The sequence below is a fragment of the Lemur catta genome, chromosome X (genome assembly GCF_020740605.2).
Source record: "Lemur catta isolate mLemCat1 chromosome X, mLemCat1.pri, whole genome shotgun sequence".
Lineage (NCBI taxonomy): Eukaryota > Metazoa > Chordata > Mammalia > Primates > Lemuridae > Lemur > Lemur catta.
The window spans coordinates 51,270,029-51,377,034 of record NC_059155.1 but is presented as its reverse complement, the minus strand read 5'-3'; the positions used below and the strand labels follow the sequence as shown (position 1 = coordinate 51,377,034).

At 40.5% G+C, this 107,006-nt stretch overlaps 1 protein-coding gene and 1 long non-coding RNA gene across 7 annotated transcripts; one reads left to right on the top strand and one right to left on the bottom strand.

Moving 5' to 3' along the window:
* Positions 1 to 28,748: 28,748 nt before the first annotated feature.
* On the bottom strand, positions 28,749 to 85,609 carry VSIG4 (V-set and immunoglobulin domain containing 4). 6 transcript variants are annotated; one of them, XM_045538423.1, is made up of 8 exons: positions 85,428 to 85,590; positions 79,191 to 79,547; positions 78,157 to 78,438; positions 65,826 to 65,888; positions 65,208 to 65,285; positions 62,614 to 62,718; positions 28,916 to 28,981; positions 28,749 to 28,840 (listed from the first exon to the last, which is right to left on the bottom strand). In XM_045538423.1, exons 1-8 carry the CDS (start codon positions 85,480 to 85,482, stop codon positions 28,779 to 28,781), a joined length of 1,068 nt encoding a protein of 355 aa, XP_045394379.1. In that variant the 5' UTR covers positions 85,483 to 85,590; the 3' UTR covers positions 28,749 to 28,778. The 6 variants fall into 6 exon arrangements, with proteins under 6 accessions (XP_045394379.1, XP_045394382.1, XP_045394381.1 ...); XM_045538426.1 differs by lacking the exons at positions 28,749 to 28,840; positions 28,916 to 28,981 and adding exons at positions 47,070 to 47,108; positions 47,491 to 47,507; XM_045538422.1 differs by lacking the exons at positions 28,749 to 28,840; positions 28,916 to 28,981 and adding exons at positions 58,921 to 59,682; positions 60,017 to 60,038 and having other exon boundaries at positions 85,428 to 85,609.
* Positions 53,436 to 57,615, top strand: LOC123628599. The gene is made up of 3 exons (XR_006731701.1): positions 53,436 to 53,534; positions 54,879 to 55,157; positions 56,017 to 57,615. It is a non-coding gene; the product is annotated as an uncharacterized LOC123628599 (long non-coding RNA).
* Positions 85,610 to 107,006: the final 21,397 nt, after the last annotated feature.

The window sequence follows — 107,006 nt, the reverse complement described above, 5'->3', positions numbered from 1 at the left end:
CAGTTGACTGTATGTATGTGGCTTTATTTCTGGTTTCTCTATTCTGTTCCATAGATCAATGTATCTGTTTTTATACCAGTAGCATGCTGTTTTGGTTTCTTCTACAGCCTTGCAGTATAATTTGAAGTCAGGTAATGTGACACCTCCTGCTTTGTTCTTTTGCTTAGGATTGTTTTGGCTATTTGGGCTTTTTTTTTTGGTTCCATATGAATTTTAGGATTAGTTTTTCTAATTCTGTGAAAAATGACATTGGTATTTTAATAGGAATTGTGTTGAATCTGTAGATTGCTTTGGGCAGTATGGTGATTTTAACAATATTGATTCTTCCAATCCATGAGCATGGGATGTTTTTCCACTTACTTGTGTCATCTACAATTTCTTTCATCAGTGATTTGTAATTCTCTTTGTAGAGATCTTTCACCTTCTTGGTTAAATACATTCCTAGGTGTTTAATTTTTTTTGTAGCTATCATAAATGGAACTGAATTCTTGATTTGGTTTTCTGCTTGATGTTGTTGGTGTATACAAGTACATGTAAATCTACAATGTTCTCAATATTTAAAAAGATTTAATTAAAACAAATAAGGGGTAGAGGTGCTCCTAGGTATATATCTAAGAGGAATGAGTATTTATGTCCACCAAACACATAGTGGTAATATTTTTAATAACTCCAATCTGGAAACAACTCGAACTTCCATCAAGAAGAAAATGGACAAAACTATGCTATATTCATTCATACAGTGGGATTTCACTCAGCAACAGAAATAAATGAACTACTGATGTGTATAACAATATGGATAAATCTTACAGATGTTATATTGTATAAAAAGGAAAACACAAAAAACATATTGTATAATTCAATGTATATGACGTTCTAGAGCAGGCATGGTTGCTTGGCGCTGATGTGGGAGGAACTGACTGGAAAGGGGCACAAGGAAAATTTCTGGGGTCATAGAAATTTTCTTGGACAGGATGATGGTTACAGGGTATAAACGTAGGTAAAAATTTGTGAAGTTTTATGTAAATTGTAAATCATTTTATTAAAAATAAAAGGGGGGCCGGGGGAGGTGGCTCACGCCTGTAATCCTAGCACTCTGGGAGGCCGAGGCGGGCGGATCATTTGAGCTCAGGAGTTCGAGACCAGCCTGAGCAAGAGTGAGACCCTGTCTCTACTAAAAAATGGAGGGAAATTATATGGACAGCTAAAAATATATATAAAAAAAAAATTAGCCGGGCATGGTGGCTCATGCCTGTAGTCCCAGCTACAGGCTGGGGCAGAAGGATTGCTTGAGCCCAGGAGTTTGAGGTTGCTGTGAGCTAGGCTGACACCACAGCACTCTAGCCCGGGCAACAGAGTGACACACTGTCTCAAAAAAAATAAATAAATAAAAGGGGGACCTCCCTGTTACGTTTAAAGAAGTCACCCTCCCCAAACTTCCATCCAAACCGCCTATAAAATCCACCCCTCTCCCCTTCCTAGGGGTGTATTAGGCATACAGCCTTTGCCAGACTCCTAGGGAGATAAGGGAACTTACTTTCCTTATACCTCTTGATAAGGACTAAGCTTATCCCTCCCAGTTGTTCCCTAGGGAGATAATGGAATGCAAGAGAGGAACTGACTTTCCTTATGCCTCTGTGTTGTTTGAAAAATATTTACTGTAAAGGCCCACTAGAAAACTTATGTTTGCTTGCTAGATGACCGATGTCCGCTTGACCTAAGTCTATAATTTAAACCTGTGTTTGATCGCTAGGTGACGTATGTTCGGCTTGACTTATGTCTGTAAGTGGAAAGATGTACTCTGCAGAGATAAAACAAAGCAATTAACTTGTAACTAATTGTTTAAACTTTCCAGCTGCCTGTCGTGAAATTTATTGTGCTTGCTTGATGCCTGAAAGAATGTTCCTTAATTGGTGCTATCTGCTTCTGTAAACCTGCTTGCTTAAAGATTGTAACCGAAATGGGGGGGCGGGGTCCGGTCCGAGGCTGGTCCCAGACCCCACAGCTGTAGGAAAGATGATATAATGTTGTTTCTACCACCATGCCTAAAGTCACGTAGCTCTAACTCAGGGTAATATAAAACCTTCTTGTTTTTTCGGCTCAGGGCCATTCTCTGTACCTGTATCCTAACAGGGCAGAGGGTGGTCGCTGGCCAGCTAATAAAGACTCATAACTTGGCTCAATTCGGTCTCTAGGTGGTCATTTCTCGCACTCCATACTATAACATTTACTCCTCCCAGAAAAACCCTCTATAAAACCCAAGGCTCTCCTCTTTTCTCTCTTGGATGTCTTTTTCGGCCTCCACCCATCTGCATCCAGATGCTAAAAATAAACAGCATTTTTGCTATGCCTGAGGCTTCCTGTGTGTGTGTCTCTCCCTTGGCTCCAAACCTAACACTCCCTCACTGCAAAAGTTTGAAAATATCTAGAACTGTGGTTCTCAAATTTTAGTGTATCATTATCACCTGGTGGTCTTCTTAAAACAGATTGGTGGGCTCCACCTCCAGAGTCTAGGTCTGAAGTGGAGCCTGAGAATTTGCATTTCTAACAAGTTTCCATCGGGTGTTGTAGCTGCTGGTCCAGGGACCACACTTGGAGAGCTGCTACTCTACAGTCTATAGTAGACCAACACTGGTACAGATGGCATCCCAGAGAGAGAAGAGACTTGTCTAAGGTCACACAAGCCATCAGGCAGATATAAGCCTTGAACTTGCTTCCAGACTCTTTTGTCTGGGCCTTCAAGGCCTGAATCAGGCCTTTCCTATTCTTCCAAGACTGCCTTCACCTCCCACCCAGGAATAGTACTTCTTTATTTTCCTATAGCCCTTAATTATAATGTCTGGGCAGGAAGGGACCACACAGGCTCATGGATCCAGTCTTTTCTCCCCATTTTATAGAGTGAGAAACTGAGACCCAAGAGTCCAAGGGACTTGCCTACTGTCACAGTGTTAGATCTTGGCCTAAAACTGTCTCCTGCCTCTGTCCAGAGCTGTACACAGTTTACCATGGAGCATTCTTCCTATCTCAGCTGCTTTGCTTCCAATCCTCTGCCCAAAGAACACCGCCCCCCCACCATTTACATATCTGTGCACAGGTGATAGCTCTTGAAACTTTTAGTCAATATATTTTATGTCTCATCCAAAAAAAAAGTTCTTAAGGGAATGGGCCACACTGTGCCTGGATCCCTTTCTAAAGCTGATGTGGAGGGCTTCAAGCCTGTTGCTCTCTGAGCACATCCTTTCCCTCCTTGCCTTTTCCAGAGGGGCCTTGATTTTTCTCGTTTAACCTAGACCAGACCCTGTCTTCACTCTTCTCTCCCTACTGTCCCTTTAGTGGTCTAGAACACAAAGCTGAGCAGGTCATTTCCTTGCTCAAAACCTCACACTGGCTCCACCTTGCAAAGGAAGCCAAAATTCCTTAGCCCAGGGGCATTCATTGCTCTTCACTGTTTGACTTGTCTTATCTTCCACTATCCACTATAATGTATCTTCCTCCAGTACTTTACATTCCAAGCATATTAGACCTGGCATCCCTCAACTTCCCAGACTTGCTCATGCATACATGCCTTTGTAATAATAATTATAATTAATGTTTACTGAGCATTTACTTTAGACACTGTTAAGTGTGCTTTACAGTTATTACATCATGTTATATTCACAACATCTCTGAGGCAAGGGCAATTATTACAGATGAGGAAACTAGGGCACAGAGAAGCTAACTAACTTGCCTAAGGTCACATAGCTTAGAGCAATAAAGGGAAGATTCTAATGTTTCCTGGAACGTCAAACTCAGAATAGCAAATATATTATTTTTATTCTTGCCTCACTCTGCTCATCTTCTAATGTTCCTCTCTTACTTGCTGGCACCACTATTCACTTATTTTCCCAGAATAAGAGCCTGGATATTTTCCCTTGACAATTCCCTCTCCCTTGCCCTGTCCCTGTGCCCAATCTCCTGCCTTCTATTCTGCACCCTAAATAGCTTTTTGATGCCATATCTACTTTCCTCCTCCTCTGCTGCTGGGACTGTTGCCTCTAAGGAGTGGCCTCCTCACTAGATCTACAGTCTGCTTTCTATCTTCTGCTGCCAATAACCTGCCAGAAACCCCTACCCCCCTCTCACTTTCTTTGTTCAGCTTCTCAACTCCTACCTGAGTTGGTCTCACATTTCCTGCAAGGCACAGGTGATCTTACCCAGTTCAGTGACTGATTACTGCCTATTCACTCATAACTCCTATGTTTATCTCTCTAGTTCCTGAGAAAAAAACTTCTATCTGAGGAATGCAAGTCCTTTAAATTATCAGGCCCAGAAAGACATTAAAATGAGACCACAGTCATATCCTACTTGCCCTGTTTGAGCTATGTAATCATCTCTTGAAAGTGCTTGCTATTGCCACAAGTGGCTATAAATTAACCTAAGAATGTCATACCAAACACTAAAACCCACACCCTATAGCTTAACAATAAATATTATTTCTGCAAACGAGGGAGAATTCCTGACAAACAACTTTGAACCAGCCCACTCCCTTTGCCTCATTTTTGCCTTTAAAAATCACTGGAACTGCTGCTAATCAGAGTGCACATTCAGGGAAACTGGAATCTATGCTCCTAGGTTGCACTACTTAAGCTTGGCTTAAATAAACTCTCTACTTATATTAATTTTGCCTTTCTTTTTGGTCAACATCCCTAAGTCTCTCTGGGTTCAGGTTGGAAATCCAGCTGCTCCCTTGATACTTCCACCTGCATATCAGATAGGATTCTTAAAGTTTACTCAGTCAAAGCAGAACTCTTGATTTTTCTCCCAAACCCTTTTCTCCCTCTGTTGTCCTCACCTGAGTAAATGAATGATACAACCATTTACCCAGTTGCTCAAACCCCTCAAATCAGGGAACCATCATTCCTCTTCTCTCACTCCTACATCCAATCCATCAGTGAGGCCTGTCCAGTCTAGTTTCAAAGATGATTCCAAACACCACTTCTTACTTCCTACAGGCCATCACCTAATCTGAGCTACTATCACCTCTGGCTAGGACAATTGAAATGACCTCCCAACAGGTCTATCTGCCCTCACTCTTGCTTTTCTACAGTCAATTCTTCACATAGCAGCTGGAGAAATCTTTAAAAAATGTACATTAGGTTATATCGCTCCCTTGCTTTAAACCCTCCAGTGGTTTTTTTTGTCACACTCAGAATGAAATTAAGATCTGTACCATGGCCTACCAGGCCCTGTGTGATCTGGTCCTTGCTTACCTCTGATTTCATCTCTTACTATCCTTCCCCTGGCTTACTATGCTCCAGCCACATTGCTCGTATTTCTGTTCCATTAATATCCCAAGCTCATTCCAGTAACAGGCCTTTAACTGTTCCACTGTCTGGAATGTTGTTGCCAGAGAACTTCCTATGGCTGACACCTTATCATTCAGGTCCCAGCTCACAGAGGTCTCCCTTATCACTCTATCTAAGGTAGACCCCACCTCCCAGTTTACACATACTCACCTATAATAGCTAACACATATGCCTTACAATATGCCAGATACTGTTCTAAGCCCTTTTCATAAATTAAATCACCTTTGCTATGTTCCTATGAGATAAATATTGTTATTGCCCCATATTATAGATGAGTACGGACACTAAGAAACAGAAGAGTTAAACAACTTTCTTAAAGATACATAGCTATTAAGGGGCTAAACCATAATTTGAACCCATACTCTATCTCATTATCCTGTTTTAATTTTTTCATAACATTTCTTACTAACTGAAATGATCTAATTTATCTATTTTTGATGTTTAGTTTATTACCTGTCTGTCCAACTAGAATATAACTTCACAAAGGCAGGGACTCTTTTGTTCACAGCTGTAGCCTCCAAAATTACCTGGCATACAGTAGGTACTCAATGTTTGTTGAATGAGTAAATGGCTCCTCCCTGGGAATGTGTGGCTTTCTCTAGTTGGGATGATCTTTCCCTTTCTTTCTGAATTCCAACATCCAATTTTCTAGGACCAGCTTCAGTCCTGCTTTCCCTCAAAAGCCTCCTGCTCACCCTCCCCTTTTTACTCCTGTACCATATTGTCTGTTCCTCCCCTGGCTTCAGCTCATGACTGAACTGAAATTGAATGGCCCTCTTTCATGTGTGCACCTGCATTGTGTCTTCCCAACTATATGGCAAAATCTCTCCAAACAGGGGCCATGTCTTTCTTATCACAAAATCTTCCACTGCAGATCATGCTTGGTACATAGGTTCTATTAATACATAAAGACTTGTATAAATTAGTAACTCCATTTCTCTAAATGCATTACCTGGCTCTTCAGATCTTCACATCTTCTGTCAGTACAACTGTCCCCTTCACCCTCTTTGGTCTAGAGGTATCTTTGGTGGGTTTTGGGTCTATGTAAATAGAGAAGGTTGGCAGCAGCTGTTTGAGCTGCCATATAACTCACTGTTTTTGGCAAATGAAAAACTGTTCAAAGCAGGTCTGCATTTCTGAGGAGAAGGTAAGGTAAGGGTCTCATTACTGGTGGCAGGATTCAGTCTCCTCCAAATAGAAATGGGCTCGTGGCAAATTATCAAAAATGAAGACAGCTTCATAAATCGTTCCTTGCAAATGCAGTATCCTTTCAAGTGAAACCCTCTCCCAAGTGCTGTCTGTTAGGGGTCCACTGAGTTGTGTGTTTTGCGATCAATGCAGAGCCAAGGGGTTGTTGCTAAAATCCACTCTTAGATGCATTTCCTGGAGACAGGAGTTACTCAGCTTATAATTTTTTATCCACTCATCCAGTCTGTCTCTTTAATGGACAATTCAATCCATTCACATTTATTGTGAGGATTGATATTTGGGGTAGATTTCTCTTCATATTGTTGGGTAAATTCTTATTGTTTTGTTTTAACTCTCGAGCCATTGGCAAGACCCATTGGACCCTGTTCCCCCTTAAGGTAGGGATACAAACAAGATAGATCATAGCTGGTGCCTGCAAGCTTGGGTGTGTGTGCTTCTATGGTTGCTTGATTTGCCACTAGGGGGAGCCGCTAATATATTATTCAGGGCTCTTTCACCACACTTTAGAGGCTGCTCCTGATGGGAGGGGTCAATTGGTGCAAATGCTGACGTGTCTGGCTAGGATTTTTCTTCCCTATCCGTAAACCCCAATGCTGGCAGCTGCCCAGACATGGATAGCAATCCCTAGAGTTATGTTCTTATTAGATGACCTAAGCCGCTCTGGCAGGCTGAATCAACAGGCTGTCTACTATTGCTCAGTACCAAGACCCTGCAGATTCTCTCCTGTTGCACAGAAAAAGTGGCTTTTCTCACTTCTCCCCACATCGAGGGCAGAGCCCACCGCCTCTGGTGTGAAAGTCACCAGGGTGGGGGACAGGTGTTGCCTGAGACTGCTTCACACTCCAGCACCTCTGGGGTGGGGATCCCACAGATGGTGGCCACCCACCCCTGGAGAACTAGTGTTGAGGGAAGCACTCAAGATTTGCCCACCAACACCAGCCTGGCTAGCCGAATCAACAGGTCGTGGACTATTTTTCTGCACCAAAGTCCCATGGATTCACACCAGCCACACAGAGAAAGCGGGTTTTCTCACCTCTCACCACTTCCAAGGGCAGATCCCGCTGCACCCTGTAGAAAAGTCCTGGGCTGGGGCGCTAGCACTGGGGGCAACCACTCAGGATTTGGCAGATGCCGGTTTGGCAGCCTGAATCAACAGGCCACCAGCTGTCCCCTAAGCATCACAGTCCCACAGTCTCATGTCTGCATAGCAGTGAGTCCTGCTCTTTCTGTCCTGCCCTGAGCTGGCTGAATCATCAGCAGTTTCCAAGGGCAGAGCCCCCTTTTCAGCATTCACCTCCTTTGTTTTCATCCCACTGACCACCAGAGGCAAAGGTGCCTGTCTCTAAACTCCCTTGCCCATGGGAAGTGACCCCTCAGACAAATCCCTTCCCTGCCCAGTGCAGTCCGAGCACAGAGCACTGGGGAATTCAAAATGTTTCCCGCTGTTGTCTCCTCTCCACAGAACCTGTCATCCCGTGACACGACTTTGCACCAACTTCAGGCACGTCCCTGTCTAGTGCGTGTGGAGGTCACTGGAGGAACCAGGCTTCCTCCTATGAGTCAGACCACACTGCACTGGCTGGCTGGGTAGACATGGCCATCCTACACTCTATTCCCTATTGCATAACTTGCACACTCCAGGTTTTGTGATCGTATCCCCCATTCACCTTCCCCCCCACCCCGTGCTGCGTGTCCCACGCTGTTTCTCTGCAGATTCACAATGCTGTTCTGGGGTGGGAGTGGGGGAGCAATTCACTCGTGTGTAGCTATCTGAGTTATTCACCTCCTTCTCTGGGAGCAGAGAGCCAGGAGGTCACCACTAATCCACCATTTTTTTCCTCCTTAATTTTTTATAAGGTGTGAGGTAGGATATTCAGCTTCATTTTTTTGTATTTGTATATCCATTTGTCCCAGACCCATTTTTAAAAGAGATTATTCTTTTCCCCATTGAATTGTCTTGGCATCCTTGTTGAAAATCACTTGCCTGTAAATGTGAGGCTTTATTTATGGACTTTCAATATCTTTATGCCAGTACCACACGATCTTGATTACTGTAGCTTCATAGTAAAATTTGAAATTGAGTGGTGTGAGTACTCCATTTTTGTTATTTTTTAAAGATTATTTTGGCTATTCTGATACCCTTCAATTTCCTTATGAATTCTAGGATCAACTTGTGAATTCCTGCCAAGGAGTCATCTGGGATTCTGTTAGGGATTGTGTTGAATTTATAGATCAATTTGGGTAGTATTTCCATCTTAAGAATGTTAAGTCTTCCAATCCATGAACATGGCATGTATTCATATTTATTCAGGTCTTCACTGCTTTGTTTCATTAGTATTTGTAATTTTCAGTCTGCACTTCCTATAAATGTTTTGTTACAGTTATAACTTCTTTTGAGTGATTGTAAATGGTATTATGTTTTTAAATTTTGATTTCCACATGATCATTTTTACTATAAATAAATGCAAATGATTTTTGTGTGTTGATCTTGTGCCCTATAACCTTGGTAAATTCATTTCTTAGTTCTAATAGGATTTTGTGGGTCTCTCAATATTTTATATGTAGATCATCATACCATATGTAAACAGGGACAATTTTATTTCTTCCTTCACAATCTGCTTTCTTTTTTGTTTTTCCTTGCTTTATTGTGATGGCTAGAACTTCCATTATTATGTGTAAGAAGAGTGGTAAGGGTGAACATTCTTGACTTGTTTTTAATCTTATGAGAAAGCATTCGATCTTTAATCATTAAATATCACGTCAACTGTAGGTACAATGTAGCTGCTCTTTATCAAGTTGAGGATGTTTCCATGTATTCCTGGTTTCCTGAGAGTTTTTTTTTATCATTAATGGGTACTGAATTTTGTTGAATGGTATTGCTGCATTAATTAATATGACCATACAATTTGTCTTAAATATATTGATATAACATTGATTGGTTTTCAAATATCTAAAGAGCCTTGCAGACCTAAAATAAATCCTACTTGATTGTGGTGTATTATTCTTTTTATAGACTGCTATGGTCTGAATGTTTGTGTCTCTCCAAAATTCATATGGTGTAACCTAATCACCAAGGTGATGATATTAGGTGGAGGTGGCCTTTTGGAGGTTATTAGTGCCCTTATAAAAGACCTCAGGGAGCTAGCTATCCCTTTCAACCATGTGCCATCCTTCAATCAGAAAGCAGGCTGTCAACAGACAATGAATTTGCTGGTGCGTTAATCTTGCACTTCCCAGACTCCAGAACTATGAAAAATAAATTTCTGTTTTTTGTAAACCACCCAGTTTATGATATTTTGTTATAGCTGCTTGAATGGACTAAGACATAGACTGTTGGGTTAGATTTACTTAAATTTGAATGAGGAATTTGGCATCTAATTTCATGAGATATTGGTCTGTAGTGTTCTTGGTTTGCATTGTCCTTAACTGGTTTTAGTGTTAGGGTAATACTGGCTTTATAGAATAAGTTGAGAAGTATTTTCTCCTCTTCTACTTTTTTTTGGAGAGTTTGTATAAAGTTGGTGTTAATTCTATTTTAAATGTTTGGAAGAATTCTCCAGTGAAACCATCTGGGCCTGTAGATTTTTCTTTCAGGCTCTTTTTAATCACTAATTTAATTTCTTTAATAGCCATAGGAATATTCAGAAAGAACATTTAATCTTCATTGAGTTTTGATAGCTTATGATTTTTGAGGAATTGATCAATTTATATTTCTTGTCAAATTTCTAAGTGTAGAATCTTTTCATAGTATTCCCTTATTGTCTTTTTTAATAGCTGCAGGATCTGTAGTGATAATCCCTATTTTATTCCTGACATATGAGCATACCATCTCTTTTTAAATCTTTTTCAATTTTGTTAGAGGCTTATCAATTTTGTTGATTTTTTCCCCTGAAGAAACAGTTCTTTGTTTCATTGACTCTTTCCTTTGCCTTTTAACATTACATTATTTTTTTGAGACAGGATCTCACTCTGTTGCCCTGGCTAGAGTACAGTGGTGTCATCACAGCTCACTGCCCCCTCAAACCTGGCTCAAGCCAACCTCCCACCACAGCCTCCCAAGTAGCTGGGACTACAGGTGCAAGACACCACACCCACCTAATTTTTCTATTTTTTGTAGAGACAGAGTCTCTGTGTTTCTCAGGTTGACCTCAAACTACTGACCTCAAGCAGTCCTCCCACCTCAGCCTCCCAAAGTGCTAGGGTTATAGGCATGAGCCACTGTGCACAGCCTTTAATATTAAATTTTATTGATTTTTAAAATCTTTATTAATTGTTTCCTTTTGTTTACCTTGGGCTTATTTTGTCCTTTTTCTAGTTTTTAATTATTGCAGTAGGAACTTTTAAAAGAAAAAGACCTTTTTAAATGATGTAAACATTTAATGATGTAGCTTTTCCTCTCAGCATTGTTTTAAACTGCCTGCCACATATTTTGATATGTTACATTTTGTTTGCATTAAGCTCTATGTATTTTTTAATTGAGGTAAAATTTACATAACATTAAATTAATCATTTTAAAGTGTATGGTTTAGTGACATTGACCATGTTGTGTAACCATAACTTCTATTTAGTTCCAAAACATTTTCATCCCTACAAAAATAAACCTTAACCATCAAGAAGTGACTGCCCATTCCCTGTTTCCCCCAGCTATGGGCATAAACTAATTTGATTTCTGTTTCTATGAATTAACCTATTCTGTATATTTCATGTGAATGGAATCATAAATTATATGTGACATTTTGTGTCGGGCTTCTTTCACTTAGCATAATGTTTTTGAAGTTCATCCATATATCAGTATTTTTTTATTTTAAAGTCTATTTTGTCCGACATCATTATAGCTACTACAGCTTTCTTGTGGTTGCTGTCTTCATGATGTATCTTTCTCCCCATCTTTTTACTGTCAATCAGCTTGTATCTTTGAATCTAGGGTGTGTCTCCTGTAGAAAGCATATATCCAGTATGATAATCTTTGTCTTTGATTGGATTGTTTAATCTTCTCACATTTAATGCTGTTACTGATATGGTTGGACTTAGGTCAGCCTTTTCACCTTTTGTTTTCTATATGTCTCATGTTGTTGTTGTTTTTGCTATATTCTTCCTTTACTGCTTTCTTTTGCATCAACTGAATATTTTCTAATGTAGTATTTTAATTTTAAAATAATTTTTCATTACATATTTTTGAGGGTTTTTACAGTGGTTGCTCTAGGGTGTACCATATACACATTAACTTATTAGAATCAGCTTCAAATTTATACAAGCTTAATTCTAGTGACATATAGAAATGCTGTTCATACATAGCTCTATTGTCTTCCCCCAATTTGTGATATTATTGTTATATGTATTATATCAATTAATATTACAATTCCAATAACACATTTTTACTATTATTATTTTATCATCTGTAGTTATTTCCTTAGTTCACTACAGCTGCAGTTTCATCCACTTCTTTTGTACTATTACTGGAAAATGTAATACACAAAATTACATTTCTATAAATTAAAGGCCCAACATTAGATTATATATGTTATTTTATATAATTGTTTTTAAATCAGATGAAGAAAAGAGAAAACTATGCAATTATACTGTCTTTTATAATTACATAATTGCCTTTACCAGTACTCTGTTTATTTGTGTGGATTTGAATTACCATCTGGGGTTACTTGCTTTCATCCTGAAAAATTTCCTTTAGTATTTCTTGTAAGGCATGTTTTCTAGCAACAAATGTACTCAGTTTTTGTTTATCTGGGAAAGTTTTTATTTCACCTTCAAGTTTGAATAATAGCTTGACTGGATATATTAATAAGATTCCTGTTGACAGGTTTTTTTTTTCCTTTGAGCAGTTCCAGTATTTTCCCACTGCTTTATGATCTTCATTGTTTCTTCTAAGAAGTTATCTATTACTATTATTGGGGTTTCCTTGTAAGTAATGAGTTATTTTTCTCTTGCTGCTTTCAAGATTTTTCCCTTGTCTTTGACTTTCAGCATTTTTATTATAATGTGTCCATTTGTAGACCTCTGTGTGTTTATCCTCCTTGAAGTTCATTGAGCTTCCTCAATGTGTAAGTTATTATTTTTCAATAAGCTGAAGTTTTCATTATTCTTCAAATATTATTTCTGCTCCATTCAAATTTTTTTCTGCTTCTTTCTCTCATCTCTCCTCCTGATTACGCATATGTTGGTGTGCTGACTGGTGCCTCTCACATTTCTCTGAGACTTCATTTTTCTTTTGTTTAATGTCATCAAATATTTCAATCTTTCCCTTTAAGGCTTTTAGATTTCCTGTCTAGCTTAGAAAGATCTCTACTCCCAGTTCATAAAAATATTTTCATATATATTTTTTAAAATTTTAGGTTAATTAGTTTTACATGTAAACATTAAATTCATTTGAAATTAATTTCTTTTTTTATTTCAGGATATTATGGTGGTACAAACATTTTGGTAACATGTAAAGCATTCGCCTCACCCAAGCCAGGGCTACAAGTGTGCCCTTCCCCCATACAGTGTGCTCTGCCTCCACTAGTTGTGAGTTTACCCCCCCCACCTGACTGGCACCCAGTGAATATTACTACCATGTGAGTACCTAAGTGTTGCTCAGATAGTACCAATTTGATAGTGAGTACATGTGGTGCTTGTTTTTCCATTCTTGTGATAACTCACTTTGAAGGATGGGCTCAAGCTCTATGCAGGATAATATAAGAGGTGCTAGATCACCATTGTTTTTTGTAGTTGAGTAGTATTCCATGGTATACATATACCACATTTTATTAATCCACTCATGTATTGATGGGCACTTGGGTTGTTTCCACATCTTTGCAATTGTGTATTGTGTTGCTACAAACATTTTAGTGCAGATGTTTTTTTTATAGACTTTTTTTCTTTTGGGTAAATACCCAGTAGTAGGATTGCTGGGTCAAATGGTAGTTCTACTTTTAGTTCTTTGAGGTATCTCCATATTACCTTCCATAGAGGTTGTATTAATTTGCCTCCCACCAGCAGTGCATGAGTGTTCCCAGCTCTCTGCATCCATGCCAACATTTATTGTTTTGGGACTTTTTGATAAAAGCCATTCTCACTGGAGTTAAGTGATATCTCATTGTGGTTTTGATTTGCATTTCCCTGATGATTAGAGATGTTGAGCACTTTTTCATATGTTTGTTGGCTACCTTCTTTTGAAGAAGTCTATCTTCTTTTGAAGAAGCCTATCTTCTTGTGAAAAGTTTCTGTTCATGTCCTTTGCCCACTTTTGGATGGCATTATTTGATTTTTTTCTTATTAATTTTTCTAAGGTTTATATAGATTCTACTTATCAGGCCTTTATCAGATGTGTAGCATGCAAATATGTTCTCCCATTCTGTAGGTAGTCTGTTCACTCTAGTGATAGTTTCCTTGGCTGTGCAGAGCTTTTTAACATCGAATCAACATTTACTTTCTTAAGTGTGATAATACTACTGTGGTCATATAGGAGACTATTTATGTTTTGGAGATACAGGCTGAAGTATTTATGGGTAAAATTACATGATGTCTGCAGTTAACTCTTCAAATGGTTTGGCAAAATGTGTGTGTGTGTGTGTGTGTGTGTGTGTGTGTGTGTGTGTATGTGCCCGCACACACGCGGAAATAGATGGAATACAGGTATTAATTGTATTATTTATTCAACTTTTCTGTTAATTTAAAATTTTCCAGAATTAAAATTTTTTGGGGAAAAGGACCTGTAAGTTGCCCTCTACAGTGCTTATCGTATGATAGATTATCAATAAATATTCCCGAGGAGGTCTGAAAGGCTGGTCTGACTGTGGATGACATTGAAGTGCAGAAGAGCATAATCTGGCGCTACTTTAACTTCCATCTTTCCTTCAGGGTGGTTGAGAGGCTGAGTTTGAAAAGTATTAAGTCCTTTCTTGGCCGGGCGCGGTGGCTCACGCCTGTAATCCTAGCCCTCTGGGAGGCCAAGGCGGGTGGATCGCTCGAGGTCAGGAGTTCGAGAACAGCCTGAGCGAGACCCCATCTCTACTAAAAATAGAAATAAAAAAATTATCTGGACAACTAAAAATATATATAGAAAAAATTAGCCGGGCATGGTGGCGCATGCCTGTAGTCCCAGCTACTCGGGAGGCTGAGGCAGTAGGATCGCTTAAGCCCAAGAGTTTGAGGTTGCTGTGAGCTAGGCTGACGCCACGGCACTCACTCTAGCCCGGACAACACAGCAAGACTCTGTCTCAAAAAAAAAAAAAAAAAAAAGAGAGAGAGAGTGAAAAGTATTAAGTCCTTTCTAATCATGAAAGGGGGACTAGCTGGGTCCCCCCAGCTGGGGACTGGGTCCCACATGCTGAGCTCCCACATGCTGAGCTCACGGATACTACCATCTATTTAATGAGTGCAACTGTATGCCTGTGCACCAAAGGCGGGCAGCTCTGTCTCCTGGATGAACAGGAGAAACAAAATGTCAGGGACCCAAAATTCTGGTGGTTAAGGAATGCAGTAGAAGAGCTGGTGCTAAAACAGCAGAGACACCAACTAACTTCCTCCTTCAACTGGAAAAGATGTAACAGCCTGAGTCTCCTTGGATGGATGGATGGTAGGACCACCATTAAGGCTGGGCTCCAAGGACAATGCAGTTCAATTATTTTGGAATCCACACAAATTAATCACTCTACTTGTACTTGAACACCACCAGGATTGTAGAACTCACTTTCTCTCAAGGCAGCCTGTTAGTTCCCCTTTCAGAGGACTCTGATTTTAGGAAGTTCTACCTTATACTGAACTGGAATCTGTTTTCTGGTCTACTCCCTCTGATCCAAGATAGCAGAAACTCATTCTCCTGTGGCTTCTCTGTTTCAGGATAAACAGCATCTACTCCTCAGACCCTTTTTCTTTGAGACCTGGATTCCTACCTTTCCCCAGCCTGTTTACTCTCTTACACTTACTGTCCACTCCTAGTTTGTCTATAGTGCGTCAAAGTGTAGGGCACCCAGAACTCAACCCCAATCTGCTGGAAAGCTTTATCACCTCCCTCCAGTTTAGATTCTGGATATTTCTAAAAATTCAAATGCACTGGACCAAGCCCATCCTCGGATGCTTCCAATAGCCATGGCTGAGGAAACAATACATGAACTGGCTTTCCTGTGAATCCCAAGACCTAACTGGGTGAGAAGAAACGACTGAAACCAGAGGGCGGTGACAATCAGCAAGAAGCTTCATGTGCCCGCCTCTTTCCCACAAGAAGGGTCTGCGAAAACAGGAAGTAGTGGCAGCATCGCGCATGCGTCTGTCGTATAGCTCTAGGGCGCGGCGGCCCCACCCACTGGCCCAGCAGCACTTCCTGGATAGATCTGACGGGTCTAGCGGCTTCCTGACGCACAGGGCTGCAATCTCCTTCCGGTTGCGGAGTGTAGGACAGGGGCTGGACTTTTGTGCCAGCCACCGGCAGTTAATTGCCTCGCGGGCGGGGCAGGCTCACCCGTAGTGTGTGAATTCCCGCCTCTTCCTCCCCACTGAGTCCTGTTTGCTTAGCGCCTCTCTTTCTTGATTGTCATGGCTGTTATAGCGCTGTTCATTGCTAAAAAGAGAGGCGGGAGAGATGAAGAAGCAACTCTAGTTTCCCACTCGGACCCAGAATCCTCTGGTTAAGAAGGGAAGACTGTGCAGGAAGCGACTCCAGTTAGAAAGGAACAATTTATACCTTGGCCTCTGTACCTTATTTGCTTGAGTTTTCACGCCAGTCAGTCACAAACATTTATGGAGCACATAAAATAAGAGAGAAATACGGAAGAGTTGGTTTCTTCTTTCAAACAGTTCACAGGCAAGGATAGAGGGACTGAGTTGATTATTACCCAGTATAATCAATGTTCGTAAAGACGGATTAACTAAATTTAGGAGGAAGTGAGAGGACAGTGGGTCTTGTGAGTGAAATAAATCAGCTCTCTGCTATCTCTCTGCTCTCTCCCTCTCTCTCTACCTAGCTAACAGGTGCCCTGCTGAACTCTGTTTCCACAACATCTCAAAGGACCCCAGCCAACAAAAGGAAATGTAAATTTTTTTACAGTTGCTAGACCCATTGACTAAAACTACCTTTTAGCATCTGTTTCTATAGCCTGGAGTAGTTCCTGAGAAGCTCCTGGGTGACTGCATTGCTGACAATCTCCAGACATCAAACCGAGCCCAAAATCATACCTTCAGGGCAAGGTCACTTTATCCCTAAATCAAAGGGAACCGATGCAGCAGTTTCACACAGCAGATTCCGTTATCTGCTTGCAGTTAAGAAGAAGGCCCGGATATGGCAATTCACAACAATTAACTATTTTTCTCTTTGTCCCCCCAAAAGCAACAAGCCACTTGGCCTAGCTGCTGGCATCTCCCTTCTCTTTCTTTGGGATGCCATGCCCTCTCTCTGCTCTCTTCCACCCTTTCTCCCTCTCCCTCTCTCTCTCATTCTCTCTGTACTTCTAAAAGATAAAATAAACTTTTTTACTTTTATATCTTAATCTCTGTGTGAGAAATCTTTCTTCACCTGTGCCATGAGCACCTACTAAGCTTTCCACCCTAACAGGAAGCAGCCTATTTACCTTGAGAAATTTGGGGAAGATTTCACATTTAGGATGATACTTGCAGTGGGTTTTGAAACTGATCTTGCCAGGCACAGAAGCATGGATAGAGAATGCTGGTATACTGAGGGAACGTCATGTGCAAAGGGAAGAGATGAATGAAAGAACATAGCAAATGGTTGATAATTTGTAATTGTCATGGATTAGGAAATATGTCAATGTGAGGAGGGAAGAGGATAAATGGGGTGAGGATAGATAGGAAGTTTGGGATATAATTTTGATGTTATACTTAGAAGTTGGCCTTATCCTGTTGATGATTCAGAATCATTAGATAAATTCTTATCAGAAAAGTGGCCAGGCATGGTGGCTCATGCCTGTAATCCTAGCACTCTGGGAGGCTGAGGCAGGAGGATCGCTCAAGGTCAGGAGTTCAAGACCAACCTGAGCAAGAGTGAGACCCCGTCTCTACTAAAAATAGAAAGAAATTAGCTGGACAACTAAAAATATACAGAAAAAATTAGCCGGGCATGGTGGTGCATGCCTGTAGTCCCAGCTACCCGAGAGGCTGAGGCAGAAGGATTGCTTGATCCCAGGAGTTTGAGGTTGCTGTGAGCTAGGCTGATGCCACGGCACTCTAGCCCAGGCAACAGAGCAAGACTCTGTCTCAAAAAAAAAAAAAAAAAAAAAGAAAAGAAAAGTGACACTAACCAAAGTGTAGAGGATGAACAGAAAGTTGAAACTGAACTTGTGAAAGGGAATTTTGTTAAATAAAAAATTGAATAAAGGAAACAAAAAAGGAAATATATACGTTATAAATACATGAAAACAGAAGAGTAGAGAATGTATGTCTAAAGAACTAAACTTTAGTCACAGGTTGCCTTGGCTGACCTAACCACTGACTGTATAGACCCTGAGCAGATGGTGGAAGTGGCTCTGATAGACTTTTTTTTTTCTGAGACAGGGTCTTGCTCTGTTGCCTGGGGCTAGAGTGCAGTGGCATCATCATAGCTCACTGCAACCTCAAACTCCTGGGCTCAAGCAATCCTCCTGCCTCAGCCTCACCAGTAGCTGAGACTACAGGTGTGCACTACCATGCCTGGATAATTTTTCTATTTTTTGTAGAGACAGAGTCTCACTCTTGCTCAGACTGATCTTGAACTCCTGGCCTCAAGCAATCTTCCCACCTCAGCCTCCCAAAGTGCTAGGATTACAGATGTGAGCCACAACACCTGGCTGGCTCTGACAGATTTTGGTTCAGACAACCAATGCATATTGAGAAATTATTATATGTATGGGGACATGCTATGCAATTTTACATAATTAGATGATTTCCATTTGGTTTTTGGATATCAAATTTGATTATTCCCCTATACCAGGTTAATACTTGGCCTCCATCTGCACTTCCTGCCCCAATCTGGATGTAGGAGAAAACATACTAGGCCAAGAATAAGAAGCCCCTGATCTAGTTCCATTTATCACTCTGATCTGCTGTGTGACCTTGGGCAATTCCTTTCCCCTCTTTGGGCCCTACTTTCCTCATTTGTACAAGGAAGGATTTGTATTATCTCTAAGGACACTTCCCATTCTGTCATACAATTGTCCAAATAAGTAATACAGATGTAGTGAGTGCTACATAGATTCTGAGCAGAGAGAGAATCCAATGGACTGAGATGATCAAGGAGGGCTTCTTGGAGGAAGTGAAACATGAGCATGATCCGGTAGAAAGCCAGGTATGTCTTTCATAGATTATTTTCCCTTTTCCTACAGCACTAAAGAGCTGAAAGGCAGGAACACTTGTACTTAAAAGTATACTATAGTGAAAAAAATCATAGGTTTTGGAGTTGGCTGAGCCTGGAGAGGAATCCCGGCTCTGTCGCTATTATGTGACTTTTCAGATTCTTTTTTTTTGTAAAAGCAGGATAATAATAATATCACCTTGAGAGGGTTTCTGGAAGGTGAATTTATAATTGGTAGTGCTTAGCATAAGGCCTAGAGTAGATGTCCCATATGTGGCTTTTCTCTTCATTGCCCCTTTCCTGTGCCTCTCTGCTGTATGGTTTAGGCTGACCCAGGGCTGGGCACCCAGTGGGCTCTCCATCGATACTAGCTTGTTCATAATTCAATTTGAAGGCTGAGGCTGTAGTCAGGCCTATGGAGGTACCTAAACTGTTTTTGAACTGGTAAGTGGGTGTGTGTGGTTTGAAGGGTGGCTATTCTCCCAGTACCAAAACATTAATTCATCAAATAAATCAAGTCATCATGTAAACAAGGTCCCTGCTGTTGCTCATGGCTTAGCAGGGACTGGGAGTTCTTGCTAGCAGAGGGAGGAAGATTATCATAACAACAACTAACTGAAAATCATAGAATCTGGAACTGAAAATATAACCTTTTTTGATATTTTCTAAATAATAACAATTTCACATAATCAACACCACATAGAGAAGGAGAGCTTACCCTGAGGCCGTGTTTTGCTCCCTGAGCTGCTGAAGGAGGTTGTGCTGAAAAAACAAAAACCAAACAAACAAATAACAATAACAGCAATGAAACTCTTTGAATATAAGTAACTGGAAGGCTGAAATCATGTGGTAGGCTGGGGGAAGGGAGGTATGGAGGGTGCAGTGGGACAGAGTGGGAGGGTGGGAGGGAGTCTCATGTAACAGAAATGTCCATACTCACCCACATATGTGCATAACCCTCCTCTCTAACCCAGCAGAGTAACGTGTGTATGTAAATATGTACTGCTCCATTCCAAAGGAGCAGATGTGCACACAGATGTGGATGACAGAAAGCAGGGGCTTTGCCACTGCACGAGAGAGGGAAGCTGATTGCCTGAAACATCCCCAACATGACACCAATGTGCAACTGACATCTGATTCTGCTCATTGCTGTCTCTGACCCAGAACAGAAGGAAAACCTGAAAGAGTCCACGAATGGTTCACTTCAAGTCTCTCATTGAATATATGCGGCAACTGGAGTCCAGAGAGGGAAAGGGACTTGCCCAAGGACACACAGAGAATTGGTGACAGGGCCCAGACAAGAAAAATCCAATTTCCAGATATAATATGTAGCCCAATAGTGTTTCCCAAATTGCTGTACTAGCACCACTGGTCTATAGTATGCAACACATTTTTAGATGGTATATAGATGACTTTTTAATTTTAATAGTTATGTATATCTATATATACTGTTTTAGGAAAAAAATCACTAGCAGATCAGAGCAATGATTTTATACATAGTATTGCTTAAGATATGGCAGAAATTGTGAAGGTAGTATTCCAAGGGCTGTGGTTTGTGAAACACTGTTGTGGTATGAAAGGTCTTGAAGCCAGCCAGGCTTGGCTTGAATTCTAACTCAGGTGCATCCTACCATCATGAGTCCTTGGTCATATTACCTTCATTCTCTGAGCCTCCAATTTCTCATCTATAAAATAGGGATAGTGAGAGCTACCTCCAAGGTAACTGTGGGGATTGAAAATAAGCCTGTAAAAATACTTACTAAAGCTGAAAATATATGTGCTCCATGACTCAGAGATTCTACCCCTGGGGATACACTCAATTAAAGTGGGTGCTTTTAGCTTCATTGATCATTTATTTCCAACAGCCATCAAGAAACTGAGGCCTTCAGTCCAGCAGTCTGCAAGTAACTGAATGTTGCCATTAACTACATAAATTTGGAAGTGGATATTTTTCCAGTGAAGCTCCAGGAAGTGAACCGCAGCCCTAGTCAATATCTTGATTTTGGCTTTATGAGACCCTGCAGCAGAGGACCCAGACATGCCATGCATGGACTCCTGACCTACAGAAGCAATACAATAGTAAATGTGTGTTATTTTAATCTGCTAAATTTATGGTAATATTATTACACAGGAATAGATGACTACTGCAATGGAACAACATGAATAGATTTCAAAACATACTTAGTGAAAGAGGCCAGACAAAAAAGTGTACATATTGTATGATTACATTTACATGAAGTTCAGGCATTATATATTCATATGTTATATGAACAGCAGGTAAAACTAATCTATGGTGATAGAGCTAAGAATAAGGTTTACCTCTAGGAAGTTATTGAATGGATGGAATAGGCACCAAGGCTGCATCTGGGGATGATAGAAATGTTCTATGTATATCTTGTTCTGAGTGTTGACTACCCAGGTGTATATTTTTATCAAAACTCACCAAATGTACAGTTGAAATTAGTGTACTTTACTAATAGGTATTTTACTTCAGTACAAAATATAGTAAAATAAACTCAGGAAGCTGAGGCAGGAGGATTGCTTGAGCCCACGAGGTTGCAGTGAACTATTATGGCACTACTACACTCTAGCCCAGGTGCCAGAGTGAGACCTGTCCAAAAAAAAAAAAAAAAAAAAAAAAAAAAACCAGAAAAAAATAGCAAAATAAAATGCCCTTTTTAGGAGTTAGAATTCAATAAAACTGCAAGCATGCACTTAAAGTGGTTAGCAAAATGTGGGCTTTTGATATATGCCCTGGTCCCAGGGCTCATTCCATCACTTCACGTTGTTTTCCACCTCTTCCTCAAATGCCTAAGGGGTAGTGGAGTGGATGGGGTAACCTGTGGGGCAGTAAGCTGGAGAGACCCTACTATTTTTAGCTGGAGTTCCAGCCCACTCAGAGGTGTTCCAGCCATCCTACCCTTTTCTTTCCAGCTCTGAGGATCACCAGCATTCTCATTATGAATGATGAGTGGCTGACAGATGTGCTGAACCTGGCAAGATGGAAGATCGGAAGTTGGAAAACCTCAGACCACTGGAGCCAAGTACATCAACCTTACCAAACCATCCACCTCAACTGGCCTCACACTCAGCTACATATGGTGGCAAAAGCCTGACACACTAAACATACATACACACACATGCATGCACACATACACATATATACACACAGTTATCCAGCCAAATTCATTTGGATTTTGGTACAAATCACCCAAATAAATCTTTACTTTGGGGGTTTACTTAATGATCAACTCCATGTAAGGATCAATGGGGGACTTCAAGCCTCACTGTCATCACACTGACCTTTAAGCACGATCAGGAAGATCTAGTGAGATAATAGGGGAGAAAACACCTGGAAAACTGGGACACAAGATAAAAAGAAGCATTGGCAGCAACTCCTTGTACATACTAAGTGCTTGAGTAAGGTTTTTTCAAACCAAAACAAACTGAGAACTGATGTCCCTTGCCACCTTTGTGTGTGTGTGTGTGTGTGTGTGTGTGTGTGTGTGTGTGTGTGAAGCATACCTGTTATTGATGCCTTGTTTCTGCCCTGCCACCACTATTCTGTGTATAGTTCCAGCTGAGGTTCCAGCCAACATTTGAGTTGAAGATGCCTCCACAATGATGATCTATAGCTGTTGAATAACCTCCAGCCTTAGAGTCCTTCCAATTCTCAAGACATTGTGAAACAGAAACAAGCCATCTCTACTGTGCTCTATCTCAATTCTTTACCCACAGAGACTGTGAGCATGATAAAATGGTAGTATCACATCTCTCAGTTTTGGGGTGGTTTGTTAAGCAGCAATAGATAACTAGAATATCTACCTTCCTCACTAAGCTGAGGGCTTCTTGTATTGAGTGGCTGTCATATTTGTAACTTTAGTGCCTAACACAGGGCCTGGCATGCATTCATAGTCAGTAAATGTTTGATGTACTGATTTGGGTTGAAATCGTTGTTTGATGGATAAGTGAATGGATAACAGAATGGATGAAGAAAGCCAGGCCAAGGTACAGGTGAGCAGCAGAGCATAAATAAAGCTGCAGATAGGGAGAGGAAGAAGGCATGAGATGTACTTGGAAGCACCCAGTCTCCTAGGGAGAGACAGGCCTGAAAAATAGAGAAAGGATCAGATGGACACAATCATTAAGGAGAGCTGGGTTATGTTTGGGTGAGCACTTATGATGGGTTAGAGTAACAGAGTTGCACTGAGTATCCTGCTAGAACCCTGCAAACTTCAGACCAAAGAATTGTGAAACGGCTGAGACGTGTCTGTGTGGTATTGGGGCAGAAAGCTGGTCCTCTTTTACTGAGACCTATACTGACACTCAGATGGAAGCTCATCTGAGTACCAGATAGGGCTCAAGGAACAAGGAAAATCCAAAGAGAGGCTCATATACTCTCAATGAGATGCTGATAGGAATTGCATGCTGCCTCCCACATAATTCTGTTATTTTTCCTATACAAAGATGGTATATGATTCTACCTCTGTGTCTCTCATAATGATCCCCCTAATCCATTCCCACTGCCACTCAGTTACATAGCTCAACTTATTTTCTCTCACCAGGCCTATTGTTATGGGAACCACATTTTCCTAAATGAAAATCCACCTAGCCACAGAATCTGATATGGGGACTAATACTTGAACTAAAAAAGAGACAGAATATATTAAATCAGGATTGTTCTGGAAAATCTGAACGAAATGAGGACCTTCACTGTTTAAATAAATCCTTAGCCAGCACAATATCCACTTTTCCTTTCTGGATAAAATGGCTTGATTATTCATTTACTCATTCATTCAACAAGCATTTATTGGACATCTATTAACTATCATGAACTGTGGTGGGCACTGAGTGGAGAAAGAATAAAAAAGTATGAATGAAAAAAGTTATAGGATCTAAGGAACTGATAATTTTTCAGTGAAGATAGACATTTAAACAAATAGTCTTGGTTGAGTTTAGAGTCTTGGTGAATTATCTGAGTAGAGATAACCAATGGGTATTTGGAAATAGAGGAAAGACTTTGGAGCGATGCAGAGGGTGAGAGGAAGAGACATGGAACTCCTTTGAAAAGAAGTGAAAATTCATACTGGTGGGGAAATGAGAGGGCCAGGAAGAGAGTTTAGAGAAAAGGTAGAGTCTGAGGAGAGAACGTTGAGGTGTGCCTACATTTTCCAAAAGGAAATTAACCAGTGAAAGATAAATGGTGCAGTCAGGAAAATTGGTGAATAAGGAGAGGGTTAGTAACATTTATTGAGAATCTGTTATGTGCTTGGGATTTTGCCCTTTATTTCTCCTAATAATCTCACGAGGTAGGGCTTTATTTGCTACATTTTAGACATGAGGAAACTGAAGTTCAGAGAGCCTAAGTGATTTGCCTGGCATCACAGAGTAAATAGTAGGGATTCAATACTCTATGTCCATTTTCAGAACTTACCCATCTAATGACCTGAATTTTTGGCCTGCTATTATTAGAAAGAAGCTGACCTGTCTGGCTCCAAGAGCTTGGTAAGATACCCCAAAACTTCATTAACTTGCTATCATACTCAGTTCATTCCTTCTGGCATCCTTGGCCCAAAACACTAAAAGGCCTATGACTCCAGCACCCTTATCTATGCTGCTAGGGAAATATAGATTTAGGGCCTGAATCTTACTTGGGACATTGGATCTGATTTTTGTCTTTGAAAATAACCCTAAAAACCACACAGATCACCACATATAGAATTGTGTGTGTGTGTGTGTGTGTACATATATGCATGATGGGTGAAGTCGAAAAGTCACCATGAGGGTCATTTGCACCAGAAAAACAAGGAAATCTGGAAGAGGAGGGAGAGAAACAGAAATATGTGCTAGAGTTAAGGTATCTCTAGACCTACAAGTCTCTCCCTACCCAGAGGGCTTAGGGCAAAAACAAGAACGGTAAACAGCCTTTGGTGTTATGGAAGGGGCATTCAACTTGAAATCAGATCTCAATGTTCAGTATCTTCTCTGTAACACACAAGTGAGAACTGGGATACATCTTGTCACCACTCTGACCCTCAGTTTCCTGCCTCAGTTTCCTGACCCTCAGTTTCCAGTTGTTCTGAGACAGAACAACTGGTGTCCAACATCACTACAGGAAGACTCTGTCTGCAAAATTTGTATGGGAATCCAGGTTCAGGGACCATAGAGAATTTTCATCATCTTGTCTGGAATAACTCAGCCTCTGGCGCTCTTGTCAAACTGTGATGAGAATTTGCTTTAGAGTTGCTTAAAAAACAAGAACATATTTGTCAGTTCCCAGCCCTTGTATAGCACCTGGTGGCCACAATTCTCTCTACCGCTGCTTTTCCAAACAGTTCCATTTCTACTAGAACCCAATGTCTGAACATCCAGGCCTGGTAGCTTCTAGTGCCCAGCTGCTTTCCCTCTGCTCAGCTCAGCATCAATGCTCTCTGACCCCAGAGCTTGTGAAAGATGGCCTTTCAACTTCCACAAAGAAAACCACTGTCTGGAAATTATTATATATGTTTTCTTTCCTTTTCTTCTTTCTTCTCCTCTTTGCCAGTAGTAGGGAATCAGAAGAAGAGCCAAGCAGAGATGACAAGGAAAATTTTCTCTGTGTAGTTACAAATTGCTTAGGGGTTTCAGAACAGCTTATTTGTCATTATGCTTGTTGCTAAGGTAAATGTTCCAGGCTATGAGAAGACTTATGCAAAAGTATACATGTTTGAGATTAAGACTAAATGATGAATGATGTCAACCAGGGGCATGTTTATTCTCTAAAGTAAAGGGTAATCACTTGTTAGCTAATGTGAGACATGATGCCTTAATTACAGGGAGTGTATTCTATTCCACTCAACAAATGCCTTATGAGTTCAGGCCCAGATCTGACTCCAGATCTGTGATCATGAGCCAATCACTTCTTCTCTTTGGGTCTCAGTCTCCCCATGTATACAATAATATCTGGATCTTCCTTAGGGTTCCTTCTGAAACCAACATATCAGAGACATATGTTCGATCTTTATTGCTGGGGGTCTTAGCCACAATGAGGACCATGGAAATTTTGAGATATGAGATGGAGAAAAGTTAAAAGAACACTAAACTTTGAGTTGCCATTGTTAGTTCTTACACTAACAAACTGGGCTACTGAGGAAACTACTTTGTTTCTCAGTTTCCTTTTCCTCATTTGTAGAACAAGGACTAGATGATTTCTAAAGTTCCTTCCAACTTGGAAACTCTGTAAATGCATAAACTTTCTATAATAAAGGCCCTGTTCCAGGTACAATGGGGGCATAATTGGATAACACATAATTCTTGCTGCCAAATAACTTTACATGTAGGAGGGGAAATGGATGCATGTTGTAATTGCCCCTCTTACCTCCTTTGGAATCCTTGGCCCAATTCACAAATACTTGGCCCATTATCCAATTCAAAAATCCCTTTGGATGCCCCATTTTCTAAGAGATTAATTCACCAAATACATATTGACATGCTAAGCATTTAAAGACCAGTTGTCTAAAGACACACTCTCTATCTTCATATCTTAACTCCCTTGTCTGGAATTTCAGTCTGGCTCCAATCTAGCTTCTTCAATCCTTTAATGTACCCTTGTTCTCACATAACATGTACACAACTATTATGGTGCAATATATCTGTCATTCTCCAGGTGATCACTTAGCTCCTGGAGGGCCAGGACTAAGTTTCAGTCGTTTCTAAGCCCTTCACATGGGACCTGATACATAATATATGATGCATGTATGGTAAGCAAAAGAATAAATCAGCAAATGAATGAAACACATGTAATATAAGGTAGACAATGATCAATGCCATAAGTGAGAGGCATAGATAAAGCATAGAGGAGTCTCAAGCATCTCGTAACTTGTGGCTAGTGGAATTAGGGAAGGTTCTATGGAGAAAAATGTTATGTGACAGTGTCATTAAAGGTAATTAAAGTTTCATCTAGTGAAAGATTCCAATGGAGTGAGCCAAGTCAAGACAATAGAACTATGCAGAGGGGTATGTTCAGAAACTGGGGAACAGTCCAGCTTCGCTGTCCCATGGAGGGTGATGAAAGAGTAAGGAGGGAGATTGGCAAGTTTGTTGGGGCAAGATTATAGTAAAGCTTGAGAACCAGGATGAGGGTTTTGAACTTTCATCTGTAGGCAATGAAGAGCAACTGGTGGCTTCTGAGCAGGCAAACACTAATTCAAGGTGCACTTAATGAAAAGGACTGCAGAAGTGGTGCGCACAATGGACTGAGGGTTTGTGCAGTGACATGAGACAGTGTCAGAGGCAAGGAGACAAACTCTAGACCCTGCTGTGAGATGGAAGAAGTGTGGCATTCTAGCATGCTTGTGAGAACTCAAACACATCATAATTTAGTCATTAGACACCAACAATCTCATGAAGAGTGGTCTTATTTCTAACAAATAAATAATGAATCATTCTTTCCAGCTGCGAACACCCCATATATGTAGTGTCAATCACGTGGGGAGTAACATACCAAACCTAACAGGGGACTCAAGTTCTGACTGTGTTTCCATCAGGACTGGCTCATGTGTGACTTGGACAGTCCAGCTGTGGGCTCTTCCCTTTGCTATTGGGGAAAATTTTCCTGCCATAACATTGCCCTCTAGTGGTCATTGTTCTTCCTACAACCCGAGGTACACTTAATCCAACCTAAAACTGTTCCCTTCCTCAGGAATCCCACAGTTTTCTGTCTCTCTCTCTTTTCTCTTTCAGCCTTACACCCTCTGCTCTCTCCCTCCCTTATTCCATGGTGGAGTGGAGTGAGTGAAGCAGACAGGACTAGAGAACATTAGCCCCATGTTACAGACAAAAAAACTGAGGCTTAGAGAGAAGTTAATTTGCTGTACACATTCAGCTACAAAGTGACTCAGCTACAAAGTGGCTGCATTAGAATTCAAAGGGTATCTCTTCACTTTGAATTCTTGGTTCTTTGCAGTTTACTTTCCTCCCTCCTTACTTCTCTCTTCCTCCCCCTTTCTTCCCTTTCCACAAATGCCAAGTGACTTTTCTGTGTCAGGGACAGTATTAGGGCCTAGAAACAAATAGATCGTGTCTTAAAGGGAGTTCACAGTCTCTCAGGACAGAAAGACATATAGAAATTATAATCCAATGTGATTAGAGCATTGATAGAGTCATGTTAATGTGTTGGGTCACCAAAGATATAGGGTAACTTACCTGTCAGAGAAGAGGGAGAAGGGAAGATGATTTCTGGCCAAGGGACCAGGCAGCACTTAAGGCACAGGTTTGGGGAAAGTATATGGCATTTGCAGAGAAAGGGTAAAAGGGTGAAGGTAGGGACTGAGGCCTGGAGCCAGATTGTGACAGCTTTTGTGTGCCAGTCAGAGTACTTTGGACTTCAGCCTCTCTCTCTCTTTACATAATTCCTGAAGCTTACAAGCAAATACATTTTCTAGGATATTGCCACCCCATCCACACTAAGCTGTTTAGTTTATTTGTCAAACAGGCCAAAAAATAACAAAACAAGTTATTTTTAAGCTTGTCCAGAGGTACAATGTGAAGCCAGGACTAAATGGGATCAAAACCCTGGTCTCCTGCCTTCTAGGTCTCCTGATGTTGATGAAAATGGGGAGGGGAGCAAATGTGAACAAAGTAACTCAGAAATAATGAGACAGATTGCAGACATCTGGACAAGCCTCAGGTGAATCAATATGCAGACTATGTCCTGTTTGCTCTGGCTTTTACTTTACCTACAGGTCTAGAGGTTGGGTGGGAAGCAAATGTTTGTTCACCAAAGTATATTTATCCACTGACCTCCAGAATATTTTCAGGGATGGTTGCAGTTCCATTGGAAACATGCAGGCCACAACACATTAGCCTCAAACCACACAAAAATTATCATATTTCTTCCAAATAGTACTCCTTCTTTTCCCATATTTTATTTGGGTGCATGTATTAATAATTATCAGCCTTTCAACTCTCCCTCCTCACATGTATGAGGCTTCCCATGGACAAAGCCCTTTCACAACCATTGGGTTCTTCAACAGCCCTGAAAAGTAAGTAAAGAGTAAATTCAGCTCCTTGTTTTGCAGAAGAAGAAACAAAGGTTCAGAGATGAACTTACCCCCAACTAAGGGAAGGAGGCACGAGACTCCAACCAAATTCAGTGCTGTTGCTACCCCTCCAGTTCCTGCCAAGAAATGTAATTAAATGAGTACTAAAGCCACATGCTTTGTGAAGACTCATTAACAACACTTTAATTAACATGCCTCACAGTTAATTTCCATTTCCTGCATATTTTCTCCATTCTCAGGGTCCTGAGACCCAGAGGAATCACACTGAGCCATTGCTCTGGCCATTGTGACATGTTTCCGCTTTGAGCCAAAATCTCAATAAAAGTCCTTCTTATCCTGCAAAGCAGGGCTCTTCAGGGAGAGAGAGAACCCTTGGAAGTGCATGGTGAGTTGAATAGCATTTATGCCTATGGATCCAGGAGCTGGAAATATAATATGTAGTTAACTTATTTTTTTATCACCAGATAAAACAGCCCTTGTAGCTTCTGCCTTTAGCTGCTTCTCTTTGATAACTGACTTTCTCTTTGTTTGCCTGATCTAAGGGGATGAGCCTCAGGGCTCTGTTCTTCTCTAAATGCTCTTTCTCTGTGTGTCTTATATCTCTGTCACTCTTTGTGTGTATTTCTGTCTTTAAGAGATCTAATCTCCTTTGTGCTGAGACTTCTACATCTCCTATATGGTTCCAAGCCATGTACATATAACATGTCCTTTTGAATACTCACAAAACACTATAAGGTAGGTGTGTAGTATTATTATCCTTTTTAACAGATGATGAAACCAAGGCCCAGTGACATTAAGTTACTTGCCTGAAGTCACACAATTTGTAAGTGGCAGATCTGAACCCAAGCAGTCTGATTCTAGAGCCAGTCTAATAAAGCACCATCCATTTTGTCTTGCTTTTAATTTCATGGCCTTTCACTCCTTGCACCCTGTCCCAATCAGTTATCCTAGTAAGCTAGGTTTGTTCCATCCCTTATATCTTTGCTTAAGCTGCCCCCACCAACCATTCCCTTCCCATTTCTCTGTACCCATACAGATATTTACATGCTTAATTCAAAGTTCTCCGCAAAGTCTTCCATAAAAACTCCAGAACACCTGACAATTTCATTGTGGTTAGCATGGAATGTTAGAATGTCTTTTCATTGATCTCTTAGTATTCAGGCATAGATATCTTTTCAATTCTATTTTCACTTTTTCACTAGCAGAGACACCTCTTTGGTGGCACTCACATAGCTTTAGCACAGTACCTGGGCACATATTTCTAGTGAATCCATTTTCCAAATCTAAATAAATACTGGTTTGACCATAGGCCAAATTACTTGAATATGGATTAAATGGTTTCAGTCCACATGATAGACTCTGGCTTGTGCAATAAATACTTGTTCAATTAAATAATCAATTGCCTTATCAGTTAATCACTTCAAGTTTATCAGCAGATTAAGCTATAGTATTTAGTGCCTACTAAATGCCAAGCACTGCACTGGGCAATATCACACACTTTTCATATAACCCTTGCAGTATCCTGAGAATGGCTTCCCACTTACAGAATTAGATAATTCTTACTACTTGAATGTGAAAACATTGTTACATGTCAGGACACTTCCCATGGGGGAGGGTCTCACCAAAGTCAATCTGTAATGAGAGCTGTCCAAAGCAGGGCAGAGTTGAATTCTCTCAGTGTGGAAGGACAAGAGCTCTATTCCCATCCCCTTTTAAAGGGTTGCAGGATAAGATGACGCCTTATTATAAATTAGGACAAAGGTTGGACAAGGGCTCTTAGGAGAATCATGAAACCAGCAAAAGGACTTGTTTTTTTTAAAAGTTCTTTACATAGATAGATAGAAGGAGATGTGTATCTATATGGGTGTGTGTGTGTGTGTGTATGTGTGCATGTGTGTGTGTGTGTGTGTGTGTGTATAATTTAACTTATTTAAAGGGTCTTTATAAAGGAACTTATTTAAGGTAGAGAAATATTTTAATAGAGAGATATTTTAATGGACCACATTAAATGTTCTGGGGAGTGGCCAGATAAATGTGGTATAACTGTAAGAGATATTATGCAGCCATCAACAACCAAGATTTCAAAGAATATTTAGCAACAAGGGGAATGCCAATTTTATGATGTTAAGTGAATAAAAGAGGACACAGTATAAAAATATGATCTCAATTAAGAAAAAACAGAATGCACACACACACACACATACACACTCAGAAAAGGGACTAGAAGGATATGCACCAGAAATGTTAACTCTGTTTGCCTCTGGGTTGTAGGATTTTGGATTGTTTTCCTTTGCATATATTTTGTTCTCTATCCTTTCAAAGTTTTCTGTTCTGAGCATGTTTTACCTCTATAGTAGCAAGGAAAAGGAAAAGTATTTTACAAGAAAAGAAAGTTTGAGTGTGCATTTTTGCGTGGGAGGGGTGGTAGAAAAATACCAATGGGAGACAAAGAAAATAAGATGGTTCTTGATGCTAGGAGACAGGGAGTTGGAAGAGAAGGAACGAAGCCTAAGTTAGCTCATTGAAAGGTAGAAGTAGCTGTTTAGAAGATTTGAGGCTACTTTGTTGCTTTTCAGAAGGCATTTAAAACCAGAAATGGGTATATTGGAAATGATTTTTCTGTGTTTGTATGTTCTGTTAGTGGTAAAGGTTGAGGAGAGAGGGAGTGGGTGTCTGGGTAAGGTGGTAGCAGCGGGAAGTACAGTGAAGGAGACTCAAACACAGGTTTAACCTTAGGGCAAGGATTTGGTTTTAGTCTTGCCACTCCCACCCCCACCCCCACCCCAGTGCTCTGTACAGGGCCAGCCTGACACAGAATAAGCTGGTCAGTGTTTGTTGACCGGAACTCTGAGTGGCACAGAAACAAAGGCCCTTCGACTTAGAGATTTCCATCTAGCCATCTAGGCCTTTCCTCTGCTTCACTGTGTGTGTGTGTGTGTGTGTGTGTGTGTGTGTGTGTGTGTGTGTGTATGTATGCTGTTTCCTTATATAGACAACATACTTTATTTTTTAATTTGTTTTGTTATACAAATATTACATATTTGTTATACAGATATAAAAATATAGGTAAGCAAATAAAAAATAAAATTATCTACAATTCCACCACTACGACCATCACCCAAAGATAACTCTGTAAACATCTTGTTGTACGTCCTTCCAGACATTTTTCTGTGGGTATATTTATTCTTGTAATGTGATCATGTTGTTTTATAAACTATTTCTTTTCACTTAGCAATTTAACATAAACATCTTTCCAGGTTATTTAATATCTTTATTTTTGAAACTTTTAAAAGTAATTTTTAGGTACTCAAATAATATCTTAATACAGTCTCCTTATAAAAATTAATATAGACAAAACTTAATGTCTTCTTTGATCACCTGTCCCACTCCTGTCACAGTCCTGGTCCCTTCCCCCATTCTTCAGAAATAACCACTATTATCATCTGTTGTATATTCTTATAGGTGGATCTCTAAAGATTTTTATACAACATATATATTCATAGGATATATATGACATTATTTTGAGTGGTAGGTATGGTGCTTATTTTCTATACAAATAGTATACTGTACATTAGATATCTAGACATAGTCCATTCTATTCAATTCTATTAATTTAGTACATGATATTGTGTAGTATAGATGTATCAATGTTTATTCAACCATGTCACTATTGATGCAGATTTAAGTCATTTCCAATTTTTCACTATTACAAATAGCATGGAATATTCTTGTCATGTCTCTTTGTGCGTATTTGTGGGAATATTTCTTTAGGATAAGACACTAAGGAGAGAAATTAGTAGGTTATTGGATCCATATTTTATTATCTTAGCTTTTATTATGAAAAATTTCAAATATATGTAAAAAAGTACAAAATTTCATAGCAAACCCCGATGTGTACTAAACTCAGCTTCAACAATTATCAACACATGGCCAGTCTTATTTCATTTATACTCCATTCACTCTCTCCCCAATACACATTACATTATTTTTAAGAAAATCATATCATTTGGATGCATATTTTAAAATATATTATATACTAAAAAATTGCCTCCAAAATGGCTGTACCAATTTTAACTTTCCTCAGCAGTGTTCCATACTTTTGCCAATCAAAATTATAAAACTTTAAAATTTCTACCAAAAGGAGTATTTCATTGTTTTAATTTACAATTCTCTGACTATTAGTGAAACTGAGCATCTTTTCATATCTTTACCAACCATTTGTCTTTCCCCTTCTATGAACTGTATGTTTTTCCATTTTGGTTGACTTTTTCCCCGAGTTTCCTATTTTGTTGGTGTTTTTAATCACATTAGATGTTTATAAATGAAATACCACTAAATTAATATGTATTAGCATTTTGAATGTTATTGGGCAAGTGGACTTTTCTAGCATCCATTTTATTCATCTATTTGTTGAACACCTGCTATCTGCAGACTCTCAAGGATACACTGTTGAGCAAAAGAGAGATAGTTTCTGTCCCATTGAAACTTATAATCAGACTAGTGGGGACGACAGACATTAATTAAACAATCACATATATAAATATATAATTATAAATAGTTAGAAGTATTGTAAAAATAAAGCACATTGACCAAAATGCTTGAGGTGGACCATGGGGTAGACTGGAATAGAGAAATGCTGGGTAGCAGATGCTCCCATTTAAAAAAAAGGACCATAGCCAATAGGAAAGGGTCTCATCTCCTAAAAGCACTCCTTCCCTAGGGCTGTCTCTCATTAGCCTTAAGGTCACCATCTGCTTGAAAGATAATGTTTTATGAAACAAAGTTAGCTATAAAAATGCTGGCCAAAATGGGTGATTTAGCATTTTAATGTGAACCTCTGGCCAAAAGTGAAGTAGAGACTATCCTCTATATTCCCAGTATCAAGCCCACTGCCAGAATTCCTCTAGGAAAGCTGCAGAAACATGTGATGGATTTCAGTTGTGACTTGGGGAAATCCAATAGGACTGTGCCCTCCATCCACTAGAGCACTATCAACACCAGCAAGAGCATGAGCAAGAGCAACAATGTAAGCAACACCAAGGTCAATAGGAACAAGAGCAGCAACATCAAAAAGAGCAAGAACAGTATCGACCACAGCAATAAGCAGTATCAGGAGAGAAAATGGTACAGACACCTCAGACTCTTTTGTACCTACTCTTTCAAGAAGTCAGTAACACTATGCTCAAGGATGCTTTCCACCTCTTTGCTTCTCTACAGTGAGAAACAACCTTCAGCCTCACGATACGTGTAATGAAGACTAAAGTGTGGCCTCAGAGTGTGATCCATCAAACTCCAGTTGTTTCACTGGAAAGACACTATCCACCATGAAGAAAACCACAATATAACTCCAAATAGTTATATAAGGACAAGTCCACAGAATTGGGGAAGTGGTTCATTTCATCTGTTTTGTACCTCTGCATTTCCACCCTTTCCATGTTGACTATGAGAGCCCCACTTAGGCTTGGAACCTAGGAAAGCCTTTCTAAGGCAGAAAGTGGTTTGAGCTGTGGTGGGTGTCAGTGGCCTAATGGTTGCTGCTTATAATGCCTTACAACAAAAAAGAATGATCTTTACTTGACTTGACTAATGACTTTTAAGACCCCAAAGCTTACAAGAGAGAAGAATATAAAACCCCAAATTCTCTAGGCCTCATGGCCCTCTGGCTAATGAGAGTTTCCTGATATGGCTCAAGACTGGACTCCAAACAGGTCTGGGCTGTGATGAGCTTGAAAGCTAGGGCTGCTCCAGGGGAAGGTTTGAACCCATAGTCATCTCTAGGGAAATGTGGGGGGCAGGGGCTGTCCCACTTTGTCAATGTTACCCTCAGAGTGTGATGCACAGAAGGGAAAACATTCTGTCTATGGTCTGACCAATGCTAAGTAGAGAAGTAGATCAAGACTGTCACCTCCCTGGTTCTGGACATTGCATTTTTGTGAATGCAGCTAAAGATGGCATTAGCTTTTGGCCACCACATATCACCACTGACACATACTGAGCTCACTGTCCTTCAAAATCCCTAAGCTGTATTACACTTGCTATTTCTAAGCCACATCTCCTTCATCCTGGATGTGTGTGTGTGTGTGTGTGTGTGTGTGTGTATGTGTGTCTTTGTGTGTATGTGTGACAAGTTTAGGGAGTAAAGAGGGAGAGATCTACAGAGAATTCATAACAGAGTAAAAACTGATCCAAGGGCCTCCCAATCAATCGTTCAAGTGTTTCTACCAACAGATGACTATGGGCAGAGAGTGGGCATCAGAGGGGTGTCACCATGGGTTCAAGGTCTGAATTCAACTTGGTAAGATTAGAAACTCAGTTATTACCTCATAGAGTTGGTCAGGCACAGGGGCACTAACTCCCATTCTCCAGAAACAAAGTTGAATTACCGACACCTGCTATTCATCCAGTCTGGTCTGTCCTAGAATGATGTTGCTCAGAGAGCAGACTTGAATGCAAAGGGGTGTTTGAAGAACAGAAGATTAAGGCAAAATGGCTTGGACACCATTCTGGGACATTTTCCTGAAGCTGAGGTAGCAGGATGAATTTGTCTCTCCACCTTTTGGGAGTTTTCTGTTTCCATGGAGCAGATTGAGCCATAAACTCAATGTCCCCTCTCTTTGCATAGTGTCAGAGCCACACTGACACATTCTTTTGTTTTTATCTCCTCTTTCTCTAACTTCCATGGAGACACCCCCACCCACTGCCTGGCCAGCCACTCCTCAGTTATGACAACATGATAGTAACCACAGCCAAGTTACAATATAATTGAGTAGGTTACTGTTTTCTGTATACCAAATTCCGTTCCTGCTATGTCTTACTAAAGTTTGGACTTGGGACATGACCTGGTCCCTCGATGGAGACTTGAGACACATCCGATTCCTGTCACATCAGTAATATGCATTCAAATGCTTTCTCCGGCTCAACTCTTTCTGCAAAGGTCTGAGCTCATAGGTTCCTTGTTGATTTTGTTTGGGTCAGTTTCTAAGAGCAGTTTTGTCTACTTGGTCTCTCCATGAGCAAATAAAAGAGCTGGGGTTAGATGGAAGGTGTTCCCCTTTTGGGATCTGGCACATCTTCACAATAACTATCCAAAGCTCAGATCCCCCAGAACTGATAATAATCAGCTCTTACATTTTGTTTCATTTAGTCACTATAAGATACAAGCCAGATATACATTATCACCCTGTTCATTGATGAGAAAACCAATATTTAGAGAGACTGAGGACCTTGTTTAAGAGTAACACATCTAATTATGAGCAGAGCTGAATCCAGGTTTCTTGATTACAAATCCAGGGCTTTTCTGCCTTTTCATTTGTTTTTACCTAAAAGTTGCTAGGAACTCCCAACCCATGCTACTCCTTCCAGGGCTGTCCTGTCTCTGACTCCTTCTGGGGACCTCACAGAAAGGGAAAAAAAACCCATGCCATTGTCAAAATTACTTGGTACTGTATCCATACATAAAGTAGAAGACATAGGAAGCTGGCTTTATAGTACAGGCTCTGCTGCCCATAAAGTGACCGGGTCATAGTGGTTAAAGAGGAGGAGAGAGACCCTAGTAGAAGAAGTAGTCCCTTCCTTTGCCAGGGACTCATGATGACCTGAGAGGGGCATTAGTGGACAGTAGACTAAAGAAATGGTTTCTGCTTATATTAATTTGCTAGGGCTGCCATAACAATATAGCACACACTAGATGGCTTAAACAAGAGAAATTTATTTTCTCACAGTTCTGGAGGCTAGAAGTCCAAAATCAAGGTGTCAGCAAGTTTGGTTTCTCCTGAAACCTCTCTCCTTGCCTTGTAGATGGATGCCTACTTGCTGTGTCCTCATATAGTCTTTCCTCTGTGTGTGTGCATCCCTGGTGTCTTTTTTTTTGTGTGTCCAAATCTCCCCTTGTTATAAGGACACCAGTAAGATTGCATTAGGGCCCACCCTAACAGCCTCATTTTAACTTAATAACCTCTTTAAAGGCCCTGTCTCCAAATACAGTTAAATTCTGAGGCACTGGGGGTTAGGGCTTCAACATATGAATTTTTGGGGGGAGATCACGATTCAGTTCATAACACTGCCCTTTGTTCCCTAGAGACTGGGCTAAAACTAGTCCACCTTTTAGGTTTAAATAAATAGAGAGCAGCTGAATAAATAAGAGACACATAAATAAGATAGTTTTGAGATGAAGAATATGGGGTAAGAATATCCACTGTTATCTAGTACTTGCACCTCTTCCCCCCAGGTTCCAGTTCCTTTACTCCAGGTGAGTCTAGAGTTTCAGGGTTTCTCAGTAACCATCCATTGTCTGCTTGCTAGTAGTATCTTGGGTTTTCTGCAAAACTGTCACTTTTCTTCTTTTGGCCAAAATCTAATTCCTTGAGAAAAGTTTGGGTTCTTGATTTTCTAGAGATGAATATGTAAAATGGGAATTACATCTGTATGTACAGATCTTTGATCCAGAAATTGAAAATTTTGTCTTTAGGAAGTGACAGTCACAAACATGATGCACATAGATTTCAGACTTCCCAGCATAGTCCAGGTCCAAATATTTGGTCCTGTTGCTCTTGTAACCACATGCACATTCATCAGACTGGTTGTTCTAATGTAGGTTCAGAACATATACTTTTGAGATATGCTAAATGGGTTTTAGTATTCCCTTTAATAACTTTTCAGTGTTTGGGGGACAAATTCAAACTCACCGTAGCATTCAAAGCCCTCAGTAATGCAGACCTGCACATCTATCTAGATTCATCTCTTGCTATTCCTCAACATAAATCTTGCACTCAAACCATACAAAAGTTTGGTCACTCAAACTTGCCTGTCTGTTCTACATATTCACATGTTTGGACATGCTGCCTTAGGACACTCTTCTAGAATGCCTATGATGCTCTTTTTCTCACCCTTACCTGTAATCTGCCTGCTATTCTCTCATTTATTCTTCAAGTTATAGTTTAAATCTTTTCTGTGAAACTGTTCCTGTCCTCCCTAGAAAGTCAACCACTCCTTCTGTTTTGCCACTGTGGGTTATACCTACTATATTATATATTGTACTTGAACATATTATGGTGATGAGCACGTTGGGATGACTGGAACACTCTATTTAGTTGGCTATATTCCCCACTAGACAGGAACCTGGCTCAGAGTAAGTACTCATGTGTTTGCTAAATGAATGAAAGAAAGAATGGGAAAAGGGCATTGCCAAGGATGAGTGCCTGCCCCTTCATATCTTCCAGCATAATCAACACAATTTCTGTGATTAAGATGATGAAATGGGAGTGAGGTAGGGCCAATATATGTGGTTAATACAGCTCAGCCTAGGCTTCTAGCTAGTTTAACAGTTATGGGACCTAATCTGATCAAAGCCAAATTTCCAGTGTTGGGTCCCAAGAAGACCAGTCCCAGTTTTCAGATTAACCTAAACCTCCAAAGGTATAAGTAGTTGAGGGAAGGGAAGGAGGCCTGACAGACATGTTCCTGGACAGACCAGATATCATGCTGAGGGGCCCAGAGAACCTGGTTCCTCCCACTCTCATCACCATCCCAGGGTCCCTGAGGCGACCCTGGGAGACCAGAACATTGCCACATTGATGGGGAAATGCCAGCCTGGAAATTGCCACATACAGACCTTGGGGAGGCAGTATGGGGGTGCGGTGGGGGGTGGCAGGATGGTACAGAGAGACTGATGCAAAACCAACTGTCATTCTTGAGCAACTGAGGAGGTATGGGCTAGAAGTCCAGACTGTTGCTGCTGGGACTTCCCTTCCACAATGACTCTGCAGTCCAGAGGCTGGGGAGGCGGTTATAGAGGCTACCTCAGGCCATGCCTGGGGTAGGGGTGGTGGCAGATAAGCCACCCACCCATGAGTTCTCTCTCCATTCTACTCCCCTCCTTCACATCTATTCTTACATCAGATCTGATGATAGTCCTATAATATAGGCAGGGGAAAGATTATGACCTCTGTTTTACACTTGAGGATGCCAAGTCCCAGAGAAGTGGGACATGAGGCAGTCTCTTTCCATACTCAACTGTTCAACTGCCCTTACCTCATGGCCATTCCATGCCCAGAGTCTTTCTCTGACTTGAGTCTCATAGACATCCAACTTAATTGCTCTTTAGCCTTTCCATGCCTTCAGCTTCTCAATTTCAATGCAATCATAACATGACCCCAGTGATGTCAACTCCTCCCAGCCTAACTTATGTTTTGTCAGGGACACCATTCATTAACTCACTAGATATTATTAAATACCTCCTACTATGCACCAGGTACTATGCAAAGCACTATTCAATACAGCAGTAAACAAGACACAGTCCCTGTTTTTCTCATAGAGCTCCCAATCACAAAAATGTAGTGTCTAGAACCAGGGAGGTGGCCAGCAATAAACATGTAAATTGACCAAAAGTATATTATTCCAAACAGTAGGGAGTGCTATGAGGGAAATGAGTAGGGTTCCAAGTCTGTGAGGGAAAAGGAGTAAGGAGAGCTATTTTAGCTTGTGTTCGCAAGGAGGCCATTCCATGAGGAAGATATTTTAAGCTAAGACCTAAAGGGTGAGAAGGAGATAGCCATGGGAATTTCAAAGGCCCTGATACAGGAAAGAGCCAATGGTGTTATCTCGGGTCCCTTTGACAGTATGACTGTGCCTTTAAATGCCAGCAAAGCTTTTCTTAGTAGTAGATATTTCCAGGAAAAACAGAAACTTCAGCAGAGTGTTTTGAGTGGATAAGGCTTATCCTAGTGGGGACAGAGGCCCTGGAAGGGGGTTAGATATAAAGTCCTAAATCTATGTGCTTTTCTGGGAGGCGGGCTGGTATTTCAAATCCATTTTCATTTACTTCCAATAGCCCTTTTTGCTGCTGCTGTTTGTCCTCCTCCTCCTCCTCCTCCCCCTCCCATTCCCCCTTCTCTTCCTCCTCCTCCTCCTCCTCCTCCCCCAACATTTTTTCTTCTGGATTCTGCAACTCAGAGTGCTCATGGTGGCTAGAACCTGTTATAACCCGAGACCCAGCCTCAGGCTTATCCTAGCACTGGTCCTAATATCTATTCCAGACTAGTGGAGAGTATAGGAGAAAGTGAAGAAGAGAAGGAGAGAAAAATAAAGAAGAAAGAAGGAAGAGAAGATGGGAAAGGGACAAGTAGAAGAGGAAAAGGAGACGAAAAGAAATCAGGGTAAAGGAGGAGAAGATAACCTCCTTTCTTTGACTAGTAGGCTCACCAATCCTGCTTCACCATGGAAGGAATTTCTCTAAGGCCCAAGGCTTTTCCCATGAAATAGTATTTGACCTTGATAAGAACACAGAACATTGGTTACAAAGCCCCTCAAATTGATTCCCTCAACAAAAATAACTGGACCTGAATCTTCCAGAGTCCCCCAAGCCCACTGCTGTTTCTACCAGGGAGAAGGCAGAGCTCTTTTTGCATAGGGGTAGGGGCAAAGTGAGATCCTCCTCTTCCTTTCTCCCCAACCAAAATAAAATGTTTCCCCTGAAATTTCAACCAGTAAAATCACCATATAATAGATTAGCCATCTGGAGAAGTCATTAAGGGGATAGGAGCTAATCACTAATCAAAGTGAAAAAGAACAGGGCCTTTCAGAAATTGGAAATCTAATTATGGTAGACTCTGAAGAGGTCTGATTCAATGTTAAAGAAGTTGTAGAAGCCTCATCAACAGGATTAACTCAGCTGCAGAAGGGTGAGTGGGGATTTTGCATGGAGACTGGAAAAAAAAAAAAAAAACAGTGCCAAGAGCTTAAAGGCCAAGAGCTTAAAGTGGTCATTGTATTCATGATAGTGTCTAAGGGACAGAGAAAAGACAGAAGTGACCCTGACCCTTCCTTTCACCTCATTTTAGTTGAGGAGGATTGGAGAAGGGAAGAGTTCGTTAATCACATCTAACCCACTTTTTCCTGTCCATGTTCTCATCAAGCAACTTTCTGATGAATTTGGCTTTCAGAATAGATTTTCCCAAGCAAGAGAGAAATTGCTGTTCAGCCAACAAGAGCATTCCCAGCTGTTTTGGGGGTTGTATTTGCTCTGGAATTAAAACAAAATAAAACAAAATGAACAGAACAAAGAACCTCTCTGTGTTACATCTGCTTCTTGTGAGTTTCACTTGCATGAGTCAGTTCATGGAGAATGGTCAGGTCAACTCCAGGTGTTTTCTCACAACTGGACTTTGGGGTTATGTAAAACTGAACCCTGTAGTCCATGGTGAAAGATCTCTGCTTGGGAAGTACACCCCATCCTTGGAGGGCATTCCTCTCTCTCTCTCTCTCTCTCTCTCTCTCTCTGCTATGTCAAGAAGCCAAGTCCTTTATTTTACAAATAGGGCCACTGAATCCCAGATAGGGGAAGAAACTTGCCCAAGTTTTCACAGTGGGTCCGAGGCAAAGCCAGAATCTAGGCCTATGTCAAAGCCTTGTCCTACATAGCTTCTTGTCCTACACCATTCTATGTTTACATTCTATAATCTCTTTATTGGTCTCTACTTCAGGATCAGGTTCTATGACCTCTCTGAAAAGCAGTCCTTAACTCAATTAAATTTAACTTTCTTAGTAATTCTACAAGGAACTGAGGTCTACTTACATCTTTTCCTTTTGACATTATACAACATATTCTCTTCTTCCAGCCTACTCAGCTTTTCCCCCTGTTTCTGGTTTCTATTTCCTCTCCTTCCTTACTTAAGGTTACAGGAATGTAACCCCGATTGAAACTGTGTTTGTCTCTTTTCAAATTTTGTCCCATTATGTCCATAGGAAGAAAGTAAAGGTTTAGGAGACATTGCTTCTCACCCAGTTGCTGTGTTGGCCTATCTTCACCTCCAGCCAGACACTGATTCCCAATCTTTAAGTAAAAGTTATTGTGTTCTAGGTATGGAGCCTAAAAAAAAATACCCCTGCCATCTGAAGATTAGAGTGGAATTGGAGTTGTGAACTAAATATGTATGGAAAGGATCCATGAGCCCAGATGGGGTCAAGCCATAGAACACAATTCTTTCTTTAAACAGGCATTTTTGTCATATACATATTTTTTGAGACAGGGTCTTGCTCTGTCACCCAAGCTGGAGTGCAGTGGCAGGTCATAGCTCACTGCACCCTCGAATTTTTGGTCTCAAGCAATCCTCCTACCTCAGCATCACAGGTAGCTAGGACTATAGGCATGTGTTACAACACCTGGCTAAATTTTTAAAAATTATTCTGCCAAGATGGGGTCTCATTATGTTGCTCAGGCTGGTCTCGAGCTCCTGGACTGAAGTGATTCTCCTGCCTTGGACTGCCAAACTGCTGGGATTACAGGCATGAGACATTGCATCCAGCCTATTTTAGTCAGAATTAACCAACTTTTACAGAAAGTCTTCTTCATGCTGGAACTTGCCCTAAGTTCTTGGAATCCAAACATGAGCAAGTTAAGGCTGGTACCTTGTGGAGTGCACCTTCTAGCCATGTAAACAGATAACCTAAATGCAATGTGATCAGGCTGTAATTTAGGTACATACAAAGTACAGAAGACTTTGTCTAGGGAAACCAGGAAAGATTTCCAGAGACAATAATTGAGCTGGGCCTGAAGAATAAGTGAAGTGCAAGGTCTCCTGACAGGATAGATGTGAAGGAGCCAGGGAGTTTTTCAGTTCCACAGAGAGTCATGTGTAAAGGCCAGAGGTGTTCTAGAGTATAAGGCATGTTGCACTTGGAATATAAGATGGGTGGAGAAGGATCAATAAATAAATTGTGGACAGAATGTGAAAGGTCCTGATCACCTGGCTGACAAATCATGAACTTTAAGACTCAGGCAATGAAGAGCCACTGATCCTTCTTCAGTGGTGTAGTAACACCACCGAATCTGTGTTGATAAAAGATTATACTGGCAGTAAATACCAAACTTTAAGGAGAAAGACATTACTGGCTGAAAATGAACATCATGTTCATCTTTTTTTTTTTTTTTCATTTTCATCTTCATCATTAGGAACAACATTATCCTTTCCCTCAATACAGGCACTCTGGGAGCTGACCTTATCACCCTACTTTCATTCAGTTAACAATTTCTAAAAAGATGCTTACTCTGTGCCAAGCAGTGGTGATACAGAAATTAATTTAAACAGAGATCCTTGTTCTTGAGGGAACCTGCTACTAATGAGGAAAAGGCAGAACATAAAATATCACACAACAAAGTAGTGTTATAATCAGAGTATTAGTAAAAGTATGTAATGGTGGTAAAAGATGACTGATCTTTCTAGCTTGGATTCCCTCCATGGAGATAAGGATCACGGGATAATGAGCAGGTTTGTTTGAGGTATATGGCCCAGGACATGAGGGCTTAGACATTCAGGGAGATATGTTCAATATTCAATTGGATCTACTGATCTGGGGGTAGGGGAGATAGAAAGAGAGTAAGAAAGCACACAAAGACACAAGAAAAAAGATAAAAGTACAGAGCACTGGGAAACACTAGCACGTAACAAGGAGCAGGAAAAATGAGAGGAACCATTATGAGAACCAAGGAGAATGGTTAGGAGAAAAGGTGAATCACATGACTGTAGGTAAACAAATTCAATAATTTTCACTGAGCACTATTTTGGATCAGGTGCTTCTCTAAGGACACAAATGAAGAAGACAGTCCCTGCAATTAACTATGGTCCTCTGGCATGATGTTGATCCTTCCATCTCATCTGTACCATGCTTGTGTGGCTTCTGATTGTGGAATTCAGTCTTAAGAGGGAGGATGTCCTCTAAACCAGTTTTTTTTTTTTTTTTTTTTTTTTTTTTTTTGAGACAGAGTCTCGCTCTGTTGCCCAGGCAGTAGGATCGCTTAAGCCCAGGAGTTTGAGGTTGCTGTGAGCTAGGCTGATGCCATGGCACTCTAGCCTGTATATTTTTTAGCTGTCCAGATCATTTCTTTCTATTTTTAGTAGAGACAGGGTCTCGCTCTTGCTCAGGCTGGTCTCGAACTCCTGAGCTCAAACAATCCACCTGCCTCGGCCTCCCAGAGTGCTAGGATTACAGGCGTGAGCCACTGCGCCCGGCCTCTCTAAACCAGTTGATGACAGGTTTTAAGCAAGAAGGAATGGACAACAGAGTCATCTGCTGTAGTGACATTGAGGGGGATGAGTGTTAGCACAGAGGCTTTGGCTTTGTTGATTAGTAGGAGTTCATGGTAATTTAGTGACAGAAGATAGCAGAGTCAGTGCAGAAATGAGGATAAATAACAAATAAAAAGCTAGGTTATTATAGGTTAGGAGGTTAAACAGTGAAGCAATCTATGAAAACTACTTTTTTGAGAAGAGTGTATTAACCCGATCTGAAGAATGATGTAGTGGGTGCTGAAAAGAGATTTTTTAAAAAAGTTGGTTGTGACTTGGGTGTGTTGACAGACTTAGAGATCAACAGATGAGGGACCAAATAGAATGATGTCTGAGAAGAAGCCATTGGGTTGATGACTTTTGTGAGACCAGTGCCAGTAAGGTGGTGGAAGCAGGCGAAGCAAAAATAGTAGATTCCAGTTCTAAAACCCCTTTTCTTGGCTTAGGGGTCAACATGAGAAGTTCAATAAGAACCACTAGAAGTTGGAGACTGCAGCTTGCAACTCAGGGAAGAATGCTTGGAGGAGAAGTAGGATAAAAGGAGAGGAAGTTGACTCAAACCACACCAGGCATGGTTCAGATGAGATGGGAGGATCAACTTCCTGTCAGAGGAGCACAGCTCATGGCAAGACAAGTGAGAGAATCTTCTTATTTGTGATCCCTCAAAACTCAGAAATAATTTTTTATTCCTGCTTTGGAATAAAAAATGGTATAGTCCAGCCTGGAGGCAGTGGAAGGGACTAAAATGGTCCTTCCAAGTGGCATATGGTATGTAAGACAGTAGTAAAGTTGGTTTGAACTCCAGATCAGCTGATTGCTAAATGACTTGAAGTAAGTCATTTGACCATTCTGAAGTTCAGTTTTCTCATCTATGGAAGGTGGGACAATAATTCTCACCTCGTAGAATGGTTATGAAGATTACATAAAAGGATGTGCATAAAGCATCTAGCACAGTGCCAGGGATATAGTAGCCATTCTTCAACTGTTGTCTCCCTTCCCCCACTTCCTTTGGTTCCCTAATCCTGTCAACACAGTGTGCTGGAGTCTCCAGCCCCACCCCCTGCCCAAACCCCTGCCACCTGTCTTTCCTGTCTTTATTGTTAATAGTTAATGAGAAGATGGGAAGTGGATGCTGGGAATCCATACCACAGTGTCCAAGAGCTCACTATCTCCTGGGTAGAGTCAGGCTGGCCAGAGAGGCCTACAGAGACTCCACCTCTTCCCCCTCTGCCTCCATCGCCAATCCTTACAGATGAGCCAGGCAGCTTTGAAGATATCTGATATCATCAGTGGCTCAAAGAAGCAGGCCTAATATATGGCTAGAGGCACTCCCAGGTTCTGAAACACATCTTTCCTTGTCAGAGATAGATGGTATATATTTTATACTAATAAAAGCAAATCCCCCCACAAGTCCCATGGGGACTCAGGTTCAGGCTCAGGTCCAATCTCAAAGAAAGCTTCAGCAAGGGCCACCCATGGAGGCCCCAGACAGGTCCAGAGAAATCCCTGGCCACATGAGAAAAATCATCCCTCACATTTGTATTATCATTTCGTAGTTTAGAAAGCTTTTTTCATATATGTTAGGTTAGAATTTATATACATATATAATGTAAATATAATGTTTAAAATATAATAAATTATATGTAACAAATAATATTTATAATAATAAAATAAACTGTAAATAATTAATAATATAAATAAATATAACATAATTAATATTAATATTTTATATGCACACACATATATAAGGCCCAGAGAACTTTACTTAGTCTAGATCATCCTTCAGGTCTCAATTTTAAACATTTTTTGAAGAAAGACTTCCCTAAACTCTCATACTAGATTAAATTAGGTTTACTATTATTTGGTCTCATAACACCCTATATTTATCCTATGCGACACTTACATTTTTATTCTGGAATTCTTTAGTGAGTGACTGTCTCCCTTATTTGAATGTGAGTTCTAAGAAGGCAGGGCCCTGGTTGGTCTTGTTATTTTTGGTATTCCTGTTACCCAGATCATTTGACAAATCCATAAATAGGAGACAAGGGCTCTTAAAGACTATCAGTCTACCCCATTTATAAATGGGGTAGACTGATACCCAGATCATAGGAGGAAATATCCCAAGATCATACTATAAGTCATGGCACAGCTGAGTCTGGAACTCAGGTCTCCTGACACTCTGTCTGGGGTTGTTCACAATGTACCTTCCATCCTGATTGCTTCCATTTCCCAGGTCATCAGGAAGGGAATGTCAAGGTTTTCAGTATTTGGATGTCATCTCATTTTTTGGCCTGCACTGTAGGAAGAATTCTTTCTCATCAATAAATATTTATTGAGCATCTACTATAAACAAAGCAGTTCTAGGCACTAGGGATGTAGTTGTGAATAAGATAAAAATTTCTACTCTCATGGTGCTTACATTCTAGTAGGGCACATAAACAATAAATAAAAATATAAAACACTAGAGGCAAAGTCAAAAGGCAAATGACAAACTGGTGGAAATATTTGCAATTCTTATTACATACAAAGGGAAAATCTCTCTAATACATGAAGAACTTCCTAAATCAATTAAGAAAAAGAAATCAGCAGCTCAATTAAAAAGTGGGATAACAGACATGGTTCCTGCCCTCCTGGAGCTTGCACTCTAGTGGAAGAATCCCTATTTCTTCAAGGCTAGAGGGAATAACTAGGCTGCAGGGTTTGAGGGAGCCAAAGGACAAGGTGAGTCCTTGGGTATCCCCTGTCATGCCATCTTAGAGACAGAGCTAATAGAATTCTAAATCCCAGCTCTGCCACTTACTAAATTTGTAACTTTGAGAGAAGTTGCTTAATTTCTTTGAGCTTCAGTGCTCTCATTTGTGAAATGGGAATAATTCTTATTTTACAAGGTTTTTGAGAGGGGTAAGTGATATAATAGATATAAGAGTAGGTGGTACATAATAAGTACTCAACAAAAGTGTTTTCATTCCAGTTCCCACTCTTATTCTGCCTAGAACTGAGAATAGAGGGCAGTGTTCCTTTTTGTGCCAATATGTAGCTTTTCTATTTCTTACCTTGCATTATCTGGCCTTGACAGGAGTTCTCAGATGTCCCACTTCTTTGAAATTCCATGAAGTACCAATTTATTAGGAATTGACTGCCTCCTACATCAGTGCCAAACCCAGTTCTAGCAAATGTTTAGCTGTGGTGGGAGTTCAGAGTTGGGTCAAAATTTTCTTTTTGTTTTCCAAAAACCACCATCCTTGCCCTTCTTTTACTCAGAGGAAATATTAGGAAGATGAAAGTGGTTTGTGTGTGCCAAGTCAGTGATAACAGGGGCACTCAACCCAGTTTGAATTAGAAAAAAATATGTATATTTATATATATATATCTGTATATAAATTTAATTTTTTATTGTAAAGGGTAAAAAGTGATGTTATGATTTATGAATATAATGTGGAATAATTAAATCAAGCTAATTAACATAGCCATCACCTCAAATACATATCATTTTTCAAATAATTTGACATTTATTCACTTGGCAATTTTGAAACATGAAATACACTATTGTTAACTATATTCACCCTGTTGTGCAGTAGATCTGAAAAATGAAAAATAAAAACACTTATTTCTCTTGAGACTTTGTACCCTTTGACTATCATCTCCCCATTTCTCCCCACCCTCAAGCCTCTGTAACTACCATTCTATTCTCTGCTTCTATGAATTTGGTCGTTTTAGATTCCACATATAAGTGAGGTCATGTGGTATTTGTCTTTCTGTGCCTAACATAACCTCTAATTCCATCTATGTTGTTGCAAATGACAGAATTTCCTTCCTTCCTTCCTTCTTTGCTTCCTTCCTTCCTTCCTTTCTTTCTTCCTTCCTTCTTTCCTTCCTTCCTTCCTTTCAAGATGGGGTCTCACCATGTTGTCCAGGCTGCTGGAGTACAGTGCCTATTCACAGGTGTGAATATAGTGCACTACAGCATCAAACTCCAGTGATCCTCCCACGTCAGCCTCCCCAGTAGCTAGGACTATAGGTACATGCTACCATATCTGGCTCCTTCTTTTTAAAGGCTGAATAGTGGGAATAAATATTTTAAAGAAATGAAGTTTTGTTCCTTCCAAATACTGCATTTGCAATAGGCTATTGCAAGTCAGTTCCTCATTCCTTTCTTCCTTGTCCATTCAAAACTGTTGCTCTTACTAAAAAAAAAAAAAACTTAGGTGGACCATTATAGGAATAAATAAGAATGGTTGCTTAGGGTCACTTCAGTTATTTCTGCCATAGATGGAAGCTTCTGAAGGACTGGGAGTAAGTTGTGGGGAGTGAGGTATAGAACCAGTTTGCTTTTCTGTCTTTAAACAACTCTCTGGAAATCCCATCCTATTTACTTAATTCATTTTGTCTTTCTAAGAAGCTAAACAAAGGTCAGCATCACCTCAGCCCCTGTCTAATGATTAAAAATTGGAAATTAATGATGTTTTCCTGGATAAAACTGCCCTTATAGACTGAGAAGATAACTGACTTGAATTTGACATTTCCTAGCCAGAGACATGTATATTTATTTATAGACTGATGTAAAATTTCTACCATTCATAAATTGTTGCATGATATTTAAATTCTGCCTCTGCCATTTCCTAGCTATTTAACTTTAGGCAAATGACACAACCTTCCTGAACCTCAGCTCCTCATCTGTCAAATGGGATAATTATAGTTTCTCTCTCATAAGGTTGTTGTGAGGATTACACAAATATATATAAAGGGCTTGAAACAGTGGCGGCACTTAATAATCCTACAATACTTGTTCATTATTGTTATTACAGTACAAAATGGATCTCTTGGTAGGTCTAAGTTCTTTGCTTGGTTTCTTCCAGAACACATTTGTTGCACTGGATAAGCCTCTGGGTCTCTCTTATTCTTGTACATCTATGGATATTCAAAAATGCTCTTAGGCTTATATTTGCCCTATTGCATGGGTAACACAAGTTCATTCTTCTATTCACACAAGCTCACCATGTTCTTTCCTACCTCTGCACTTTTACTCATGTTCTTTATTCTGCCTGGAATGCATTTCTCTGACTATCCATCCTGTTATCCCTCAGGCTCTTTTAAGAGGCTGCCTCTTCTGTGAAGTCACTAATCCAACCAGTTGGAATTAACTTCTTTCTTCTTTGTCTCCATGGCCTAGATTCCAAAAGTCCTATGCTTGGATATAGAAGGGGACTGCATAACCTATACCCTTTCTGGCTTCTCATGTCTCATTGGATAAGTCCCAAATCTTCAGCATAGCATACGAGGCCATGCTTCCTCAGTTTAGCCCCTTGCTTAACTCTCCTACGTTGCTCTGTGCTATTTTTTTCTTTACTTACTCTATTCCAAGCCACATCAACCTCCTTATCTTTTTGGAATATGCCACATTATTGCCCATCTCAGAGCCTTTACACATGCTATTTCTTCTGTCTGAAACTGCTTTTCGTCCATTAAACACTTGGCTCCATTTTCAGTGTCACATCAAAAGTTACTTCCTTTGAGAAGTTTCCTTGACTTATCCAATGTGTTCAGTAATTGAATCTAGTCCACACTCATTGTAGAGATGGAAATATGAAGCCCAGAGAGGGAGAGGGATTCGCTCAAGGTCACACAGAAAATTAGTGGCAGAGAAAATATTGTATATAGGTCTCCTGACTGCTGGTTCACTGCTCTTTTCCGTACATGCACCTCCACTATTGTACCCATTCCTTGAACATGCTTATGTAGCAGTCTGGCTCCTGGACTAGGCTGTGAATTCCTGAGGGCAGGGACCATATGTTATACTTGTTCTGTTCAATATGGTAGCTACTAGTCACATGTGGCAATTGGACACTGGAAAAGTGGCTAGTCCAAATTGAGATGTACTATAAAATACATACTGCATATCAAAGAATGTAAAAATATCTTATTAATAAATGGTTACATTGTTTACAGATTAAGATACCATTTCAGATGCATTGGGCTAAATAAAGTATATTACTAAAATCAGTTTTACCTATTTATTTAAAAATTGTTTAATGTGGCTACTAGAATACTTGTAGCTCATGTTACATTTCTATTAGATTATTGTATATTTCTGTTCTGTTGTATATTTTTCCCCTTGATGCAAAGCATAAAGCTTTGTAGCCAGTAGGTGCTCGGCATACCCTTGTTGAACAAAGCTGAGCTCTAGACGGTGGGTTAATTGCTGCCATTGACCATGTCAATATCACTGGCTTTGTAGGAAGCCTCACAGTGAAACCTCAGGCCAAGGTATATAAGAAGTTCTTCAGTCCTGGCCTGGAGCTGCCCTACATATTGCATCAGCCTCTGCGTTCCTTTCAAAGGAAGCCCCAGTGCAATCCTATGCACAGCAATCAGCAGGGTTGAGGTGGTGTGTGTGGACACCAACCTCTTGCACAGGAAGTGGCCTTAGCTTTGCAATTGTCCCTAGGGCCTCTTCTTGAAAGTTTTCTGAAAGGAGGTGGGGTTGAGTGAACAGGGAGATAAACTTGAAGTGAAGGGGAGCCTTCTAATCTCCCTCATGGAGGTAAGGTAAACTAAGGAATGTGGGGACCTTGGGCCATGAGGTCTCCTTCCTTTGCTTATGCACTGGGCTCATTCACTTATTTAACTCACAGTTCTGGGGTAACTATTCCATTCTTGGCCCTAAGAAGACAGTAAAGATCAGGCACAGTCCCTACTTTGGGCAGTGCTTGATCTCCTGTGAGAGACAGACACATAAACGCAATGTGGACAGTTTTTTGAGACTAGAGGAAGGCAAGGTAGGGAGCAACTAATTTTGCTGGTGGTGGTTAGAGAAAGCTTTCCAAAGACAGTGAACATCATTTTTTTCTCTCTTTCCTTTAAGATCTAGTTGAAATCCTACTCTTCTAGGAAGCTTTCTAATTACTACCACTTCCTCATTTCCTGCCCTGGAAGAAATATGTCTTTTTTTTTTTTTTTTTTTTTTTACCAACTTCTTGATGGCACTTCATACCTTTTTCAAACCTCTTGTCACATTCTGTAGAGTGACATAGTTCCTTGGGTGCATGCCTGTCCCCTCCTCCCCTCTAGCCTGAGAATCCCTCAGTGTGATGTTGTGACTGAGGCTCAGACAGGCTATGCATGATTGTTCAAGGTCACATAGTTACAGAGCTGGGGCTATAACCCAGGGGCTATAACCTAGGATCTAAGATGCTGGGATTCTGACTCAGTGTTCTTTCCACTCCAAGTGCTGAGTGAATAAATGAATGTGTCTACAGTGCAGGATTCCAGCACTGCCTGCTTGCTCTACTTCACTCTTCCCTTTTCTTGTGTCTCCCTCCACAAGCACAGTTATGGCATAGAGCATCCAAAATAGGAGGACTCTGTGTCTTTTTGTTGCTCTGAGAAGCATCTTGGACAACAGACTTAAAAGAAAAGACCTCTTTGTGCTGTTATTGCAAACTTAGCCTTTCAGCATGGTTTCTGTTTGTGCGGTAAAGAACTCCAAGGAGCCCAATGACCAACTTGTAGATCCTTCTGGCTTCTAATGCTCTCTTTCATGGACCTGCTGTGGGGCTCAAAATGGATCCCATTAATTAATACTTTAGGTGAAGATATTGTCTTCAGAAGACCCTTGTTACAAAGCCTGTAGAGTACCTTAACTGATAGGGAAGAAAAAAGGAGTAGGTAGCTGAACTTACTCAATCTCTATGGTGTGAATAGGGAGGAGGGGAGTCACTTCCTAGCAAAGTATCCACAGGACCACCCTGCTTTTGTCCTAGGCTTTAGTTAGAAACCAAAAAGAAACAGGAACTGAATCTTTCTAAAAGCCAGATCTGGGGAAACTGGTCTTGAGGCCTAAGCCAATAAATTATTCTGGTAGGAGGAAGTTTTCTACAGAGCAGTGCTAATACAAATGACTGCCTATGCCAGGCCTCAGGCCTTGCAACCGCAGGGAAGCCCACAGTCCATAAGGAGAGATAAGATGGAGGTAGTCATAAAGGAATCAGGGAATATTTGAATTGGAGAGGTCACCAAGACCACCTAGTCCAACCTGTGTTGCTCAAATGGGGAACCAAAGATCAGGGAAGGAACAGAGCTGGGACTAGGGCCCAGGGCTCCTGGCTCCCAGGATGTGATATTTTCTCTTGAACCTTAATATAAAAGACTGTATGTAGCTTAGATAGATTATTCACCAGGGTTTGAGTCTGCCCAGGGCCCTACTCCTGCCAGTGTACGCTGAGGACTGGGACTTGGCATTGTAATCATTGAAGGCTATCCCAAGTATACCCTGAAAGCATTACAAGAATTACCTCTCCCATCCTCCATTTCATCAGAATTCATGATGGAGGGCACTGCATGATGGGAATCTATCGTATTCCTGGCTGTGAATGGGGACTTCCCAGGGATAAACATGAGGCACTAGAAAACCACTCACTTTCCTCTCATACCTTTTATGTCTCTCATTCAACCTGAAGGTCACAGTTGAACTTAGAGGTCTGGCATTATCTTTTTTTTTTCTCATGGTCAAATACTTTCCTCTCCTTTCCTTGTAGCCAATGAGGGAAGGTAGAAAAAGCCTAACATTTGAAGTCGGACCTGAGTGAAAATTATGCCTTCTCCATTATTTCCTAGTTTTGTTTCCTTAGGCAAGTCACTTTATTTCTATGTGCCTTCATTTCCTCACCTATAAATAAGGATAATGATAATACTATACCAGAGGGCTGTTGAATAATGAGATAATACATGTAAAGCACATAATAAATACTCTAATAAGTGTTAGTTCCATTCTTTCTTTCCTTCTGAAGCCCCCTGGATGCCAGAATGTAACCTATGGTTATAGCTGTATCCCAGGGCCAGCTTCATAGGCATGTGACCTGTGTAGTTTCACAGGGCCCCATGCTCAGAAGGATCCCACACCTGTTTTAATGTTCTGCTGTCACTACCTTGAAATTCTTAATTTTTAAATAAGGGACCCATCATTTTCATTTTGCAAATTATGTACCTGGTTCTGTATGCCAGAAGAGAAGTTGGAGGTAAAATGAGTATTCCAGGACCAGGAGGCATTCTGACAGAGTGTGAGAACACATGATCTAGAGCCTATAGAAATGAGTTCAAATTCCAGGTTTGCCACTAACTTGCTTTGTGATATCAGGCATTTCCTTTCATCCCTCAGAGGCTCTGTTTCTCAATTTTGACAAACGATATTTTCATTAGATAATGCCTCAGCTCTGACATTCCAGTTTTCCCTCAGTTACTTTGGGGAAACCTCCCTGGCCTAGAGGTAGAGCCTAGGAAAGCCAAGGGCCTTTTTCTCCCACTCTCTGTAGTATGGGGAACCAGTGTTTGTTGGAGATCAGCTGGGAGTGGGTGGGGGCATGGTAGTGGGGACTATTGCTGCAGTAGTAGACCCTTTCACAACAGCACTGTTTGTCATGTTGCACCCAGATTTCCGTTGGCTAACCTCAGCCTTATCTTCCTCATTTCTGTTTCCTCTTGAGGACAGCAAGAGCCCTTCAAAACACACGACCTTCTTGCTCACAGCATAAAGCTGAGTTCCCTCTGGCCTCTGCAGGTTGTCTCAGCACCAGGAACCCGTGTCTCGGAAGAGACATCACTCCAGTGACAGGTATAGTATCCATTTGCCCTCTCTTCTTAGATTCCTAAGCTGTGGCAGTGTCCATGGCAGTTAAGGGTGGCTTGAATTGGCCCACCCCATTCTCCTCAAACCTTCCTCAGAGATCTGCATCAAGAGTGGGACAGAAGAAGGTTCCCATTGGCCTTCTATCCTGGAGCTTCTAGTGGTGGGGAGAAGGGGGAAGAATATTTCCTACCCAATCAGGATGTTTAGGAGACAGTCACATGGAAGTGAAGTTTTCAGTGGTCCCAGGAGTCAGGAAATCTGAGTTAAAAGGGCTGATCTTGTCATTTACTCAATGTGTATCTTTGGGCAATTCCTTTCTCCAATCTAGAACTCATTTTTTTTTGGCCTGTTTTCCAAAAAGAGGAGAAGAAGAATCAGACTGATGCTGTCTAGAGACTTAGCTTTTATGTCTCTTATTTTGATGGTTGTCAGCCTTCTTTTAAGAAAGGAGATGAGAGTGTTGCTTGCATATACATCTCTGGGTGGAGCTGAACATACCCAAGAGGAGAGCTGGTGGTGATCCATGTAGCACTCTGTGAGAGGTATGACTCAAAGATGAAAGTCTCTTTCTTCTCTAGTCTCATCTTTCACTCCTAGAATTTCAAAATTGAAAGGACTCTTAGAGACCAGGTCCATATGAGAGAGACTGAGATCCAGAGAGAGGAATAAAGGTACTTGCCCAAGGTCACACAAAGAATCTGTGACAGAGCTGGGTCTGGATTCCTGGGCCTATCCTCTTTTGCTGTACCCTAGGAGGACTGAGACACTAAGCAGCAGGACCTGCCCTGTTAACTGACCCAGGTGGGCCTCATACTGGGAGCAGTCTAGAGTTTTTTAAGGCATGGTCCTGAGGACTTCTTCTTTTCCTCTACTTCTCTTTAAGATACTTGGTTCACTATGGGTGTTCAGAGATTCCCAGATACTTACTTATACCTCCTTCTCCAGGCTTATCCCCTCTAATTCTCTCCACCAAAACTGACCCATACTTTACTTTAATAATAGTGGCTTTGTGGTGCTCTCCAATGGAGGATTTAGCATTTCAGATAGGTATAAATGATATTTCAGGTAGTATTACAGACCAAAGGAAGAGCTTTGAGAATCCCTTAATATTACCCCACATAGGTAGCCATCTCTTCTATTAGTCTGGCCAACCTTTCTCAACTGAACCTGATTTTCTTACATATGTTCCATTGGAGAGAACAGCAAGAGTGTCAATGAAATGAGACTAGTTTAAGCTCCTCCCATCGATACTGGGGCAACATCATCTATAAGTATCCTCAACTTCCAGTGTACTAATAATCTTTATCCCCTTTCATACCTCTCTTCCAGGCTTTCTGGGGTGGATGGACTCAGAAAGAGCAACCAGGAGGCTATGAACACCTCCAGGATATCCAGGTGTTCTTACTGGAGTTGGTAGCCAATGGAAGTGACCATACAAGAAAGGCACCAGTCTATTTCTCTTTTCCTGCCGCCCTCAACTCAATTTCTGTTAATCAGCTTCCTTGGCTAGCCTCCACCCAGCTTCAGGGGCTGAGCCAAGGTCCACTCAGAGCTCCTATATGGGAGGCTCTGGGAAGCTCACCAAATACTTTTCAGCAACCCTTCCAGGTAAGTTTTCTTGTCCCCATTTCCAGAGAGGATAACTGAAACCCAAAGAAAGACTTGCCCAAGCCATGATTGGCTAGTTGATGGCTAAGACAGCATTAGAACCCAATTAGAACCCAAGTTTGCCTGATTCTTTCCACTATACCATATCTGGTGACCGTGACTGCTGCTTTTGCTGCTGGGAGGCTTAGGCTGGATTGGGTAGGTAGAAAGGGAAGTGAGGGAGTGGAAGAGCCTTAGCTTTGTGATTATTACCAGATCTCAAATTCGAGGGGCATGTCATCCCTTTACATTCAACTAAAAGAGTTGAGGGGGAAAAAATGACTGTTTTCTTGCTGAAAGAGAAGACTGAATCCATCTGCCTTGCCTTGGCTGGGACAGGGCTTTCTGGTCTCATGGATCAGTTTTTCATTCCTGGTAACTTTGGGATGTTTGCCACTTTTCATGCCAGTATTTAACATAGACCAGCTACTTTCTCACAGATCAACTGCCACAGCTGGGATGGGCAAGAATTTGACACAAGCAACTAGCATTTTTAGCAATAGGATCTGAGTGTTGCCAAGGGAATTCTCCCAGAAGTTTCAGGGCTGACCCTGCTCTTGGCAACTTCCTTGTTGTCCTGGTGGCTGTGGGTTCAAGGATCTCAATGCCACACTGCAAAGTCCACTGCGTGCTTTTTGCCCTCCTTGTTGATATGTCTCCCTTTTTCCAGCAGGATATACAGAGAAGGGAGTTAAAAAGACCAATGAGGAAAGCTACTCACTTCCCTATTCTGGTGCTTCGGTTGGTCCCTTCAGCCTCAGCAGGTTCCCTGGGGCTCAGGGTGTGATTTCATCCCTCCTTTCTTTCTCTTTTCCTCCAGGGTCACATCTCCAGGAGGATATTATCTCTCCACAGAAGTCCCTGGCCCAGCCTCCTGCAGTGCCACGCTCCGTGTATTTGACAAGCTGAGTTGGACACTCAGTGTGGTAGAGTGTCAGTTTGTCAAATACCCCAAGTGCGGCACATGCCTAGCAGCTCCAGGCCAGAGCAGATGGGATACAACAAATAGACTGCCGGCTGGATACAAGAATGCTTACCAAACACCAAGCTCTCGGAAATTATCTTCCACGACTTTGAGGGAACTGAGGCATTAAATCCAAGGGTGCCAGGGCAAAAGTGAGAGCTACAGCCTCGGCTATGTCTACACACATTGTTTGAGTGCTGAGGGAGGCACAATAGTCTTGAAAAGGTGTAAGGTATAAGGGGCCCAGTGATAGAAGTGCTCTTTGATTTATTATTCTTTTCTTCCTTCACATTCTCCTTCCAGAACCTCCCAGCTAGGACACCAGAATTCTCACACAAGCATCATAGCTGGCTTATGTGAGAAAGCAGGGCTTAGAAACCCACTTTCCTGATAGTCTCAGCTCCTAAACACAGCTTGGCCTTGTCTACTTCCTTCCTTTTCCTCATGCCTTTTATTCTTCTAGGAACACCTCCATTTCTTTCCGCTTATCAATTCTTCCCCACATTTCTTGGTCTAGCCAAAGTTCAGACTCTCCAGGAACTTTTGAAAGTCAACCTGTGCTTTTTCCTTCTCCATTCGCAAAGCACTGCTTGCCCAGGTCCTGTTATATGTCCCTTTATCTCTTACTTCCCCGTAGCACCTCTTGAATCGTTAACAAACTCTTGCAGGAGATATTCTTGAATTCCCCAGTAGATTGTGAGCTTCTAGAAGACAAAATTATATTTGATCACTGTTTCCTTCAACCTCCCACAATCCAGTACTTTGGTAACAGAAAATACTCCATAAATGTTTACTGATTGATTGACTTTACACTAGTGCATTAGCTTTGGGCCTTTGGGCCAAATGCCATGTCAGATTTTGTTTAAAAAAATCAAACTGTGGATAGCACAATGCTATAGGGCATGCAAGGTAGTAGCCAACATGGAAAGTTTTTTTCTTTCTGAGAAATAGGGCCAAAGGTTGGAGGAGGAGGGCAAAAAAGTACTCGCAGAGGGAAAATAAGTTTTGGAATTACTTGGTCACACAAAGTTATACAGGTGATTTATTGTAGAATTTTTCAGACCCTTTAATATTCTAGTGTTACACTGGGAACCCCAAAGAGAGACCTTTGCCATGCCTATCTGATCATGGAAATTTTTTTTCATGTGCTAGCTCCTTGGTCATTGTTTCATGGAACAAAATTTGGGAAAGTGCCCTAGGGAAACTTCATACCTTTCCTCTTTTCTGGAGATATTCCCTTCTTTTCACTCCTCTGCTTTTCCCTGAGCAGCCACCTGCCTAAGACAGGTCTCCTGTTATCACCCCATTTTTGTTTAGCTTATCCTACAGCTTTGGGCTACTTCTATTCCTAGGAATCCCTTACTGGCTTATATTGTATGGAAAAAATTATCAGTTTGGGGGCAAGGGTGACCTCCAGAAGTTTCCTGTTGTAATAAATATATGATTCTAGGCGTTCACGGGCTTTTTGGTTTCTGTTCTACCACTAACTTTGTCATTGTCCCTCTTTGGGATTCATTTTCTTATTTGTAATATGGGAGTGTTCGGACCAATAATCTCTAAGCTCTTTAAGATGAAAGACTCTGAGATATCCCTGGGGGTCCACAGCTCCTATGGAGTGAAGTCCCTGAACTTGTAGCTCCTTTTACCAGTGGAAATGCAGCTTTGATTTCCTCCCCAACCCCAGAAATTCCTTTTTGTAAGGGTAGTAGAAAAAGGTAATGAGTGTCTTCAAAGGCTGTGGGGTATGGACACAGAGCAGTTTCATGAAGGAAGCTGAGGTTTCCATTGAGTGGTGGCCCTGTTTCAAGGACTTGTAAGTGTGATGGGGAAGAAGAAGTCACTCCTTTTACCATGGAAAGCTAGCATCTGGGGATGAGCAAAATGCTGAGGTTTTTACCATGGACTTGGCAGGTTGGGTGGTGGTGAAGCAGAGGACTCCTTGTTCACTTTTGTGTGCTATTTTGACTTCTGTAATCATTCCAAAAGGGGAGCAGCTCCTGGTGAAACCTGAGCTGACCCTGGGCTGCACTGGAACCAGAAGTGGCAACATGGCAGCTTCCATGAACAGTGTGGAAATTGATTTGACATAAATTACATCAGAGAAAGGAAGCAGGGTAGACCTGACCCAGAACAGGTCCTTATAAGGGAACCTGATTTAAAGGTTCATGAATGTGCAGACACACACACACACACACACACACACACACACACACACACACACACTCACACACATACTGCTAGGCCCATTCCTTCTTGAGGAGAAAGACTTCCTTGCTCTTACCCCCACCCCACATTGTAAGAAGGGGAAAGAAACTAAAGATGGATGACCTATGAAGAATGCAGATACTCCAAGATTTGAAGATTTTAAGATTCAAAGAGGTGGAAATCCTTGGGGGTAGTGAATCTATAATTTGGAAAGAAGGAAAGCCCTTCATCTCTGCATCCATAGGCCCTTTAGACAGAAGAACTCCTTCTGTTTCTGGCTTCTCATTGACCTGGGAATAGTCATCCAGATGAAACTGACAGGATGATGGGGAGGGGAATGGAAACCAGGGTAGTTCTGTTTAACCAAATATTCATTGTACTCTAGCTGGGCATACCTGTGGAGTGAAATTGGGGTGCCATGGGTGGGAAGGGAAAAACCAAAAAAGCAAAGGTACCATCCATACTCCCAGGAGCTGAAATCATCTCAACTACTCTCACTTTAATTACTTTTGGTAGGTGCTACCATACCTTGAGAGAAGATCCAAACAACTGAGATTGCTATCATGATTAATTATTTATTGAGCACCAAAAGAATACCAGAGCACTAGGCTTACAGTTCAAGAGCAAAACAGCCCTGTCCTGTGACATGACAATCTCAATTAAAAACTGTCTGTCCCTGGAGAAAGGGAAGTGATCCTTGATGCAGCTGGTCCCCTGAGCTGGCAGATTTGAGCCTTCCTCTAGTCTTCTGATGGCAAGAAGCCAAAGTTGAGTGGTACCTGGAGTCACGATGATGAATTCTTAGTGCTATGGGCACTTCCCCTCTGGTGTCTGGAGAGGAGCAGCAGAAGCCCCACACAAGGATACTAGAAGAGCTCAGGGCCAAATCCAGCAGCCGGCTTGCTTGTGACGCATATGGCAAATTCTTAGGCAAAGCCAGTCACTCTCAGGGGTCCCAATGTTGCCAGGGTAGACACTTTGGGCTATCCAGGAAGAAAGATAGCAGGAAAGGAGGCCATGCAGAAGGCAGCGACTGAAAAGGCAATTATGTCAGCAGACCCTGGCCTGGCGGGGCGTTTTTAGCAGACACTCTTGCCCTCAGTGGCCAGAAGCTGATGATCCAGAGGAACTGTGTGCAGCAGGCGGGCGTAGTCACCGTTGATCTGGGCGATGATCTGGTACTCTTGGCCCAGGTAGGGCTCATCAGAGTAGTCGTTGTCTAAAGCCTGGGAAGCTGGCTCATCCCTGGAGCAGCCACTTGCGAAGATGGCCACCCTCATGGTTTCTCCAGAGTTGCTGGCCTCCCTGTTATTCACCCTATGGCCCAAGAGCCCACCACCCATGAGAAGGGGCTTGGGGCTAGGACCTTGATTTCCCACCCTTCTGCCTCAATTCTTGCCAACTGACCCTGAGGCTCCTGCTACCCAGAACAGAGGGCTGGTGGACCTAAATTATATTGTGTGTTTGATGGGGCAGGACAAAACCTCTGAAGGTGCCCCAGAGAGAGAAGAAAACTGTGTCCTGATCCTGAAGGCCTCTGGCCTTAGGATTGGTTCTTGCCACACCCCCTTCCTCCATGTTTCCTGGCAGTAACCAACAGAATTGAGGGTAGGAAAAGGGTCAGATGATGGAAGAAGAGAGGCTATCTTACCTGGCCACTTCATAGACATGCTCTAGAAAAGAAGGAGGAATCAGGTCAGAAGTTTCTATGGGGAGTGGACAAGGGACAAGCACGGACCCTGGGTACCAGTCAAAAAATGAGGGAAGGGGAGAGTGAAAGGGATTTCAATATATCTCAGCTTTTCAACATCTGGGAGGTATTGGGGAGAAAGTTGAAATACAGAGATGCAGATTTATCAGGAGAAGGAAGGGGAAGTACACTTGGTCACTGTCCTCTTTGGCATCTCTGGCTCAAGCTATTGAGCTGTAGCAGATGCTGGGCACAAATGGGGGGAGGACACTGAAACTGGACCTGCTCTCCACTCAGGAATCTTACCAAAGATTACCAGAGAGTCCTTGTGGGAAACTTGGCTGCTAGGCCAGAGACCAGGAAGAAGAGGCTGGATTAGTCTGATGCCAGGAACCATGGCCCAAACCACTCCCTAAATGCAGTCACCCCCACCCTATACCCAGGAAAGTCCCTGGAATAGGCCACCATTGCCCCCTAGTGTCTGCGGAGGAGAAGTGTCCTATATTCCATACAGGCACAAAGGCTTAGCTTGGTACAAAGGTGACTGTCTCTTGATACTGCCCTCTAAGTGCTTATACTCTTTCAGCGGTGCAATTGGAAATGCATGCATTAAACTACAACAAAGTAAACAGGGCAAGCCACAGGCCTTCTGCCTTGTGGTAGAGCCCTGCATTTCCATGTCTTATCTTCACTATTGACCTGGGAGTTCCTGTACTGCAGGGACTATGCCTTTTTCATCTTTATATGCCCAGTGCCTGGCACATAATAGGTGCTCAGTAATTATGTTAAATTGAATTGATACCCTGATGCTGTCTCGCTTATAAAGAAAAAGAACATAGGAATTCTAGGAAGGCAATCCAGGAAAGGAAAAAGCACGAAGGTGCAATGTGTAAGGCCTATTTGCTTGTTTGACTCCAGTGACTGAAAATGAGAATAGGTATAAGGGAGTTGTGGGGGTTGAAGATAGGCTAAAGCCACATCACAGAGGGTCCTAAATAGAAGGCTACATTTTGACCTCTATCTCCTAGGCCATGAGGAGCTATGGCAAGTTACTGAGAGAGAAACAATTTAAGTTGGTTACGGTTTATGCCCAGCTTCATCAAGACTATATGATAAATGGTTTCCTTTTAGTGCTCCTGGGGTTTGTGGCCATTTCAAGTATCTCTTCTCCCAAGGTTAGCCTCATGGGTCATAGCCATGCTAACTGGCCAAGGCCAGAGCTTACACTTGAGACCCTGGAGAAGGAAATACCCAAGGCTCCCTTCTCATGGTGGAAACCCATGAGACCCATGGTGCCAGGCTATTTGAAAGTAGGAGATACTACAGGGAATGAGACAAGCTAAATGCTAGGCAAAATGACTAGTGCAGTGGGACCAAAGAGTAGTTAGGTTTTTCTTTTTCTTTCTTTTTCTTTTTAGAAATAGCATCCCAATTTTCTTTTTTCTCTTCTATTGGCTCATAGTTGTCAGATGGTTCTGACAACTGTGCCTTCACCATGCTACTTCCCTGCTTAAAAAATTTTGGTGACTTTTAGTGCCCTTGCAAGGCCTAGTGAAGAAAGTCTAAATTCTTTAGCCTGGCATTAAAGGCCTTCTAATATCAGGAATAAACTTTCCCTGTGTATTTCCCCATTGCTCATCTACATAAATTTTCTTTATTGATGACCTCATTCTCAGTTGTCTTTTAGGCCTTTTACATTTTGCTCATGTAGTTTCCCCTTCCTGGAATATTGTTCCCTTACAAATTGTTTTCATCTTCCAAGGCCTGGTCTAAGCTTCATATCAAGGATGAGCACAGTGGCTGATGCCTACAATCCTAGCACTTTGGGAGGCTGAGGCAAGAGGATCGCTTGAGGGCAGGAGTTCGAGACTGGCCTGGACAATATAGCAAGACCCCATCTCTACAAAAAATAATAATAATAAAATTAGCCAGGCATGGTGGCCTGTGCCTGTAATCCCAGATACTTGGGAGGCTGAGGCAGGAAAATCACCTGAGCCCAGGAATTGTATGCTGCAATGAGCTATGATCATTCCACTGCATTCCAGCCTGGGCAACAGAGTGACACCCTGTCTCAAAAAAAAAAAAAATCTTTCACCTCCTTCTGAAAGCCATTGCTAATTACTTCAGCCCTGACTGACTCTCTTCTCCTCTGGATCCATTTAGCATTGATTGTCTTCTCCAGGTTTTAAGTCCACAGCCTTTATTGCTATGTATTGTTATTGATCAACTCCATGCTTCTACCTTGAATCTCCTAAATAAACTGTAAGCAACTTGAGGGCATGGATTGTGACTTCCTCTTCACTTGCATCCTTGTGAGGTAACTCATTACAAGGATGGCTGTACTTGGCTGGGTACCAAAACTTTGTGCATTTACTTTCATATGTCTTATGTCATTGTTTGCTTGAACATCTGTCTTCCTGCACCCCTACTCTCACTCCCAAACAAGGCTGGAAACTCCTTGAAGTGCCTAACACAGTCCCTAATATGGAGAGTAGGATCAAATATACTTCCAGAAAAAATTAATGAGCAAAAGTCACCCAGCCGTATTCATCACTCACCCTGTTGGGATGTCTTCCGGCAGAACATGATATAAGCCATGGTGAAAACCACCATACAGCACAAAGAGATGATGAGGATGATAGCAAAGATAGGCAGGCCCTTTCCTGGAAGGCAAAACAAAAGCAAGTGGTATCTGGTTGAAAATAAGGCCAGGAACAGAAACTCCAAGGATCAGCCCAGACCAGCCCAGGCTTCTTTCTGTTTCATTTTTCATTCTCTCCTAACCTTCTTAGCTAGCCAGAGAGACAAAAAAGAAAAAAAAAACCCTCCAGGTCCAATGAGAAAGATTTGAGAAAAGCTAAAGATGCCATGTGTAAACAGATTCTTCCAGGCTCATTGACTGATGGCTGATTGACCTGGGCATTTGAGGTAGTTCTCCATGCTTTCTGTGGGACCAAGACAAGAGGTTTTCAGCTTCCCTTAGAAAGAAGAAAGTAGTATTCTGACTTCCCAGCTTCACAAAAATGCTATCTTCTTGAGATTCTGGTCAGTTACTTCTAGCCACAATGGTTCTTCCCCTCACATCCTCTGGGCAAGTCCTCAGCCTCCTTCTTTCTCAAAACATATTTCCACTGAGCCACCTGGGGTACATATTCACATTATGCCTAAAAGCTGAAGGAATCCACTGGACTGGGCTTACAGTCCTGGATCTGTTATTTACTTTGTGTATGACCGTGGTAGGCAGAATAATAATCCTTCAAAGATGTTCACATCTAAATACCTGGAAACTGTGAATATGTCAGTTTACATAGTAAAAAGGAATTAAGGTTGCAGGTAGAATTAATAATTAGCTGGTGTTGAGATGGGAAAATTATCCTGAATTATCTGGGTGGGCTCAATATAATCATAAGGATCCTTTTAAAGTGGAAAGGAAAGACAGAAGTGGAGGTCAGAGTCAGAGGGAGATTTGAGAATGCTACATTGTTAGTTTTGAAAATGGAGGAAGAAAGTCACGTGAGTAGCTTCTAGAAGCTATAAAGGACAAGGAAATGGATTCTTCCCCAAAGCCTCCAGAAGGAATGCCACCCTGCTGACACCTTGATTTTGGCTCAGTGATAACTGTGTCAGACTTCGTATCTCTAGAAGTATAATAGAATACATTTATGCTGTTTTAAGTTACTAGGTTTGGGTTATATTTTTACAGCAGCCATAGAAAAAATGAATAGCATGACCTTAGTCAATTTTTTGACTGTCACTAGGCATTAGTTTACCTGTAAGCTCAATGGAAAAATTTGATGATGTCTAATGTACTTTTAGCTATAATATTCTGAATCTAGGGGGCTAGGTCAGGGGACAAGGAGGGACAGGGAAAGAAATTTCAGTGCCTTTAGGATTTGCTGCTACAATTGGCTTTGTTTTTACTTGACTCCAAGATGTTCTCTCATAGGAATCTGGTATCTGTGGTCCTGAGAGCTTATTGTTGGAATGAAGAGAACCCAAGCTATTAAATAAGCTAGTGCAGATCAAAGAAAGATTCCCTCTTAAAGGTGGTCAAATATTGGAAAACTGGATAGAGAAAATAGGGCATAAGCTCAATATCTGAAAACTTAGACTATTTCCATGGTTATCTTCTCATCTTCCCAAACTAACTTTTCAAGAGGCATCTTCTAACTTCCCTTCTCCCAATGAATGCTGCTCTGGGGGAGGCACGGAACTATGGAAGCCTTCAAGCCAAAGGTGCAAATGCAAAGGTGGAACACAAAACATGTCTGAGCTATGTCCAGAGATAGCCAAGAAGCTCTGCAACCAGGAAGGGAGAGGTACAAAGGGCATTCACAAGTCTATCCTCAGTGATACACAGCCAGAGAATGAGACCAGGAGTGATAGTCATCAAACTATTTAACACCAACCAATCACAACAAATGCCTGCTGTAAACCTGGAGTTTCAATGGTCACCTGACATACCAGGCATTAACACTTCTGTTGCAGGACCATAGAGTGATATGGAGAATTCTGGGGGATGAGCCATGGGAGCCCAGGTGATAACAGGGAGCTCAGGGATTAAGGGAAACAGCTAATTATCAACTGGTATGAAAGTATTTTATTATTTTAACAATCAATGCAGTCATGTCAGTGCATACTAGCCGATTATCAGCTCCAGGTTAAGCACAAAAGATTTCTTTGGAGGTCAGATCTCTGAGAACCTGACTTGGGGATCTGTGAGACTTAAAAGGAATCAGAAATCAGCTGCAAGCTTCTTGGAGAGCCTTGGTGAAGAGCTCAGGCAATGCCATAATTCTTACCTAGCCCAGTGCTCATCTCCTCTAGGAGAGCTGTCTGAGGCCATGATGATCTTATCCTTGTTCTTGTTCAGAATGTTTGGGAAGTGTATTACTATGGCATAGAGAACAAGCCAAGAACACATTTAATACTCCCCTTAATCCTGCTCTGACTTTGCTCATCCCTGGATCTGTACCTCTGCTTCTCCATCCCACCTACCCCACCCATCTTCAGTGCCCTTGATCATTGCCTGGCACATAGCAGGTAATGGTTTGCAGAGTTGAATGCCATAGAACAGTGTATATAGTGGGAAGCTTAGGTCATAAACCTTGGAGCCAAGAAAGAAAGATAAAAGTCTTGACATTGTTCTTACCTGGCTCATTACTGGTCTCCCCAAGGTAGCCATCTATGTCAGTCGTCTGGTTCCAGGATGGGTTCACTGTAGATATTGCTATAGCAACAGAGAATTAGGGTCAGAGGACTCTCTTCCAACCTGGGGCTATGAGGTAGGGGATGGCTGCAAAGGTTGGGACCCTTCTCTGGGCATCTGTGCTGGGCTTTCCAGAGTGTCTGGCCATGTCACCACCAAGTACTATGAGGTGAGGTATCTTAGTTTCTTACAGTTAGGGATGGGCAATGGGAAGAAGGCCCATAAAGGAAAGATACACCGCAAATCATATGGTAAGTCAGAGTAAGAGGAGAACAGAATTCAGTGTCCTCTTGTCTTGCTTTTCCAATGTGAGTATCCTAACTCTCTCTTTCCTTTGGCCTCAAAACTTCTCACAAAGAAGAGTAGATGTTTATGATCCCACTACTTTACTACTCTTAAGTTCTTACACCTTTCTTTTATTTCCATTCCTTTACTTCCACATTCTCTCTGAGGAACCCAGTGACCTCTCATTCCCCATGCAATAAGATTGGTGCTCCTCCCTTGGTTTTCATGACACCATTTCAGATCTCTTCTACTTATTCAAATCCTATTAAAACTCACCTTCCAAGAGGGATTGCATGGTTGTAAATGCCTCAGTCTTGGTCTTGATTGGCTTTGAGGAATCTGCAAGGAAAAGGGAGCCCGGTCAAGGGCTCTGGTACCCTTGGATGAATAATTGAATATCCTAGGAAAATTGAGAAGTAAGTATAGGCCAGTCAGGTCCACACATGGACTTGTCTCAACACTTCCCTCACGATGCTGGTGAGTCCTGTGTTGCTTGGTTATCCTTCACACATGAATTTAGGACAGGATTTTTAACCCGGGGTCCAAAGATCCCAAAGTAATCTGTAGCTAGAGTTCAGAGGGTCTGTCAACTGGGATGGGAAAATGTATTTTATTTTTGATAATATTAACTGGGATTTAGTGATTCATTCCTTGAAAGAGAGTTGGGAAATATGATAAAGAAGGTGGCAGTGGGTGACATCAGTGAAAATGGTAAAGTAATGACCTCTAAGAATTCACCCTTTAATAAAATTGATGAGATAACTGGAAATATTTGACATAATCAACATTTTTTTCAGAAGTTTGGAAATTAGCCAAAGGTTTTCAGCAACTCAGGGAGGATTTATGGAATAAAAATATCCCAATTTTGGTAAGAACAGCAAGGTTGGTATTGTTTTAAATTATCCTAGTCCCCTCATCCCTTCACAGCTCAGAGGTAGTCATGAAAATAAAACCCCATTCCAGGTGCTAGAGTGAGAAGAATAGATTTAATTTCCAAACAAAAATTGTTATTATTTGACCTGTCTGGTGGTTCCCTGAAAGACCTTACTCAAAATATTTCTTTTATTGGTCTTCCAGTGCTAAAAGAAGCCTCTCCCCAGGGATGGGGAAGCATTTGTTACGTAGCTGCCTGGGGCAATGGATAACAGTTGGGGAACACGAGAGTCTAACCAGAATAACTTAAAAGGAAAAGCTGAAGAATGAGACGTCCATAGGGACTTTGAAAAGCTCTGACACGTTTCTGGGAATCTAGAAGGCCACACACATCCATAGGGCTGTGTGCCTGCTGAGCAAAGACATGAGAAGGCCATAAGCTCCTCCCTCTGGATAGCCTTGAGTCTTTCCATAAGCGGGAAGTAAAGGCTATGGTACAGTTGTAAACTGCCTGGTCGAGTGTTGAAGACATGACTCAACTGGCAACACATCCCTTTGGTAAAGACTAGGAGATTTATTGGTTCGAGGCACTTAAGGAAATCTTGATCCAATCATTGGCTGGCCATGACACTAACCAAGTAAAGACTTCAGTGGCCATCCATGAGAAAGAATACAGAAGACTAAACAGAAATACTTCAGAAAAGTCACTAAACAACAACAACAGCAACAACAAAACAACTACTACAACAAGCAGCCAACAATATCCTTGAAGAGAAAGAGAATCAGAGTTTCCACACTATATTATTTTAAAAGTTCAGTTTTCAGCAACAAAAAAATAAGACATGCAAAGAAACTGAACACATATCCCATAAACAGTTAAAAAAGTTCAATCAGCAGAAACTGTCCCTGAGGGAGCACAATATTGGATTTACTAGACAAGGCAATTTAAATATGTTTAAAAAACTAAAGAAAATCATGTCTAAATAGCTAAAATAAAGAATGAGAATGATTCAAACCAAATAGAGAATATCAGTAAAGAGACTGGTATTATAAAAAGGAACAATATAGAAATATTGAGGTTGAAATTTACAACAACTGAAAGGAGAATTTCAACAAAGGGGAGAAAAATCCACTAGATACTATTTGAGCAGGCAGAATAAAGAATCAATAAACTTGAAGATATGACTGTTGAAATTATCCAGTTAGAGGAACAGAAATAAAATAAAATGAATAAAAAAATGAATAGCACCTCAGAAACCTGTGGGACACCATCAAGTGTACCAACATATGCATAATGGGAGTCTTAGAAAAAGAGAAAGAAAGGGGCAGACAGAATATTTGAATATATAATATAAAAAAATCCCAATTTGATGAAAAACAATAATCTGCAAATCCAAGAAGCTCAACAAACTTCACGTAGGATAAGCTCAAAAACATCCACACCTAGACATATCATAATCAAAAGCCAAAGCCAAATATAGAAAATATTGAAAGCAGCAAGAGAGAAGCAACTCATCAGGTACAGGAGATTCTCAGTAAGATTAATGCTAGTTTCTCATCAGAAATAATGGAGGCCAGAAGACAGTGGGATGACATATTCAAAGTACTAAAACAAAAAACTTATCAATCAAAAATTCTATATTCAGCAAAACTACCCTTCAAAAATGAGGGAGAAATTAAGACATTCCAAGATATACAATAACTGACAGAGATTACTGCTAGCATAGCTGACCTATAAGAAATATTAGAGGGCATTCTTCAGACTGAAATAAAAGGACAGTGGATAGTAACAACATGAAGAAGTAAAAAGGCACTAGGAAAGGTAATTACATAAGGAAACATGGAGTGTAAAGGTATTTTTTGTTTGTCACTCCTTTCTTTCTTTTCTGATTTACAAGACACTGCATAAAGCAATAATTATAAGTTCACGTTGATATGATTACAAATATATAAATATATAATTTGCTACAATAACAGAATTAAAGGAGGGGGAATGAAGCTACATAAAATCAATTTTTTTTGAACTATTGAAATTAAGTTTCTATAAATCCAAATTAGATTGTAAGTTAAGAATCAATGATGGCTGGGCACAGTGGCTTATACCTGTAATCCTAGCACTCTGGGAGGCCGAGGTGGGAGGATTGGTTGAGGTCCAGAGTTTGAGACCAGCCTGAGCAAGAGCAAGACCCATGTCTACTAAAAATAGAAAAAATTAGCCAGGTGCAGTGGCTCACACCTGTAGTCCCTGCTACTTGGGAGGCTGAGGCAGGAAGATTGCTTGAGAAGGCATTTGAGGCTGCAGTGAGCTATGAGATGATACCACTGCACTCTAGCCAGGGCAACAAAGTGAGACTCTGTCTCAAAAACAAACAAACAAACAAATAAACAGAAAAAGAATCAACAGTAATCCCCAGGGCAACCATGAAAAAAGAAAAAAAACTCAAAATATATAGTAAAAGAAATAACAAAGGAATTACATAGTACACTAGAGATTATCTATTTCACACCAAAGTCATAAGTAATGGAGGAACAAAGAAATAAAAAAGACATAAGATATATAGAAAACAAATGGGATATGTCAGACATACATGCTATCTTCTCAGTAATTTCATTAAATGTAAATGGATTGAACTCTCAAAGTTAAAGGCAGAGATTGACAGAGTGGATTAACAAAACAATCCAATTATATGCTAAGCAGACTTAGGGTTCAAAGACACAAATGGTTTGAAAGTAAAAGGATAGAAAACAATACACCATGCAAACAGTAACCACAATGGAGCTGGAGTGGCTACAGTAATATCCAAGAACATAGACTTCAAGATAAAACTTGTTATAAGAGACAATGAAGGACATCTTGTAATTATAAAAGTATTAGTCTATAAATAAGACACTTCAATTATACTCCTAACGACAAAGCCCCAAAATACATGAAGCAAAAACTGATAGAATTAAAGGGAGAGATAGACAATTCAACAATAATAGTTTGAGTCTTTAATATCTCATTTTCAATTATGGATAGAACAATTAGAAGATCAGCAAGGAAGTTGAAGACTTGAACAACACTATTAACCAACTAGACCTAACAAACATATACAGAACACTCCACACAAAAATAGCAGACTACACATTATTTTCAAGCGTACATGGAACATTATCCAGCATAGGCCATATTTTAGAGCATAAAACATATCTCAGTAAATTTTAAAGAAGTAAAATAATATGAAGTATGTTCTCCAACCACAATTAAATGAAATTACAAATAAATAACAGAAACTAATTTTTGAAGAAGAAATAGAAAACCTGAAAAGACAGACCTTTAACAAGTGAAAATATTATATACTAATCAAACAACTATCCATAAAGAAAAGGTCATGCTCAGGTGGCTTCACTGGTGAATTCTACCAAATATTTAAAGAAAAATTAATGCTGAATCTTCATTAATTATTTAAAAAAATTGGTGAGGTAATACTTTCTAACTCAGTATGTAAGACAAGTATTATTCTGATACAAAAGCAGACAAGACATCAAAAGAAAAAAAAAACCTAAAAAACAACATCCTTATTGATATATATTCAAAAGTTCTTAAAAAACACTAGAATAACAAATCCAGCAGTATATTGAAAGGATTATACACCATGACCAAGTGAGATTCTTTTGAAAATTGCAAAGTTGGTTAACATACAAAAATGAGTCAATGTAATATACTCTATTAACAGAAAAAAGGAGGAAGAAGCACACAATCATCTTAACAAAGAAAAAACATTTGACCCAATCCAACACCCTTATATAATAAAAACATTGAACAAACTAGGAATAGAGGGAACTTTCTAAACCTAATAAGGGGCATCTACAAAAAAACCCATAGCTAACATCAAACTTAATGATGAAAGACTTAATGTTTTCTGTGTAAGATCAGGAACAAGACAAGGATGTCCATTCTTGCTATGTCTCTTCACCATTGTACAGGAGGCACTAGCCAGAGAAATTATTCAATAAAAAGAAATAAAAGTCATGCAGACTGGGAAGGAAGAAATAAAACTATATTTATTTTTATATGACATGATCATATATAGAAAATCCTTTAAAATCCACAAAACAATGACTAGAGCTAATAAGTGAGTTTAGCAAGGTTGCAGGATAAAAGATCGGTATAAAAAACAAGTTGTATTTCTACAAATTAGCAACGAACAATCCAAAAATGATATTAAGAAAAAGTTCCATTACTCCAGCATCAAAAGTAATACAATTCTTAGAAACAAATTTAACCAATTGGGAGTCCAGAAATAAACCTATGTATCATTCGTCATTGATTTTCAACAAGGCTGCCAAGACCATTCAACAGGAAAGCATAGTCTCTTCAGCTAATTGCACTGGGACAAATGGATAACCACAAGGAAAATAATGAAATTGAGCCCCTACTTAACACCATACACCAAAATTAACTCAAAATAGATCAAGCATAAACATAAAAAATAAAATTGTAAAATTCTTAAAAGAAAACAAGGGTGACTCTTCATAAACTTGAATTTGGCAATAAATTCTTAAATATGACACCAAAAACACAACTATCAAAAGAAAAAATAGATAAGTTGGACTTCATCAAAATTAAAATCTTTTGTGCCTCAAAGGACACTGTAATGAAAGTCAAAAGACAAAATATAGAATGTGAGAAAGTACTTGCAAACAATATATCTGGTAAAGATCTAGTATTCCAAATATATAAAGAACTCTTATAGCTCAACAACAAAAGAGCAAACAACCCAATTTAAAAATGGCTAAAGTATTTTAATAGGCAGTTCTCCAAAGAAGGCATACAAATGGCCAATAAGCACATGAAAATATGATTAATATCATTAATCATTAGGGACGTGCAAATCACAACCCCAATGAGATACCTTTTCATATCCACTTGGATCTCTATTGTTTAAAAAATAAAACAGAAAATATCAAGTGTTGGTGAAGATGTAGAGAAATTGAAATCCTCGTATATTGCTGGTGGGAAGGTAAAATTGTGCAGTCACTTTAAGAAAGAGTTTGGCACTTCCTCAAAAAGGTAAACATAGAGATACTATATGACCTAGCCATTCTACTCTTAGTCATATGCCTAAGGGAATTGAAAACATGGAGTATTGATACATGCTACAGCATAAATTAATTTTGAAAAAATTATACTATGTGAAAGAAAATAGGCACAAAAGGTCACATATTGTATGATTCAACTTATATTAAAATATCAAAAATAGGTAAATCCTTAGAGATGGAAACCAGATTAGTGTTTTCTAGGGGTTAAGGAATGGAAAAATGGAAGTGATCACTTTCTGGGTATGGGGTTTCCTTTTGGGGTGATTGAAAAGTTCTGGAATTAGATAATGGTATGGTTCCAAAATCATATAAACCACTGAATTACATACTTTAAAATGTTACATTTTTTAGTATGTGAAGTATATCTCAATGCAAAAAGATTTCAGTGAAAGATCAGTAGAATTTCTTTAGGCTGAGAAAGACGAAGAACACTGTAGGCAGAGGGAATAGCATGCTATGTTTCAGATGTGAGGAGTTACATTGGAAGATAAGGCTGGATAGGCAGGCTGGGGACAGACTAAAAGAGTTTTGGGTTTGTTCTTTGAGTTGAAGGAATTAAGGGGAGTAAAAGAAGCTTTTGGAAAAAAGAAGTAAATATTGCTCAGTCTAAGCTTTAGGAAAATAATTCTGACAACAGTGCGGTAGGATTTTTTAAGGTGAGGGAGTAGCATATTTTGTCCATTCATTTACAAATACATTATTTGATTAGTGTCAAATCAATACTTTGCTGGACTCTAGAGAACAGCCATGAAGTATACAGGCAGAATTCTGCCTCTTGGATTTTATAATATAGTGATATAAAATAGATACTCAATAAATGTTGAATAAGTTAATGGTTTGGTAACATGTATGGACATGGGAAGACCATTTAGAAGACTACTGAAATTGTTCAGAAAGAAGATAATGAGACCATGAGGGTATGGGAAGAGAAAGGAGAAGCTTAATAAGATATCTCATTTCGTAGTTAAATTTATAGCACTTGGTAATCTTGATGATTATCTGACTGTGAGAAGTAAAGGAGAAGGAGGAGTCAAAGATACTGCCTTGTCTCCTAACAGGTTTGAGGAATAGGTTTGGTGAGTAAAAGGTAAGCACACTTTTGGACAAAGTGAGATTAAAATGAAGCTGTCCAAAATGTAAGTAGAAAATGGGATCTAGCACTCAGGAGAGAAATTACACATAAAATTACGGTTTGAGAGTCATCAGCCTAGAGGGGATATTTGAAGCCAGAGAAGTAAATAAAATCTTCTGATAATATAGAGAAACATGAGGAAAGGAATATAAACTAAGTCCTTTATTTTTGCTTCTATTTATGTGGTTAATTACATTTATAGATTTTCGTATGTTGAACCACCCCTGCATCTCTGGGATGAAGCCTACTTGGTCATGATGAATTATTTTTTTAATAAGCACTTGGATACGATTTGCTAGGATTTTATTGAGAATTTTTGCATCTACGTTCATGAGAGAAATTGGTCTGTAGTTTTCTTTTTTTGTTGCATCCTTTCCTGGTTTTGGTATCAATGTTATATTGGCTTGGTAAAATGTGTTGGGGAGAATTCCATCCTTCTCAATATTGAAGAATAGTTTATGTAGGATGGGCACCAGTTCATCTTTGTATGTGTGGTAAAATTCAGGTGTGAACCCATCTGGACCAGGGCTTTTCTTTTAGGGAAGGTTTTTTATTGTTGTTTCAATTTCAGTTCTTGATATTGGTCTATTCAAGAATTCTATTTCTTCCTGATTGAGCTTGGGAAGGCTGTGTGTTTCTAAAATATGATCCTCTCAATAGATGCAGAAAAAGCATTTGACAAAATTCAACACCCTTTTATGATAAGAACACTTAACAAAATAGGCATAAATGGGACCTACCTAAAAATGATACAAGCCATATATGACAAACCCACAGCCAACATCATACTGAACGGAAAAAAATTGAAAACATTCCCACTCAGAACTGCAACCAGACAAGGCTGCCCACTGTCCCCATTACTTTTCAACATAGTATTGGCAGTCCTTGCGAGAGCTATCAGACAAGAGAGCAGAATCAAGGGTGTCCAAATAGAGACAGAAGAGATCAAACTCTCACTCTCCGCTGATGACATGATGTTGTATCTGGAAAACTCCAAGGACTCAACCAAGAGACTCCTGGAATTAATTAATGAATTCAGTAAAGTCTCAGGTTACAAAATTAATACACACAAATCAGAGGCATTCATATATGCCAATAACATTCAATCGGAGAACCAAATTAAGGACTCAATACCTTTCAAAATAGCAACAAAGAAAATAAAATATCTACGAATATATTTAACTAAAGAGGTAAAGGACCTCTATAAAGAGAACTATGAAACACTAAGGAAGGAAATTGCAGAACAAGTAAATAGGTGGAAATCCATACCATGCTCATGGATTGGAAGAATTAACATTGTTAAAATGTCTGTACTATCCAAAGTAATCTATAGATTCAATGCAATTCCTATTAAATTACCAACATCATTTTTCACAGATTTAGAAAAAATAATTATACACTTTGTATGGAATCAGAGAAGACCCCGTATAGCAAAAGCAATTTTAAGCAATAAAAACAAAATGGGAGGTATTGATTTGCCAGACTTCAAACTATACTACAAAGCTGTGGTGCTTAAAACTGCCTGGTATTGGCACAAGGGCAGGGACACAGACCAGTGGAACAGAACAGAAAATCCAAATATAAAACCATCCTCATATAGCCATCCAATCTTTGACAAAATAGACAAAAACATACTCTGGGGACAAGAATCCCTATTCAATAAATGGTGCTGGGAAAACTGGATAGCCACATGTAGAAGACTGAAACAGGACCCACAGATTTCACCTCTCACAAAAATCAAATCACGGTGGATAACAGATTTAAACCTTAAATGGGAAACGATTAGAATTCTAGAAGAAAATGTAGGAAAGACTCTTACAGACATTGGTCTAGGCAAAGAATTTATGAAGAGAACCCCTAAGGCAATCACAGCAACAACAAAAATAAATGAATGGGACCTGTTTAAATTAAAAAGCTTCTGCACAGCCAAAGAAACAGTCACGAAAATAAACAGATAGCCTACAGAATGGGAAAAAATTTTCGCATACTACACATCAGATAAAAGACTGATAACAAGAATCTATTTAGAACTCAGGAAAATCAGCAAGAAAAAAATCAAACAATCCTATCAAAAAATGGGCAAATGACATGAATAGAAATTTTTCAAAAGAAGACATAAGAATGGCTAAAAAACGTATGAAAAAATGCTCAACATCCCTAATCATCAGGTAAATGCAAATCAAAACCACAATGAGATACCACTTAACTCTGGTGAGAATGGCCTTTATCAAAAAATCCCAAAACAACACATGTTGGCGTGGATGCGGAGAGACAGGAACACTCATACACTGCTGGTGGGACTGCAAACTAGTGCAACCCCTATGGAAAGCAATATGGAGATACCTTAAACAGATTCAAGTAGACCTACCATTTGATCCAGCAATCCCATTATTGGGCATATACCCAGAAGAACAAAAGTCATTCTTTAACAAAGACACCTGTACCCGAATGTTTATAGCAGCACAATTCACAATCGCAAAGATGTGGAAACAACCCAAGTGCCCATCAATCCACGAATGGATTAGTAAACTGTGGTATATGTATACCATGGAGTACTACTCAGCTATAAGAAATAACGATGATACGACATCTCTTTGGTTCTCCTGGAGAGAGTTGGATCCCATTATATTAAGTGAAGTATCCACAGAATGGAAAACCAAGCATCACATGTACTCACTAGAAAACTGGTTTCCCTGATCATCACCTAAAAGCACATCGGGGAAGGATACCATTTGGGTATCAGACTGAGATGGGGGGTGGGGGGAGAGGATGAGTGTATGCCTACATGATGAGTGCGTTGCCTACCCTCTGGGGAATGGTCATGCTTGAAGGTGCTGACTCGGGGAGGTGGGGGTGAGGGGATGGAGGTATGACTACATCGTGAGTGCCAGGCGCACTGTCTGGAGAATGGACACGCTTGAGGCTGTGACTCAGGGGGATGGGCGGGACATGGACAATGTATATAACCTGAACTTATGTACCCCCATGATGAGCTGAAATAAAAATAAAAATAATAAACTAAGTCCTTGAGTACATTTACAATTAAGGGGTGAATGAAAGAAGAGCCAGCACAAAAAGGTCTGAGAAAGATCAGTTAGAGGTCTTAGGAGAACCAAGAGAAAGTGGTGTCATTGATAGCAGTGGTTGAAAGAATTTTGAGGAGGATGAAATGGTCAACATGTAGCAGCATGTCAACTGCTACAGAGATGTTCAGGAGGATGTGTGTGAATGGTGAGGTCTTGGGCTTTGGTGATTTGGAGGTCAATGATGACCCCAGTTTACAAAGTTATGTTGTGGGGAATTAGGAGGTACAGCTGGCGGAAGCCACCTCTTGAGAAGGTTAGTAGCAGCCATAGGAGAGATGGGGTGGCAGATGAAGAGAAAGATTTTTTTTTTAAATAACACATATATGTTTATAGACATATATGTTCACACATATATATAGCTTGCATACATACATATATACATATATATATATATTATACATGCATATATATTGGACTCAGGTAGAAAAGAAAGGGTGCGGCAGGGCATTGCAGTACCTGAGGTTAAGAGTTCAGGAGGAGGGGTTTGCTGTAGAGAGCACCAAAGTACACCTTACTCTGAGCCAAGAGGAAATGGGTAGGGAAATGTGAAGGCACAGAGGAGGATAGTTGATAGAATTCACATCTGAAGAGGGTCTGGATCTTCTCAGAGAAAGAGGTGATTTCATCTTCTAAGAGCACAGATGGGAGCTTGAAATAAGGTGGAAATGTTCTGAACAGATGCTATAAGGAATAAGACAAAGATGAGCAATAGATTGACAAACAGCATGGGGGCAGGGAGTGGATGTTGCATAGCATTAAACTAAAGTGGGGCCAATGCATACCTGTATTTTGTTTTGTTTTGTTTGTCAGCAGAGCTCAGCAGTTTAAGAGCATGAGCAAAGGCATGGCCTATAGAGCCATTCCAGAACTGAAGAACAATACAGAAGGTGAGGTGCAAGGGTGAAGGGTTGAGAGCTTTGTAGGACAGGGATGAAACAAGGTTCCAGGCTCATGGGACCAGGTCAAGGTGGACAAAAAGAGTGTATCTTGGCTCAGAGAGCAGGGATGCATGGAAGGCTGAAACTTCTCTTAGCCTTAGTTTCCTTATGTGTCAATAGAGGGTAATGGCGAGCACTGCCTAATAGCATTGTGATAAACATTGACTGTGACAATAAATAGATGGGCTGGTTGGCTGTGATCAAGTTCCTACCTAGATGATCTGGAAAGTAACTCATGGGAAGGCAAGAATGTTCTATTTATTTTTTTACACAAAGTACACATTCTTGGGCTTTCTGGTCATGCCCTGCTCTCTCTGCTTGACCAGGCTGTCAGCTCTCAGAGAACTGGGACACTGTTCATATAATTCTCTTAGGGTGGACCACCTTTTTTCCCCCTGAAACTAGCAAACCAAGATCTACAGTACACACATCTTCACTACAACTCAACTTTGGGTAACAAATCCCTCCAGGGAAACACAGGAGTATCAAACCAACATCAGTCTCCTAACCCAAATGGTGATAGTCAGTTTTCTCACTTTTCTTATCCAGAACTATCCTCAGAGGACAGTAATTTTCAGGTGGTTCTGTGGGTAATTCCCTAAAAGCAGTTAGTTCCCAACATGTTTGGCAATGGCAGCTTTGTTGGAGTTCGTATCTTCCTTTCCAAAGAGCTCTCTTGAAAAGCAAGAATACTCATCTGGATGTATCACTGCTGAGCTCTTCATTTAAACCCCAGTCTGCAGTTTTTATGTGCATAGTTTGTAGTGCTCCCAGGATAGTGCTGTAAGAAATATTCAGACCTTGATTAACCAGATCCCATATTGATGGAGACTCAACCAGACCTGGCAGTTGGCTTTAGAATGGGCTGGGGCAGTTAAAAGAAAATATGTAGGGTAGGGGCTTTATTTCGTAAAGCAAAAGCAACCATGATCAAACAGGCAAAAACAATTACTAAAACAAACAAAAAGCAGAAACAAATTAAAAAAAAAAAACAGTTTCCAAAGGGTTCCCAGGATCTGATATAGATTCAACCATGAGAAACAATCAGACATAGTGGAAAGAGCATGAAATTTGAGTAAAAATCCGGATTTGTATTTCCTTGCTGTGAGCCCTTGCCTGGACAAGTAGATTCCCCTTTCTGACTCTCAGTTTCCTCTTCTGTAAAATAAGAGTAATGATAGCTATCTCCTGGGACAGTTGTGGGGATTCAATGAGAAAAATGTGTGTCAGTTTCTTGTATTTGTATCTCGCAAATATGAGGTACCTAGTAAATGTCACTTTTCCTTTTACCATCTGTATTTACTTAACCTGCAACGTGACAGGCAATCTCTAACCCTATTGTTTCTAGTCCCCAGTTTTTTTTCTTTGTGATTGTACAGCCATTTACTACCTGGGACCCTACTCCCCCAACCCTTCTCTGGCATAAGGGCATATTTTGAGGTATCTCTGGTTCAAGATAGTCTGTTAGATGTTCATCAGGAGAAAGGGCTGCTCACCTTTGACCACAAACTTCACAGTGTCGCTGCGCTGCTCAGAGCCAACCCGGCCCTTGGCGGTACAGAAATAGGAGCCCGAGTCGGCCACCACTGCAGGCTTGAAGAGTAAGGTACTTAAGGCTGCTACTTTGATGGGTTCCTGGTCATTGGTCTGTTCCTTGTACCAAACATAACTGATGGGAGGAGAACCTCGAGCCTGGCATTGAAGGCTAATCCTCATTCCCTGGGGCACCGTGAAGCCATAATTGCTGCCAGTTGTCACTGTGGGCTTGGAGACAGAAACTGCAAAGGAAAGACAAGAGAGGAGACTCTGGGAAGTCATAATAATATGGGGACACAAGGCCAAGTCATTCCTTCTGGGTGTAAGGGCATGCATATATCTGCAACTGGAACTATAGGGGGCTCCTGACTTGGGAAGAAAGAAGGCAAAAGGTCACTGCAAATAAAAATAGTTCCCTTTGGAGCATTAGGTACTTTTTGCATTATCTGGGGTTTTGGATTCTCCAGAGTTAAAAACCAACAGACTTTAAAAAAATAATATACTATGTATTTTTTCCAGGCTTAAGTAGAGTTTTTGGCTTATCTGCAGCTTTGCATTACCAGGACCAGACCTTTGTAAAATTGTCAAGCCAGTAAAGCTTATCCTGGCTAACCTCTGCCTCCTTTCCCCCAGAGATTCTCTGTCAGCATCTATCTACTGTCCAATATACTGACCAGACATAGTCATTTTTATGACTTTTAAGGCCCAGAGCCCAAGGAGGGCAACCAGGCTATGGATTCTGAAATTTCTGGGACACCTGAAAGGGTAGAGATTTGAAGGCCAAGGACCTTTCCCAACACTTCTTATATTATACCATGGGAGGGATGACCCTGAGAATCCTCTCCCTGTCCACTTCCTCTGATTAGCATATATAACTGAAGAGAGCCTATGTACAGATAAACAAAAGTCTCTGGGTTTCTCAGGAGTTTCTAAACTTACACTCCTCTGTTGGGTCTTTGCCTATCAATGCCTTCCTACCCTCACAGTGACTCACGTTTCTGGACACGGAGCTCAATGATCTTATCTCTCACCACTCGGTTGCCATCAGGGGTCTGCCAGGTAACTTCACACGTGTAGTGGCTCTGGTCATCCATCTCCAGGGTACTCAGTTGGAGGGACACATTTCCTGGAACCTCATGGCTCACATGCAGGCGGCCCCGGTACTTTGCCTGCTGAATATGGTCTCCAGAGGAGTCACGTAGAAAGATAGTGACTGGGTATAAGCCACGTTGTACCAGCCACTTCACCAAGACTTGGGTGTAGCCTTGCAAGGGACCATAGGTGCAGGGAATATACACATCCCCTTTCCAGGGCCCTGTCACGTTCTCTACTGCTTCCAGGATGGGATGACCTGAAGAAGGGGAACAGAGGAAAGAAACAAACATAGATGGCATACACACCTGGGAACTAGGGTGACAGTGGCAGACCCCAAAAAGTTTCTGAGAAACACCCTTCAACTTTCTTTCTATCACACTTCAATGTTCCTGTGCCCTTTTGTTCTCTTCCAGCCCTCCCATCAATCAGAACCAGTCCTCAGAAGGAAAGCCCTTAATATTGTCTAGCTCTTGTGAGTATTAAGTTCTTTTTACTTTTTCATGTTACTACCTTGCTGTGAAGTGATCCTTGGTAAGTCACTTCCCATTATGGAGGACCCATGTTTTTCACCTGTAATGTGGAGAGTTTAGGTGGAATAATCTCTAGGGATTTTGCCAATGCTAACATTCTGCAAGTCTATGAAAAAATTTTCTTTCAGTATTTTCCAAAAGAGGTGTAGGACCAAAAATGCCAAGCAGTGGGGTCTACACTATTTCATTTGGTCTAAATACGCACCTTGGGAAATGTGAGGGCTTTAGGGTTGAGCAAGAAAGGGCCCTTTGCCCTCTTATTCCCTCTTTCTCCCTCAAAGGGCTCAGTGATTGGGGTCCTAACCCCAATGTATCTCTGGAAGAGACACGTGAAGGGGGCAGGAAAAAGGCAATTCTGAGGGTGGAACCTGGTGTGAGGAAGAGGCCTAGGTGTGCATTCCTCCTTAACAAAATCATCAGTTATTGTGAAGTTTGAAACCTTCACTTTGTAAGCCTGACTGCTTTTTCTGATTTCTCTTTTCTTTGTTTATTTCCCTTTTGGTTTCTCTTAGTTCTCAGCAATGATACATTGGAAAATTCCACCCTGAGGGGGAAAAGATTTTGTCCATGCTTGGTCTGAAGAGGAAAAGGGTCTGAGTATAATCCTGGAGCTGGCTGTGGTGGAGATGGTGGTAGGAGCAAAGGGAGATTGCTCCTTGACATGCTTGGGTGGGAAACTGAGGGGGTAAAGGTTGGAAACATTGAAACAGCCATTGCCTCCCAGCAGAATTTTCCATCCATAAGCTCATATGTTGAGTGTTTTGTGTTTTATTTAACTGGGGCCAGCAGTGGGGGTGGGGGTTGTATTTAGGTAATGTCTTTATATCTCTCCTAGGAGAGGTGGTTTCAAAGGTGTGAGCTATTATTGAATAAAAACCTTTTAGTTAGCTCAGAATTCCCAAGCAGATGAAAGATGACACCTTTTGGATGGGGTAGGAGTATACTTTCTAGCTCCCAGAATGTATTATGAAGCATCAGGGCTTCTATCAATGGGGATACTAAAGTTGGGCCTGTGCCCTACCAGGGACTCTTGAAACATCAACAGCATATTTTGGCCAAAATTAAGGCTTTGAGAAGAAAAGAATAAATAAACATAATTCCATATTGCTAGATCCACCACATAATCCCTGGAGAGTTTTAGACTTGGCAGAGAACAGAACTCAGACCCACAAATAGGAGTACAAGAGGGATAGATCTTCGTTTGCCCTAAAGATAAACTTTGTAATTAGTCAGAGCTGCCTATAGGTGGACTAAGCTGTCCGGGGAAGTTCTGAGCTTTGTTTGGGTCTTGAACAGCATTACTCTTTAAGGTCCCTTCTAATTCTGGATAGTCCACTGCTAACAGACTATAATGGAAACAGAAGTTAAATAATTACATGTTCTAACTGGTGGTGAATTTTCATTGAGCATTGAGTTTCACTGTGCTGTTGATAGTTCATGTCTCCCTGTGCATGCAGTTACAGCTTATCATCATGATGGACATATGTGCCCATACATATTTTTGGCCACATGCAAGCATAAGTATACCATCCTTAAGCCCCATGAAAACTATTTGAGCCTCTTGGTTTAATGGGATCTTTCCCATTAATCTCTCTCTGGCCTTCCTCAATCTCCCTCCTCCCCTCTGAAAAGCATTCTCACAATCCCCTCCTGGGTAACAAAACAGTATTCTGCAGTGAGGACATCTGGAGCAGCTGAAAATGCCTTTGTCTATGCATGTGCATGTCTTCCCTCTGACCTTGGGGGAGCTGCAAGGCCTGGCTCGCATTTCCTTCTTTGGGAATTTGCTGGAGATTCTTACGTAGTCCAATCTGGCCTGTCAAGAACATGGCCAGCTAGTCCTAATTTCCCAATTTTGAAAGTCACTTCTGTAAGTAGGTCAGGTTCGACTCCTCCATCCCAGAAAGGGGGCATGGGACACAGTTGCTAACTAGACTTCCCATAATGGAGTGGTTTTCCCCCCTTTTACTTTTTTCTTCTCCTCTTCCTCCTTCCAACCATTTTTTCCATTGTGCGTCTGTTACTCCTTTTCTCCCTTATTCTTCTTGTTCTTCCTCTTGTCTTCCTCCTCCTGCTTTATTTGTATCATAAAGAGAGAGTGGATGATATGCACAGGGTATCACAAGAAAGAGGACATTGTATTAGTCCTCCTGTTCTCTGATCTCCAAAGTGAAGGAACCCACAATAGCATTGACTTATACTTTCCTATCTTTGTGGTGCCCAGAGAACCTAGAAAAACACCTAGTAGGAGCACCTTGTGAGATCCTTGTGAGGAGGGTAGTGAAGAAGTGCACAATGTAGTAAGAATAACACCAATTTAAGTCCAAGGTTTGCCTTACCATGCATTTCTCTGTGTGATCTTGGGTAAATTACTAAACCTGTCTGAACTTCAGGTCATGATCAGTAAAATGAAAGTAATAATAAACATTCCATGGAGGGTAATTGTGAACATTAAATGAGTTCATAAGTGTGAAAGCACCTAGCATATGGCTGGCATTCAGTAGGTGCTGGATAAATGTCAGTCTTGTCATATGCCCCAAGTGAAACTTCTCATATTTGTCTTAATTCTTTCTATCCTATAGGAGTCTCCAATATGTCTTCCCCTGGGTAAACAGATTCATTTGGTTGGATCACTGTCAGCCTTAGTATTGATATAAAGGAGAAGTTATCACGTGAGATGGTAAGAAACCACCCTCCATAGCCTGATAAAATCTACTCAGTTATAGGCAGGTACTAAGCCACCTATGGATTGTAGGGTAGCCAAAGAGACTATAGCAGTCTGTGTCTTCAATAACAGGGCTGGCTTGGCAGCCAATGTGAAATGGTGGCCAAATTCAGCAATATTCTTGACTTTCCTGGAAGATTGGGTAGGAAAAATCCATTTCAGGAAAGCTCCACCTCTTGGGGTAATTGTCTGCCCATTATGGATACCTCAAAACCACCAAATGTTGAGCCACTTGGTATAACAGGGGTTGGAGTACCAGGGAGGGTGGAATTTGGCGACTTCTGGAATGGCAAAGCTGGAAGGGCTTTTAGAAACAAATTAGGAGAATTCCCTCATGATACACATGGGTAAGCTGAGGCCCAGAGAGAGAAAGATGGTCACCCAAAGTCACACAGATAGCAAGGTCAGAGCTGGGTTTGGAGGCCTAGAATACAGACTTTCAGATGCTACACTGTTTACTTACCTTCTTTACTTATTAAACCACTAGCCACAACTGAACCAGCAACCCATTACTTTGGCCTACCTGGTTTCAGGGTAGGTATTTCTAGGGTTAGTTATTATTCCCCTGACTGCCTGAAAAAGAATGCTCTCATCTGCCAGCTGCTTTCTGAAAAGCCTTGCCCAGAATCTCAGAGCCTTGCTCTTCTCCCTTAAGGAACAATTAGGTTTTCTTCAAACACTGGCCTCCCTCAGGAGAAAGACCAGGGCTGGACATTGACCCAATGGGCTTTGTTGATGTAGGGTTTGCCTTGGGAAAGAAGGGATGATACTGGGCCTACTCTGGTCCTGGGACTTGGACTTAGAAAAGCAAAAGTCTGGGGCCTGTTTAATGGTCCTGAAGTAAAGAAAGGCCCAGTTTTCTAGGTGAAGGTCCTTTTATAGGACACATTCTGGGTCTCTTTCTGAATCTTTCTCCTTCCAGCATTATAGACAGGGTGAGATTTCTCATGTTCCCCTCCCCCCCACATCTGACATCTGTCCCTATCCTGGGCTGCCTCCTGGAGAGAGGATTAACTTAGATCATAGATGTTTATAAAATGCTTATGTTTTTATAAGATGTTTAAAAATGTTTGTAAAATATGAATGTTAGGACTTCTTTTATCATAATTATTTCAACATGTGTCTTAGTCCCACAGGAAGAGGCTAATAGCCGATTCTGGCCCCTAGGGGCTTCATAGAAGTTGAAGCCATAGTCCCACAGAGTTGTCCAGCTGAGAGGCCCCTTTAAGGCCAGCCAAATCAATCTCCTGGCTGTACAGATGGGTGGGGGACACTGAGGTCCAGGAAGAGGGAAGGCACTATCAGCCATTCAGTATATCCTGAGCTGGGTCTGGAGGCCTAGAATACAGGCTCAGGTCTATCGTGTAAGCTCCTATGCACAAATGGAAGGCCAGTTTCCAGGGATGGACAACCTCACAGGCAGGGGAAGAAACAAAACACATGTGAGTGCTCACATGCACATGCATGTGCGTGCACACAGACACACACAGAGGATTTAAATTTAACATTCATAAAATATTCTCCCAAGCCTCAGGCCTGCCTCTGTGAGTCTCAGCCCAAACCAACAGATTTAGAGAAGGTAGAGAGGTAAACTATAAAACATATTAGAGAATGAAAATACTTAGCTGTACAAAGAACACTATTTTTCAGGAGAATTGACTCTGATGCTAATGCTCTGTGGTCTGGGTCAAATTCTCTTCCTTCTTGGTTGATTTGATTCAGGATGTTTTCTAGCTCTAAAGTTCTTGAGTTTGATGAGTCACAGAGCCCCAGGATAGGGTAACCTAATCTGAGACATCTATGGAAAGTTGGATTCTTTCTGACCCAAGTGACATCAAACTAACACCCTATAGTCTTTTACTCTAGGAAGATGAAAGAAGCAGGAGTGCAGCAAGAATTCCTATAACTTATCTTGGGTATCACTTAGCTCTTACCAGGCATAGTTTCCTGAAAAGTCATACCACTTCTCAGGGGCGTAAATGAGGGTAGAGGAAGAACCAAGGAAATAATGCTACTATGGAATAGTCCAGCCTCCTTTGGGATATGTGTCCAGCCCACACAGCCCATATAAAACAAGTCATATCAACAGGGAAGTGAGTTAGTCCAGGAGGGGTAAGAAACCAAGTCTTATGAAGGCCAGTTGAAGAAGGTGGGGCTGTTAAGCTTGGAGAAGAGAAGATCCAAGTGGATATAGTGTCTGTCCTCACACATTTGAAGAGCTGTGAGAGGGCAGAGGGAGCAGCTATGTCCTGTGTGGCTCCAAGAAGCAGAGCTGTGCCTTTTAGATGGAAGCTACAGGGAGGTGGATATAGTTCAACACACTAACAGTTGGAGCTGCTCCTGGATAGTCTAGATGGTCTCGGGGAAATAGTGAACTCCAAGTTCCTAATGTGTGTGAGCAGATATGGCTGAGCACTTGTTCATAACAATGAAGGTTGGTATTTACTTCTACAGTCCCATCCAACTCAGACCACACTTCTTCTTTGGGAGCTGTATATCTTAACAGGGATCAAAGCCCAAGTGCAGAGAGGTTAAGGCTAATGGTAGAATTTCAGGTGAAAGACAGCATATGGAAGAGGGATTTGGGCAGCATTGGGAACCTTCTTGATGTCCCTGAGATATAACAAGCACTACAAAATCATGCATATGTTTTCCAAGAGGTAATACTTTTAAATGTCTACCCATACTTGTCTCCTGGCTTCTTCAGCAGCCATCAGTGACCCCCTTCCCTTCTGCCCAAAGCTAAGAGAGCCTGGAGAGTAGGCTGAGAACACTCACCTGCCCAGCAGGAATAGGCTTTCCTCAGTAGGCGTTCAACACCAACCCCCCAGTCTTTTGCCTGAGCCAGCAGTGGTAGCGAGGCCCACACTTGCTGCCTTACCATAGGTGACCACTGTTAGGTGGCCCAGGAGTAGCAGGCTTAGTAAGATCCCCATCACAGCCAGAGCCACTTCTGTCCTTTCTTCTAGCCTCCTGATGCCGAAGAGGCTTGAACTCCTGGTGGCTGCCAGTGTCTGTGCCTGCTCACTTCCTTTCCTTCCCTATATCACTCACTCAAACTCCTAGTCCCATCACACATTCCCCTTACTTCCCTATTTCAGCACAGGTCACATGGGGCACCCCTTTCCCCCCCTGCCTGGGGTTGGAGGTTCCACAGTGAGTGAAGCAATTCCTCCCCCTGCTAGGGTATTGACTTGACTTTCCCTGGAGCCAATGGGGCTCTCTGGTCTTTGATCTCCCAGGCCATGTTTATTTTGGGTCCCCTCCACAAGACTTGGAGGTTGGGGGGTGACCTTTGGGATGAACCTGGTCACTCCAGTATGGGGGTGTTTTCTTTTCTGGTGGGCCCAGGGAGAAGAAATCAACTTTGATAGCCTATGCAATTTTCATCAGTTGTACTGTTAACCCCTGCCTGCTCAGCCTATACAATGGACAGGGTGTCGGGGGTGGGGTGCCAATGGGTGCCTGTATAAGAGCTCAGTGTGTGAAAGGGCTTTCTACACATCAAAGCTTGAATAATTGGCAAGCCCATGGATAAGGCTGCTATGGGTGAATATACGCCATATCTCATGTTGGGAAAGCTCTTTGAATCTATCTCTCCAATAGCTCCACCTCTCTGGTGATAAGGAAGAATCCATATCCATTAATGTTCCCCATGCTTTTTCACAGGAATCTATTATTTACTTTTTAAAAGAAGTTAAGCCTAACCTCCAGTGCACCAGCTCATTGGTCTGATAGTGGTATGCTCCATTAGGTTGATGTTTTCATTGGCTTCCAATTGACCCTTGACCTACAAGAGAATAACAGTAAACCTCCTAGCAAAGTTCAACTTCTCTGGAAATCATTCCTCTTCACAGGCTCCAGAGTGACTGTAATTTCATCAGCAGTCTAACTCTAAGTTTGATACCGCCCACAGTCTACTAAGTTTTGAAAATATAAGTACTTCCAAAAGGACAAATACACATCCACAAATTCATACTGTACTGTCAGTAACATCTAAGCTTAGTTTGCTTTACGATTGGAGCGATATGAGAGGACTTGGTTGGGGGAGGGGAGAGCTTGTGAAGAGAGGGGGAGTGGGACTCTAAAGAGAGACATACTTGCCAAAGGGAGTCTACATATAGATGATTTGGGACTGTGCAAGGGCTAAGAGGAGATCCCAGAACTTCAGGCCCTATTATCACATGGAATTCTGTCAAGCCCCTCTGCTTCTTGGGTCTAATCCCCCTTAGCTGATTGTCCCTTGTTTTTTGGCTACTACATTGAGTCCACCTCACTGTAACATTTTAGCCTTTCTTTCCCATTGGGTATTCACTCAGGGAACTCTGAACTTCGGAGAATTCTCCCTTTGTATTTTCCAACCAACACCCTACAACCACCATTACCATCCCCCCACACCCTCCCCTATACAGCTTTTCCTACTAAAGAGCTAGAAGCCCATGCACCACTGAACTGGTGTCAGTTTCTGCCTGGTCTTGTGACTGTGTATCTTTTGAGCTGCCTCTTGCATCTTGTTAGGACCTCCAGGATCTGAGGCTAAAGAAATATCCTGGGGAGCATGTACAGCATTTCTCTGGGGAAGACTTCCAGCCTTGCAGTAGTGGGCTCAGTAGCCCTGTTGATCAATAAAAACTGGATGGGGAAGTCAGGAAACCTGAAGATAGGCCTGGCTCAGTGCCCACTTCATTCTGAAGCCTTGAACAAGTCATATCTCTCTGAACCTTGGCTTCCTCGATTGTAACATGAGCATGATTTGACTCAATGCTTGTATTTTCTCAGATTTTTAAAAATCAAACTACACTATACATACAATAACAGCTATAGCAATGATAGCTACTATTTTTAAATCTTTTACTCTTCTAGTCACTGTACTAAGCACTTTTCATGGATTATTTCATTTGGTTCTCACAATCCCTCAGGTGGGTGTTATTGTACTTATTCTTGTATCTTTCCCTGTCACTCTTTACTCCCTTATACTGCTTTTCTTTTTCTTTGTAGAACTTAATACTACTTGACATACTGCATATTTACTGGCTTACTTGTTTGTCATCTGTCTCCCACTCTGGAATGTAAGCCTTATGAAGGCAGGCAATTTTGTATATCATGTTCACTGCTGTTATCCCCTGTGTCTAAAACAATGCCTAGCATATAATAGACACTCAATAAATATTTGTTGAATGAATGAATGAATTGAATAAAACCCCACTTTTACAAATGAATCTGAGGCCCAGAATAGTAAAATCACTTACCTGTTTAGAAGATGAATAGACAAGATTCAAGCTCCTACCTATATATCTCCAAAAACAATACTGTTAGGTACCACACTATTCTGCTTCTTTATTACCTTTAATAACCACTTATACAATAGCTCTAGACCTTGCCTGGATGTTCTGGATGTGTTGAGAGAGAGAGAGAGAGAATAAATGTTAGACATGGTCTCTGGCTAAGTGAGATTTTAGCATAGATAAAGGCAAGACACACATGTTTGGACACATCAATGGGCACACACACGTACACACTAATATAAGGTGGATTATTAATTGAAATTTATTAATAAAACTTTAGGCTGTCTTTAGTGAGTGCCATAATAATGTGGGAAGGCTTCACAGAGTAAGTGATACTAAAACTACTATTTATAAAACTCCTGCTTTGGGCTGGGCACATTACTCCTAGGCCTTACTTTGCAAGGAATACATTATGAATACCCTTTTATGATTGAGAAAACTGAGGTCCAGAGGAACCATGGAACCTGTCCACAGTCACAAAACTGGTAAGTGGCAGAAACGAGATTTCTCATCCAAGTTGGTCTGTTTCTAAAAAGTTTTCTTTTTATCCTCCATGCCACAGGGCTATACTTGAGCTAACCCAGAAAGAATGGGGTGGTTGAAGAGAAGAGGAAAGAGAGATGGATACTTTAATCCAGGGAATTCACCTTTTCTTTATCTTCAAACCCAATGCTGCCTGGGATGATGGTTTGCATGTGATAAGAGTTCATAGATGTGTGGGTGAGTAGCAGAGAAAACAATGCATACTCTTTGAGGCCTAGTATCCAGAGGTCACCATGGCTCCATGCCTACTTCCACCCCCATAGCCCACCTTCCCGGAAAAAGGTTGAAAGGGAAGGTTGGAGCAATTTATGTGTGCAAACATCACTTGAGACCCTCCTATGTGTATGTGCACCTTGGGCTTAGGCTTGGCTTAGCTGGAGGGAAGTAGTGGTACAAAGTGGATGTCTAGACAGGTCTTGCTCAAGGACACACAAACACACACAGACCCACAAATAGCACATATAACATATATGTACAGACATACATGGCCATCATATGCATAGATATGAAAATATGTATACATATAAAATATGAGCACACTGACACACAAGACACAAAATATACAATAGGGGCACACAAGCACATAGGACACAGACACATAAAACAGGCATGCAGACACACAAATACACAAAGTCATGCACACAGACGCACAAAAACAAGCATTAAAACACAGATCCATACACTCTAGCAGAACATAGGCAAATAACACATGCATATAAGCATATGAACACTCATATAAAAACACAGATACAACATATACATACACAGAAGCACACATATGAACATCAACCCAAATATGCATAAAAGATACGCATGTGGGTTTAAAAGTAAACTGACAATAAGAGGCCTTACATACAAAGGGACAAGGGAGTGGCAGAAACTCATTTGTGTGATAGGAATTCAGAGGCGTTAGTAAAACCCATGGACTTCAGTGCTGTAGGAAGTCTTTTTAGAGGAGCTGGAGTGTGGGCAGGGGTATGAAATTTGTTTAGCATTGGATAGGCAAAGAGAATAGGGAAGGAACTTCTGGTAAGTGGTAGAGGGAGAGCCAAAGCCCAGAGGCAGTCAAGGGCAAAAATGAGTCTGGTGAAGAAGAAGAAAGTGAGTTGGACTTCAGCTTGACGTACATGTAGAAAAGGAGGGGAAGAAAAAGCTTGGCCAAATTGCGGAGGGTCTTAAAAATCAGGCCAAGATTTCTAGATTTGCCCTTTTAGGCTTTTATGTGAGCCGTAGAAGGTTCTAGAGTGGAACAAGGGCCTGCTACTTCTGAAATTAGTTTTTTAGGACCAAATCTGTTGGCTCTTATCACATGCACACCATCATACCAGGAAGCATTGGATTTGAAGATAAAGAAAAGGTGAATTCCCTGGATTAAAGTATCCATCTCTCTTCCCTCTCCTCTTCAACTACTCCATCCTTCCAGGCTTAGCTCAAGTATAGCCCTGTGGCATGGAGGATAAAAAGCACAGTTTTTGGAAACAGACCAACTTAGATGAGAAATCTCATTTCTGCCACTTACCAATGAAATAGGGTGGGAAAATAGGAAGCAGGAAAATGGGAGACTAATTAGACTATTGGTAGCACAATAGAATGGAAAGAGCATTGGAATGGGTATCAGGAGGCCTGGGTTCATCCCCATCTCTAGGCCTGTGTCCCGATCTATACCCTAAAGGTGCCATATTCACCCAAGGATTTTCAAATTATGTTCTGGGGATCCGTAGGGGTCCTATAGGAGGGAAGAGAAAGGGAATGGGGAGAGAGAGACTTAGGTGACTGGATTTCAAACAATGATGTGTTGGAGCCAACTTGAATTCTGAGAACTGATTGTGTGAATTTCTTCTCAACTCTGTGATCAGTAATACAATGTTCTTAGTTTGAAATAAACCATGATGGGAATATTTGCACCATGAAAATTGCGAATGCCACAATCCAGGGCTTTTTTATTTTTGCTGAGGGCTGATTCATAAAACATTTGCCAGAACACTATTGATTTCAACTCTTCAAACTGACTTTAGCCAGAACAAATCTTATTTGATGTGCTAGAACTACTGGGATTCTAACATATCATTTGACTAAAAGGGGTCTATGATTTGAATGGTTTGAAAATCAAAGCTATATCATATCATCAGCAAAGAGTGAGAGTTTGATCTCTTCTGTCCCCATGTGGACACCCTTGATTCTGCTCTCTTGCCTGATTGCTCTCACAAGGACTTCCAGCACTATGTTGAATAGCAGTGGGGACAATGGGGAACCTTGTCTGGTTCCAGTTCTAAGTGGGAATGCTTTCAATTTTTCCCCATTCAGTATGATGTTGGCTGTGGGTTTGTCATATATGGCTTGTATCATTTTTAGGTCGGCGCCGTCTATGCCTATTTTGTTAAGCATTCTTATCATAAAAGAGTGTTGAATTTTGTCAAATGCATGTCTATTGAGAGGATCATATGGTCTTTGTTTTTGCTTCTATTTATGTGGTGTATTACACTTATAGATTTGCATATGTTGAACCATCTCTACATCTCTGGGATGAAGCCCACTTGGTCGTGATGGATTATTTTCTTGATAAGCACCTGGATTCGATTTGCTAGGATTTTAAAAAGACTCCTGGAATTGATAAATGAATTCAGTAAAGTCTCAAGATACAAAATCAATACACACCAATCAGAGGCATTCATATATGCCAATAACAGTCAAAATGAGAACCAAATCAAAGACTCAATACCCTTCACAATATCAACAAAGAAAATAAAGTACCTAGGAATATATTTAACTAAGGAGGCAAAAGACCTCTACAGGGAGAATTATGAAACACTGAGGAAAGAGATGGCAGAGCATGTAAACAGGTGGAAAACCATACCATGCTCGTGGATCGGAAGAATCAACATTGTTAAAATGTCTATTCTACCCAAAGTTATCTACAGACTCAATGCAATCTCTATTAAATTATCAATATCATTTTTCACAGATACAGAAAAAATAATTTTACGCTTTGTATGGAACCAGAGAAGACCCCATTTAGCAAAAGCAATTGTAGGCCAATAAGAACAAAATGGGAGGTATTAATTTACCAGACTTCAAACTATATACAAGGCTGTGGTTATTAAATCAGCTGGGTATTGGCACAATAACAGAGACACAGACCAGTGGAACAGAATTGAGAATTCAGATATAAAACCATCCTCATATAGCCATCTAATCTTTGACAAAACAGACAAAAACATACATTGAGGAAAATAATCCTTATTCAATAAATGGTGCTGGGAAAACTGGATAGCCACATGTAGAAGATTGAAACAAGACCCGAACCCTTCATCTCTCACAACAATGAAATCACGGTGGATAACACAATTAAACCTAAGGTGTGAAACTATAAGAATTCTAGAAGAAGATGTGGGAAAAACTCTTATAGACATTGGCCTAGGCAAAGAATTTATGAAGAAGACCCCAAAGGCAATCACAGCAACAACAAAAATAAACTGGACCTGATTAAATTAAAAAGCTTCCGAACAGCCAAAAAAAACTGTCAGGAGGACAAACAGACAACCTACAGAATGGGAAAAAATTTTCACATGCTACACATCCGATAAAGGACTGATAACTAGAATCTATTTAGAACTCAGGAAAATCAGCAAGAAAAAATCAAACAATCCTATCAAATAGTGGTCAAAGGACATGAATAGAAATTTTTCAAAAGAAGACATAAGAATGGCCAAAAAACGTATCAAAAAATGCTCAACATCCCTAATCATCAGGGAAATGCAAATAAAAACCACAATGAGATACCACTTAACTCCGGTGAGAATGGCCTTTATCAAAAAATCCCAAAACAACACATGTTGGCGTGGATGCAGAGAGACAGGAACACTCATACACTGCTGGTGGGATGCAAACTAGTGCAACCCCTATGGAAAGCAATATGGAGATACCTTAAACAGATTCAAGTAGACCTCCCATTTGATCCAGCAATTCCATTATTGGGCATATACCCAGAAGAACAAAAGTCATTCTTTAACAAAGACACCTGTACCCGAATGTTTATAGCAGCACAATTCACAATCGCAAAGATGTGGAAACAACCCAAGTGCCCATCAATCCACGAATGGATTAGTAAACTGTGGTATATGTATACCATGGAGTACTACTCAGCTATAAGAAATAATGATGATACGACATCTCTTTGGTTCTCCTGGAGCGAGCTGGAACCCAGTATACTAAGTGAAGCATCCAAAGAATGGAAAAACAAGCATCACATGTACTCACCAGAAAACTGGTTTCCCTGATCATCACCTAAATATACATCGGGGAAGGATACCAATTGGATATCAGACTGGGATGGGGGGTGGGGGGAGGGGATGGGTGTATGCCTACATGACGAGTGCATTGCGCACCCTCTGGGGAATGGTCATGCTTGAAGGTGCAGACCCGGGGAGGTGGGGAGGGAGGGGATGGAGGTATGACTACATGATGAGTGCCAGGCGCACTGTCTGGAGAATGAGAACGGACGCGCTTGGGACTCTGACTCGGGGGGATGGGCAGGACAAGGACAATGTATATGACCTGAACTTATGTACCCCCATGATGAGCTGAAATAAAAAAAAAAAAAAGTTTACTAATTTGCCGGCAATTGAGGAGAATAGCAGACTCTCATCTTAAAGCACCATTGTCCTATATATAAGCAGAAATACAGAGCTTTTAAAGGGAGTTTTCATCTTAGAGATATTGCTGTTTAACTATAGTTGATGGTCCTGATCAACCACATCTCCAATAAAGACAATCTTGTGACCTTGGTTGAGAGGTCAACAATTCCCGTTAAGCCATCTCCTGTGGTACAAAAAGACAAAAAACACTCCCTTGCCCCTCTGATCACTGGCTTCAGGCAGGGATGCAGGTTCTATTTCCAAAAAACGGTGAGAGGGTTTAAAGAGACAGCTCGTAAAACATTTTACTCCTTTTCATGCTTTTACCCCTGTTACACATGCACACAGAATGGGGGAAAAAAAGAAAAACAAAAGATGAAACAAGTATATGTCATCAGCCCTTCTTTTTGACTGAACAATAAGAACCAGTGTTTCTTGAGCTCTGGTTCTTAAGGTGACAGAAATAAAGGAAGTGAGACAGTTGTGGTGACTGTGAGTGGGTGGATGTGATACTGCCCAAATTTCATCACTTTCCTATTTCTACCCACTGACTTGAAGAGTTGAACAAGGGACACTAATAAGTCAAAGCCTAGCAAGATCCCTGGCAGGCTAGTCCTGCCAGCCTTTGTCCTGGTCTCTTTTGAATGGACTTGCAATTTAATTCCAATTAATTGTGCCAAAAGGCTTGAGTACTTACTGTATATGCCAATCTTCTGTTAGATATGTCACAGAAATTGTCCCCTTCATTTCTTCATAACATCTTTGTGAAGAAGGTACTAATTTATTCACATTTTACAGACAAAGAATGTAAGGCTCAAGGACTATAATCACTTTCTTGAAGCTACATAGCTAGTTTGAAGCAGAGGTGGGAGTTGAACCTATGCAGTCTGTAGATAGAGTCCATGTTCTGGCTACCACTGTCCAATACTGACTCCTATACTATGAGTTTTATCTCTAATTTTGAGCCCAGCCAAGGGCCTGGTATGTGCTGGTTACTTAGTGTCTGTTAGGTTTTACCAAATTGATTGTAGAAGGCACTATACTAGGAATTTAAATACTATAAAACCATAGGGGAATGAAGAATTAAATCCCCCAGAATCAGGAAAGGCTATGAGAAGGAGGTGGTGGCATTTGAAACACACTTTGAGGACTCAGTAGGTCTTTTATAGGAAGAGTTGGGGACAAATGAGGGGGTTATTCCACACTGAAGTTCAGGGTGAAGCAGGACTTTTGTGTGGATGAATGACTTCTCCTTTAGCACCTCCAGCCTTGACTAATTTGCTAGACTGCAGACTCCATCCAAATGTGAGCAGCTGTTTTGCCTCAGGACAAGATTTGACCTATGCTGTTCCCAAATCCATGTAATTGAAAATTATGTAATAAAATTTCTCCTGTATTAAGCATAAGTTTTTCATTTCCTGAACACATACCATCCAGAGGATTTCAAATGTCTGTGCCTATATTAGTAGGTAGAAACAAATAAGTTGGTATTAAAAGTTCTTTAAAAAATAGGCAAATTACTAAAGGGTTAGAAGATATGTTAGTTGTTGCTTAGGGCTGGAATACAGGGAAAACTTTATGGTCTGTAAATTATATATCAATAAAGCTGTTAAAATTTATTAATTACAGTTTTAGAATAATTTTAATGGCCTAGGAAAACATTTACACTATAATGTTAAGTAATAAAGCAGAATATGAAACTGTACATAAGCCATAATCCAAACTAGGTTAAAAATATGATGGACTTGCAGATAATGTTTAATTTTTTCTCTTTTCTGTATTTTACAATTTTTTCTAATGACTCCAAATTTATGCTCTTTCATATTGCACAACACTGTCCAGATTAACACAAGGGGAGAGTAAACTTTTTCTAGTGCATTCCCTTATGCTCTTGCAAAGCCATGGCCTTTCACATACCCAGACTGTTTCTGTGCTTTAGGGACTGGAAAGTGGAAGTGGAACCCCCTATGTTCTGTTCTGGGACATTTCTGGGCTGAGCTAAGAGTAGCTGGGTGTCCTGCTAGGTCATGGGCTTTCACTAACCACAGAAGTTGAGAACCCTTGAGCAAATCAAATCCTTCTATCTCACTGGTCTTGGAGCAAAGCAGAAGTGGCAAAAGCTGACAAAGCCCAGCTGGAGCAGGGATGTTGAAATGGACACAGATAACATCCCTTTATGGATGTGACCAATATAAATGTTCACAACTTCTGCTCCTACACTTACACTTTCTGTTAACTTATACTTAATCTTTGAAGTACTGGATACTCTCTTTTCCCTTGTCCTCTCTTTCAGGTGCCTCATTGTGCTGTTCTTTTTTTCATCTCCTGTTGAGGTTCTGTGTAACTCACAGCTGAACTACTTCAAGTGTCTCCTCATGGGCCTAGATATCTCAAATTTATGTTTAAAGTAATTCCAACTAATTATATTTTTATTATCTTTTCCTAGTCCTCAAAACACTTCTTCAACTCCTCCTTAGCATCTGGCTTTATTATCCAAGGCCTTAAACCTGGATGTAAATAGTATAGGGACAGGTAGGAGTGGGGAATACAAATATAATTTACTTCTAATTTTTATTGTATGCTAGACTGTAAGCTCTGTGGGGCAAGGGTCTTGTATATTTTATTTACTTATATGCCACAAGTGCTTATAACCATGCTTGGAACCTATTAGGTCCTATTCAGAGCTCAATAAATATTTATTGCATGAGTGAATGGATGAACATTCTAAGATCTTGTGGTTCATTTCTTTCCTTTGTAGTACTCATATAGGAACCAAACCTTCTCTTTAAATCTTAGAGGTCATATATTCCAAGGAATAAGACTCTACAATTTTTCTTGAAAACCTCTTCCAGTTTCTAAAACTGCTCACTGTTCAGGAGTATATTTTTTTGTTCATGTTCTCATTCATTCTGTGCCTGACCCTGAGGTGGCACCAGAAATACAAAAATGAGTACAAAACATTCCTGCTTTTCGGAAATCCAGAATTCAGAGTGGGACATAAACACATAGCAACTAAGTAGACTTCTAGGCCACACACAATAAGTGCCATGTAATGTATACCAGATAGTCCAGGAGTAGAGAGAAGAGAGATCACCTTCAAATTCCAGTATAGAATATCTTTCCTGTGACAGCTTGCCTTAAGCCTATTAAAATCTTAGCAAGTGCTAAGTTAAATGCTGTTTGACATAGCTTCCAAGATTTATAGACAAAGATACTCCCTTCCCTTAATAGTCCATCCTCCAGCTTTTTCTTCTCTATAATATATAATCCTAGTTCCAATAGCCTTGCTTTAAAAGCCATGGTATCATGGCCTTGAGCACTTTTTTGCGAGTATTTACTAGGTTTTCTTCATAAGAACTAACTATTCTAGTATGCTGTTGTTACTGAAAGCTTGGCACTTGTCCCTGAGGCTGCATAAGAAGAATTAGTACAAGTGGTTTGAGAAGAAGGAAAGAGGAGCTTATTAATTTGCCATCAAATGAGGAGGATGGAGACTCCTGTCTAAAATGCCATTGTCCTACTAATAAGCAGAAATACAGAGCTTTGTAAAGGAGGCCTTTCAGCTTCAGGCAATTGATTTTCAACTGTAGTTGATGATTCTGATAGCTCCATCTCTCAGGACTAACTGACCCATGTTCAACTGCTGTTCACATGGAACCCTTCTCCACCCTTTGGAAGGGTGCTTGCCTATCTCTGCCAAAGATAATCCCGTGACCTCTGCCCAGGACAGTTTTGCTGAGCCATCTCCTGTAGCACAAAGAATAAAGGATGTTCCTCTACCCCTCCCGACCAGTTGCTTGTGGCAGGGATGCAGGTTTTAGTTCTCCAAAAGGAGTGGGAGATGTTTTAAAGAGACAGAAAATATTTCTTGCCATTTTATCAGGCCATTCCTTCTGTTACACTGTGATGGTCAACCTCATGACTGAGGAGTTTGGAAATTCAAGCACTCCCAGAGGGTGAAATGACTGAGATGGAGAAATGCCCTTATGACCTAATAGTGAAATCACTCCTCCACACCCATGGAGCATGGAGCAACTATGGTGGTGTGGTAAAAGGGTGAAAATGGGGCACAGAGAGGGCAGATGGAAAAAACAATAAAGACAGAATTAAAAGGAATCACCAAAATACCCACAGTTGCGGAGGTCACCACCACTTGCACTTCCCTGATTGGCTTGGTCACTATCACCTAGATAAAATGTGGGGATAGTCAATTTATTCCTGTGCAACTTTGTAAGGCTGTTCCTGGCTAGCCCTAATGAGGATCAGACATGAACAGACAGATTTTAAGGCCCAGCTACCTGGGACAAAACTGGTTCAATGAAACTGTACTGATGCTGAGCCATGTGAGGAGATGCAAAGTGTCCAATGGTAGATGCTGCTTCATCAATATAAATGGATCACATAACAAGTCAAATGCAGCTGCTGCCCATCCCCACTTTGGAAGCCGTTACAAGGGAAAATCTTCTCAAAGCCTTACAGTTAATGATACTTCCATGTAGCAGTCTCCCTTTAATTGCTATATTCTCTCAAAGTGAGAGCTATACATGACTGAAATGTAAAAAATAAATAAATAAACAGCATTTTCAAGAGCACGTTGTTTTTTCGAAGGCTTGATAAACACTTTATACCTTTCAGGTACTAGGAAGAAACATATACTTCTCATGCTATCTTGGGGCACAAATCTATGCTGTTGCTGCTTGAAGGAGCTTTAAGGTCTGGTTTTATTCTAACTACCTCAGGGTAGGTTCTCAACTTTATGGATCCAGTCACTATTATCAATTCTGATGAATGGTGTTAAGTTAGTCAATGATATAAAGCAGTGTCTCTCAGTCTTGGCTACACTTTAGAACCATCTGGAGAACTTCTAAAAGTTCCAACATCCAAATATTACGTCAGACAAACTAAATAGAAGTCTTTAGGAATAGGTCCCAGACATCAGTATTTCGTAGCACTTCCCATCTTATTCCAATGTGTGGCCAAGGTTAATAACCACTGCATTAGAGTAAACATTTCGTAAATCTTAATTTCATTTGAGTTACTGTGGTGAGAAAGATTAGCTAGCAAGATTTCCAGAGATTATCATTTCTCCTTCTTACCCCCTTTTTGGTATGGGCATACATAACAAATACTATCCTTGGAAATCAAAATAAGTTTCACTTTATAGTCAACTTTGTTGGAATGTACATATGTCATAAAACAAGCTTATCAGGCTAAGGTAAAAAAGCATTAGAATAGGAAACTTCTGGCAATATCATATTGAGTTCTTACTTTTGCAGGTCAGCACAGCAGTATAGGACAAATATGAATAAATATTTAAGGAAATGAATGAGTACTGGAAGGCAGAATAAAAGAAAGAATATGAAGTGGTTAACAGCATTTCAATCATAAAAAACCAAAGGGAGACTGTTTTGTTCGGTCTGCGGATAGCTCCCAAAATAAAATGGGATAGGTTCAGGTTCTTCAAAAGACTTGAAATGGCCTTTTGCTCTATTTCAAGCATTTGCCTCAGGCATATTTCTTGGTTCTAAGTGGAATGATACAAACTGAGTACCCACCTTAGAAATTTCTTTGATGTGGAGGCAATTCTTTTTCCCAAGATCTTGTAGTTCTATCCAAGCACTATAAAATAACTACCTCTACTCAGCAGATAGCTTGACTGATAGTTTATCCATTTTGTCATTCAACAAACATTTATTGAGGGACTACTATGTTCTAGGCACTGATGATACAGGAGGAACAAGACAAAATTGCTGCTCTTAGAATTTAGTCTTGTTAAGAGGAATGGACAATAAACAAGTAAACAAATTTTCTTTTCTACTTTTCCTCTTTGGACTTAACACAATTACATACCTGTGTTGACTCTCCTAAGAGACTAAGATCCATTAGGTCTGGTGCCCTGTCTTGTTAACCACTATATCTCCAGTTCTTGGCACAGAGTAGGCCCTTAGTAAATATTTGTTAAATGAAAGGACTCAGGGCAGTAGAAAAGCAAATGGTGGTTTATCACCTTTTTAATTGATGAGTTTTAATTTTTTTAAAATTGTTCATTCTCTTCTGTCTTTGACAATAGCACAATGGTCAAGCAGTCAACAAAGACTTATCTTTGCCTAAACATCTTGGTGTGTAGAAAAGGCATTTATGGAAAAGGAACCAAGATTTTCCTCCATTGTTCTAAAATCACATCTACTAGTACTCATTTCTGAAGGACAATTCCCTGAGCACAGGCAAACTAAAAAGGGCTAAGGCATTTGTTTGAAAGCTTTCCATTGCATTAGATGAAGCCTTTCAAAATTTTAGATACTAGGGGCAGCTGTTAGTAGCTTCTAAGTCTTCATTAAGGAAGTGAGTTAATACCAAAATATATTTCATTATACATTTCAGAATGCACAAATTATTTCTAATTTGGGGGAAGTTACAGCCCCCTATATAACTGAGTTTTTATCTAATGGAACATTTTATCCTTTTACAGACATGTGCCCCCAGAGGAATGTCCATAAAAGCAATTAGGTACTTGCTTGGCTTAGAAGGGACCATGACTCTTCCGGGGAGAAGAGAAGCAAGGCCCATATTCTTGAAACTTAGTGATCTGGCACCAGGACAATTTACCCAGATTACTTTGTGATGGTCATACCACTCAACACAGTGATTCTTTTACTTCTATAGGCTGTCAAAAGCAATGCAATTATAGGTTTAGGAAAAAAACTTACCAAAACCAAACCAAACCAAACCCAGGCTCATTATTCATTTGGTAAACATTAAGGCCTCTCAAGTCATTTGGTTTTTTGTTTGTGGCTAGCAAAAAAGTATGCTGACGAGTTCATTACCTACATAGGATGGGCTGTGAGCACTAAGGAAACAGAACACATTTGGTAGACTTGTAAATGTTTGATTCTTAAAGTTATCCAAACTATAGCCAGATTATTCTTACAGTATGCTAATTTTACCTCATTTGTTCCTCAAATCTTCTTGGTTGCTTCCTATTGCTTATCAGATTAAAATATAAACTCTGGAACTATGGACTTGGAGATACTGCCTAACTTACTGATCTCTTTGCTCCTATTTGTAGTCCCTGTATGCCATTCTTACCTCCAGTTTTCCTCTATTATTTCTTTAAAACTCAATAGCCTTTAAGGACTAAGCTTGAAGTCTGTTTCTCTGTTTATCACAGAATCACCTATTAATCCAGCTCACTTTTGCTCATGCTTCTTTGTGATATATATGGCTGTGTAATGTTTTCACCTTGCATAGAACCATACAACCAGAGAGCACTTAGTCTAGGAGATTTTTTCTGAAGTGCAAAAATTGGTTCAAACATAAGTTCATATATATGTGTGTTTTACGTAGTCTCATATCTGCGTGAACATTTGATCTAGAAGCTGTATTCCTTTTTGTCACAGGGACCAGTCTACCCCAAAGAAGTGGACACCATGAAATGCACACTAAGTTCTTTATTAACTTTATGGAACATGTAGACCAACATTATAGTGACAACAGAAAACTTTTTCAATTTATGAAGTATGCTAGGTTCACTCCTACATATCAGCAGCTCAGTCCTGAGTAAAATGAAGCCTGGATTTCTTGAGAATTTCAAAGATTGTGTAAACCATTATATTTAAGTGAACATGCTCTTTTTAAGATATACTGGCTGAAAATAATGAGAAAATCTTTCCTGGCCGGGTGCGGTGGCTCACACCTGTAATCCTAGCACTCTGGGAGGCCGAGGCGGGTGGATTGTTTGAGTTCAGGGGTTCGAGACCAGCCTGAACAAGAGCGAGACTCTATCTCTACTAAAATTAGAAAGAAATTATATGGACAACTAAAAATATATGTAGAAAAAATTAGCTGGGCATGGTGGCGCATGCCTGTAGTCCCAGCTCGGGAGGCTGAGGCAGAAGGATTGCTTAAGCCCAGGAGTTTGAGGTTGCTATGAGCTAGGCTGATGCCACGGCACTCTAGCCAGGGCAAAAGAGCGAGACTCTGTCTCAAAAAAAAAAAAAAAAAAAGAAAGAAAGAAAGAAATCCTTTCCTTTCCTTTTAAGTTAACTTCATTGAAGAGGCTATGGAGGCACATGTGGAACATTATGAAATAAAATGAGCATAAAATAAGTAAATACATAGGGAGAGTTTAACATATAAGAGTAAAAAAATGGGTAATTTATCTTGTTTAAAAAAAATTAAAGATTCTGTATTCATTTTAAAAACCTAAAATCATGCATATGTTTTAAAATGCTCCTTCCACTAAATAGATGATCTAGAGTCTAAGTGTTCCAGTGCCCACTGGTTGGGCAAATATGAATGCTGCTGTAAGGAAAGTAAATATAAAAACTGCTCCAGGTTGATGAAAAATACCACAGTATTTCTGAAGCATAACTAATTCTAAAAGAATTACATACATGTCAGAGTATACCTGAAGCAACTAGCGAGATGGATTGGAGATGGGATATGTATTTGAGAAATGATTGACTAAACAAAAAGTTGGTTCTTTGAAAAGATAAATAAAATAGACACACCACTGGCTAGACTAACCAAGAGCAGAAAAGAAAAATCTTTAATAACTTCCATCAGGAACATAAAAGGAGAAATCACAACCGAAGCCACAGAGATCCATGATATTATCCATGAATATTACAAAAATCTTTATGCACACAAATTGGAAAATGAGGAGGAAATGGACAAATTTTTAGAAACACACAGCCTTCCCAAGCTCAATCAGGAAGAAATAGAATTCCTGAATAGACCAATATCAAGAACTGAAATTGAAACAGCAATAAAAAACCTTCCCAAAAAGAAAAGCCCTGGTCGAGATGGGTTCACACCTGAATTTTACCATACATACAAAGATGAACTGGTGCCCATCCTACATAAACTATTCTTCAATATTGAGAAGGATGGAATTCTCCCCAACACATTCTACCAAGCCAATATAACATTGATACCAAAACCAGGAAAGGATGCAACAAAAAAAGAAAACTACAGACCAATTTCTCTCATGAACGTAGATGCAAAAATTCTCAATAAAATCCTAGCAAATCGTATCCAAGTGCTGATTAAAAAAATAATTCATCACGACCAAGTAGGCTTCATCCCAGAGATGCAGGGGTGGTTCAACATACGAAAATCTATAAATGTAATTAACCACATAAATAGAAGCAAAAATAAAGACCGTATGATCCTCTCAATAGATGCAGAAAAAGCATTTGACAAAATTCAACACCCTTTTATGATAAAACCACTTAACAACATAGGCATAAATGGGACCTACCTAAAAATAATACAAGCCATATATGACTAACCCACAGCCAACATCATACTGAATGGGGAAAAATTGAAAGCATTCCCACTCAGAACTGGAACCAGACAAGGCTGCCCACTGTCCCCATTACTTTTCAACATAGTATTGGAAGTCCTTGCGAGAGCTATCAGACAAGAGAGCAGAATCAAAGGTGTCCAAATAGGGACAGAAGAGAAAAACTCTCACTCTTCGCTGATGACATGATGTTGTATCTGGAAAACCCCAAGGACTCAACCAAGAGACTCCTAGAATTAATTAACGAATTCAGTAATGTCTCAGGTTACAAAGTCAATACACACAAATCAGAGGCATTCATATATGCCAATACCATTCAATCGGAGAACCAAATTAAGGACTCAATACCTTTCAAAATAGCAACAAAGAAAATAAAATATCTAGGAATATATTTAACTAAAGAGGTAAAGGACCTCTATAAAGAGAACTATGAAACGCTAAGGAAGGAAATTGCAGAACACGTAAATAAGTGGAAATCCATACCATGCTTATGGATTGGAAGAATTAACATTGTTAAAATGTCTATACTACCCAAAGTAATCTATAGATTCAATGCAATTCCTATTAAATTACCAACATCATTTTTCACAGATTTAGAAAAAATAATTATACACTTTGTATGGAAACAGAGAAGACCCCGTATAGCAAAAGCAATCTTAAGCAATAAAAACAAAATGGGAGGTATTGATTTGCCAGACTTCAAACTATACTACAAAGCTGTGGTGCTTAAAACTGCCTGGTATTGGCACAAGGGCAGGGACACAGACCAGTGGAACAGAACAGAAAACCCAAATATAAAACCATCCTCATATAACCATCTAATCTTTGACAAAATAGACAAAAACATACTCTGGGGACAGGAGTCCCTATTCAATAAATGGTGCTGGGAAAACTGGATAGCCACATGTAGAAGACTGAAACAGGACCCACAGATTTCACCTCTCACAAAAATCAAATCACGGTGGATAACAGATTTAAACCTTAAATGGGAAACGATTAGAATTCTAGAAGAAAATGTAGGAAAGACTCTCACAGACATTGGTCTAGGCAAAGAATTTATGAAGAAAACCCCTAAGGCAATCGCAGCAACAACAAAAATAAACGAATGGGACCTGATTAAATTAAAAAGCTTCTGCACAGCCAAAGAAACAGTCACGAAAATAAACAGACAGCCTACAGAATGGGAAAAAATTTTCGCATACTACACATCAGATAAAAGACTGATAACAAGAATCTATTTAGAACTCAGGAAAATCAGCAGGAAAAAATCAAACAATCCTATCAAAAAATGGGCAAAGGACATGAATAGAAATTTTTCAAAAGAAGACATCAGAATGGCCAAAAAACGTATCAAAAAATGCTCAACATCCCTAATCTTCAGGGAAATGCAAATCAAAACCACAATGAGATACCACTTAACTCCGGTGAGAATGGCCTTTATCAAAAAATCCCAAAACAACACATGTTGGCGTGGATGCAGAGAGACAGGAACACTCATACACTGCTGGTGGGAATGCAAACTAGTGCAACCCCTATGGAAAGCAATATGGAGATACCTTAAACAGATACAAGTAGACCTACCATTTGATCCAGCAATTCCATTATTGGGCATATACCCAGAAGAACAAAAGTCATTCTTTAACAAAGACACCTGTACCCGAATGTTTATAGCAGCACAATTCACAATCGCAAAGATGTGGAAACAACCCAAGTGCCCATCAATCCACGAATGGATTAGTAAACTGTGGTATATGTATACCATGGAGTACTACTCAGCTATAAGAAATAATGATGATACGACATCTCTTTGGTTCTCCTGGAGAGAGCTGGAACCCATTATACTAAGTGAAGTATCCACAGAATGGAAAAACAAGCATCACATGTACTCACCAGAAAACTGGTTTCCCTGATCATCACCTAAATGTACATCGGGGAAGGATACCAATTGGATATCAGACTGGGATGGGGGGGTGGGGGGAGGGGATGGGTGTATGCCTACATGACGAGTGCATTGCGCACCCTCTGGGGAATGGTCATGCTTGAAGGTGCAGACCCGGGGAGGTGGGGGGGGAGGGGATCGAGGTATGAATACATGATGAGTGCCAGGCGCACTGTCTGGAGAATGAGAACGGACGCGCTTGGGACTCTGACTTGGGGGGATGGGCAGGACAAGGACAATGTATATGACCTGAACTTATGTACCCCCATGATGAGCTGAAATAAAAAAAAAAAAAAAGAAATGATTGACTATGAATATGTCATCTCCATTTCTAATGAGTCACTTTTCTTGGGTTTCCTTATGTTTTGGGGAAGAATTTTGAGGAAGAACTTGGCTAGATTATGACTCTTGGAGTTCCTGCACAAGGTTTTAGGTGGCATTCACTGCATTAAGTAAAGAGACCCCTTTGACTAGAACAAAAGATGCCCACCGGTGTATAAAAATAACATTTTATGTTGAAAATTCAATTTCCCTTAGGAAATAAAAATTGTATAAGTAACAAAACTAGACTCAGTTAGAAAAACTGTAAAATATATGTACCTTCAAAATCTAGAAGAAACTTTAGTCCTATCTTTTAAATATAGTTATACATGACAAAACAACTTTTCAGTCAATGATGGACCACATATACAACAGTGGTCCCATAAGATTATAATACTATATTTTTACTGTTCTCTTTCTATGTTTAGATATGTTCAGATACACAAATACTTAACATTGTGTTACAATTGCCTACAGTATTCATTACAGTAACATGCTATACAGATTTATAGCCTAGGAGCAACAGGCTATACCATATAGCCTAGGTGTACAGTAGGCTACAACACCTGGGTTTGTGTAAGTACACTCTATGATGCTTGCACAATGACAAAATCATGTATTTCTCAAAATTTATTCCTGTTAAGTGACACATGACTGTATTAACAGAAAACCTTGCTTTTCAAAACCAGATCTGTCCCAAAAAATTCTGGAATGATATAACTTATTTCCTATAAGCAAAATTGAGCAACATGGATTTGCTAACTGTTTAGAGAACTGACATACTTTACCATATTTAACACAAATTTCTGTTGTAGACACAAATAAGGTACTAGAAGAATGTTCATCTAAAACATTTTTAAAAATCTTTTTAAATCCCCTCCAAATTTGAGGTATTCCCCATCTTTTTTTTCAAGTTAAAGTCAGATTTTATTAGAAATTTCCTAAACATTTGTACCCCTGTAAGATGTTGAAATAAAAAAAAAATTAAATGCATATAACTTTTGATCTAGCAATGCCACTTTTAAGAACTTATTCCCCATATTTTTGTGTGTGGTTTCAATTTCATCCCAGCTGTGAAATATTACTTAGGTACCAAGAGGTAATAATTTTAAATACATTTTTTTAAGTTATAGATGGAGAGAAATATACTAGATAGCCAAAGGTAGTGGGGTATCTATTTTCCAGCAGGAAGCTGGATTGCGGGGGGGCTCAAAATAAATTCAAGAAGACGGCTCAATTTTAGTGCACTCTTCAATAAAATTGGCAACAGGATTGAGAAAGAACATAGGGAATAGCTTGTTTTCCCCATTGGTTTCTGTAGATAACTCAGGCTCAAAAATTTCAATAGGATTTGCAGCACCTTCTAGTGGAGAAGAAACATTCAAGGTTATATAATCATGGTCACCTAAATGTGGCAAGACATTTGATGGATTCTTGAGATCATCCAAAAGGAAATCATTAGAATCTTGAAGTCTTTCTCCCAAGTCATTTATTGGCATCTCATCTAACAGGGAAAGCGGGGGATTTTTCATGTATTGTACCACCTGCTTATCTGTGGAAAGACAGCACTTTGTTATACATGATGTGGGAGGAGAGAAGTAAGAAAAAGTATAGTTTGCAAGTTTTATGCTGCTAAATGCATTACAGCACAAGATTAGGGTTGTCCCCTCACTCTTCCAAGTTACACTCTCCAAACTGGTTATAGGAGAGGCATCTTACACTCACCTCTGGTCTTAGAAGCTAGTATCAGCCTTCCATAATATACCCATTATTTCAATCTTTTGGGTTCTTCTATTGAAGACTAAAGATCTGTGATATAATTATGTCAAAATCTGGTTTTGTATTTAAGAATAGCACTAACCACTAGAATACAGATCTTTGCAGGATGTACTTCCCATAAAAATCTAAGGCTGACTGTTGGGGGCTAGGCTTAGTAAAGAACAAAGGAGCTACTTTCTGAGAAACAACTTCTTTGGGTGTCATGTGAAAAATCCAAACTCTATAGCACATCCCTTTAGTGATTTTCTTTTCATGACTTTTGTCTTAAAATCAGAGACATTATAATATATTCTCCCATAAGTTTATATAGTAGTTCTCAGGGCTCTTTCATATATTATTTAACATTCACAAGAACCCACAAAGCAAGAAAAGCATTTACTATTATCTTTAGTTTACATAAGATTACATTTGGGTTCAAAGAGATAAAATGACTTGTCCAGGGTCATCTGGATAGTAAGTTGTGGGGCTAGGAGTAGGACATAAGTCTTCTGATTCCTCTATAAGTATGCTTTTATACCTTTTTTTCCATTGGCTTCAAGTGGAATTATCTTTCCTTCTTCATTTTTCATTAAACTTAGGCACTATATAGAAACAGAAAAGACTGGTATCTTTATCAGCCAACCATTCTTAGAGATGAGTTTAAATAATTCAG

Coding starts and splice junctions, on each gene's coding strand:
- VSIG4 (XM_045538422.1), bottom strand. CDS start 85,482: ATGGGGATCTTACTAAGCCTGCTACTCCTGGGCCACCTAACAGTGGTC. Junction 65,889..78,156: donor TGTGAAGTTTGTGGTCAAAG/GTGAGCAGCCCT, acceptor TTTTCCTTGCAG/ATTCCTCAAAGCCAATCAAG. Junction 62,719..65,207: donor GGAGACCAGTAATGAGCCAG/GTAAGAACAATG, acceptor TTTGCCTTCCAG/GAAAGGGCCTGCCTATCTTT.